The following is a 144179-nucleotide window of genomic DNA, read 5'->3' on the forward strand; positions in this document are numbered from 1 at the left end:
GAGAGATGGTGTGGATTGATTTAAATCAGTGAGTCAAGTAACTGCTTTTAATCATGATTTAAATCAAAAAGTGAGAAACCTTGGTTTAAGTAATTGATTTTTTAATTTGCTTTGCATTTTACTTTTTCAGTTTCCTAAATAAAGGGCTGTCCCCTTTGGTGATGCACTGGAACTAAAATCCTCTTTGTAACAAATTGGGTGATGGTTTTTTTGCCAGACTACATGTATCTGTTTATGTATTTTGTGAACATACTTTTATTCAAATTTCACTTTTACATAAAAAAATTGCTCTGCTTCTCTGTAGCCACAGGCCCCCGCAGCAACCAGCTCCCTCACCCTTTGCAGAATTAGTAGATATCATACTCTTGCACAGATATACTTTTTTTGAGCCACGGAAAGAAGCATTATTTTAAAACTCCAATTACTTTATCAATTTTGGGGGAACTAGTAAAGCTAAAGAAAACCTTTTTGTACTTCCAGGCAGTTCAAAATCCCAAGTAATTAGTGTTGAAGCGCAGTGGGGACAAGCATGTAGATTTGAACATGCGGAACTACTGGTGTTTACTCCGTTGGGAGCAGGAAGAGCACTGAGCTGCAGAGGCTGTTGTGACACACAGTGATGCTGATGTGGCTGCCAGAGCTGGGCATGGCCCCCTGGCTCTGCCCCCTTTAGTTTTGAGCACCCAAGTGTCCTTGGTACGTCGTAATACTTTAATTTCTTGGTCTGAGAGGTTTGTATGAGTTAACAGGTTTAGCAGGTTCCAGTGACTTTAAGCCTTAGCGCAGGTATTTGTACTTTCAAGTGATCCTGACCAGCCTGTGACATATATAATGCACATTTTCTAAATTTATTTCTTATCAGCTCTGGAGAAGGAATGCAACCTGAATATAAATATATTACGTAAATTGTGAGAGGACTTGGCTGTGAGTTAGTGTGAGAGGCTGGAAACCCCTTTGTTACTGGGTGGGAGAGCAGCAATGCTCAGCTCCACCTTTGCCACCAGACCCACCAGAAAGGGAACCTTGCAGATTTTATTCCCTCGCATGTTCTGCTGAATATTTATATGCAGCTCCTTGGAAAAAATGTTGAAACTCTACGGGCTTAATTCCTGGCAAGGATAGATGTGTGCTGTCGTTCCCCACTCATAATCAGCAGCCTGCCGCTGCCTGGCTGAGGAAGCCAGCATCAAATTGAGGAAACGCAGGTGGAAAGAAAATCCAGAGGTTATGTTGCTGGGGAAGCAGGAGATCTTCCCTACAAAATGCTCTCTCCATTCATAAATTATCAACTCGGACCGCTTTCTGGTTGTTTTTCTACTTCAGGTGTTTGTCTCCCACATAATTGCGTATCCAGGAGGGGTGCAAGCGCTGCTGGCCTGGGATTTATTCGTTCCTGCTAATGATGCACCGACATCAAATTTATGTGCATTTGCTGCCTTCTCACTGGTTTATTGTGTTCAGAAACATCGGCTCCTAAAAAAGAAAGGGTAACCAGGATGGCTGTGGAGGTGTGATCTCCCCGGGATATAGGACCGGGAGCACATCGCTCCTCGGAGCTGCTCTTCCTGCTGGCATGCTCCCTTCTGTTCAAAACTCTGAATCTGGGGGGTCTGGAGGAGTGGAGACACTGCCTCGGCCCTTGTGTCTGCTCCCCTGCCCGGGAGGAGAGGAGCCCCTCCACCAGTGCCCACCTTTGCTGGGAACCCCCATAATAAACCATCCTGCTCCTCTGTGCAGGGTTTAGGCTCCTAGAAGAGGGAAAAATAGGGAAATGTGAGCGACCGGGCCAGGGAGAAGCACAGGGGGACCCCTCTGTAGCACCCAGAGATTAATTTATCCACCCAAGTGGTTTCCTGTATGCTTTTCCACCGAGGCACCTGCACTTTCGAGAAGGTTGTTTTGCCAGAGAAGGGTTTGAGTGGGCATCATGGTTTTTGGACAATGATAAAGTTTGTGTCAGCTCACCTGGCACCCTGCTTTAGCTCTGTCCTGCTGTGGTGGGGGGTCCTGGGCTGGCTGGGGGAGGGGAGAAGCCCTTTGTACAGAGCCCCAGGGCTGCTGGGCAAGGGGGAGGCAGATATTTGTTCTCACTGGCAAGTAGGTGACTGAGTTATTGGTTATTTGGTAATTTGGACCAAACTGGGGCTGCTGTGCCCCCTCCAGCTGGTCCTCTGCCCCTCTCCCACAGCAGGCTGGTGCTGACAGCCCGGCCACCCAGCATCTCACCTCAGGAGCCCTCGTTCATTTTACAAAGGGTTGATCAATATTTGAGCCCATCTTTTGGTGCAGCTGACAGTGCCTGGCAAAGGTTATGCTTTGCACTTTCCCCCTCGATAAAACAGAACATAACATTGTCTTTTTCAGAATTGCAAATTGCCTGCTCCTGGAAGTGAGATATGGTGAGATGCTTGTAGGCAGCTTTGCCAGCATCAGGCAGGGCTGGTTTTCAGTAGATACAGGACTCAGACAAACCAAGGTTCCTCCCCAGCAGCCCTGAGCCACGGCCCCGGAGCTTCCCCTCTGGAGAGAGGAGAGGACGGAGCTCAGTGGGGACCCACCGCCTCCCTCGATGCCCCTCTGCTGTGGGCAGCGTTTGGGCTGCAGAGAGACAGAGAAGAATGAAAACAGAGTGGAGAAAATAGTGCTGTCTGTGCCCAGGAGAGCCCAGGAGTGTGGAGAGCGATGCTCCACGAGCGGTGCTGGAGCTCCTTCCTGTGGTGGCAACGATGAGTTACTTGTGCACCAGCGGCCTGGCAGCCGTTCGGGAGGAGATCTGCCTGCGTGTCCGTCCGTCTGCCCGGTGATCAACCCTTCCTCTTCTCCAGCCAGGCCGTGGCAAGGAGAATGTCGGCCCCACAGCACTGCCTGGCTCTGCAGCGGGCGGGGAGCGAGGCTACCTGCCGGTAGCCATCTGCTCTGTTGGGCTATGGTGGCTAGCAGTTGAGTTGCATGGTAGGGGCCAACCAGTTGCGTGGTCAAGAAGCTCTTGGCCGGCCACATGGCCCCTCACCCCCTCCTGGTATGCTGCTGGGTCATTCCTGCAGTTGCATGTGTTTTTCTAAGCAGGAATAGAAGTCAAATAGTTTGTGTTGGGGGTGTGGAAATGGCGCAGGGACCACGGGCAGGCCTGGCGCTCATGGCCACGGGCAGCACCGGCGAGCCCCTGCCCAGCCCCCCTAGCCCCTGGCCACTGGACGCGAGGGGCAGAGCCGCTGGCTGGTCCCGCCCACTCTTCTCACCCCAGGGAAAGCGGCAGTAATTTGCAAGTTGTGCAGGCAGATCTTCAAAAAAACAGAATTTGGCCCCTAATGTTCTTTTGATGTATTTTTTGTATGCAAATAAGGTTTAATTTCTGAACTTTGAACAGTTTGCAGATTAGTTTATTAGAGTGTTGTATTATTAAGTTGTATACTCCTGGGGTCAGAGCGAGGCATTTGGAAACCTCAGTGAACATTATTTATATTGTTAAACAAAGTCAAGAAATTCAGACATCTGGTATTCACCACAAAAGCAGACAATCAAAACAAAGACATATTTGTAATCATACTCAGTAGTCTTTTTATGTGGAGTAATTACTAAAATAATCTAAAGACATGGATCAGATTATTAATGAAAATTATAGCCTGCAAACTACTGTAATATACATCTCTACCTTTCATAAAACAGACGGGAAACTGTATAATGTAATGAATAGCCCTGGGGTTGTGCGGTGCCAGAATTCATACTTTGAAATCTGTTGTCTCAGCTGATGAGCTCTGAGGGGAGCATTAGCAGACCTACTGCTGATTGGGCTGTAGATGGTAATTTTGAACTCTACTCTTTCTATCCGATGTACTGATTTTGCTCTTTTTGTGCTAAAGAAACTAAGTATGAGTTATTAATGAATTCCTTTAATATAAGCGTTTACATGCAGATAGCTGGGCAAAATTCAAAATAAGGTAGGAAACACGTAGGGCTAATTTGACTGTATTAACATGGGAAGGGGAAGGTGAGGGGGCACGGGTGGCCCTGGCGGTCACCGTGGCATCTGTGGGCTGCGGCATGCTGCTCTGCAGAGCATGGTCTTACCTAGACCCAGTTCCAAAATTAATTGGGGTATGTACACGGATAAAGACACACCCTGGGCACGGATCTGCCCTCCGAACCCTGCCAGGGCTGCGGAGCAGGGAGCAAAGCCCTCGCGTGCTCCTGGGACAGGAGCACAACGGCCGAGCGGTGGGAATAAAATGCCACCTATTTTTTGGCACTAATGAATATCTCGCAGCGCAGAAGTAGCTCTGCGCTGATGCGAGCCTGGATTTCCAGCTACTATTTAAATTTCTCTTCTCCTAAAAGTGACGGTGAGGCTCAGTCCTGTCATCCACTTCCTCTTACAACCGCCACCGACTTCAAAGGAAATCCTGCTGGCAAAATAGCTACAGAATTGTGTCAGTAGTTTATTTGCTCCCAAGATTAGATAATTAATGAAGATAGAATATTAAAATTACATTTACATAAAGCTAAGGGTAATCTTAAAGTGTTCTATTATTTTGTAAATGACCCGAAGTTTGTAATGCATTTATAATTGTGAATCAGGAGACAAGTCCTTTCAAATAAGGAAGTACAATTTATAATCTCGGTTTCTTTCATTATTTATTCATACTGCTGTTGAATCATCTGCTCTTCAAAACCTGCAAAGCCACAGAGCTTGCTTTACCTGCCGATGCTATTTCAGGAGAAAGTTAGACTAAGCTCTGCGTTTGAGTCAGTCCAAATCACATCAGGAGGTGAATGCCAAACAGATCAGTTGGCTGGGACCTAGTTAATTCTCAAATTCTACAGGACTTCTGCTGTTCGGCTTTCCCCTCGTGTTTAGGTGTGTGCTACACCCGAATTACTGCCGACTCAGTGATGGCCAAACCAGACATGTGCTATTTTCAGCATAAAACCGTGGAAAATATTGATTCTGTTCCACTCTAGTACCGTACTTGTGGCGTACCCTGAACGACTGCTGTTGTGTGAGCTCGCTCTTTTGCTCAGTTCAGAATGAGCATCTCTCTCACATCAGAGCTTGATTTAAAGCCAAGTGCCTGTCCCTGGGTGCAGTAGTTTTCCCACCCTATGACACCAAGGAGGTAATTCCACCACGCTTGTGTCTCATGCACGCAGGGCCCTCGGTGGGCAGCAAGGGGCCAGAAGATCCACCCAGGTAAATTGGGTCTTTCACCCCCAAGCTAGTCCAGGCGTGTGCCCTCGGCAGCTCTGCCCAAAGCAGTAATGATTAGAATCCCAAATTCCTCATCGTAATGGCCAGCACTAAAACCAAATCACCCCACTCTCCTTTTCAACATAGACAGCAATGTCTTTGTCAAGAAAGGGGAGAGAAAAACTTGTAGTCCCTTTTCTAAAATGACTGTCACAGCCTCTGAGCTGGGAAAGCGATTTGCTGCACGTCGAGACTGAGGAAGTATCAGTTTATAAAGAGCAGGATTTTGTGACTCAACTTTGAACAGAATTGGAACGGCTGCAACATGATCATCAGCGAAATTGTCAAAGGGATGTAACCCTGGCAATTAAAAGCAGACAGAAAATTCTGAATGTTATTTATGAACTATTCTAAATTAGATAATCTTCGATGAAATAGCATCTCTACTAAATAACTCAAAATCTTCTTACAATTGCGTTTTAAAATTACACTTCTAAATTATTTTCCTTCTTGGCTTTTGCTCAGAAGTTAACGCTTTAAAAGCTTCACAGACTCTTTCCTTTGAGCTACTGAATCATGGACGCAAAATCTTTCACTTTCTGGGCATTTTCCAGATGGAGGTGTTGAGTTCAGGTAACTTTCTTTTATTTAAAGGCTTCTCATTGATAAAAAATCCCTTTGTTCAGGACTTGACCAAAGCAGCGGGGGTGCTGGAGGCAGCCCTGGGCGCAGCGAGAGCTCAGGAATTGGGGATGGAGTCCTGACTCCTCTCCTTGTGGGTGTGAAGATGAGGGTGGTGGGGGCGAAGGCCAATGCTGGGAAGGTGTCTGCAGGTGGAGGGAGCCTTCTGGGGTGAGCTGGGAAGCACACGGAGGGTTTTGGCTGTGCTCTGCCTTGCAGAGAGGCTGCTGCTGTAACTGTAACAGAATATCCACATGCCACTAAACCTGGGTTGTGTTTTTCCCAGGGCATGGACAAGCCTGGCTTAAGACACTAGTGAGAAAGGGCAGGGTGGCGCTGACATCTCTTTGTTACTTAAGGCCTAATTCATAACAGCGTGTGTTTAACCCAGCAACTCGCTGGATCCGTATCTCATGCTTGGGCAATAACTTGCAGAATCAAGGACTTAACGCTCTGGATGATCTTTTTTTAATAGTTTCAGTTGAGAGGGTCCTGCTTTCTCACCCAGCCAGAATTTTATTGTCTATATGAAAAATCCGAATGCCAGTCCTGCAGTTTTGATTTTCCTGCTTTGAGCTCTGTCTCAAACTCTCCGTTTCCTTACTTTCTTAGCTTTTATTTGCTGCTGTCCTGCAGAGGGGCTCTGAGCGCTGCTATTTTACTGTGGAAGACTACACAGATATTTTGTTCCTCCTTCCCTTCCCTTGTGCCTGGCCATGGGGGCAGCTCAGAGGCTGCAGCGGGGTGTTGCACCTCACAGCAGCTTTCTTCCTGTACACCCAAGACCCTGAACAACTGGAAAGGGGAAGGAAGTATAATGTGAACTGCATGCTGCTGTTTTACTGTTCAGAGATGGACAGTTTCATTGTAACTGTTCTTAATATTTAACTGTCCTGCCTGCTTGGAACCATTATTGGTCATCCCTCGGTGGCAACACAGCTGGCGGAGAGGTAGCCCATGCTGAACAGGCCCGCAGGGAGCCGCAGGCTGATTTCACACCCCTGGCTCCATAGATTAGCCAAAATCTTCTTGCTTCTGTAGGTCTGTACTCCATCTGCAGCCTTCCTGAAACTTCACAGGCCTCTCACTGTGCAATTACAGGAGGATTTTAGTCTGATTATACATTAAAAACTCCCCTCTATAAAGAAATTCAAAGATCAGAGACATTTCCTTTTAAGTATTACATTGAAATTTGAACACTCCTGCTGCTTATTACAAAATGTTTCTACAAGGCACTATGGAACTCTTAGACTCTGTATTTTCATTGTTAGAATTTTTTTATTTTCTCTATTTAAACATTAATTCTCAGCATTTGACTTCCACCTGGTGGGTTTTTTTTTTTCTGAGATGTATGTTATGGAAGTTTTAATTACACCCTGAACAGAATGTGTAGTCACAAGTCATTGTTATGGATAGCATCAGCAGGACGAAGAGAATCAAAACCAAACAAAAAATAAATGACATTTTTGTCCTTCAGATATGTGAAAATGTGAATGCAAATTCTATGGTCTTATTTCTTCCTGATCCCCACTATTCTCTAATCTTATCAAATATACATTCCCATATTCTGAGTCAGTCTGATAAAGCAGCTCGCTATAAACAAGTTGCATTAGATTTTGTAGAGCACATTTTCCTAGGAAATCCAATTTCACAATCTTTTTCTGGTGACACATTAGCCATTCCTTACTATATAAAATGGTCTTTGAATATTTTAACTACTGTGTTCTACACCACCACGTAGCAGAACACAGTGGCGCCGTGCCTACACTATCTTTCTTTAGCTACCCTTCTTTATTGGAAACGCAGGATTGTTTCACACTATGCTCCTGGTTTGCCCTTCCAAGGCAGAGGGAATTCCTCTCCCCAGTAAACACCTGGGGTACCAGTACCTGCCTTGACGCAGCGTATTGGCACAGTTAGCTTTTGATATCGCTGTTTGTCTGTGAATGGAGGGGCCTCAAGGTTCATAAATCTGTATGCAGTAGTATGGGTTCTCTAACAGCAATTCATTTTAATTATGTGAGACATAAAAAGACCACCTACAGATGAGACAATACAGCTGTAAGATTCTCAAGGTTACTATGGGGAATACTTCATAACTGAAGTATGTTTTCCCAAAGGAATTATACTACCATTTGATTTAATTTTTAATTTTTACATTTTAATCAAAAATAGATCAAATGGTGGTGTTACCTCCTGGGAAACATACTTCAGATATGAAGCAGTCCATGTTCCTTTTAAATATGTAAAGCTGCCATTTATGTATAACTCATGAATGACACCCTGTGTTGCAAGCAAATATCACGCAGTGATTTCTATATTGTTTCAGTAACAACACTATAATCACACACAAATATCGCTACACCCCAGCCTACGCAGTAAGCAGCGTTAAGTAGCGTGGACTTCAGAAGGTAAAACCATCCCTACCTGGTGCTGCAGAAAAGTCTGGAACCTGTGTGCTGATGCTGGCAGGGACCATGGGGCAGGCGAACACCGAGCTACTGGGTGAGAAGTGGGAGGGGGAGGCGCAGCTCGGTACGGCAGAGCAAAGAGCAGCCGTGCCGCCGTCAGATTGGGATGTCCCCGTGTGCAGGCTTGGGCACGGCATGGCAAGTGGGTTTTTTGAAGTTGGTGAGGATGTATTATTTGGCAGAGGATGAGGTTCAGATCAGTGAATGCCTATTTATTCTTCCTTTTTTTTTTTTTTGCATGTGTTTAAAAGAAAAAAAGATGGCAAATGTTTTCCTTTCTTATTTGGGAAAGAGTTGGGACCAATGGATGAGTCTTGATGCTCCTTGATGTGGGGCACTTCCCACTGTACTTGTGGATTTTAGTTTTCAGTAAAAGTCACTTTATACCTGTCCCCCAGCAATGGAATCTCTCGGTGCTTCTCAGAGAAACACGTACATCTTTGCATACAGAATCATCTGGGTTGGAAAAGCCCTTGAAGCTCCTCCAGTCCAACCATGAACCTCACACTGACCGTTCCCAACTCCACCAGATCCCTCAGCGCTGGGTCAACCCGACTCTTCAACCCCTCCAGGGATGGGGACTCCCCCCCTGCCCTGGGCAGCCCATTCCAACGCCCAACAACCCCTTCTGCAAAGAAATCCTTCCTAAGAGCCAGTCTGACCCTGCCCTGGCGCAGCTTGAGGCCATTCCCTCTTGTTCTGCCGCTGGGTCCTTGGCTCAAGAGACTCATCCCCCCTCTCTGCACCCTCCTTTCAGGGAGCTGTAGAGGGCGATGAGGTCTCCCCTCAGCCTCCTCTTCTCCAGACTAAACCCCCCCAGTTCCCTCAGCCGCTCCCCATCAGACCTGTGCTCCAGACCCTGCACCAGCTCCGTTGCCCTTCTCTGGACACGCTCGAGTCATTCAATGGCCTTTTTGGAGTGAGGGGCCCAAAACTGAACCCAGTCACTGAGGGGCGGCCTCACCAGTGGTGCTCATACACAGTTATCCTGAACGGAAGTTTCATGTGTGATAAAATATCACGTGTAACTCTTCATTTTATAATTACTGCCAGTAATCAAGGCAAAAATAGCATTAGTAATGTATGACTATTCATCTGCTCATCCAGGATATCACATTGTGTTCTCAGGAGAGCTGCTGAGGTTTTAGTATGTATACAGCTTTCCAAAGTAATTTAGACATAAACACCACTGATTTTAAATATTTTTAACACATATGTTGCATAGATTTCTTATCTTCGTGGCTAGTCATATACAGATTTCCTTTAAACTCCACATCCTAAATCAAAAATTTTGTTTTTCCACCTTTTTTTGGCAATCGACAAATCACTGTGTGATTTTCATCAAATCGTTAAGCAAATGCTAGTACCACAGTCTAAAGCAACCAAACCCAGTACAAGATTTTTTACATAACACAGATAATACATTTATTATTTTCATCAATATTAATTTATCCTACCCCTTTCACATTTGCTGTTGCACTCCTTGCTACTTCAGACATCAAACCAGGAGTAATTCTTGTCTTGTGCCTCATCTGCTTACCTTTATACAAAATGGATGTGCAGCACCAACTAGCTGAGCTCCCACTCACCTACAAATAAACAAAAAGTTACTTTTTCCTCAATACAGGCAAGAATAGGTAAAAGAAAAAAAATGCAAGCAAAAAATGACACCTTCATCCTCCTTCCCCTTGGTTTCTGTACTGCTGCTCTGAGGACAAGTGGTCAGGTTGGCCTGTCCTGCGCAGCCACGGTTAGACTTTTCCAAGGCAGGCCGTTAAACTCGATTTCTCCAGAGAGAAATAAATGCAAGCAAGTTAACATGGACTTTTTTTTGAAGATTTTTGCAGAAATGGCAAGTGAAGGGCTTTAAAGGGCAGCGTGTGGCCTGTACATGGTTTAACAGGCCATCCCTGGGCTGCTGACAAAGCTGTCAACGAACGGCCCGGGGACCGCTAGGCCACGGTGCTCTTTTGGGATGGGAACACCCATGCCATACGTTGCCTGGAGGGTTTAGGCTAGACTAAAGTTAGTCAGCTGCAGGTGTCGAAAGGAGCAGGCCTGGGCGCAGAGGGAGAACCCGAGGTGTGACTGGTCCCAGGGCAGGCTCATCTCCAAAGAAAGAGCTTCAGGCGCGCCGAGGCTGCGCTGCCAGCGGCGACCATCGGGGATCCACCACAAAACCATGCTGCTGGGAAGCAGAAGGATCACGGGATCCACCGCAGAACCACGCTGCTGGGAAGCAAAAGGATAACGGAAATAAAGCACCAGGCCGAGGAGAGGGCAGCGAGGGTTTGTGAAGGCATCGAGACACCCCCATTTCTACTGAAATCCAGTGGAACTCGGGTCTGAGCCTCAGGCACCGCAACCAGGTGAGGAAAAACAAAATCTGGAGATGCGGGTGGAGGGGGAGCAGTTGGAAAAACATTCAGGTTTAACTCTCTGTTAAGCCAAACCTGGAGAGGAATTACTCTGTTTCGAGAGATCGATTCTGGGTGTCATCATACACCCGGCCCCTGAGGGGAAACCACAGCATGGGCCACGCTGCTTGGGTGAAGTTTACAAACTACAACCTCCCCACCGCCTTTATTTCCCTTTATACCTCAGAGTCTGCAGGACACGATTCAATTATTAATAGAGTAACAAAACCAGCCAACTCCACGCTGTAGCCAAAGTGGTGTTTAATGCTTCTGCTTTTGGAAGTAACGATTTACAAAATACAAAGGTAAAAATATTAATTACATCGTTTTAACCTGAATTAAAAACAGACCATGTGCCTCTTTTACTATATACATGTGAATAAAGCATCGCTCAGGTTATTTTGATACAAACCACAGTATTAGGAAATATAAAGAGTATATAATTTTTATCGATAAAACAAAATTTCATAGTTATACAAGGTGAAGAAGAGTCTTACAAAAATAATTTTGTGGTTCTAGCACAGATTTGACACAAATCTGCTTTAAGGAAATATTCACCTGTCCCAACCTGCATGGCATTTATCACAGTAACTTTATGACAAATCCTGAAACAAATTACAAACGCAGGACATTTATTTTTAAAAATACCATTATTACAAGCCTTCAAGTGTATTAAACTCTTAAACTACAATCTGTTTTCACGCTGGCTGATTTATAAATTTGCCCCATTTGAAAGCACAGAGTAAGGAATCACTTCCTAGCCCAGAGCTTGACTTGAAAGTTTATCCAGAAGCATCTGCATTCTCATCTGTGAAAAAATGAGGGGCCCGGCTGCCGTTTCTGAGGAGCTGAACACACTTTACGAGGAGGAGAACGACGACCAGGACCAGCAGCTGGTTGCCAGGAGCCAGGGGAGCAGAGACAGCGCAGCTCTGCCCCGCCAGGCCATGGCTGCTCGGGCCTAACCTCCCGCTCACAAAGGGAGCGGCTTTGGGAAACTTTACACAAAATGTAACTGAAATGTACATCTATCCAGAATACTTTATTTAGCAGCAGCAGCGTTCCCAGAAACGTGGGAATCTGTTCAAGTTTGTGTTAGGGCTTACAGCCTCCCACAACAAGGAGAAATGTAGAACTCTTAATAAAAAGGTACAGCGCCGCTGCCCTTCTGCCTTGAACTGCAACTCCCAAAGGTTCCTTCTTTGGGTTTTTTTATATTGTAAACCAGCTCAAGAAAAACCAAAAGGAGGGAGCTGCTATTTCTGACAAATACTAAGAAGAGTATCCTTATGCTGTGCAAATTAAGTGTGAGTACACTTGGATTCTAGTCATACAGGAACTACTTCAATATTGAAGATACCAACACTTAATAAAAAGAACAAAGTCAAGCTTAACATTCTCCTGATAGCCAATACATTTTTTATATCAACAAAATTAGCAAAGAAAAAAAAATACTGTTGGAAACTACAGACATTTTCATAATTTCTGTGCTATCTGATATTCAGGGCTCAGCTGTGAGGCAAGAACAGGTGCCCAGAGCAAAACCTGATATAAAATACTGGGTTTGTATTTGTAAGTCATTTTTCCATCCAACACGTGTCCTGTTTGTTGGACCCTTCCCGTGTGTCTGCCTGCTCCTCATCACTAGAGCATCCCAGGTAGTGAACTTTGACCCAGCCTGGTGCTTTTGCACTTAAATAATTAGGGATGATCATCCTGGACACTGAAATGTTAGGGATGCAAAAATTAAAACACTTATCGGCTCTGAAGGAATACAAAGATACAGACAGGCTTTCATAGAAATCTTTGCTGAGAAAGGCGCCGCGTTTCTGTAGCAAAAACTTTTTTTTAATACTCGCTCTCATTACAAATTATGTTACGATGCAGCAAACTGCCAAGGGGTTTTCATTCCTTTTGTATTCTAATATATTTTATCGACAGCAGTATAACTACATGAAAGTGGCAACTGGGACAGTCTGCAAGTGAGGGGAGTTAACTTTCCACTAGCTAAGCTATTTCTACACCCCTTTTTGGAGCTCACTCTCAGAACAGATGAACAGGGGAACCGAGGGGGGTTTTATTTAAGTATTATTATAGAATTGATCTGACATATCGTCTACTGGGTTCCTCCAGAATGCAAAAGGCTGTATCTAAAAACCAACCAACCAGAACCCTCCCTGTGACCACTTCACTCTAGTTTCTAGAGCACAGCGTTTAGGTGGTCAAAATGCACGTGTGAGTAACGTAACTACTAAGCAGTTAGGCTCAGTGTAAGCTGCAGCAGTGCATTCTTAACAGTGTAAAGAAACTACACCAGGCCCACGTTCACACTGCAGGTAAGAGAGTGAAAAAAAGGAGAAAGTTCTGTTTTGTTCAGCTGTAGAGCTGCAGTAATCTCCAAGGACAGTCTCGAGAGTCAGGGTGGACAGTGTAATAAAAGCCCTGCACAGTGTACAGTAACAATGGGAAGACCGATACAAAAAAATTACATTAAAATCGAACAGTGGTATGACTTCATCAGTCTCTGTAATGCACCCACAAACTATGACCTGTCCTGTGATTTATGTACGGTAAGATTTTACAGAAAAGAAGTAATGGTTACTCTAAAAGGAGAAGAACTAAAAAGAACGTGGCACAAAAGCTACGAGGACTGTAAGGAAAACCAGTTGGTTCTTGTTTTTACCATATTCCACTCCAGATTAAAATACAGTCAAGTTTAAAGCAAAGAGAAAAAATACATACACAGGTATCTGTGAATTCTCACCATGGTAAGACTGGAGGTCTTTTGAAAAGCAGCCTTTTGGTTTGATAATCCAGATGTATCCCCTGTGTTAAACATGATGGCAAACTTCTTTGCTCTAATATATTCTAGCTAAAAACTGTTCCATCGTGGAGTCCAAGTCTCCTTTCGATATCCTCCTCTTTGGGTACCCTAAATTTTGACCATACACTGTTCTACTCATCATTACTTGATGAAGCATCCCAGGTTTTGAGTCATTTCACAGTAACTAAGCTTTCAGATATCTTTTGGCCTTTTACCTTCAAGCAGCTATTTCAGTTTTTACAGTACAGGAACAGGCTTAGCCATCTTTTTTTTGACCTCAATTATTACCAGGATTTTTAAAAAACAAGGGTTGGAAAATGTGGTGAAAATGAACTGTCTGCAAAATATGATCTGGTTATCCTGATAACAAAGACACCATTTCAATCTTTGGAAACATTTTGTATTGTTATTTTGCACTAGTTGATAAACTCTGCTCTCAGTACAGAGGACTTTGCTCATCCTACTGTCGTTTCAAGTGGGGATACGTTCCTTTCGAGCTTGGGTAGACACTATTGCTTGCACCAACCCGTGCTGGGAGTGGGAGGATTAAAGATGAATTTTAGATCTTCAAGGTTAACAGGGACAATTTTTAAAACCGCTGTGTTTCTCAAAGACCTGATCTTTTAACAGATTGTACTGTTCTTGTGATTGAAGAAAATTGAAGTGTCTGAAAAATTTTCCTGTGAAAATTTTTTTTTTTTCCCCGATGCAAGTAAAACTTATATTGGATTGGAGGAAACTTATTCTTTCCTAACCAACCAATCTGTATGCCAATTGAGTGCAGGTCTGCTTTACACACTTATTTCCTCACCTATTATTTAATTTAATTCAGTATTTATATGATATTCATATATTTAGGAAGATTATCTCCTTAGTAACAGTCAACTCAGTGCTGGCTACAAGTCCACACACAATGCAGGAAGCATTCTAGGACTCTGAAAAATCTTAGTCTAAGGATTTTGCAGTCTGATAGACCCCGCTGGGAAACTAACCTTTCAAAGCCTGTCACTAGATTTCCGCAGCTTTGGAGCTACAGTTTTAATTTTAAGTGGCTACTGGCTGCTCTCAGACCAGGAGAGGCCAAATGCTGTCACTCCTGCTGTACCTGTTTTGGGTTGAATTCTGCCCGAAAGCGGAGCGGCAGCAGGGCACAGCAATAGCTCAGCGGTTCTCCCGAGGGTGGGGATCACCTGCTTTGTGAACTTGGGCAGGTCACAGCAATTTCCCTCCAGGGCCGAGGGTAGCACACACGCTGCCAGGCAGCTCTGAGCGCTCAGGACCCTTCTGCCTAAACCAGAGCAGCCACCGAAGCGTCACAGCCAAACAGCACAACGCGGCTGCCTGACAGTCTGAAAATCTGAATGTATTTAAAAATTGTACAGTCCTATACACTGGCAAAACGTAGACGAAATTATTTGTGACACATGCCAATAAAATTATGTTGGATGACAAGTTCAAGACTTTTTAAACAGATTTGTTCTAATATCACAATAACTGGAAAGACAGGGGGTGTCAGAACAACTTTGTGAGGACTCCACAGAGCGGAATTACTATTCACCTTCACTTTATAGAGGGTTGTTCAAATAATATTCCTTTTTCTATTAGATATTTACCTGCCACATTCACAAACTCTGCTTTTTATAAATAAACTAGAAGTATAGTGTGTAAGATACCTGAACTGGATGCGTATCTTGGATTTAAACATAAGTTTCAAAAGGATTTTTACTGGCCTTCACAGCTGCAAAGCTGAATCACAGAATCACCTAGGTTGCAAAAGAGCCATCGGAAGAGCCATCTGAAAATGAAGAAAGCTCTGTCCCCTCATTCCTGCCTGCATGCATAGGGCTGAGCTCAAACTGCAGGCCCCGTACCCATGAAAATGCAAGGACAATTTTCCAAGAGTATCAGAGAAAGTGCCCAAGAGAGACAGGAAAATCTCTTGTATCAACACAACCTTTGGCCCAGCCCCATGTAAAGGCTGGGCCAAAAGCCAGATCAACTTAACTAGTCTAAAACATTAAATCAACCTTTTTTTTTGGTTTTTTTGAACACATACTGAGCTACCTTAAAAGCAGAAGCATTTTTTCAAGTGTAAAAACAATGATATCCATACTTGTCCACTGAGAGAGTAACACCTAGAGCACTGCTGAACACCACACACAAATCCACGCCGTGGGTGCAGACATCCAGCTGCACAGGGTGCATCTTTAGAATTCAAATTCAGTGCTGCTGCACTGCTGTCTCTCTACTTCTAGAAGCCCAGGATATGACTGAAGTGTCCCTGAAACAACAAAATTTCATGTCACTAAAAATTATCTCATCAAGAACTGTAGGTTTTTTTCCTCAGGATACGTTTTCAAACTTTATTTTAAAAGAAACTGACAGTTCCACTAACTGCATCACAAATGTTCCCTTTTTTTTCCTTGAAGGACTAGTGTACAACTAAAAAATCTGGACAGTAAAGGGACTGTTCCGTGTAAGGCGCATAACTGAGTCAAATTGAAATTAAAATATAGAGAATACAGGCAATTTTAGCATCATACTTGTATACCTTATTCTATTCCACCATTACATGTTTAAAGATTTTGAGGACAGAACAGAAACTTACTTCCAAACTAGTTTTAAACTTAAGTCTGCATGTGTTTCTATCACATTGTATTTGTTTAAAGAATGTATCCACAGTCACACTTTTAGAACACAAAAAGCATTACATCTGGTTACCATGTAACACAGAAACATCTCAAGGATGATGATGATGTTCTTCCCGCCCCACAATCCTACCAAGTTTCTTTCTACTTAACCACTTCTTCCTCTTCTAAGTCCCTGCCTAGTCAGTAACACATTGGTCTGAAGAAAGCTTACAAAAAATGCAACTAAAGTAATACTCTTTTCTCAAATTGTGGTTTAATACATGTCTATTTTATCTCAAGTTCATTACTAGACCATAGTTAAAAAACACAATCAGCCTAATCTGATTTGGAATGATGATATTTGTACTCAGTCATAATTTTCCAAAATTAAGTGGTTACTGATACAGAAGAATTTTACAGACTCTAATGTTGTCACTGTAATTCTAGAATACATCAAAACTTACTTCCTAATGTGCTAATTTGGGTTTTAATCCAAAAATGTTCTTCTCTTTTTTGGGTTGTGGTCCCTGAGATGTTGTCCATGCCCCCAAAGACAGTAACACACGGGGAAGGTTCAAATTTGGTAAAACACATACATGGTCATACTGGTTTCAATATTCCTAAAGTCAGCCCTGGATCTGGTTTCGATTTTATTTTTAAAGATGAGCAGAAATAAGTTAACACAGTAAATGTCTTTTCAGTCACAGCTCCTGACTTACGACAGCAACCTGTCTCATAGCATTCAATGGAAACTTTGCCATTAATTCCATCAAATCACAGATTTTGCTACAAACGTTCAGCGTTTCTGAAGAAATGCATGGCATTCCCCCACACCTCTCCTCATTTTGGGCTCTGTAAGGAATCCTGTGTGATGGCTCAGAAGGATACAGAGGATGCAAACAAAAGTCAAGAGTAGCTCCCAGGTATTTAAGAAACTTCCTAAACTGTGGTTAGACAATCTGCATGAAAAACATAACTGTAGGAATGCTGTAACCTCTTTCACTGTTATCAGCCACTATCTCTTGAGGGGGTTGGCTTTCTATTCAGGGCTAAAGAGTAGTTAAGGTCACAGTCATCTGTTAGAGGGAGATTCTAGCACTACTGCTGCAGCATTACAACATATGACACAGTGCCAAGTCAGAGCTGTGACTGCAGCCTACATAAGTAAAAAGAAAATACAGGTTTTAAACAGCTTGCTTTGGAGTGCCAAGAGGAGCCAATCTGAATTGGCTCAGAAGTCAGCGCCATTCAGCTGTCCAAATGCTTGCACGGTTTTTCAGAAAAGTCAGGTTGTCTGTACCAAGCTCTGATTGCTGCTGGTTCTTTAGCTAGCTCGATTAAAACCAGCTCTGGTGTGTCTACAGTCTAATATTTTTAGGCTATGTCTAGTTGTTGGAAAGGAAGTATCCAATTAAGAGGTAAAACTAGGAGATAGAATGGGATTCCTGAATATTTTATTACAATCCAGTAAATCAAGGAAGATATAAAAATGGGGTAGAGGAAGTTGTATGTTACTGTTTGCTTCAGTTACTTCCTAAACTCTGCTTTTTAGAGTGAATTTGAAAAATGTGTTTGCCATCTCCATATTTTCCAACTGCTGCTGGAAACATATTAGTTTGTGCTCTGCTGGTGTACCTCCGAAACGCTAAATCAATCTGCCTTCTTTTATTTACATGCTTTATTCCTGAGAAATGTAATTGCGGTTTTTATTAACTTTATGTTTTATGGATCTAATACTTAAGAACAGGTCTATCTTTTATGTCACAGAAAGAAGGTTAATATACTTACAGATTCTCCAGCAATACATCTTGGGCAAGGCTGGGCAGCACCTCTGCTTCCATGGTTTTCAAAAATCTAATGAACAAAAACATACACAAAACCATCAGGAAAAAAAACAAAGGGAGCAATTATTTGCAGTTTTATTATAAAATTTATTCTGAATGTGTTCTAAAAAATAGATGTTGACAATGTAAACGTACCATGGCATTTTGCTTTGTTTTTGGAGGCCAAGGACCGTAGTCAGGGGAGATTTTCTGTTTAGAATCCAGCTCCATGGCACAATCAACGAGGCAAGCATCAGTCTCATTTGGAATGGTTTCTGACGGCTTGCACGCTCGCTTCTGGAAGAATGAAAAGCAACATTTAGACATCTTCACAAGCATAGGCCATTGAATACAAGTTTTCAGGATTTTATTGTTTATGACTGATAGGGATGTCGCATCCGTTTGGAAGAACAGTAAGTCAGTAAAACGTGGACTACCAGGCACTAGGCCAGCACACCTAAAGGTTGTATTTAACACCGTACCTCACGCTGGATGAGCAGGGAAACCTGCTACATGTCTCTGTGCCTCAGTTTCATAAACTGGGGATAAAATGCCACTGGAAAAAGAGCATACCTCACCCTCCGTTCATGCTTAATTTAGGATGGTGTTTATCAAAGGAGCAGATCATGGGAAGTTGTGTGAAATGACCAATTAAATCAAGGAAACGGAAAGAAAACCCTGAAGCCAAGTCAGGCAGCTACGAAGACATATTTTGGAAAGACATTTGTATCCTCTTCTGAACACTGCTACCTTTTTACAGCTTTCCATTGCTATATAATCACTTTCATGCTCTTGAAGCTCTAACCCGAGCTGTGCTTGTTCTTCCACCTCCAGAGGCAGGGCTGGCCTAACCAGGCCTGGCTCTCACAGTGCTCAGCAGTCCCCAGAAATCCTGCTGTGCCGCTCTGCGAGAGCCACCTCAGGAACTGGTGAGGGTAAGATGTGAGTCTGGGGAAGACACCGACTGGAAACTTTAAGAAGAATATCCTTGGCCTGTGACTGCTATCCCAGGCAACGGAAGGACTACCTAAATCCCAGGGGCTCCTTGAAACTGTAACAGCAAATTAACAGAGAAATGGGAAATTTCAAAACTGACGCAGACGTTTCAGGGTCTGACTCTGAATTCCAAGGAGATACACATGCTTTTGAAATTTTTTTCTGATGCCTTTCTGAACAAACTTTGTTTAAGGAATAACGGTACTCGATCTCTTTCACAAGCATCTGATTTCACAGGCAGAAGATGTGTTGCCACAGAACTAAGACTACTGAAGCACAGAAACTAGATTTAAAATTTGAATACGCTATGCAAAAATAAAATGGATCAATACAACAGGAACCTCAGCGGAACACAGTTGAAACGAGAACACTATCAAGGAATACAGGATATTTTGGATGGGAAGTAAATCAAAAAGTGAAATATGTATTGTACTAAGAAAGTGAATAATAGAATAACAAAAAGTCTGAGAAGGTCCTCTCAAGACAGACCGCCTTCCACTGGGAAAACATTCTCTTCCCTTTGTTGCTGAAGAACTCGTCCTTTATTAAAAGGTGCCGTGTAGTGGTACGGCAGCGTAACGTGCGAGATGAAGGAGAAAAGGAAAAAATGACTTACTGCCACACATCAGAAGGAATCTGGCTTATTAAAAATAAATTCAAGGTATTGTTGTTTGGGGGGGTTAAGATACGTAGCATCGGGGACAGGAATTCAGCATACAGAGTAGATGGGGGACAAATGTATCCTACCAATGCCAAGGCAATTTGTGGAAGTTTCTAGCAGAGGCTGGCTTCAGGGAAGACTTCACTCCCTGGAATTCTCTCTCTTAGGAAAGAAACAATCAATCCATCCTGCCTGCGCGCAGAATAGACCTAGTGCAGGATTCAAAGAGCCTGTGATTAAACCGACGAGCTCGCTATTCAAAAGGCAAGCAAGGATTTCACCAAAATGACTACTTTTTTGGGGAATGAACATGCTACCTCCAGCTTGGAAATGCAGTTTAAGACAAGCAACAGCAAATCATATACTGTCCTACAACAGGTAGGAGACAGGTCTCTCTGCTGAGAAGATACTCTGTAGCTTTTTTTCCAGGACCTTCCAGCTGGAAAAGACCTGCACATATTCACTGATGCTGAAAGGATAAAGGCCTCACAGATGCTGCTTTTCATAAACAGAGGAACTAAACTGGTGCAAAAACTACCTACATCGAAATAACAAACCTAAATGCAACGGAAAATATTTTAAGAAAGACTACCACTTTTTTTTTTATAATTTAGGTTTAAGATCTGAAAGATGCCCTATAAATTTAATACATTCATCACATGCAATTCCTGTTTTGTTTACCACATTTTTAAAGCCAGGCTTGCTTCTGGTTTGTGTCTCATCACCAGCCATCCTACAGGTATAATGCAGGTCTCCATCCAGCCCAGCTTTACTTCGTTTAGTTCCCCTGGGTAGCTTTATGAGGATGGCAGTGTGTAGATGCTCCCCGTTTTATTAGGGCCCAGCTCCCTGTTGCCAGGAATGCAGGTGGCTCAGTTTGGGGGAGCAGAAGGAAGGTGAGGTCCCTGCAGGTCCCTGTTCTGGGAAACTCTGCTTGCAGTCCAGTCCAAACCAGAACACGCCATGTGAGTAGCCTTGAAAAATCTGTTATACTTTACCGGCCTCGAAATCCTTAAAACCAGTACGAAATCAGTAAGCTCCATCCTAAAGCAAGTTTCTGAAATACACACAGATAACCACACCAAGGTACAAAAGGCAGAAGGAAATCCTATGTTCATATATATAACATACAGTAGGAGCTGAGGGAGAGCCCAAAATCTTCCCCAGTTACAACACCCACTAGCACAGGATGCTGCATGACAGCAGCAACAAATAAGGGGATGATTAAGACTTCAAACTAGTTGTTCTCCCCAGACCCAGGGATCAGTCTGGCCCTGCTTGCTTCGGTTAGTAGGGCCGAGTTCTGGGTCCCCTCCCTGAGTGGCTGACACAGCGGTAACATCTCTGCAAAGGCCGGCCACAGTGTTCCTAACGACTCGGCAACGGCTTAAAACCAACCAGGACAGAATCCCAAGGAGAAGAGCGACAAACGTTCTGGTATTAGACCTAAAACATGCAAAGCTCTGTACAGTGACAAAGCAAAGCACCTCGTCTGCAGTGCCACTCGCGTTCACGCCGTTAGCTAAAATCAGAAATAGCTGTCAGTGATTTAGCTAAGAAATCCCTGCACCACAGTGAGCAGGTACCAGAAGGCGGAGGGGACAGTTCGATTAGCACGCATCCATCCCCTCGCATCCATCCCCTCAGCACTCGGAAAGGTTAAGCGTAGGTGTTTCACCTCGGGCCGTGAGAGCATGTCACTGCAGCACCTCCACTGGCCGCTTAAACACATCAAGCCATGGTGACTCAGTTGTCATCTGGACCGTAACCGCTGTTATAGAAAAAAAACAACCTCTGATGTCTTGTCTACACAGAAAATATCCTGAACTGGAATAAGAAAAGTTCTCTTTTAAAACCACCTTGCAGAGCTTGACTTATGTATTCTGCTGCCTACAGAGGTAGCGACAGCAACTCCGAGTTGCTCTATGTCACAGAAGTTTCAGAAGAATTTTATCTGGTCTTCAGACAACTGGCTCATTAATGCCTTCGTTAGTGGACAAGCTGCAATTCATGGACTAGAAGAAAGCTACTACTGGCCTCTCTAACCTCAAAAACAGGAGGAAGAAATTTTTTTTTTTAATATATAACCTTGTCAGTCACCATCACAAAGCTCACTGGACAGATGCTTCTCTTCTCCGCACATGGCGTTTCTCTGATAAATGAGGTTAGCCCCGACTACACCAGTTTTTAGTCATGTCACACACAAACAGGGATGATCAAGTAACAGTGGGGGAGAGCATGAAAACAAGGATAAGTTTTTCCTGGAACTCCCGTTAACTTTTGCAAAGTTAAATGGAGTTTAACTGTATTTACTTTTTGCGGTTTTGCAAAGTTAACAGCTGGGCACTTCTCAGGATGAACGAGCTGTACAAGGTGGTGGATGAGAGACACCTTGTCAGGATGAATCTGGTTAGAGACATACACACACTCGAGCTTAGCTGGAATGGAGAAGTATTACAGAAGCCCAGCGTATGAATGCTAAACACACTGTGAGGCACATCCTGGAGCTGGGAGAGCAGGAAATAGATAGCATTAATAATGCCACATGGTATCACAGAATCATCTCGGTTGGAAAAGCCCTTGAAGCTCCTCCAGTCCAACCATGAACCTCACACTGACCGTTCTCAACTCCACCAGATCCCTCAGTGCTGGGTCAACCCGACTCTTCAACCCCTCCAGGGATGGGGACTCCCCCCCTGCCCTGGGCAGCCCATTCCAACGCCCAACAACCCCAGCTGGAAAGAAATACTTCCTAAGAGCCAGTCTGACCCTGCCCTGGCGCAGCTTGAGGCCATTCCCTCTTGGCCTGGCGCTGGTTCCTTGGGTCAAGAGACTCATCCCCCCTCTCTGCACCCTCCTGTCAGGTAGCTGTAGAGGGCCATGAGGTCTCCCCTCAGCCTCCTCTTCTCCAGACTAAACCCCCCCAGTTCCCTCAGCCGCTCCCCATCAGACCTGTGCTCCAGAGAGGGTAAAGAGGTTATCAACCGGGAAAAAAGAAAAAAAAAAAGCTTGTTTGGTGAAATTCTACTTAAAATTATGTGAGCGTACGCGCAGACCCCCTGTCTCCAGGCAGACCAAAACCTCGATGGCACGTAGCACCAGCTCCGGCCAGCGGTACCGGTCCCCCCGCGACCCGCACGCAGCCCCGGTAACAAGGGGCTGGGGAGGCCAAGGGCCACCGCCACCTCCCGCCGGCCGCTCCCGCCCGCCCCGGCGGCACCACCGCCGCGGCGCCGCCAGAGGGCACCGGCCGCCGGGCCGCCCCCGGCCCCCTCACAGCCGCGAGGCCACCGTCCGCCTCAGAGCCCTCCTCAGCGCCAGCGCCACCCCCCCCCCCGAGGGAAGCGCCGAGCCGCCATTTCCCGCCGCTTTCCCGCCCCCCGCGCGCGGGCGGAACTCACGCGCTCCGGCTCCCCCGGCTCCGGCTCGTGCGCGCGCAGCGCCCCGCGCCGCCCCCGCGCGGGCAGCGGCACCGCGGCCATGATGGCGGGGCGACACCCCCCCACCCTTTTTTCTTCTTCTTCCTCCTCCTCCTTCTCCCTCCTTCCGCGCTGCTTCCGCACCCCGCGCTGCGCCCGCGGCCCGGCCGGGCTCCGCCGCCTGCCAGCCCCGCGCGGGGCGGGGCCGGGGCGGGAGGCCGCCGCCCCTCCGCCGCGCTGTGGGAGGCCGGCGGGGGGACATCGGGGCCTTGCGGACCGGCGCCGCGCAAGTTTTAAGGCGGCTGCTCCGCGTTTATTTGCGCGGGCGGTTAGGAGGGGGGCAGCGAGGTTCCGCGGAGCGGGGTCCGCGCCGAAGGTTTGCGCCGTCAGCCTGCGCGCGTCTGACGTGAGCAGAGCTGCGGAGGGGAGGGGCGACCTGACGTCACCCGCAGTGATAGTTTCACGAATTTGCGTTTTATGAACATTCCGAGTGTTCCTTAAATCGGTAGGAAAAGGTTTAAAAGCTGGGCAGCAATTTCAAGTGGTCTTCAAATAGCCGGTGACCTTACTCTAAATCCTGCGCTAAGCAGGAACTGGGTTGGATGCAGGACAGGCTTTAATTTTCACTTTTAATTTCTTCGGGTTTTGGTGGCATTAGAGACAACAAGAAAATATTATCCGCGACCTTTGCGTCTGCGACTTCATGTAATTTACGGTCTAATTTCCGTGCCTGCAGGCTGCAGGTAGGCCAGAACATCAAAGAACAAAACCCACATAAAGGGATGACGGAGGCTGCACGTGTGTGGGGGCTGGAAATAGCTTTAAAGTTGGCACAGTGGATGGGAAAAAAAAAAAAAGATATTTCCTAGGGAAGAGGAAAAAAGCTTGCTCTGTCTCTGTGCCGCCTACAGCAAGGTCAGAAAAAACACCACCTAAACTGGTTTTTGTCTGTGAAGTGTGTCAGTAACCTTTCTGTTAACAGCGGTCAGAGTTCATCCGTTGACCACGGCTGTTGCCATCAGCGATTTGAGCTTATTTTGTAATTAAATCTTTCCCAAAGAACTAAACCTCCTTTAGAGTCCCAGGAAAGATCAGAGGCCACGTGGAAATTACTACTAGGAAACTACACGTGCCCAGCATCGTGTGCATTACGAAAGCTGGGGAGTAAGGAGTTTGCTTCCCAGGTGTGACGCACTCGGGACTGAACACAGAATTGATGAGAACACCTTAGTGTAGCTCCTACTTTTTTTTGGCAGCAGTTGTCCTTCTCCAAAAGAAACGTTTAAATGCTGTGTGATGGTGCACTGAAGATCTCTGTTTTCGCGAGTGTTTCAGCAGTGCTGAGAATAACGATTATGGCTTTTAGATTTGGGGACCTAACCACAGGTGAGGGACTGACCGTTCCAGGGACCTGCACCAGCCTGGTGGCCTCGGGCCGCTATAAGGAGCTGAAGGGAGCAATGTCTCAAACATTCATCGACACAGAAAACCTCAAGGACAAGCTGTGGCTTTGGGATTAGTCTAAGGGATGTCCCCCAAGGAAGCGGGAGTGTATGGAAGGCTGCACCCCCCACCCCCTTGCAGTCGCACTGACAAACTCCTTAGATGAACCTCAGAGGGGCAGACATGGACTGAGCGAAACCCCATTGTGCAAGCCAGACACCAGGCTTGCCCTGCTAATGACTTGCTAATGACTAATGGGCCTTCGCCATTGAAGTGGTACTAAGACCTGATAAGAGGTGAGCTTCTGGGATGACTGATAAGATCTCTGGGAACAGAGGAAAAACCAAAGCTGGGCAACGACCGACTCAACTGGAACCCCCGCTCCACCTTCTTCCTCGTCTCATGGAAATCAGTTTCTGGAATCCCTGCCCCTCCTCGTCTAGTATGCAAATCAGCAGATACGATGAATTTAAAAGGGGACAGAAGCTTTGCGGGTGTGCACCCACCACCCAGGATTACTGGACCTGAGACAAGGCTGGATCCAGGGGTGCTGATCCCCATTTCCTTAACTCTTTCTCTCCTTCCTTTTTCTTTCCTTTCTTTTCTTTCTTACAGATTTCTAAGAGACCACATTGCTTATTATCCTTTTCCAAGTTTAAATTGTTCTCTACTGCAAGTAGAACATTTTAACGGGTCGTTTGGTGTCGTTTCACCTTGATTTAACCCGAGGGGATCACAGAACCCTGACTCTCTGGGCTTCCAGTCCGGGTTGTGACAGCCACATGTTGCCCTGTTCCTGCCTGGTACAAGTCACCCCTCCTGCTGGAGCTGCCCATCATTATTTCAGATTAAGTCCCAGGAAAGTACCTGAGTTTTAATACAGAAATATCCAATTGTCAAACAGAATCGTTTGGAAGCTTCCAAGGATCACCTGAAAATTCCCACCCACCACAGCAGAAGGTCAAAACCCGAGAGCAGTCCGCACAAACTGCACAGCGGTCCAGATACTCGTTTCTGATTAATTTGAAAACGATCAGCAGAAGACTCTTTTCTAGAGGATGGCTCCCTCCTTTAATGAAGCGAAGGTGTCTTCTGCACCCTCCATCTCCTGCCAAAAGGGGGGAAAACAAAATGGAAGGGCGGAGGTGGGACTGAGCAGAATTCACCGTGCTTGTTGCTCCTGGTGTTATGTGCTGCAGATAAAACCAGAGTCCTTCATTTCACTTTTGCTGGGTCGTGAGGCCAGCGCGGGACGATATCCTCAGTCAGGGGGGTGTGATTTACTGCTTGGCTTTTCTGCTCTGCTAAATTGAGCTGCTTTGCAGGAGAAAACCCGTATTGTCACGCTATCCCTGGCATTCATTCCTTCTGGAGCTTATTCTTCACTGGGGATCCAGCTGTACTTACAGTATATGCTCTGTCACATTCTTTGAGCCTGAGGGCGTATCACCAAAAAATAATCCACAGATTTAAAATTTTTTTTTTAATTTAGCATTTGACATGCCTGATAGAAAAATAACCCTAAATCTGGGTAATCCACTTTGCAGAACATCTGAAGCATAAGCCATTTCAGAGTTTGAACCAAACCCAAATCCATTCACATCAAATCAGATTTATTTAATTATTTCAAAGCCACCTTCCAGTTCCACCTCCAGAGCTTATTTATGTGTCTTGCCAGTACAGCTAGCATTGTGGACTGGCCTCCCGTTTATATTCACATGTTTAGAACAATAGGATGCCCTGTAAAAAACACATATTTTGTGACACATCCATCTAAATGTGTCAGCATACAGCAGGGGATCCTTTTCTGCAGGTGCAAGCCTTGCAAATGGCAAGTGCGTTAGAAAAGTCTCATCTGCCGTAAAAACTGCGGAGTTCAGTGTTACCTGTGTGAGCAGAACGAAGATCCATTCTCTCCCTCCATGGATATTTTTCTGAGGAAGAAAAAGCTGAGCTTGGTAAAGGCTATGATAAGGAGTATGAAAGCTCAGTTCAGTAAGTCACAAAGAATAGTCGTGCAGATCCAAAAGGGTGATCTTGTAGAGTGATTAATTGCTTATGCTCTGAAGACTGCATGGCCTGAAGTAAAAATGCAAATGCTGCAATCACCAGATTTTAAGAGTTCGGTAACAAAGGTAGAGGAGATATAATTTACCAACCTTTCCAAGGCATCTTGGGAACTAAGAGGCTAGAAACAAAAGGCATGCTGCTCTTTACATGAAGACACCTTCAAATGTCTTATGTTTTCAGTTAGGGATGCACCTTGTCTTCTGCAGGCGAGATCTGACTGAAAAAACCCAACCCTCCAGCAAAAAGATGGAGAGGTGCTTTGGTTGTCAGAAATAGCTTGTTGCCATCCACAGACTCAACTATATTTGCAACTTGCTAAATTCAGAGACCTTCACTTCTTGAGACTTTTCTGAGTTTTATCTGAAGTAGTTTGCCCTTTTTCTTGCAGAGAAATTACATCGCGCCACCCCAAAATCCCATTCTTAGATTTGGTGTTCTTGTATCCTGAGAAACTGAGGACTCACAAGTCTTTTCATTCTTCTCTCCATTTGCTCAGTTTTTTCCCTTTCCTCAGTTAAGCTCATTTGCTAAATGTCTCTCCATGCCTTCTCTGCTGTTAACTCCATCATTTTGTGGAACAGCAGGTAATTTAAAAGGAGAATAATTTCACAGAGTCATTTGTATTTGGAAGAGACCTCCTGAGGTGGCCCAGCCCAAGATCCTGCTCAAGCAGGGTGCCTAGAGCAGGTTGCCCAGGACTGTGTCCTGTGGGGTTTTATCTCCAAGGATGGAGACTCCACAGCCTCTCTGGCCAGCCTGCTCCAGAGTTTTGCCACCCTCACAGTGAAAAATTGTTTTCTTGTGTTGATATTTACCCTTAGTAAATAGATTTAGCACTCACAAACCTGTCAGACCTTCCAATCTGTTCCTTTGCACAGCTTGTTGAGTGCTGTTAGAGAAAGACTCAGGACTGTAGGAACTCTGCAATTACAGACATGCTCGTTCTTTGTCACACCTTGGTCCAAAGCTAACTGATATCTTCAGGTCTTCAACTGGGACCTTAATTTTACCATTTTCCTAGACGAAAATGTCAGTATTTCCATGTTTGCTGTACTTGAGTCCCTGTTAAAGTCCCCCTCATTTTGTTTTATTCTGTGTATACAACTCCTACTGACATTTAATCAAGAAAACTAGTGACCTCTCATAGCCTTTTCCCACTGCTATTATACTAAGACCTGACATGTCTTAAAGTGAGTTCATGTCTTTTTTCAGAATATTTGCTCTTTGTTTTGCAGTGTTCATACTAGACAATCACTTCACCTCTCACTCCTATACATTCTTCTAGACCAAAGTGGTTTTCACTTTATCTTGTGTCTTGCATCCAAAAGTCAAAATATTATGCCGGACCACGTTTGCTTACCACAAAGGGGTTTTTTCAGATCTATTATGCATTCTTACCATTGCCAGTGCCCTCTTCCTGGCTCCTCTTCTCTACTTATTGTGGGTTTTCTATGCTCATCTTCGGAATCTGTTATTTGCACCCTTTATACTCATATCACACATTCTTCTCACATTCAAGCTTTTTTCCTCTTCATGTCCAAGGCTCTCCGAACCCCCTAGAATAATAAAAGGGGACAATACAGAGTCTTTCTGTGAACCAGCAAGAGTGGTGTGAGCATGTGGTTGCACTGAATCTCCTCTTTGCTGCGGGGAGAGCAGGTTGTCACCCCTGGATAGCTCTTGCTACATGGCAAACAATTCTGCCTTGATTTACAATGATTTTTTGAAGAGTGTTCATCATATCATCAGCAGTCACAGTCAAGGCCCCTAGGGGAAAAAAAAACCCAATACTCAAAAATAAAATAATTTTATCAAGTAATCTGTTTTAATATAAATTTTAATTTTTCTTTGAACACAACCATTTCCTTTACTTTTTTTTTCCTAGGATCAATCTTAGTTTGTACAGTCTAGTAAATCTCACCAGTTCAGACACCCAAGAAGCTGTTTTTGCAAGAATCAACAAAAACATGCTGTTCTTAATCACTTCATATAAATAAGACGCCAAATTACTGCATAAGAAGAAGTCTTTTGTAGCAAAGACTGAATTCCCAAAAGTATAGCTGATGATATATCAGAATAAAGGAAGGATGTAACCAGATAAAATAAGAAAAGGTGTTGCTTAGGCATATTCTAAAGGTATTAGTTTTAATTTTACACTGTAATAAATACTATTTCTGTATCAAACCATAGCTTATACATATCCTGAATACTTAGCAACTTCCAGCTACTTTAATTTCTTCAGTCTCTCTACTGTTATGTCTTTGTCTGAGCACAGCTCAGGAAAACAATATTAAACACCAGTAATTTTTTGCCACACATATAGCTGTGAGTTCAGGGACTGGCTAGAACAAGAATTATGTTAACACACATCTATATTTTACGGGGCATTCCCAGCTTGAATATAACAGAATAAAACCTGTGTCTGTAAGGAATATACATTTCAGTACCTCAGCAGGGCACTACAATACGGTAATTAGCAAATGTAAAGCCAAGACACAATTCTTTTGCAAACTGAGGTATTCGGGCAGGGCGGAAAACAGGAGTGGCACTGGGGAGTGAGCGGCCACGCCGCTGCGGCGTGCTGTGTCTTCAGGTTTTCTTTCAGCCCGCGTTGGATATCGCCTCTGCAATCGAGTTCTTTGCAACTTGAGGTGAGCAGTAGATCAACTGGGCACTATGGGAGGCTTGCCAGATTAATTTGGCCCGCTGCCTGTTGTTCAATCTGGAGTCATTGAAGCCCCGGGTTTCCCTGGGACCGTGCTGCCAAATACTCCATATGGGATGCCCAGAAATATAGCCTAATGTTAGGGAGATTTAGTTCCCCTGCGTCTCAATGGGCCTATACATTTTTAACAGCAATCCTTGTTTTTACCTTCCAAATGAACCTTGAAAAGGTCTTGTGAACCTTATTAAACAATGAGGTTTTAAATTATGTGGCATAGCTGTGGTTGACACAGGCTACAGAGGAAGACATTTATTTCCAGAAGTTACGTCTGTAGGACGAGTCAGTCCTAAAGTGTAATCGTGTCACTGAGCTTTGGCCCACAGAGTCCAGAGTGCTTTAACCCTCCAGCCCCTATTGTGTTGACCATGACAGCATACAGGCCACGGTAGCTTGTGCTGAATTCCTTCGCAGCGAAAAAGCAGCTCCATTTGTTGAAAAAGGGCCAAGAAGTGGGACCAATAATATGGACAATAAATAATAAAACAAGAGTTATTCAGGCTATAACAGTGTGTTTTCTTCTTGCAAAAATTACAGTCTTTTCCAACAATATAAGCCTGTCTTTAATACAGCAGAAATGCTGAAATCAAACAGAATACACATTTTGTGCAGTACCAGGGAACTGAAAAGGCAAAAGAATTTACCGTCAGAAAATAGATTTGTTTGTGCACTTACGTATTTTAGCCTTACTAATGGCACAGCGCTGTGTCCGACGCCACTCTACACCGTCTGTTACTTTTCATTAGTCTTGAAAGAGCTGCAGGAGGAGGGTATATGCTATTTGCTCAATGTTCTAGATTATTTAATACGGGTTTATTTTTATGATCTGAAATCTAAAATAAAATTGGGCAATCTATGGGACTTACACAAGAATTTAGAATTTAAGCAAAATTACTTTCTTTGAAACAAATATTTTATGGGGAAAAATAACTGGTTTTCCTTGTTTTGTGACTGAAAGGAACAGTAATTTTTAAAAGCTCTGAAATGCAGCAAAATATAATATAAAATCCCAAATACGCTTTCCCTAAAGATTTTCTGCTCTTACAAATTTCTGATTAGGTCACTGGTTTTCTGTCAGGTTAAAATGTCAGTGAAAATATATAGAATTAGACTTTCTTCCCTCTGCTCATCCCAAATCATCTGAGAGATGTAGCAATCAGTAAACAGAGCTGAGGTTCTCATACTTCTTCTCGTGCCTGTGAAATCTTTTTGAACTGCTGCTTTTATCACAACACCAGTTAAGATGAACCTGTAACTGTTAAGATGAACAAGCTGTGGTGATCTTGCTTCATGATTCATACACTTTGTTTAGAATTTTGTTAAAATACTTCTAATTTCTTCCAAACGTTTGTTTCTAAACTATTTTTTTTTCTCTCTGGTAAGGTAGTCAATTAATAAGCATTGAACAGATAAACAGTGAAGAGAACTTTATCAAAATTTTCATCCTCCACTTGCTGCTTTTCTAAAGTAATTGAAAAACAACTGTATTGTCGAAGAATGAAAATTTAGGGTAGTCTGACCACAATCTTAAAGTTGAATCTATATTTAGTTGCCCTGTTACTCTACTGTGGTGTCACAGACCAACTTCAGGTCCGTCCCGTGGGTGGCTCTGTGCAACGTGGTAGCAATGTACTTCATGTCAACTAGAATTTGTTTATAGAAAGCATGTCGTTTTATAGCTTACTTTTTCTTTCTTTTCTTCAAAAGTATTTACATGCTTTTGTTTTCTTAGAAATATTATTTGAGAAAAGACAGTAACTCAGTGGAGACACTAGTATTTTATTTATTTCTGTTTTGCTTTTTGAGATTTCAGATATTGTTGATTAATGTGTCAAAATTTTACATTAGATTTATAAGAACAGTAAACATTCTTCAGGATGCTTTAGGGCCATCTTTTTAACAGAAGAGAGACAAGACAGTATTTTTGGATTTTTTTTTTATTTTCCATATCAAAAGGACATAAGCATTATTAGACAAACCAAAATAAAATATTCACTCTTCTTATCCTGTTCCAGTTCTTCACAATGTGATTCCCCGTCACCAGTAGTAATCCTGGTTCCAGTGGCATGAGTTGTAACAGCTGCATATTTATGGGCAGTGAGCTTGAGGAGCGAAAATCTAATTTCAGGTTGACATAATATCTGATTCTTTTCAATAGACTGTCTTGGCAAATTTGAAGGAAAATGGTAATATGTCGGTCCTGAACAGCAACCTGATAGGAATGGTAAGAACTACAACCAACCTGTCCTACCTTACCTGCTGTTTCATTTTAAGAGTATCGTTTAAGCGATCTGCTATTATTTACAGTGTGAGAATTCCTGTGTCAAGCTCGTTGGAAAAATTACTGTTGTGATGGTCCTGAAGATGCAAAAAATTCCATGGCAGGGCCAGAGCACACCGCCCACCTGCCTTCCCATTCCACACCCCCACCCCGCCTCCAGCCGAACGTGGGGGCAAGCCTTTCACTCTTACATCCACATTAGTCCTTTCCCATCTTTATGTGCTACAAGTCTTATATACTAAAAACTTGTGGGTTTATTATGTATATTACAGTGGATTATGATCTTTAAATCTTTTCTCCATTAGAAACCAAAGGTGCATTATTTTGGTAACAGAAGTGTTAACTAGTAATAATTTTTGAATGGCAAACACAGACCTGAGGTCTTGTTTGAAATGGTAGATACTAGAAAACTAAAATTACTCAACATACAGATTTTCTATGTGACATTAAAGCCTTTTATGGATATTTTAACCCAGATTTAAAGCGGCCTGAGTTTACTAAGCACATCATGAACAGGGACTTTTTATGACTATCAGAGTTATCTCCATATTTGGATAGAGCACTGACTAAGCTTTTTTTATTTTACTTAAATCCACCGCGGGAAGTGCCGCGCCCGCGGAGAGCCGCCCCTCATAGGGCCCCTCATGGCCACCGCCCCCCCCACCACGGCGGGGCCGGGGCCGCCACTGCGCCTGCGCGGGCGGGCGGCGCATGCGCGGGCGGCGCGGGGCCGTGGCGCGTGCGCGGGGCCGCCCCACGTGACCCGGCGCCTCTCTTCCCGCTTCCTGCGGCGGCGGCAGCCCGGCCATGGCGGCGGGGGGGCAGGTAGTGGCGGCGGGGTCCGCCGAGCAGTTCCACCAGCTGTTGCAGCAGAAGGACAGGTGAGGCGGGGATGGGGGCCGGGAGGGCCTCGGGTACGGCCTGCCGGGCGCGGAAGGAGCGGGGCCCGCTGTCGGAGAGGCCCCGCGCCGGGGGCGGCCCGGCCTTTCCTCTGCACTGCTCCGCGGCGGGGAACGGCGGCGGGTGCCGGGGCCTCAGGCCCTGGGGGAAAAGGGCGCTCGTGGATCTGTTCCAGTCTCCCCCAAAACGTGGGTCCGCGGTCGCTTCGCGCCTTTGGCCCGAGCTTTGAGAAAGGCCGGTGTCTGCTGAGGGAAACAGGCTCGATACGGCCTCGGAGCCGAATAAAACCGTCGCGGGGAAAATACAGCACCCCCCCCCCCCCCCCGAACTCGTAGATTTGAGGGCTTCGGGTTTGCTGCTTGTTTTTTAAGCACCGTTTCCTCAGGCAAAGCTTATGAGTCTAGGAGAGCTCAGACGAAGAGGACTGCTGCCACTTTAAAACCTTCTGGAGGGGATGGAAAGCCTAAATAGGCAGATTGACAGGAAAATTATGCAAAACAGAACTTCCGTGTAACCTAAGATTTTTTTTTTTTTTCTCCTGAGCTGTTAAGGTGTCAGCAAAACAGTTACTGTACAACATTTTCAATGAAAACAGCAGCATTAGGTTGTTTATTGAGCAGCAATGCAAAACGGAGTTGTTCATCTCGTGCAACAGGGCTGGCTTCTCATTAATATGGTTTTATGGTCTAATAACGAGTAACGAGGCTCTGTTTCCATTGGTAGCTCGTGGCATGGACCACTGATTCTCTGCAGCCCCTGGGCAGTGGCTCTTGGTCTGGGGTGGGAAGTCTTGGGGGATCATTTTAGGGAAAACTCTGTGCACATGTTTCACCCTCAGGATTTAATGACAGTGGTAGCAATAAGTACTACTGTAATTAAAGATGAAAAGGTATTTGGGTGCCTTACTTGAGATAAGACAGGTTTGATTATCAGCTTTGCTTGTTTGCTTTGTTGAATTAAAGGTGTAGTAACTGCTCTTATATTTTTTTAATCTACTAGCTGAGTATGTATTTAACTAGGTCTTGTAAGGCACATGAAAATAAGGTGCTGTGTCAAAAACGCTTCCCTGTCATTTAACTGCTGTGTTAGCAAGTGACCTTTAAATGAATAAGGAGAGAAGACTGATAGAGTGGTTTAAAAAGGATGATGAAACTACCAGCATCATGTTCTTAAAGACAGCATAAGGAAACATGGAAAAGTTGCTGCATGACTGTTCTATTTTCTGGAATTATTCTTCAACTGAATTGTTGTGTGGGGACACCCCAGAGGAAAGTCACACTCTCACACTCACTGAGATTGAAATAAAATGGCTTCAGGACAAATACAACATTTTGGAAGTTATTTTCAACAAAACTCTAAGTAATTGTCTCCTTCCCTTTGTCCACAGAACATGATTCAGTTTTTGTTTTAAAGAACTTGATTATTTTATGCCTTTTGTTTGTCCTAAGATGAATTGGTAGTACTGATAACTCTTTTCCTCTGCTTAATTTCAAAATATTTGGATTTGGTTTTTGTTACTGCTAAGACACCAAACAAACCTGCACTCACAGAGCACAACAAATCCCTCAAATCATAGATTTTTCTTTTTTAATGATGTCCCTGTTTCTGAATGGTGGGAGAACTTTAAAAATATACATTGGCTGACTTAAGGTACCTTCTATATTTAGATTGTCAAGTGAATTTGAAAATTAATGATGTAAAAAAAAAAAGTAGTTTTAAACACTCAAAGTGGGAAAGGAGAAAGTTTCTTCAAGGAAGTATTTTTCTTTTGAAAGATAAAGCTTAAGACAGAAGATGTGCTGAATTTTTAAGGCTAGGCCTAATGCAGTTTTACTGCTTTTTTTTTTCAAATGGACTTCCTGATTTTTCCAAACTAATAGAGTTAATTAATCGGAACCATTAATCAGCTGCAGCTGCCAGTGTTTTACGTTGATACTTAATTTCATGGGAGTTCTTGTTTCAGCAAATTACTCTTTCAGATATCAAGTTATTAGCTTGGTATTACAGAATAAGGGTAAATTTGAAGGTTTAATTTTTTCAACATGTATCTAGATTTTACAGTTTCAAAAGAGGAGGGTGGACCTATGGAGTAATTATTTTCTGGATATCCCTATCAGAGAATGTCTTGCTATTTTGGTTCTATAGTCAATAGACTCTTTGTTTTAAAGGTATATTTTGTGACTCTCTCAACCAATGTTGGTTTTTTTTTTAATACACTATAGAAACAAGACTTTGGGCTTTTTGTTTCTCCACAGAAAAGGTGTGATATGTCCTTTGGATTTTTCTTCTGCTGCTAAAGTTTTAAAAAAGTTATATTAAAGTTATTTTTGGGCCCACAGCTTTTCCTCCAAAATATAAAATGATATAGGAAGAGAAACTTTGGAACTTGTCATAAGCTTTCTGTTACAATTCTCTTTTATAGATAACAGTAGAGTTTTTAGAAATATCTTCGCTGAATGTAAGAAATACTTTGTTTAGAATCACGTGTGCTTCATTTTGCTAACTCTGTTTTCTTCCTTTCTTAATGTTTTGAACTACTCTTGCTATTTTTCAAGTTTAAAGTGTTCAGATACCAAGAGGGCAGGCTAATTGCAGATTTAGGCTTGTTCTGTGAATCAATTTGTCAAAAAAACCAACTCCCAAAACCCTTGGTGTGAATTATTTTAAAGTATGTTCTTCATGAAGATAAAAATGAAGTGCATTGCAGCTATACATTGGTAAGGAAGGAATGGGATGAGGATTAAATAACCATGTGGTTATTCCTCCTCTACTTGTCATGAGCTGACATTCACGTGATCAGATGTGTCCCGCTGTCCGTGCTAAATTAAATTGAGCATTTGTGAAATACTCCTTGGTAGCAGGGGAAGAGTATGGACTCCTGCCTTCGGTTCATGGAAGGGAAGGGCAAGTTAATTAGTAGTGCTTCCGCCTGATGCATAGCCACTATACTCCTACGTTCTCTCTTCTCCTTTCCTCCACTACTTGTTTTTAGCTACTGGAAGTATTCTCTTGCCCTACTTGTAGTCTAAAAGATGTAAAAAATTTTTTTTTTAAATGTACAGGCCTTGTGCAGTTGCAATGACAGCTTGACAACTTCATTCTCTGTAATTGCAAAAGCTGTAGTAGATCTAAGTAGATTGGACTGTTTTGTCATAAAACTCAATTAAAAAAAATATTTTGGTTCATCCTTGATCTATTTTTCACAACCACTCTGAGCTCTTAAAGGTGCCAGAAACAGTTAAGAATGATATTGGAGGAGGTCTCAAAATTGGTATTTCAAACAAAGGATGTGATGAACAAGTACGGGAAAAACCAATCCTGGAGCAAAACTCTTGAAAATTCGCTGCATTGGAGCTTCTCTTCTGAAATATCAAACTGCTGCTGCTTTTTTAATTTGAAAATTTTCTGTTGCGACTGGGTATTCTCATACATATAAATGACTTCCCCGTCTCCCAACCTACCTAATTATTTTCACCTCATTACTCTGTGGCAAAAAACGTTGGTTGCAGCATGATGTGAAGTGCATGTCCCAGTTGGCTCAAAAGTCTTAATTAAAATGTGTCTGTATGAGCTGACAGCTGTCGTAAGGTTGGAAGACCTGTGTGCTCTGAGGGCAGAGGAAGCTCCTGCGCGAGGTACCTGTGCTTGCTCTGCCTCTGCTGGGCTCCACAAAGAGCGTTGCTGGGAAAGTTTCCGTGCAGAAACAGAGTTTTGCAGTTAAGGTTTTACTCTGAGCAGTGAGATGTGCTCGTGGGTTTCTCAAGGAGTCCACGTCAAATCCTGTTTATAAGTAAAGAGTAAATCCCTTAGATGAGCCTCTACTGGGGTTTAAATGCTGGTGTCAGTTGTGAGCAGTAAAGCCTTACAGTATTTTGCTGTCATTAGAGACAGTTTGCCTTTGGGGTTGTTGCTGTGGGTGACTCGGGTACAGGACTGTTGGAAGAATCCGTGCAGATGGCAGCCCTGGAGAGCATGTCTTGAACTGTTCCTGAGCTCAGGTCTAAATTTGCAAGGCTGGCACTTGCAGAAGAATAGAACTGCCTTATCATTCCCTAATTTAAGTTTTTACTAGCCTGTAAGCTCTGACTGATGGCATGATGAAAAAAAAACCAGAGGCAGGCTATTATATTTCTATTAAAATATATCATCCTATTATATTTCTACCAGAACTTTCTAGAATTGCTTTGGAAAATCAAGTTTATGAGTTTTAAAGTTCTGTGAATTTAGCTCTGTCTTCAGACTATGTGGTCAGATAACACAGCTGTTAACTGTTCCAATATGAATGTTGGTTTGCCCACATACCTATTAAAATTTATAATGAACTACCATTATTTAGTAATAAAAGACACTAAATGACTTCTATGTTATGGTTGACTTTTCTGTATCTCTAAGTAGACTAAAAGTAGTACATTATATGTCTTTTATTCTTTATCCCCTATCATCTAGTGGTTTTGACTTCAGCAAACCTGCAAAGTGGAATTGAAAATCAGATGCAAATATCTTGTCACTGTGGTCATCCAAGTGTGTGTGTTTAAGCTCATGAGAACTACCTCGTGGTACCCAGTTTGGGATTTCTGTTCACACGTGTGAAGTCTCATCTTTAAATACTCTGTATAATCAATACCAAACATCCAAGGAAACCTTACTGAAGCTGGAAGAGGGATAAGAAATTGAAGTTATTAAAAGCAGAAAAATAACATTTCAACATAAGAGTACTGTATTTTTAGCGTAGACTTGAAAAGTCTACTTATTCCCTGGATAAGTAGTAAAGGGGCAACAGTGGCACTGAGAGGAGAAAAGCAGCGGTGCAGCCTCTGGTGTGAAGCTGCTGAGCTCTGGAGCTCCCAGAGCTGCTGAGCATAGAAAAAGCTTGTCTGGGAGGAGATGTCGGATGCCTGGGAGCCATTCCGAGTGCTTGGCCTTCAGGCACTTCAAAATCTGCGTATGACTCTGTCGACAGTGCTTCTGCTTGCTCTTCTCCCTGTCTGATGTTCATATGGAATCATCTTCTGCTGTCAAAACACAGGATGAGTTTTTTCTTAGTATCGTGTTCCCTTAATAGTGCTGGTTGGGTTTTGGAATGTTTCCTGAAGAAGCGTTAAAGTCCTCCTCTGTCCGAGTTGTACAAAACCTTCCTGGTTTCACTGGTTTGATTTTCTTTTTTTCTCAGGAAGGGGGTGTGGAGGGTGGTTTTGTCTGTAGGTTGTTTTTTTTTTTTCCCCATGACATATCAAACTTCTATATTGCATGATTCTTTTTTTAAAAATAAATGCTGTTACTCTTTTTTTTTAATAGGTCCCTTGTAGTTGTCCACTTCTGGGCGCCATGGGCTCCTCAGTGTGCTCAAATGAATGAGGTTATGGCAGCACTGGCAAAGGAACACGTGCAGGTTGCGTTTGTGAAGGTAAGTCAGGCAGCTGAGCTTTAAACAGAAGAGAGCCATTATTGCAAAGTACGAGTAAAGTATTGCAAAATATAGGTAAAGTCGTTTTTGAAGTTCCTTTATGTCTTCACGTTTAAATATGTGAGTTGAACGTATGCAAGAGATGCATTAAAAATCTGTGGGATGAAAGTTCTAGGTTCACCTTTCCTAACTTGATATTGCAAGCTTAAATAAGACCTTCATTTTATTGTGCTATTTAAAGAGGGTGAAGAAAAAAAAGAAAAAAAAATCAGTCTGTTAAGATACAGTAAAGGATTTTTTTTCACTAGCTACTCCACTTCACAAATAGGCTTTTACATTTCTCTGTGCCTGCAATGTTTCAGCCCTTCAGTTCTGTAAATCACCATATTTTTAAAGCAGCATTTTTATCCCTGGATTTGAGATTAATTTGGCAACACTGCTCTTTTCAAGTGTGCTGGAGATTTCATTTGTTCTCATGATGTTATTAAATAGATCTCAGAAATAGAGGTTTTCTGTCTGATGCTGAAGATGAGCAGCAATCTTCCAAGTTTAAAGGAAGGTAGATTTAAGCTTGTGCGACATTGTCACTCTGAGATGAGGGTTGTGTGGCGCTGGATGGTATAAACGCAAATGAGACTATATTTTTGTGATATTGTCTGCACATGCTAGTAAGAGAACCAGCGTGGAGGGAAAAATGAATGCACTTCATCAATGTGCTGTTCATTTTAAAACAACTTTCTCTTGTTAATGAGACACTTCTGTGATTATGAGGGCAGGGAGTAATGGAGCAGCCAGCTGTGTGTGAGTATTTTAATTTGATTTCTTACAGCCTTTAGCTTTTGTGGTGTTTTTTCTAATGATTCCTCTCTTGGTTGGTATTTCTCTCTGAAACAGGAGGACAGAACTATTTTAATGGTAGTATTTTATTACTTAGAGCTTCAAAAGACTAATTTTCAACATTTTGAAAATACAAGATACTTAAATTTATATAGAGTTGCTGTAGCTTTTAGTAGGCCCACAAAAGTTTGAAAACACTCAGTTGCTTCTTTATTATTCATATTCATACATTATTTATTTATAACCTTTATTATTCAGCTGTAATTTATTTTTTAATAACAAGGTTCCAAAGTGATCAAGTGTTGCAAAATTAAGCTAATGGCACCTCCTTTCCCCCGCCCCCCTCCTCCCAAGTACTGGTGTACTTGTTTAGAGAAAAGACGTTACTGAAAGACTTGGGTGAATTTGTTGATATTTTCTGAGAGGGGGGAGGCTCTTTGTGGGGAATGTGTTTGCTTTTGGAAGTTCTTTGTGGGATTTTGGTCCATATTCCGGAATACACAGTCTGCCTTTTAATTGGTAAGAATCTGTTAACTCATCAGATGGTTACTGCCTTGCAAATCATTAACAGTTATATTCTAGAATAGAGCTAAGTAATAATGAAATGAACTTCAAAACTGTCAATAAATCTTGAAGTCTTTCTGAATGTAACTTCTCATTGTAGTTGTTGCATAGCCTAACTCTGAGGTCCTTGGCTTAGTTAAAATGAAAGTGTGTCTATATCCAGAAACAGTTAGAAACAATGTTTTGGAAAGTTGTACCGATAAGAGCAAGTTACTGAAATATGAAATTAAATCTGTTCTGTATGTGTGAACCTCACCAGAGTGGAACGTAAGTATCCAAGTAGGTAGGACATTGTGCTAGAAAATAAAATTAATATTACAGGTAGAAGTCGTTTAATCATTTGCCACTTGAAAGAGAATAGATAATTATAATCTATGTACAGCTTTCAATTTACAGCTTTAGTTTCTCAGTTGATCCTGTTGGACTGATTTACAGAAATAGAGGAGAAGCTTGGACTTTCACTTTTGACTTACTTTGTTTTGTTTCTGTATTCTGTGAATTCATTAAGAGCCTGTGTAGCTGGAGCAAATCAAACATGCTGTAATACTGAAATATTCAGAGGTTCGCTACATTTCAGCTCATAATGAGAAGAATCACAGTATTTTCTAAAATGCATAAGGATGGACAGGGGTGAGCAGGAGCAAATTGTGAAGTAGTTCTCTTGATTCTTGTTCACGAAATGTCACTGTATGGTTTGTGGAATAAGAATTTGAAAGGCTTTTCAGTTCTGTGCACTGAATTGCAGGTTTCTGTTTGAAACATTTAGCTCTATTACCACTTTTTTAACCATTAACTCTGCAGTTACTACAGAACTAGTGTCCTAACCTTGTACTAGATCTTCTGTCACTCAAGTAAGCTATTAGCCCATGCACACAAAAATCACAAATTTGAGTTAATTAAAAGATGTATTTTGTTGGAAAATTACTACATTTATAATTTGAAGGTATGCATTCAAATGCTGAATAAAGTTGGAACCAATAATCTCACCAAGCTTGCCGCTCGGTACTCAGTAGCCTTGCAGGAGTTAAAAATAAAACTTAGTAGACATCAATAGCTTATTGAAGAAACACTCCTTTTTTCTTCATAATTTGCAGAAGGCTGCAAATGTCAGTCATGATGTACTGCCCCTTGAAATTAGTCAATAGAGCAAACAGCAAGAATTGCTGTGGGCAGAAAATAAGCACTGTAATCATGACATAACTGGGGTCAATGATTTATGGATTTCAATATAGTAGTAGCTGCATATGATTGAAAATTTACTAGGTCACTAGTGCACCAAAAATTTTATTCGCAGCCTCCGGGCATCTTTTGAAATGTGCAACAAAATAAAAACCTCTGAACCTGTTTTGACACTGTGTAGGCTCAGTGGATGACACGCCAACCCGGTGAGTCTCATTTAAATGCAAATGTGTCACAAACTTCTGCATCAAATCCTTTTTAAATGTATAAAATGCCTAGAAGAACATTCTAGACAGGATTGACATCCACAGTCAAACTTTAAAGAAGATTATGAAAATAATCTTTTTCTCTTTTTTTTTGTTGTTTTTTGGTTTTTTTAAGCTGGAAGCTGAAGCTGTGCCTGAAGTCTCTGAAAAATATGGAATTAGTTCTGTTCCAACGTTCTTATTCTTTAAGGTGAGAGAAAATGGATTTAAGAGAAAATGGATTCCATGTGGACTTTTAATATGTATACTTCTGTAATACTACCACCAGAAGAGCAGAACCTTAAGAAATTTCTTAGTGAAGAAACACTTATGTATCTGATTTAAGTCTATCCAGTGGAACCTAAAAGAGTAGATAGAAATAGGTCTTATACTTTGTATGTAATATTTCAGAGCTTCCTTAGTTGCTTTGGGATTCTTACGTGGTTTTTATTTTAATTGTCATACCCTCTATTGGGTCAGAATATTTTCAGTAATGTTTCCTTGTCTAGCTGTAGTTCTACAACATGGCAAAAACCCAAGTAAATAATCTTTTGGTAGAAATGGCAAGTTTGTTTGGGGCATGTTTGCCTGCAATCATATAATTCAAACTATTTTCTTTAATAAATTCTTCTAATAGTAAATATGCTAGCACTAACAGTAGCCAGCCAACGGAATGGTGTGAGTCTTGGAACTAAAGGCTGGCCAAAAGATCAATACACTAATCCACCCTGCATCTGAAAATCTATACTTTATATGGTGGTTTTACTATTCCTTTTTTATTACAGTACAAATTCTGAGTTTAATCCTTTAACGCAAGCCTGTGTTTTGGTTTCTGTAGAATGCTCAGAAAGTTGACAGATTAGATGGTGCACATGCCCCAGAGCTGACCAAAAAAGTGCAGCGCCACGCGTCCAGCAGTTCCCTTTCTGCTGGCACCAATGACAGTGCAAAAGAAGATCTTAATGTGCGCTTAAAGAAACTCATCAATGCTGCCCCTTGCATGCTGTTTATGAAAGGCTCTCCAAAAGAACCCCGCTGTGGTAAGGATTTTCTGAAGTTCATGTTCAATGTGACAGCACTTGCTTTGGGCTAGCTGTCAGATTTATTCAGTTTTGGGGAGATACATTCCAACAGTGTCTTGCACACCTAGAAACGTTGATGAAAGTATTTTCGTATTGCTCATATGCAGGTAGAGAATTGCACTTCCTTTAGTTAAATTTTGGAAATTAAATCACAGATTAGGGGCTTTCTGAAGAACAAGGGTATACTTGGACTAGGATGCTCTTCCTGAGGTAGCTCAGGGTTTATTCATGACACTTTCTGCATCAGGTTACGCACATTGAAAATGTAAAATAGTCTGAAGAGAATGTTTCAGTTCAAGGAAGAAGAAGAATTGACTAACATCAGGGATCACTGTTGCCATTTGGAAAAAGAAAATAAAACTGTCCTAGCTGGTAAAGTCAAAAGACCAGTAGCATGTGTATCTGCTACAGTGGAAATGCCTTTTCTTAAACCTGTTCTCTTAACTCTTGCTTAGAGTGCTTGGTTCCTAACGAACGTGAAGTGTTGATCTATATGGAAAGCACACAAACAATTGTTAAAAGACAAAATTTTTAAGTATTGTGAAGCCACCATCCTTCTGCTTATGGAGTCTCAAGAAGTTGCACTGATTCCTTTACTAAGCAAACATGTATCCTGTGGGGCAAATCATATCAACTACATTGGTGGGCCAAAGAGCTGAAGGAGTTGTGAAATGTAACAGAAGAAAAAGAAAAGAATTAGCAATAGCTAGCTCCTTACAGCCAATCTCCTGCAGGCCTGTGGCATATATCTATGGAAGCAATAAAGAGATAACTGCTCAAAAAGTTAAATTGTCATGCAAAACGTCAGTTATTTGTGTCTAGAACCAATGGAAATACTTGTTTTGTCCATCTGTGCATGAATTACAGTAGCATGCGCAGGCTTGAAAGATTTCTCATAAATGTTTCTATATCGTGGCAGAGATACATGTGAACTAAATGTGCTTAAAACACTTTGAGGAGGGAAACGAGCACTCGTGGAACTATTCTTTTTAACCCCCTTCTGGTAAGGGCTAAGCAAGTGCAGCCTCGAGACAGAGCGGCGCTGCTTGTGTCTGGTCAGGAGGCCATGAGTGATTGGTTTGAACTGTTGGCGTGGTGATTTCTTGATGCTATATTCACATAATCGCCAGATATCCTTGTGGTGTGCATGCACTGCTGATCTTCCAGCCATGGAAGATCCCACCCTGGGTTTTAGGTATTAAATTCAGTTAGGAATTTCATGTGCAGACATCCCCATGAACCTGCTGCTTGTGCTTTCTACTGGAGTTGTCCAGGAAGTTTCCTAAAGAAACTGAGTGGAGAACTGTGTGAAGGAAAATGGATGAAATAGTATAAAAGGACCTAAACCAAACTGATTTTACATATTCTGTCCCTTAATCTGGAAGGATTCAAATTGTCATATTGCCATGTACTGTTAAAAGGGGGGAAAGGGAAGGAAAACAATATGGAACACGTTGATTTGGTGAAGTGAAAATAATGTGGATTTGTGGCAGCCTTGGCTATTTTGCACTGTGTCTGTGAAGGTGCTCTGTGGCGGGAGAGCTATTCATGTCATCCTGTATAGTTACTGCAATTGAGGACTGGGTCCGTAAATAAGAATCTTTTCATTAATTTCAAGTAGTTTTGGGTTAGGGCCAGTGCTTGATGAAGGAGGGAGCTGAGCAGCGGGGTAACAATGGTGGAGCTGCTGGGTGGGGATTACAGAGAGAAGCTTTGGGCTGATAGTGTGTATATTGGGCAGGAAAGGGGAGGCTTTGTCTGTCAAGCGCTGGAGGGAGTTCAGTATAGCGTGTGCTGCCCTTTCACGAGGAGGAAGGCTTCTGTGTCAGAGTCATAAAACTATTTGAAAGAGAAGTAGTGACTGAGAGTTCTCAACTCCACCAGATCCCTCAGCACTGTGTCAGCCCTTTTTTTCTTCTACTTGCATGGCAGTAGGAGCAGAGCGTGGGTGCTGCTGTGTCTGGGCTGAGCTCGGAGGTGGTGTGCAGGCAGTGGTGCCTCCTCCGAACTGCTCCTGTGCCCAGGTTCTCCATTATCAGCTGACGTTTCTCCTGGCATCAGAGGCACACCACTTCTCCTTTGGATTTCTGTGGGTGCTCTGCAGACAGCTGGCTTTCTAAAGGGTATTGCGCAGAAGGCTAGGCAGATTGTGAAGTAACACAGAGAAAAGACCCTTTACTGGTTCTCATGTGTTTGAGAACGGTCAGTGTGAGGTTAGTGGTTGGACTGGATGATCTTCAAGGTCTTTTCCAACCGAGATGATTCTGTGATTCTGTGACTTTTTGATGGAAGAGAATTGTGAGGCTGTTAAAATAAAAAAAACCCCAAACCCATCACAAAAAGCACAAACCAAAAAAGCCGTTGAGGCATCAAGGTTAAGGATGGTTAGGTACCTCATCATAAAAATATGGAAAGTGACTTAAGAATGTAATGCACATTCCTTTACATGTCTTCACGTGATAAAGTGGATATTTCTTCAAGCTTTCAGTTCCTACATTTGATCCCTGATACCCCATGAAAAGTGCAGAGGAAATACTTACCTAAATAGATGTAGGTATTAAAATAGGAAATATTAAAATGTAGTGTAACACGTGAAATCACCTGAACTTACAGCTCTTAATTTTGCAGGTGAATACCGTGCCTGCTGTGGACTGCTCTGATAGTTCCTGGCAGTAGTTGGGAGATGTTAGTAAGTTGAGTCCTTTTTAACTTCCTAGAATAGACAGTGTCTTTCAAGGGGAAGGTAACTTAACATTTTGTTAAAGGTGATACAGATCTGTTATAACAGTAGCAGGAGTAGTAAAAATAGAATTAAATAAAAGGAGCCAAAAGGTGAAGATATTTTTGAATTGTGTCTATTTTGATACAAATAATAGACTTACACTCGAGTCTGAGTTGCAGCTGGTGAGTAGAGGGAACCCTATCCAGCAGTGTATTTTGGGATCTTCTTGTAGTTCATAATTTCTTCATTGGAAAAGCCAGCTAAGCACAGTGTAAAGTAAGGTTTGTCCCCTCGGCTGTGTGTTTCCTGGCAGTTGTCTGTGGTTGCTACGACGTTGTTGTATTTCAATGGATTCATTTGGACTGTGGCAGTATTTGTTTGCTTCATCAATACTGTCATTTATTTAGGGTTTTTTTAATTGGTGTAGAATCGGGAATGGCATTTGTGATCGTCTAGATAACCGCTTAAAACATTTTGTTAGCAGTTTAATTATTCTGTTAATGCATGTATGGCATTTCTTCAGAAATTCAACCTAAATCTTTTGTTATGAAAGTAAAGCTGTTCTGGCACTTTATCCCTAAGCATAACACTTCTAGACTGCTACCATAACCCTTCAAAATGAAATACAACCGATCAATCTTTCTAGTTTGCATGTAATTGCCTACAGCTAAAATAAAGCGCTTTTTTTCCCCAGTTCCTTACAGTAGAAATGAGTTAATATATTGGCGATGGAATAACCATCAGCAATCAGCCTTTAGCTGTTTACTAATGAACTCCCAGATGTATGAAAAATTTCAGAATCTGTGTTTTACTTCAGGCTGTACATGAACTTAACACTTCAGTTGTAGAAAGAAAAGCAACTTCGATGCCATACATATAAATACTGCTACTTCATATCTCAATAAATTCTAGATCATGAAAACTGTAGAAAGCTGTAGTAAAAATCCATATTTCAAAAACTAATAGGTGGTCTTGCAAGCTGAAATCAAAGGTTATTCTTCTATGGCACTTTATTTTTTTTTTCCCATTTAAAGCTTCTTTATTTTTTTTATTCCTTTATTAAAGCCTTTAAGCATTGTTTCTCCTTTTTTTTATATTTGTATAGAGGTTTTCATTTGTCTGCACAGCATTTGCTGGAATTCTTTGAGGGAATTGGTAGGATTGCAAGAGCATTTGAATCCAAACCAGTGAGTTGGCAAAGATATAAACCATGCATTATTATCACATTGATTTATGGGCAGATTCTCATGAATCCTTTTTGCAAACCATATGGTTGTGTTGTCTCGGAGGGTTCTCCTTCCTTAGAAGGGATGTGCATGCCAGCAATGGTGGCAGGTGTTGAAATACTTCAGGATAAAGACCACATACTAGAAAGGAAGCAAAGTTCCAAAATCTTTCCACGCGTTGCAGTGTACTTAGCCTTTTTTCATGATTAGCATCATTTTCATGGCAGAGCAGGTAGGTTGTGGAGGAACTGTGGAGCTGCGAATCAAGATTTGATCATCAGTCCTAGAGATGAAGTTGTTGGCTTCCTTGTGTTGTGAAGTACAGGAGACCCCTTCTCTGTTTTTGTACAGAGTGAATATCTGCAACACACTGAAACATCCAGTCGGCTGGTGCCTGCTCTGGAGCATCGGTTGTGTCTGGTCAGGGGAGGTGTTTGGTGGCTGAACATGACTTTGAACTTCAGTTCCTCTCAGGTTACCCCATGAAGAACGGACTTGTTGACATAAAGGGCACAGCCTCGGTGTGGGTGGTTGTGTGTGGTTCGGTTTTTAAAGTGATTTTGAAGAGTTTCTGTAGAGACTAATGATTGAAAAAGCAATTTATCTTCATTTGAAAAAAATAATTTTATTGTTTCACTTTAATGAGAATGGTGAATTTAAAATAGAGTAGAATTGTTTGAAAGTGAAATTTTGTAAGGGTTTCTCTCTCGCATAAGAAGATTGAGGTGATTATAGCCTGTAAACTTTATAATATTAAACTTTATGCATACAACTTTTTACAAATAACATGACAATTTTCTTAAGAAAAAGATGCTTAGTTACAGAAGGGAGAAACTTTTCTTAGATTGGCCACATAATAAACTTATAGAAGCTGGATGTTTACATCGTAATATTCAGTGCTTAATATCCTGCTGAGAGAGCATTGTCAGAGTAGGACATAATGAAGATGTGTCGTAAAGGAAAACAAAACATGGTATGAAAGTGTCACAAGGGTAGTAAAATAATATTAAGTACTTCTGTAAACAGTTTAAAAAAATAAAAAGGAATCTGCCTTTTACCATGAAGTAGGAAGGGATGTGCTCTTAAAGAAACAGTAGAAAACATGATAAAAGCCAAGTTTTTAAGTTAAACTAGTGACACAGTAGTGGGTTTAAATCCTGGTTCCCACTCTGGGTGTCAACTTCATCCCCATTTGGTGTAGGAGTTCAGTAGTAGCTGGAGGAAGAAATGAGGGGCAGAGGAGGTGATGTGCAATTAGAGGAATGAAAAGAAGGCTCCTGAAGATGCTGTTAAGGTCGTTGAGAAGCTTTTATTCTTTGTGAATGCTCAACCAAGAACTGGGAAAGTCAGAAGGGAATGCATTTAACTTTGCTTTAATTGTGTGCTGGAACAACAGTGAGCTTATATGAAGGGTACTTATTGTGTAGCTCTCTAAATGGAGAAACACCAGACTTAGTAAGCTGTCCATATACTTTGGTTTTGTAATCCCAGTAATAAATATGGGTTTTGCCCCTTTATAATATTTGAGGCTATTGCTAGAGCAAAGAATAACACACTAGAGCTTTTCTGAAGTCACTATCTAGAAGAATTGCCTTTTTTTTAAATGAATAAGGTTTAGTGGAGACATGGGAATGCTTTGTTTAAAACTACCTGTAATTCCTCTTGTGTTTGCAGGTTTCAGCAAACAAATGGTGGAGATACTGAACAAACATGGTATTTCATTTAGCAGTTTTGATATTTTTTCTGATGAAGAAGTTCGTCAGGGGCTGAAAACATACTCTAATTGGCCAACTTACCCGCAGTTGTACGTAGCTGGAGAGCTTATCGGTGGAGTTGATATTGTCAAGGTTAGCAGCTGAGAAACTCTTACCTTGTTAGTTGTCAGGTGCATGTTTTTCTTGCTTTTTAGATCTGATTTTTCTTCTCCCCAATCTCTGTAGGAACTTGAGGCATCTGGAGAACTGGACACGGTCTGTCCGAAGGCACAGAAGTTGGAGGACAGGTATATTATGTCATTAGTTTAAGGGTATGTTCATTTATATAGGGGGAACCTAAGTGTGTAAAAACACCTTTATCAGAAGTGTGTTAAGATTTTCTTTAATTTCAGAACTCCTGCAGTTGTTTAATATGTTCCATTTTCTATACAGTAAGCATCACTTAAGAAAAGATATACTGTTATATATGTATTAAGCTATACTGTTCCAATAGACTTATATTTGTACTTTGTCAAGTTTTAATTACAGCAGGAATATAGAGATTCCTTCTTTTCTCTCTTAAGAATTTGTCTAATGATGACTGGGAAGATCTTTCAAACATTAGTAGCTTTTGTTAACTTCATCTGGCATAGACTTCATGACTGTGATGTCACTGGAGAAACTCTCTAGGCTTGTCTCATTTTTCTCAATTACTCTTGTCCTTCAGTTCCTGTTTTCTTTCACCTTGGCAAGATGAATATATGCTGCAGCTATAGGAAGTGTGTTGCTTCCCAAATCAGATGTGATATCTAGAAACCAATTTGTCCTCCTTTAACCTTCCCATTTGAAGATTCACTCTTGTTTGAAATTCTGACGTGCCCCAGGCAGTCAGACTCCAGATATCTGACAAGTCATTCTGTTTGAGAAGTTGCTAGTAGACATGGCTTTTTTTTCCTAGTTTTTATGTGAATAGTGCCATTAAGACATGCAAAGGGGGGGCTGGTTTACCAAGAGGGTGGCCTGTACCTCGAAGGCAAATGTGTTAGTGCAGATTCCCTCTTGCTGTCTGTGGATGGTAAGAGCAAGTTTTACAGCGCTCTAGATGTGACTGATGTTGCTTTTTTTTGCCTTCTCAGCACAGTGGAGATATAATTTAATGCAAGCTGTTTCGATATGGTGATAAAGTATACTTGTTTTTATAGCTTAGTACTTATTAATTCCTTTTTAATTTATTCTTTTGTTTCTCTACTAGTGTAACTTGTAAATTGTTTCACCAAAGCCATGAAAAACAATGGCTGCCTTCTGCAGTTTGAGATTAAATTATAGGTAAAGATGAGGTTGGCTCAGTGTGGCCTTTTAAAAACTTATTTCAGAAAGTTTCCTTTAGTCTCTTCCTTCTTGCAAACTTGTGTAAGCTGCAACTTTATTGATTATACTTTTTTTTGCTTTGCTTAATCTTTTTGGGGAAAGAAGGTAATGGGAAATGTCTTCTGCTTACCTGATGTATTTTAATAGATTAAAATGGTTGGTATAGCTAAATGGCTCCCTAAAGGAGCAGCAGCAGCATCTTTTGAACAGACACATGAAGTTTTTATCAATCTTTATCAAATTTTGATGTAGAAGTGGCCTGAAGGAAAACTGGCTAAAAATTCAAGTCCCAGGTAGCTGCTTGTTGCCTAGTTTGTTCTTCATCTTTTAGTAAGTGCTTGTTTCATGGGTTAACAGGTGACATTTAGCAGAGGTCTTGTTTTCTGGTGACAACTGGTAAGATCTTTTTCCATCCTGCAGATTAGTTTTGAGTCGTAGCTAACCTCATACTTAACTTCTGAGCCACTGACATCTCTTTCAAACTATCTTCACTCTCAGTCCCTCCTGAGAAAAACCCTGTGAGGTAGTTATTCAGATATGTTAAGACTTAATAAAATGAAGGAATATCGGTAGTAGAATCTATTTAATGCTGAATTATGTTCCTTTACTCAATGTTTGATCTCTTCTCATCGATTAGCTGCGTCGTCTTCACTTGAAAATACCCTTGAAAGGGGCTCTGGCAATCAGCTTGGTTTCATGAGCCCGATCTGGCAGCTGGGGACCTAGCTCAGGTTACTGTAGCTCACCCTTGCTGTAGCTCTGAGTTTTGCTGTTGCTTTTTAACCTAGAGACAACTTGGTTGGAAAAATTGTTTTGAGCTTTACACGTGCAAAGGCTGTATGTAGGTCACCAACAAAACTTAGTTTAGTTTTATTTGACAAAGACCCTGGACTCTCCAGTCTGGAATCTTTTTGCATTGTGCGAGTCATGCGAAGCGACCTTTTACAGAAAATGAGCACTTGTTGATGCATTTTATTAGAGGGTGGTTTGCCCGTAGAAGGAAACGGTTGGACAGGAGTCTTTGCTAACTTTTTTCTGTTGATTGTCACAGAAAGGTTTTCCCAAAAGGAGAGGGAAAGGAGGGGAATGTCTGAGGGTTGTGGGGGTAGCATAGTGGGGCAAACCAGACCTACTCCTGAATTTCAGTAGTGGTTAGTCTGTAAGATCTTCCAATGGATGGACAGTAGGTATGGCTCTTACTTTGCAAAAGACACTCTCCCATGGAGAATGAGAAATGCTAAGCATTGTATTCAGTTTGTGAAAAAGCAGTATGTCACTAAATACAGACATTGTATTTAAAGTATCCTGAGATGATGTGTCTCCTTAAACTTAACTGCCGCTTGATACTCAGCGGTCAATCTAGAAAAGTAAGTTGGTGCTCCAAAAGTACCAGGATGGGGCAGATCATTCACTAGAGTTACTGTAAGCAATTTAAATGAATAGAGTTGCTTATAATAATGCTTTAAATGCATTTAGTAAAGCTGTAAGTTGCTCTTTTCCCACTTTTGCATTTTGTTTTCCTGTCAGAACAAAGCTTGGGATAATAACTAACCCGTTCTATGTCTTTTTGTGCCTTCTGTAGGCTTAAAACCTTGATAAACAAAGCTCCTGTGATGCTTTTTATGAAGGGAAGCAAACAGGTAAGATTGAGTGTTGCAGAATATATTTTAAACAGTTTTTTAAACAGTGACAATGACTTTTTTTTCCCTTAATGAAAATTAATGGTGTTGGGAAGTTAGTTATTTGTCTTTTTATTTGGTCCTTCTGTAAGCCATAGAAGAGCAGTCCCTGTTTTACCTGATGGATATATATTGCTAAAATGCTGATAGCTGTGTTACAGTAAAATCGGGGAATTTGATGCCCTGCGGTGATGTCTGCCAATTGCTCTACAATTCCGGAATGAATGGAAGAACTGCGTGTGTCCTTTTGGTCCGTTATTGATTGTCTTTGCAAATAACAGATTTTTTTCTGATGTTCTGAGTGCTTGTCCCTGATGGCTATCCTAGGCGAGGCGTACACTTTGAGTGTTGCCCCAAACTTTATCTTGGGATGCATGTTTCTTGAAATTTCCCTCTGTGCACCTAATTGGATTGGGTCTTCTATCCTTTTTAATGTCTCTGATTTTATTATGCTTTCACAGCTGCATCTAAAAAAAGCTGCTAGATGTTTTTAAGGCTGAAGTATAATGCTACATACTATAAATGATCCACTTCTTTATGTGCATGGAATGGTCTATGCCTGGTGTCTTTGAGCTGCACTTAATTATCTTGCTCACTGAAATAAAGGTGGTGACTGCAGACAGTCAGCTGCTAACAGTTAGGATTAAAATAATAACAAATGACTGTAAACCAAAAGGTCAGTGTATTGCTTTGTGTTACATACTCAGAGTAACCAGGGGATAAATGACTCCCCTTTGAACAGCAAGGCACTGCAGTTCTTCCTGTCAAAATTACGTGAAGGGCCCCTAGCTTGGACTTTTTGTTGGAGTGGTGTGCCCTAAACTATAATTGTAGTCAGTGATTGCATGTTATGAGCTGTTTATACGGTATTTTTTGAAGGGTTACAGAGGTAGGGGCGTGAGCTCGTTCATGTGACTTGTCTTTCCATTTCATTTCCTCATGTGTTCCCAGAGCTTTCTCTGTGTATTAACAACAGATACTTTTAGAGTGTTACAGGCTGTTGTACTAAGCTGTTTCATAGCCCCTGGAACCCCGTGGGTTGTGCTGGCTCACTGAAGCAGTGGTGATGAGCTAGCTGGGTTTAGGTCTTAAAACAAGATGCACTTTGTCTCCTTTAAAACCTGTGTCTTGACTACAGAAAGCAGGAGATTGGGCAGGTTGCTTAACACGTTTGTATTTTGCTTGAGCTACGGGTGGAGTGAAATCACCAGTGAGAAGGGATAGTCTGGATTAAATATTCAGCGTCTTAAAAAATGATGGGCGTTCTGTGTCCTCACACTGTCAACATGAAGAGTTTGCAGTAGATACTTTCAATTATTAATTGCAGTGGGGAGTCAGCGTACGTGCAACCTCTTTATCAGTTGACCATCAGTTGCTACTCTCTCCTGAATGGTAAGTGAAGGGGAGTGTATGTCTCAAGATAAAACACATCTATTTTACAAGGGTGTATAAGGCATTTATGCCCATCATACCTATAGCTTTAGCTTTTTGAATGTTCAGAAAGTAATTAAGCCTAACGAGTTTTCAAGACAGTATTGCCAAACCTGGAAAATAGATTCACCTTGTGTCACTTCATACCACAGCTGAGGAAAGTGTTTTAATATTATCAATGTTTTAATTGATTTCAGCAGAGTATAGAAAGAAAGAGACATTTAGTACTGTTTAAAGCTCAAAGAGTATAAAGAAGAATGAAAAAGGGATTTAGCAGTATTGCTTATCCAGTAAGGTCATCACTAGCAATGGATTGGTAATAGCTTTAGTGTAGCTTGAGGAATATTGTGGATTAAATATAGCAGATATATGTTTTAACATATGTGTGGTTTGCATTCTAGGTCGCAAAATGTGGATTCAGCAAGCAAATTATAGAAATCATAAATAATACTGGGTATGTAGGTGGGGGTTTTTTAATTGAATTTGGGAACCCAGTTCAGTTTTAAAAACTATGTTTTATAATTAGTAGCAAATATTAGTGGGAGACTTCTTTAAGAGTACTTTGAAGTATCTTTATGTGAAAGCCTGTAGTGTAAATCACTGCTGCACTCACTTGATACCAAGTCACATGTGGTGTGTCAGATGTTATGTGGCTCTAGCACTGCTACATAGTGATTGTCTTGCTGGGGTTGAGGAATTTATTGCAACAGTGAATTTTTTCTTTCTTTTGCTGTGATTGTTGACATGAAAGAAATGCTTCCACTCTGGTAAGCAACTCTTCTCAGAGAGGTCCCTCTTGATCTGTTTCCTTAATCTCGGAGCCTCTCATGTTATCTAGCCTCAGTTTTCCTCTTCAAAGCAGTTCTTTCTGCAGTGAGATTAGTATCATCTTCCTTTGAATAAACTCCTGTTTCATTTGGGCTGCTGGTTAGAGGTTAAGCAGTTGACTTCATTACTAGATGTTAGAATTTTGAGATAATAGATAACTAGATAGCAATACACATCTCGGAAATAAGTAGCAGTTACTCAAATCATTGTTCCTTGTCACTGGCCCTAGTCCACTCGCAGGAGTCCGCACACTTGCTGGTTATTGGGGAGTGCCAGTTCTTAAAATATTTGGAATTGCATACCAGAACTCAAACGTGAACCAACCAGAAATCAAATTTACACAGACATTTTATTTTTGTGTTTTTATGCAAGTAGTCTATGAAGATTATGAAGATGGTGAAATAGCTGTGGCTGATTGATTCGTTAATAAAAACCTCCAAAGATATGTGTGTCCTTTTTTTTTTTTTAAGCTAATAGTGAACCGAATTACTTTGAACACATTTTGGCCAATTAGAGCCTAAGCTACACGGCTTAACTTTTTAGTGCGTTATGCTGCCATCTGTGCATTATAGTGTCTCATGAAACTAGATATTTTTTACATTACGGTTCTTGATGCAAAAAGCTCTGACTTTTTCCCTCCTGTTAATTCTGAGTGATTTGGAAGCTAGCTTGTAAATATACCCATTTTGAATTTTTGAGGGTCTTACATTGCAAAACTCCACAGTAGATGATTTTGTTTCTTTTTTTTTTCTTTCCTAGCGTTGATTATGAGACATTTGACATACTGGAAGATGAAGAGGTAATTAAGCTTCTCCATCATTGAGGATTTTGTTGTTGCTTTTACTAAAACTGAGATTTACATTTAAATTTATTTTTCTTAGGTGCGGCAAGGATTAAAAACCTATTCAAACTGGCCAACGTATCCTCAATTATATGTGAAAGGTGAACTTGTTGGAGGGCTGGACATTGTCAAGGTAGGACTGGGAGAATCTCCTTTGAGATGTAAATTGACCGTTTGTTTAAAACTGTAGAAATGTTTTTCTGTCCGTAACACAGAGAAATTCCTGTGTAGTGGCCCTAGATCTTGAGCCCAGATGACTTGGTTGCTTTTACTGGGACTTCTATTAGCTTGGCGTACAGTTGGAAGGAGCTCTAAATCTCTAGCGTTCTCACATGCCAAGATTTAGCAGTGAAATGTATTTTCTTGACAGCAGTCAGCTACAGTTACTGTAAAGACCATTTTTACCCCATGGGTGCATTTTTACAGGTTTCTCTTCCTAGTTTTACTTCTGACATTGCTTTTCTCAAATAAGGTGGGCAAGACTTTTTTTTTTCCTAGCAAACAGTCTCATTCCTGGAAGAAAGTAAGGTTTATTGTAGTTGTTTGAACAGACCCTGAAGCAACAAAAATAGATCTGCATCTGTTACTGTGGTTTTTGATTTTTGTAACAGAGCAGGCACAGTGTTCTAAACCCCAAATACTCTTGAGCCCATTCTTGTCTGAATGTTTTATAGCCAATTCCTCAGACGTCGTAACTCCTGGGAAGAGCCAATCAATAAATCTCATTTGGTTCTAAAAATACTGGTATTACTTAAATTATATAGATTAATTTTATTTATTTAACAAGTGTGTGGGTTATTTCAGTGATCAGTAAGTATAGTCTTGGGCATTGTGGAGATGCTGCAAAATATTTCTCTCCCTGGTATTTAAATGTAATTTGTCTATTTGCATTATTGGGCTGTGTTCACATGGACTAACTTGCACGGGTAGATGAATGTTGTCAGTATTTTAAAATGCATTCTGTAATATTGCATAATATGTAATAAAATTGAGACAGTTGTTTCTCTTGAGATGTGGGAAAAGAGTATCTACTCCACAATGTGTTATTTTAAAACTATTTCCTGGTGTTGTCTAGCTCTGGTAAGTTTAACAGCCTTATAATTTGATTTTAAATCATTGAGATAATATGGGCAAGCAGCTCTTAGAACTCTTACAAATCTCATACTGTCTTGTTTGGTTTAGTGTGGTAGTAACAAAATCTATCAGTGGGTGGTCATTTTTTCATTTTGTGGGAGGCATTTTGGATGTTGTAAGATTTTGTGTGTGCCTGAAATATATCTTGAATTACATCTTAAAGGAGATCTACCAGGGGATTTACCTGGTGACGCTGATAACCAATTCTTGTGAAGGTGTATCTTTTCACTAAATATGCTTTCTCTCTTACTAAATAGACACAAAATAGAATTTAAATACAACTTTATGAGCTTTAGAGCATTGTTTGAGAGGGATGTCAGTGGGTCACCTGGTGCCTTCCGTGCCAAGTCGGCCTGTGGGCTTCCCCCCCCACCCCCACTGGGCCCTGGGGGAACGGTGGGAACACGTCAGAGAATAATTGCTCTCTATTATTTCTTTACAGGAACTAAAGGAAAGTGGTGAATTGTTGCCTATTCTGAAAGGCGAAAATTAACGGAGGAGGACATCAATGGGAACCGAAATACTTTTGAACAGTTACTCATTTATAGATTATATTGGAGCAATATACAGCTTAGCCTCATGGAACCGAGCGGGAGTAGATAAAGACAGCTTCTGTACTCTGTGTATTCACAAGACTGTGCTACGGGTGAAAATGTGTTCCCACCGAAGAGACAAAAATGTCAAGATCTTCAAATTCAATTAAAATACCATGCTAAAGAACTTTGGGTTTGTTATTACCCTCTGTCTGTGTGTATTCATTGCATCGAGATGTTTAAGAATTGAGTAATGACACCACTATCCATTGCAGTACTATTTAGGACTAAATTGCATCTCTTTTTTTTTTTGGGCTCAGCTCTCATTAGGAGAATATTAATGGGTATACCTCTGTGGTATGGAGCATAATAACTTTCTGTCCCTGTTAATAATTGTTTTCATGTCTAGTGAGCGAGAGAAATACTATTGAAACCTTAATCCAGTGCCCCATTAGGAAGTTGTTATTAATGAGTTTCAGCTGTATGCTATGCATCTTCATTATCGAAGTAGGTATGGTAATTGTTAATTTCAGATGTTCAACCTATTTTAACATAGTTTTTTGGACATATTTAAATTATGGTGGAAATGAGCCAATAAACACGGTATTAGGCCAGTCTTGTGGTGTATCATCAGTGCTCCTTCAGTTAAATGGAAGGTGTCCCTTTCTGGGCTAGGACTTTGGCAATTTAAATCATCAAATATATGAATCCTTCCCTTCTGTATTCAGAGGCTTTAATTTGGTTTTAATCCTTCTTTCAATACCTGTAATGCTCTGAAATATAATGGGCTGACCCTCCAACCAGCCACAGCCCAGGTGTACTTGCAAGCCTGCACAGGAGGGTATTTCTCTTCAACAGAAACATTTTTTGCTTTCAGCTCTTAAGTTCTTGGCATCTGTGCTGAGGCTAATGAAGTTTCTACTTTGGAATGTGTTTTTGTGTCTGTGAAATACTGAAATATTTCTGGTTAATTATGTATAGACTGCAGTGTGCGACAGCATTATCAGCTGCTGCTGACTTCTAGGTGGTTTAAACTATTCTGAGCACATCGGCTGTACCCAGCAAAGAGGACGAGGACACCCTGTTCCGGGAGATCTGGAACCTGAAGAGGTGCTGGCTGTCCTCGTGAAACCCAGCAAATGGAGCACTGCTGAGCAGAAAGGTGCCTGAACCTCACCAGTAATACCTTTTGAGCAGAAAGGTTTGCTGAAAGCCTTTTCCTTGCTGGTTTTTGTGTTGTGCTTGCAGAGAAACACATGTGTCTACTTGAGATTCATGGCCAGGAGCTCTTCTGAGGAGCTGCTCCCTTGTTGGGAGGGTCAGGACTGGCCACGTGCTCTTCAAAATGTGCCTGGAAGAAGAGAGGCCTGATGAGTTTAGGTAGGGCGAAGTTTTAGGCAGCAGCTGAGAAGTAAGATTTTGGAAGCAAGTTTGGGGTTTTGTTGCTTAAATTCTAAATAGAATTTAAATACACTGGAACCTGACATGACACTGTTACTGGACTTAGTCCCAAACTGGTAAAGGTTGACTGCAGAGAAGGTGGTAGTTACACGTGTTGCAGAATTCTTGGTGATAGGTATTTAACTCAATCCAAGTATCAATTTTCTAGGAATAATTTTAGTAATTACTATAAAATAGTATATAACTTTAAAACCAATTTTAATTGCTATAAAAAAAAAAAATCTTGTCCCTCTCATGAAAACAAGTCTTCATTAATGTCTCAAAGTGAATTGCAAATGCATCCAGGCAGCAGTTGTCAGGAGTAATAGTAACCTACTTAAAAAAAAAAAAAATACAAAAAATAACATCCCTGTGGTTAAATTAGAAGCTAGAAGCTTTAATTAAAGCAAGACTAAATACAAAATGCTATTTCTTCTCCAATAGTTTTCCTTCAGAATTCACTATAGTGCAATTTAACTACTTGAGGTTTATTGAGTCCTGCTAATATATTTATAGAAATGCAACAGACCATCAGTGAGTAACAGTTGTTTCTCTGACAATTTATATTTTTATGTTCCATATATATATTTCTTATACTCCATACTCCACTACACTACTTAGTCCAGTATGGAATTTATTCTGCAAGTGCAACTCCTGGGCTGCTGTTCACGTTTAGTGACTGTTCTCTTTAACTTTTCATGGTGCTCAGCTGAGGGTCTCTGGCTTTGGTAATTAACAGCTCATTTTTTTTTTTTGTCAGAATTTGTTGTAAATCCACTCTGGAGAAGTTAAAATGGCACTTCTGTGGACAAACCCAGACTTTGGTTTTGAACAAACCCAGACTTTCTGGAAACAAGCACTTTTAACAGCCCTTTTCTAACCTGTTTGGAGTGCTTGGGGGGGGCGGGGGGGAGGGTGTGCCCACGCATGGCGTGGGGTCACCCCTCCAGACTGGGGGGGGGGTCAAGGTGGCAACCAGCCCATCGACCTCCGGCAGGTTAATGCTATGAAGGGGGTGTCACATCTGAACGTCACGCTGCTGCTGGTAAAATCCTTTAGAAAGCAGCACGTTCCTGCGCTGCCGCGCGCTGTGCGATTTCCAAATTTGTGCTGCCTCCGCCCGTGGGCCTCAACTTGCCCGTGGGCCTCAACTTGCCCTGCCGGCCTAATTTTGTTTGGGTGTGTTGGTGCGGAGGAAGCTGCGTGGTGAAGGGGAGGATGCGTGGGTGGAGGCTGCCTCTCGGTGGTGGCAGAGCGAGCACTGCACCACGCTTGGAAATCCTTCCAGCTGTGCGGCCGCAACCTCCCTCCGAGGGATTTTGCGGGAGTATGTGGTACCGCTGCTGCTGCGGAGGGGAAATTCAGCTTTATGTGGAGCGGGAGGGGTGGTGGGTGTGTAGTTTATCAGCACTCGGGATGAAGATGAGGTAAATGAATTTACTGAGGGGTGAGAAGTGCTGCTGGAAGTTCCGTGGTTGATCCCTGTGACCAGTGCGGGTGCTGGTTCTTGTTCCAGCTTTCCACGCTTTCCTTCTGCAAAAGTGTTTATTTCTTGGTGCTCTCCCCAGAGTCACCCCTTTTACCTACTGAAAGTGCAGACAGGGCACCTCAACTGGTTTTCTGTAAATCCAAATGATTTGCGTGGTGTTTCCAGACCTCTAAAGCTGAATGTGGGGGGGCTGGGGTGCTGTGCCAGGAGGCTTTCAAGGAAAAATGGGTATTTTGCCCAGAAGGGGAAAAAAAGGAAATGAAGTGTCGGAGCTACAGTCCTCCTGGGGAGGAAGTCAGTGAGGACTTGAGCTTTTGTGGCTGCTAATGATGGCATGTCACTTTGTACCAGTAAAGAAGTATTTGACTTCGGGGTTTGAGTGCAATTAACATAACATATTCTGCTTATTTGGATTTTTCTTTTGCTTTCTTGTCCCAAGATTTCAGTCAGATTCTTTCTCATCTTTAATGGGCAAAAGGGGAACAAGCTGCTTCGAGGGGTTGGGGCTCTGTCCTCAGAGCTGTTTAGGACCCAACTAGATAAATCTCAGAGAAAACCTGACCTGATTTGATCCACTTTCAGCAGCGGGGCTGGACTAGATGACATGCAAGAGGTGTGTCCCAACCTGAATTAGTCTCTGCTTTTCAGTAACCCTCTAATGAAGGGTCAGTGGGTAGTGAGAGGTGTTGGTGGATGGAGCGCAGAACAGCACCTTTGAGTAGCCAAAAGAGTCCTGCTGTGTGATACTAACTCTATTTAATAACTTTGTGGAACAGATAACTGCCACCCCCCGTCACCTCCTCTGTGCTTGAGTAAGAAATACTTTCAAAACACTGAAGTATTCTGGTTTTTAAAGGCAAGTGACACAGAGCTGAGATAGCTAATGCAATATTGTTTTGGAATTAAAAATTAATCTGGCAATATGTGAACATTAGTTAAAGGCCTCGTGACAGACTGAGGAGAAATCTGATGCAGTTAATGATTTTAATTAGGGAAGTATTTCATGGAAAGTCATGGGAAAGATACAGTCTCTCATTTTGCAGTACTGAGGCAGAAGTAGTGGAAATCAGTGACTTTTTTTTCTTCAAGTTGTAGTTCCAGGCAGCCAAGTCAGAGGAGACTTGAGCTATTCAAAGCCCCATCACGGAGGCGGGATGAGCCTGGCCGCTGCCCTTTCCCCAGGTGTGTGTGGTCAGGGGGAGTGGAGCCCCTGCCCAAGCGAGGGAAGCACTTGGAAGGGGGTTAATGATATTAGGGGGGAGAGGAGAGAGAGATGATGGTGCAGTCCTTACCTCCTCCTCCTCCGTCAGAAAACTCATCCCTCTGTTAATCCCGGTCTGCAAGTCCTTGGGCCACGTGGTCAGTGTTTCCTGCTCTGTGCCACAGTGTGGTTGTGATCATGTGTGTGTATTTCCCACTGTATTTGTACCAGTATTTCTACTGACTTTATTGCTTGTGTACAGAAACATTAAAAAACCTGAATCAAGGGGCTCCAGCTGGGTACTGCAGAGACAAGGCCTCTCCTTTCTGCATGTGCTGAAGACTTGGGTGTAAGAGGACCGATGCTTTGGTTGGGACTCTGAGCTCCAGCTGAGCTTCTCGTATCCTCAAATCCTAAACAGGGGAGGGATGACATCCAGGATGTGAAATTCTGCCTTGGGGTTATTAAAAGCACTGGCAGTGCTGCCTCATGTTGGGTCCCACAAGACAATGTCCCTGTCAGGGCTCTTGGAGCACCCAGCACCACGGTGTGCTGAGGGGGGCTCGGGGAGGCAGAACAAGCTTTGGCTGGTTGCTCTGGTCCCAGCAGCGTCAGGCTGGGGTGAGGGGTGAGCGAGAGGAGAAGGTGTTGCTAGCTCTTGGTCTGAGATGAGCTGGGCCTGGGAGGACACAGCTCAGGGTTCATCAGAGCAGAATAAGCAGGTTGCGGTGCTTCATAGTCTTACTCTCAGAATGTTTCACCTGGTGGCCCATTTCCAGTCATTTTTTATCTTAAATTGAGATCTGGTTAAGCTCTGGTCTTCCTTAGGAGATGTGAAGAGAGGGGGAAGGATGGATCACAGACTATTGCAGCCTTTTCTCCTCAAATCTACAAAGGTGTCCTGTAAAAGTGGAAGAGGAAGGTGCAGGGCTGCAGGTTGACCTGTACACGGCACTGGTGAGGCCGCCCCTCGATGAGTGGGTTCAGTTTTGGGCCCCTCACTCCAAAAAGGACATTGAATGACTCGAGCGTGTCCAGAGAAGGGCAACGGAGCTGGTGCAGGGTCTGGAGCACAAGTGCTGTTAGGAGCAGCTGAGGGAACTGGGGGGGTTTAGTCTGGAGAAGAGGAGGCTGAGGGGAGACCTCATCGCCCTCTACAACTACCTGACAGGAGGGTGCAGAGAGGGGGGATGAGTCTCTTGAGCCAAGGAACCAGCGGCAGGCCAAGAGGGAATGGCCTCAAGCTGCGCCAGGGCAGGGTCAGACTGGCTCTTAGGAAGTATTTCTTTGCAGAAGGGGTTGTTGGGCGTTGGAATGGGCTGCCCAGGGCAGGGGGGGAGTCCCCATCCCTGGAGGGGTTGAAGAGTCGGGTTGACCCAGCGCTGAGAGATCTGGTGGAGTTGGGAACGGTCAGTGTGAGGTTCATGGTTGGACTGGAGGAGCTTCAAGGGCTTTTCCAACCCAGATGATTCTGTGATTCTGTAGTACAGGGCCTTTCCTCGCCAACGCCATGCCTGGTTTAGAATTACTTTGCAGTGTTATTTTTGTCTCAATAGTCAAGATTTACCTTGAAGACAAGATCTGTAGAAGCAAGTGCCATGTGTTGCTGGTTTTGTGACCTGATGGAGGGTGCACCTGCAGTCGGCACATCCTGCAGCATCATCATCTGGAGATGAATCAAACTGGTAAAACTGGGTGTAGTTAAATGTTAATTCAGACAATAATGTGCTTCCCCAGAGCTCCAGGGGGAAAACCGGCGTCTCTGTGCCGGACACCCTTTTGCCAAAAGTGAATTTTTATGCCTGAATGCAAACGCTGGGCAGCGTGGGCAGTGTATCCAAAAAGCACGGGGTTTTTTGGGAAAAAAAAACAAACCAAAACAAACCACAACAAAAACCCAGTCCTGAGCCGGCGCAGTGCCCGCGGCTGCCCACGGGGCGGCGGTGCGCACCGCGGAGCGGCGCGGAGCCCCGCGGAGCGGCGGAGGCTGTAACGGGGCGCAGGGTGATGGGTTGCTGGGGGCACTGGGTGGCCAGGAGCTGGTGGCTGCTGGACTTGGGGAGTTGGCGACTTCGGCGTGTGACCCGGGCTGGCTGCTGGGCTCACCGCCAGCGCTCTCAGGTACTGCTATATTGTTTGGTTGGTTTTTTAAGTTTAAAGCTAAAACAGTTTTTAAAAGTTTACAAAGGCAAACATGGACTCTTCAGCTTTTTTTTTTAAGCTTATGTGTTGGGTAGCAATAATAATAATAAAAGCTGCCTGCGGGTATTGGTAAATCCCCCAGGTGGCTGTTCTCAGGGTGCTGCACAGTGCCCAGTTTTGTTGGAAATAAGATATAAATGATTAATAAGATGGTGGTAGCTGGAGGGGTGGGGGCAGACGAAGTGGCGATGTGCAGTGAGGTACGGAGGGGGGAAGCTGGGGGCAAGGGGGCCAGGGAGGGTGTCTGTGGGGTGGGGGCAGACGGCTGCATGGCCGAGGGGGCCGGGGAGCGGATGGGATGGCAACTGGGGTAGGGAGTGGAAGTGGGGGTCTCTGCTGAGCCCCCCAGGAGGGTTTCCAGGGCCTGGGTGAGCGGTGCCACTGCCGGTGGAGCGGCTCTGAAAGCCTGGCGGGGTCACACGTGCTCCTGAAGGAGGGACACGCAGGCGAGGTCTTTGTCCTGATCCAATGTTAGGGAAGGTTTTGATATGATCCCAAGAGTGAGATTAAGACACAAACAAGGTCAAATGCCGTACACCTAAACCCTTTTTTATTATTAAAAGTGAAGAGGGGTAGCGATAGGACAGAATGGAATGAAAAATCAAGCAAGCATCCGGAATAGAGTCACAAGAATAGTCGGCACCATGGATCCAACAGCATCCCGTGGGTCCTCAATCTTCAGTTCTTCGGTGATGGGTGCACACCCAGCAAAGTTTCTGTCCTCTTTTAAGTTCATTTTATCATCTGATTTGCATACTAGACGAGGAGGGGCAGGGATTCCACAAACTCATTTCCATGAGATGAGGAAAAAGGTGCAGCAGGGGTTCTGCACATGCATTGAAGGGGAAATGGGGTGCACCACCCCTTGTCCAATTGAAGCAGGGGTCGTGCTCACCCTGCCCACCTTTGGTTTTTGCTGACTTCATGCTTCTTGAGCAATCATCCGGCTTCTGGGACAGAAACGCTCACCCCTTATCGGTTCTTGTCACCTCTTCAACGGCCAAGGCAGGAGTCATTAGCAAGGCAAGCTGGGCTCTGGCTGGTACAATAGAGCCACAAAGTACCGGGCTGACACAGCAGAGCCAGGGATTAGCGGTGCTTGTGCTCGAGGGGAAACATTTGGTTTCCCTCAGTCCAGTTTCCCCCTCTGAGGTTCATCTAAGGAGTTTGTCAATGCGTGGGGGGTGCAGCCTTTCATACACTCCCGCTTCCTTGGGGGACATTCCTTAGACTAATCTAAAGGCCACAGCTTGTCCTTGAGGCTTGTTGGAGGCATTACCTACACCACCCCATGACTCAGCACACACAGAAGCAAATTTTGAGACAGTCATTTGACATTTCACTCTCTCACAGTCTTCTTGCAACTTGAAAGATTCGATTGAAATTAAGAATCCTAATGTTAGGCTGACTGAAGCTGTCATGAACACTGAAACTCTTAAAGATGCCAAGGGCTGTTCAGGCTCCCAGTAGAGCCAGTCTGGCATTTCTGCCTGCTCAGCGTCTGGGATAATCCGTCAACCGAGCTGGCTTAACCCTGACCTGTGTTTTTTTTGGAATGCGGGTCTGCCTGCCCAGCACAGCGCTCCAACAGCTTGGGTTTGCACAGAGACCTCTTGGATTCAAACTCACCGCTGGCTACAATGCGACTTTCACTGTAATTAAGTGATGGCAACAGAATTAATGGTGTTATGTGCAAGTCAGGGTGGAAGATCTGGTCCTCAGCTGGTTTGAGCTGGAGACGCCGTGTTGTATTTTATCCAGGATGTGACTTCCAGGTTCAAGGCACAATATCCACTGTTGGCTGTCTCTGGGTGGAGACCTATGATCCTTAACCCCCCTGCAGCCACTGAGCAAAGGGGGAACTCCGAAGATGTGCTGAGAGCCAGCAGCCGCAGCATGGCTGTGCTGCCAAAAACGGGTGGGGATCCAGTTTTGGGCACTGTTCCCACTTGGTGTAATTTCTAGGGCCTTTCCCCTTACTGTGTTATTGTTTGTACACATGTGAGGGATTTAGTCAGGGACTACCCGTGCTTGGTTTTGTTGCTTTTTAGTCTGGACCCAGCCTCTGGGTGGGTAGCAAAGCAAGTGTGGGAAAGCACGGGCAGGAAAGTCCAGTTATCTTGCTAGGACAACTTAAAAATCTATAGCAATTATTATCAAGTGGCTTTTTTCCCTTCTCCTCCTTTTCCCTGGGATTTTGTGTGTGTAACACTAGATGGAGCCTTCTGTGCACTGGAGGAGCAGAGGAGCTAGAAGAGTTCAGAGCAGCAGCCTTCCCTTCAAGCAGTGCCTTGTGAAATGCGTTAAGGTGAGTATCGCTGGCAGTGCGATGCCATTTAACGGGAAAACACGGTGGGAAATTCTTCCTTACGCCTACAGAGGGCAAAAAAATCATGTGGCATTTCCCTTTGGCATGAAAAATACATCGGAACTAAGAATTAGAATGGTTATAGCATTAAAGGTTATATATGCATCACTTTTAAAGTAGGTTTTGAAGTATATGTAGAGGAAAGGTTACATCTGGCTTTGAGAACGTGTGCCTGCAGCTAGATACGTGTCAAATTGTTTCTGTTCTTCTGTCTGGCTTTCCACAACCATTTGCACCTCTCTTTCTTAGGAAAACTATTCAAAATACGATGAGTTTTGACACTTTATAAGAAGCCGATTATTATTTTACATTATGGCTTTGGGGGTAGCGCTCCGGTGCACTGGCTGCTGATCTTTCTGAATGACCCAATGGCGGTGGTGGTTGCGTTGGGGAGCTCTTCCCAGCGTTGTTTTACAGAAGCAGAGCGGTGTCAGCATTCTGTGCACATCGGCAGCCTCCAAAAGCAACCAAGAGAGCAGATTACAGAATACTAGTTTTCAAGAAGACAAAATTGCAACATCATTATGAAACGAACCATGTCATCTTAATTATTCTTTGCAAATTTTAGACTGCATAAACAACTAGTACATCTTGCTGACATCCAGAATGATTATAGGATACTGAGGAAATGCATATAAAACAAGTTTTGGGCAAATTACATATGTTTGTACCGAGAACGGTAACAGAAAGAGAAGTTCTTGTAGGAAACTGAGAGTCGTGTGCGGTGCCACCCAAAGGATGGAACCTCTGAACCAAAAGATTGCCAACAATTTTTAAACCTTGCAGGAAGGGATCCTTGATGGGTTAATGACCTAGTTCTGCAAATAGTTATGCATACTGCTTTAATTTTGTGCTCAGATGAATAGTTCCCAATGAATTTACTAGAATCACTTTGTTATAGCCTCTTTAGAGGGAAAACGGAAAGATAATTAAATCGTTCATACTCCTACATGTCAGGACATACTTTTGAAATACTTACGCTTAAGCAAATTCATGTGTGCTTCTTAATTGTTTAGAAAAAGCAAAAAATTGACATGTTTGGAATTAAAGTTCTTTCCTACCTTCCTATGCTTTGCTCACGCGCTGTGTAGGACACCCGTTTAATTGTGTTATTGCAGTAAGGGTCGAGTGGGAGAGGCTGCTGTTGGCGTTCCAATCGGTCTGTGAAATGTGCTGATAGTCTTTTTTCAGTGAGAAATAATCACTGCCTGTAATCCACCTGCTCGCCAACCAACCAAGAAAGACTTTATAAAGTTTTGGTTGATGGATTCAATCTAGTAAAGTTAACACGAATGAGTCGAAAACAACAACAAAATCATCCACAGTATATTTTGTCTTCTAAATTAAATGCGGTACCAACAGGATGTTAGTGTTTCAGTGAATTTCTGTAAGTATTTCAGAACAATGGTATTTTTCTGAAACCACCTGAATTAACCCGTGCCTTTCTAAGTTTGCGTTTCACGGTATAAGTCATCAGGTACGCAGGCCCCATGTGCTCAATAGCACAGCGAGTAGCTTTCCCTTAATTTTCAGATGTTTTCACGTGCTGCTCAGGGTTTGTCAGTGGCCTTTTAGAAGATTACTACAACCAGTTGGAAAAGTAATCTGTCAAAGCTGACATTCATCCTCTCTCCCCTAAATTGCTATCGCTTTCTGCTTCAGCCGCGTATCAGTGTGCAGCGTGGCAAGGTGAAGAGCTGTTAGTGGGGCCAGCTCGTAAAATGTACTTTATTATTTATTTTTTGTAGTAAAACCACTGTTACCTGTGATTGTGGTAGTGTTGTTAATAATGGAAATGTTCTTGTCCCTATCTTGATGCTGATAACGCTCCGATGCACCACGCAGGGAGAGCAAGGGAACGGCTGTGGAGCTGATGTTGGGCCATTCTCACCCGGGGCCATGGTGGAAGCAGTTTTAAGTTGCAGATGGGGAGTTCCTTGAGGCGTCTTAATTTGTCATTTTGGGGAATCTTTACTCAAAACCCTGGGCTGTCAGTCTGAGACAGCTCTCCACCAGCTGCAAGCGGTTCCAAGCAGCAGCGGTTTGTGTCCCTTTTTGGCACCGGGCTGTGGGTGATCCTGGCCGGAGCGCTGCGGGAATGGGGCAGCATCGCTGTGAGGATAAAGCACAGATCTGGCTGCTTGACCCTCGTACCCTGTAGCAGCTTATTCACAGCCAGCTTGGACGCCTCCATAAAGCACCGGATTGTGTGAGCCGCGTGGCTTTTAACTCCTGAATCTATATGGGCTCTGACTCCTTTCCCCAGGCACCTTCCTCCTAACAAAATCCACGTGTGTCTCTTTCTTACCTGCAGTGATCAAGTTTTGGTCCCCATGTGTGTGCTGAGGTACTCTGATAAGATTTTGAAGGTGCATATGCAAGTGTTTTGAAGAGATTAGTAACTCTATGGGTATTAATAATAACAGTTTGTTGGTCTGGCCACGTGCACAAGTGCTATTTTGCAACATATCTTTCTTAGGAATGAAGATTTACTGAGGATGAACTGAGCTCCTCTGCCCCCAACACCTAAGAGGCTCTTGCTGCAAATTACCTCTCTGTATATATACCCATTCTTAAACTAATTCCCACTAGTTTCTTGGGATTTTTTTTCCCGCTGTTTGTTCCCACCTGGGAGGCAGCTTCTTCCCTTGATCGAAGGCTTGGCGAGCAGCGCTGAATCTCAGATCAAACTACAGGGTTTTTGTCATCAAATGTTCTTTGCACTTTCTATGCCTCTGAATAATGTTCTGCTTTCATTTAATGAGAGCGATGCCACTAATACAGATAAAGGAGAAAATGCCATGAGCTCTAAATGCTGGACATGCAGGTGATTTCCAAGGTCAACTTTTGGATAAGCTGTAAGATGCTCGTGGGGACCAGAGAGCGCCAAGAGGGCCAAAAGGTCAAAGAGACGTTGAAGGGATAATGGCCCCTTCTAAGGATTTTGTCATATTTCAAAATAGTTTCGTTCCTGCTAGCTTTATTTTGTCATCTTATTAAAAAAAAAATCTTAATGGTAATAGGCTGGGGAGATGTTTTGCTTAACGTTTTTTGTGTCTCTAGTCTTTTTTCTTGACACTGTCCCTTTTGACCGTTCCTGGACCTTAGCAGATATGTGGCGTTGTATCAGCTCTAGCATTAGGTGAGTTCCTACAGGGCCGTTGGCTGCTTTTCTTGTGCGTTCACAACTCTGGCAACACCAGGCTCTCTGATGTCTCTGGGCCGTTTCCCCGCCGCTGCATTCGGGGAGCAGAGCCTGGGTTGCTCAGTGTGTTTGGGCAGCGGTGGTCACTCCTTCCCCAGCTCCCCTCCTCGTGACTGACCTAAACCAATTCTGTCAGGCGTTCCTGCTGCCTCGCTGTGCACCACCTCTCGGAGGCTGGTAATGAATATATTGAAAAACACCAGCTCGAAGACTGATCCCTAGGTCACTACACTATTAACCTTTCTCCATGCTGAGAATTGGCCATTTATTTCTATTCTCTTTCCTATCTCCTAACTTGTTTTAATCCATGACAAGGCTTTATCCTTCACCCGGTGGTAACTGTGTTTCCTCTGTAGCCTCTAGCTAGGCAGGAACTTTATCAAATGCCTTTGGAGTACATAAACAGGTCATACCTCCCAGTCCTCCTTTAGGTTACCCCTCTTTTGCCCTGTGAAAGGCTCCCAACAAGCAAGGGAGGTGCAGATCCCCATCATTGCTGATTTTGGGGTATCGTTTTGAGAATTTTGCTTTCTGGAAGTGCCAGCATCGGTACTGCTTTTAAAGCATTGCTGGGAAATTTGCAGATATGAAGAGACCGTGTGATCCTGAAAGTCAGCTTCTCGCTTGTTCTCATTCTGAACGTCCACATTTAAAAGTATCTCACTGCTTCTGACCATCTTGGTTTTAATTTAAGTGGAGGAAATGGAGTGATCCTATGGGAATGAGGAGCTTTCCATCACTGGGACTTGATGACTGCAGTCATGGCTGGGGAGTCGTGGCAGGTGCAGAACGAAGGGCCCCCGCTGCTCGTGTCTGAGCCTTTGCTGAGTCTATCTCGGCAAAGTAAGAAACCAAAGCTGAGATAATTAACACTTCATGTTCTGCCTGTAAATTGTGTTATCATAGTGACCAAGACCATGGTCTTTCCTACCTTTTATTCCATAAGAGATCCCCTGTGTGCTTCACACAGCCTGTCTCTAGGTTTATCTTCTTGCGCGAGCTTGGGCTGTGAGGAGATAAGGGGTTGCAAGCTGGTGGTGGTCTTCGAGTGTCCAAAACCTCATCTGTGGCATCAACGGCATTCAGGGGATGAAGGACTGTGTATGGTTTGCTTCCATCCAGGGGGTTGCATTACACTGTTTTCTTGGCTGGGTTAAGTTACACACATAGAATTCCAGAGAGTGTTCTCCCGCTTTTTTTCTTTAATTTCCAGCTTTTCACACGCTGTACCAGCTTGTGTTATTTGTCTAGAGTTTTTGCTTAGTTCTGGTATCATACAAAATCCTGCTAATTTATTAAGGATGTAGAGGAACTGAAGAAGTCATGGCCATTAATCAGTTCATATCTCATGGGGGGGTTTCCTGGAATTGTGACTCATCTGTTTTGTAGCGACAGTGGACGTGGAGACTCCTTACAGGAAAACTTGTGAATGGGGAAGTGACGTCACAGCCCTTGTTTCCCCATTTTATTCTGTTCCCTGTTAAAATGCGTTAGAAATGGAAGCATGGGAAGCCTTTTTGTGACATGATGGATGCAGGGAAATGAAAAGAGGAGCAAGCGTGGGAGTGTGTGTAGGCTACGTACAGGGAGGTGATGGAAGTCCCGAGTTACCTTAGTCATAAGGAGCATGAGAAAGCGCTGCTGAAATCACTGAGGATTACAAACTAGTAGCTTGTTGTTTGCTTTCAAATATCCAACATACTTGATAATAAAATTCCTTTTATTTTATAAAATGCTTTAATTTGATTCCATTTTCTCCAAGAATTTTAAGGGCAATCAAAGAGAGAGAAGTTGTCCTGTGGATGGGGAAGGATTGCTGTGATGACTCTTAGTTCAACAGGTGAATTACCTCTCCATATGAACCAAGTCATAAGTTTAGAGTGTGACAAAAGCTCCTTCACTGCTTAGCAAGGAATTCAGGTTCATGAGTGCCAGCGCTTTGGAAAGTCCCTTCTGAAACGTGGAAGGTGACTAAAAGAATTGAGTAGAAATTTTGGCCAATATTCCTGGTTTTGGACTGTGCCATAACCATCAAATTAATAGATAACTTCAGATGGTGTGCCAGTGCTGTGCTCTGTCGCCCTGAGGGTGGGAGCATGAACATGTAATGCTTTTTTTTGGGTCTTTGCTTGGAGTGTTTCAAAGGTGCTGATAGAAAACAAAGCAGGAGCACTGCGTGCAGAAGAGTCTGCTCCTCTCTCTTGAGAGAGAACAGCTTGCCAGGATATTTTAGGCTTGCAGTGCTTGATGTGCTGTTAGGGTAAATATCTACTATGACAAGCATCTACCAGCTTTTTGACATCTCTCTTGTCCTCATCTTGCTGCGATAATGTAGCTGTTCAGTGAAGACGGCGCGAAGACAGAACTGGGTAAATAAGCTGTTGGTTTGGTTCCGGAGGACAGCAAAATAACTGAGCAGACCTCATTAGTTTCAGATCAAATGCGACACAATTTCATCCCCTGAAATGGTAATTTTCAAAAAATGTTTTGTCTTAAAAGGTGTCTTCTTTTTCCTCACTTGACTGGAAATGAATTCTGGATAAAAGTTACTTTGAGAACAAACACTAAAATTTCTGTCTTTCAGGAAATGTTTTCGAATTCTTTAACTAAAATCTATTTGAAAATCTAATTTGAATTTTTTAAACAGGTTTGCCTGCCCCAGATGACTTTTGCCAAATGAAAGATCTTCACCTGAGAAGTTTTTCCCAGCTTCAGGGAAGAACTGGATCTGCATGTTGAAGCATCTGACGGGCGGTGTGCTGTATGCTGGGAGCTTGCACCTGAACTGCAGGACGTGGCTTTCTGAACTAGGACAGGGAGGTAGGAAACCAACACCACGGGAGGGAAAAACAAATTCACCTTAATTTTTAAAATATAAATAAAACACAATAGGCATTTGGCAGAAGCAAAATGGGGAATAGGAACATCAGGTTTAAACACGGAGAATTGCTGTTGTGCGTTACCAGGATCCTCATTTCATCTGTTCTTCTGGCATCTCAGATTTAATCATATTTTTCTGTCTATTTAATGAGACACTTAAGTGCTATAGACCTAATTTGTAGTGGTGATTTCTGTATTACCTTCAATTTTTCACTGCTTTTAGTTGGAAAGCTCCTATTTTAGTACCTTATCTCAAGTAAAAAAGCTGTTGCTCCGTATTGTTTGGTTTTGCACTAAGTAACAGAGATCTGGATTTCACTAACCCACCCCTTGGCTGAAATCTGATGGTGTCAACTGCACATGCAGTTCTAGACAGCACTGCAGCCAGGTCTAGGCCTTCACAGGAATGAATTCAGATTTTAGGTTATTTGGAATGCTTTAAAAAAAAAATAAATTTGGTGCACATGCAACAAAATAATTGCGATCTAATTACAGTGCTGGAGGCTGTGCCACTGTCTGGCAGTTTGTGTCCTGTGCAGGGAGAGAGGCTGATGCGTTGGCCTGGAGAGTATTTGCATTTGTGTAGTAGATGTCGGTGCTTTGGCCAACCACAGAAACAAAATAGCAGACAATAACAAAAATCCCCTTGTGCACTGTGTTCAGAAAGTTCAGGAATTACTGGCTTAAGGAAATATGATTTCAGTCTTCAGAGCTCTCTTCTGGCAATGTGTATTTCCTGTAAATAGAAAGTTATTTCTGCCAGGGGCAGAATTTCTCTCTTTTTGATGCTGAAAGCTCATTAAGATCTGATGTTAAACAATTAATGTTCCTAGGGACAAATCGTTTCATGTACTAGGACTTTCTCTAGCCAGAGGAAAATACAATATCCCAGAAAATTACAGGACACGTGATAAACTTCACGCTTGCAAAGTGCTCGGTGACATTCGTTTCAAGCCCCAATATTTGTGTGGAATCTGTCGGAATCTGTACACAGATCTACCATCTGCCTGCTGATGGCTGATCCTGGAAAACAGTGTGTCTTCTCATAATTTACTCTGAATTTTGGATGAAGAATTAGGATTAAGTGTGTTTAGCCACAGAACTAGTGTTAAAATTTGATATTCGGTAATCTTAGTGTTTGTTATGGAAATAATCCCCTTGAAAATGTGGGGGCATATTGCTCAGCTCTTCACCTGCGACACTGGGCACCACCTTCCCACTGTGGTTTACGGCATGACACAGAGCAGTGTGTCACCTGTGCCTCTGGGAACGGACCCTGTAAGGAGCTGAAGGGACCTGTAAGGAACCTCAAGGAGAAGCTGTGGCCTTTGTGGTTAGTCTAAGGAATGTCCCCCAAGGAAGCGGGAGTGTATGGAAGGCTGCACCCCCACCCCCTTGCAGTTGCATTGACAAACTCCTTAGATAAAGCTCAGAGGGGGAAACTGGACTGAGGGAAACCAAATGTTTCCCCTCGAGCACAAGCACCGCTAATCCCTGGCTCTGCTGTGTCAGCCCGGTACTTTGTGGCTCTATTGTACCAGCCAGAGCCCAGCTTGCCTTGCTAATGACTCCTGCCTTGGCCGTTGAAGAGGTGACAAGAACCGATAAGGGGTGAGCGTTTCTGTCCCAGAAGCCGGATGATTGCTCAAGAAGCATGAAGTCAGCAAAAACCTGTGGGAACTGAGAAAAAAAAAGTATGCTAATCAGCTGATAAGATGAATTTAAAAGGGGACAGAAGCTTTGCTGGGTGTGCACCCACCACCCAGGATTACCGGACCTGAGACAAGGCTGGATCCGGGGGTGCTGATCCCCATTTCCTTGACTCTTTCTCTCCTTTCTTTTTCTTTCCTTTCCTTTCTTTTCTTTCTTATAGATTTATAAGAGACCACATTGCTTATTATCCTTTTCCAAGTTTAAATTGTTTTCTACCACAAATAAAACATTTTAACAGGGCTCCCAGTCTGGGTTGTGACAGACCCAAAGGTCTCAACATCACCAGACCCCTTTAAGCTTATACACTTAATAGGGTAGAGAAACAATGAAAAAAATAGATTGTTTTCTTTAGTGTTTAGCAGGAAAAACAATGCAGGAAGTCGGCAATTAGACTGTGCGTGTTGCCTTCACTTCATGGGGCCCTACAAATTCTGTTTTGGTCCTCTATAGGATGGCTGTAGGTGATGGGGTTTTCACACGTAGTCCATTTAGAGAGAAGGGCATGGCCAGTTGACTCCTCGAGAGCTGGGACTTGGCTTCACCCTCTTGTGCTGTTTGTTGCATCAGAACAGACAGGTAAGGCAAAAGATGTTTTGTTTGCAGTTATGAAACCTGGCACTATGAAAGGCCCAATTTAAATTTATTAAAGGTGTAGAAAACCCACTTGTGAAGTCCAGCTCATGGGCAACACGTTGTCTCCCATCTCACGTAGGGATGGCATCCGCTGGCTGTCCTGCTCCACTGCAGCCTTCATGGTTTCACTGTTTTCCTGAATTTCACGCTCAGACAGAATGTAATTGGGTGGCTACAGCTTTTATCTTTTCATCTGAAAGCAAAATCTGGAGATTTCTATGGAATTGATGAAACTGTGTTTAACGGCTTTAAACTGGACAAAAACCTCTGCTTGCTGGCTATTTGCTGAATATAGCCCTACACATTAAAAAGAATTGAACCAGAGAATTTAATGAAAATCCCATTTTAGATTGAACTATATTTTTCCCAGTGCATCTTAATAAAACCAATAGAAATAATAAGAAAATTACTTAGGCTAAAAACCACTTCCTAGTTCTTTCATTGGGTGTCGTTATTACCCTCAATTTGTGGGTAAGGATATTTTGCATGTAAAACCCCAAGCCTTTTACTACCTAATCTTATGGTCCTGATGACTCCTCCTGAGCTGAAGCAAGCTTACTGCTTTTTTGGCACAAACTGTTGCGATGAAGCTTGCTGTGCCACAGGGAGACTCAAACTCCTGTTTCACTAAATATTCTGTACTCTAACAAATAGCCTTGGTGATAGGAGTGGACGTGGACATGTACCAGAGCAGTTGTCCCCTTTTAATCTCTAAATTTCATGAGATACAACTGATACATTTTTTTAAAAATTTTTTTCCCCCAAGTTTTTAAGATCTGCTTTGCTTTTACTTCCTTGTATCAAAATGAAAATTTGGTTTCCCTGCCTCAGAGGATTCTGTTCCTTTGTGAGGCACGATGAGCTTCTTAATAAAAGAACTGCTGGCTTTGGGGGTGCCACGTGTATCCCACCCCTCCAGTGGCACACGGCGCTTGGCTCCTGCGGGACTGGTGTTCTGCAGCAAGAGGAAGGGGGAAGCCCTGGGAAAATTCCTGCCTCAAGAGGTTTAAGTGACTGGGAGCAGGGAACAGCATCAAGTGCTCCTACTGGAAATGTGGTCAAATCCCTTGTTTTGGAAAACTGTCTTTTATAAGTATTATGGAAAGACCTGATTTTTTTTAAAGAAATAAATACTTCTTTTTTCCCCCAAAGCACTGTCTTAGCAAAGAGATGTACAAGTACCAAAACGGGAAGGTGAGGATGTATGTCCCACCCTGTTGGACCACTCATGGGCCCTTTATCCTTCCCACAGCAGCAGCCATTGCAGATGTTTCAGAGGAAAGTGTAAGTAACTTCTGGACTTGTCCTTGCTCACTTTTCTAAAAATGATTACATGTTCCAAGGACAAAAGTGGTTTATTACATCCAACTTTTTATTTACTTACTTTTCTCAAAAGGGTAAACTGTTATTAGGATGTATCCTTATGTCACAAAAGGGTGGGGTTTTTTTTCCTCCTCTTATGAACAGTATTTGAAGTTACAGCATCTACCAGCCTTGGTCTTCCCAAGAGCTTTGCAAAATCCTGGTCATTATCTCTGTAATAAGATTTCTGGCCCTTTAGTCATCCAGAATGGGATGTGAAAAAAATCAAGTTGTCAGTCTGGACTGATCTTAGTGGTGAGAAGAAAATACCATTTTTAGACCTGAGGGTTTCTTTGTCTTTCTAGTGGTCTGCAAAGATGAAGACTCTTGTTTTCACTACAAGATTTTACAGGGCCACATGAATAAATTGGTACAGTAACCCCCTCTGTCCTTCTGCACTGTGTTCTACCTCATTCTTCATTTTCTTCTGAAAACACTTGATGGGAGTGAGTTAAATGAGAGAGTATCTTTTAATCCTCAGAGGGCCAATGTCACCTCATCTTCCATATCGTTTGGGGTTCCTCAGTCCAAGAGGTCTCTTATGCTACTTAACATTAATGACGATGCTTTCAAACACTCCTCATCTTCTACATGTCTACAGGTTTTTAATCAGTTTATTCAGATTCTAAAATGTTAGTGGGCTGTTTACAGCCGAGTCATCTACTGGAAGTTTTTTTATGTGCATCTCCTTCAGTGAATCAGTTTGAAATGGCCTGAGAGCAAATCCTAATGGCTGTCTCACTGATGCTTATCTTCTGAGAATTTTATCTTTACTTCTGCTTGAGCTCCTAGTGTTGGCTCACTCAAGTTTTGTGCCCATGTTGTGCAGAGCGTCCTCATCAGGTGTTGGCACTTACTGGATCTGACTTGTTTCTGCTCTGTGCTCCTGAGAAATAGCATGTGATAGTTCTCCTGCTTCTCTGGATTTCATTTGATGCTTGTTAGTTCTTACAACATTCTTGACCTTGACGTTTTTGGAAGCCCTAGTCCTGCTCAGCTGAGGTCTGTGTTGCATTTCAACTACAACGGGGTGCGGTGTGCTCTTCCAGCATCACTGCCCGGTGGTCATCCATGCCCAGCTGACGCTGCCATGCTGGCGTGCTCTTCTTCCTTAGGATTAAATGAACATTTCTTCCTAAAGAAAGATGCCATTGTTCCTTCTGCTGTCTTTCTGATTGATGTTACTGTTTTCAGATTTATTTTTTTTTTCACCCCTCTGCTTGGATGTAATGATTTGGGCAGCCTGTGCAGGTGGCCTGGTCTTGGTGTACTTCAGGATGGGGAAAGGTGTGCTTGGAGCATTTAGTGGGAGTTAAGTCACATCTCTTTCTTTCTGTTTTGTTTGACTTGTGTTAAAGGAGCTCCTGACAAGTGATGAGACCTAAAGGAAACTCTAAAACTGAGTGAGGAACCTGTGTTAAAATTGCATTAACCCTGCAAGGGATGGGCACTGGTCACTTTTTTCATTGACACAGTCTGGCTTCTCCCCTGTCCTAATGAACAGTGACAGTTTTCTTTATTTCTAAACCAAAAAAAGGCTTTATACTGAGCCATGAACCTTGCTTTCCTCAGAAGAAAAGAAAAGTAGATGTGTTGTAGAGCGGATTGCTTAGAGGAAATAAACGCTGAAGCCGGAGAGGCTTGTGTCTCTGGCACCTCAGGCTGGGAGAGCTCTCTCCTCTGGTTTTTTGACTTGGAATTTTCAACTTGGAATTTTTGACTTGGAATTTTACATCAGTATCTTCACTGAGCATAAGGGGGTATGTGTCTGTGTGTATACACATATGCAGTGCGCTATACAGTAGTGGATATAACGTGAAGCAGACACTAACTTGGACAAAATCAACTGCTATTGGTTATAATCAACCTGAGCACAGTATATTAATTATATGCAATTCCAAATTTCGTACTAAAGCCCTGAGGCTTATTTTTCCTGCTTGGTTTGACAGTAAATGTTGTTAAACTAAAGCAGTTTGACTTAACACCCTCTTCCCCCTCTGCAAAAGGAACAGTAAATAGTGAGTAATCATGATTATTTGTGAATCAAATCTCTGTCTCCTCTACTTCTCTTTAAGATTGCGGAAGGTCACTTACACCTGGCTCGCCTACAGACTAGATTTATACTCATTACTATTTTTAAATCCATGCGAAAAAAAAGGATTGTGACCGCTCTTCTTTTCATAGGAGCCTTCAGGACAAAATAGCAGAGTTTAAAGTGTGGGAAACCCACCTCTACCTGTGCTGTATCTTGCTTATTTGTAGCAGCCCAGGGTTTCTTCACCCTGCAGCAGTTCAGATGTAGCAGAAGTTTCATAGTGAGCCGCTGCAGGGAAATATTTCACTTTCTGTGTTCAGCTCTTCAGTCCTGCTGGTGGCCCCTGGGGCTGGGTGTCACCGGGGGTCCCATCACCGAACCCCCACGCGAGGTGCAGAGCACACAGCAGACGAGCACATCTTCCCCCTGTGCCTGAAGTGGAGCTGAGCAGTTTCAGACAATTGAAAAACACATAATTGTAGTAATTAGCTCATTATTTGCAAAATTGTTGTAAACATGTTAATAATTAAGCAGTATCTGCATTGTAGAGTGTGCCTATGGTTAATGTGGCAGTGGTTATTAAAATACATTAATGATTCCAAGAAAGTTCATGTAGATGCTACAAATCCTTTTCCCAAGTATAGCGTCTTTTTGTGTATTCACAGCAACTGCATATTTTACAAAAAAGCATATAAATATGATTTTTATGTGAACAACATTTTTAATGTGTCACTTACTGTGCACTTCCTTAAAATCATTTTGTGGGACTGAAGATGTTTGGTAACCAAAATGTTTGTTACCAGACGTTACACGATGAAAAGTCTGATTAGACCGGCAGGTAACAAAATGAAAAATAAAATATTTAAAGCACATGCTAACAAAATAGTCTGCTTCTATAAATAATATTTGTGGGATGTCTACAGTAGGAAAAAAATAAAATATTGGGATGACAGTTTAAATATATTTTCACATTACCCTGTGGTATGAGGAATAAAATCCAAAAATATATCACTATATTATGACTGTCAGTATATGCCAAAATCCCACAAACAGCTGTGCATATTTTAAGTTATGCTCTTCTAAACAAATGAATGTACTACAAATCTAATTTGGGCTTTTCACCAGTATGTCTAAATACCGTGGAAAGATGCACAGGAAGAGGTTTATTTACTTCAAATAATTTATTATTTAGGACTGTGACCCATATTCAGATGCGTAACTTTGTGCTGAGGAATAACCGTCCAAATCAATAGAGGCGTTTATTCGACTGAAGTTGCACATGTGCTTCAAAATTTACATAACCAGATCAAAATTCAGCTGGAAGAAGGGAAGGAATAACACACGTACAGCCTGATCTTGGCTGCAGTTCGGCAACCACATGTCTTCAAGTATTAGAGCTAATCACTGAGCTAAACGGGAATATTTGTGTCTGTGGGTAGTTTATGGCCAGACTCCAGAGGTGGGAAGATGGTGCTGTGAGTGACGGTGATGCTTTGATCTGTGGCTGAACCTTTTTTTTGTTCCTTTAGGATTTAGTTGCAGTGTATGTTATTTTTTCTTGTTATTAATTTCCAGGGCATGCTGCTTTCTGGAGGGCATTGCTTGCTGGTGAGTGACGTGGCTTATCTTCCCAGTTCGCGGTGGATTTGTTTTAGCACTGGGTATTTATGTTTCAGTTTGAGTGCAAACACTGTTGTTTATAGATACGATCCAGCTCTTGACATCTCTCATTAAGTGATTTGCCCTGGAAGAAACCTGATTTTCTGCTACCTGAGCAAAATAAACCTGTATTTGTTTCTTTTGCCACCAAAAGGATAAGGGCAGTAGCAGCCACAGCAACATGATCCCCAGGCTGCGTTCGTAGGCAGGGAGGTGGCCAGAGTCACCAGATCCATGGGGTCTTGCCTTGTTGAGGCATGGACATCTCCAAGCATGGGGATTTCACAGGGTGTTGCAAGGGGAAATCTGGTCCCGTGCTCATCCATCCTGTTTGGAAAGTGCTGGTGAAATAGAAGTGAATGACACCCTTGATTTTCCCTCACCCGTGGATCCAGTCATCTCAGCAGCTGATGAGCCTCAGGCACAGTCTGCACGTGGTGAGGCCATCCCAGTTCCCTTCTTGCCTTTCACAGGTGCCATTTCCAAGCACGATGAAGCTTTGAAGAGCCACAGTTTTCCCAAAGGCTGAGCTGGGATTTGCCCTGTTTGGGGATGAAGCAACGTCCACCTTCCTTCAGCCACGGGGAGCCTGTCCTGGTCTCCGTGTGCTTGGAGAAGCTGCCGAGAGCAGCCTTGCCATGGTGCCTCCCGGCTCCTCAGCACCCTTGGAGGCCTCCTGTCCTCTGGTCCCACAGCGGCGATAGGTTCCCTTGGGACAACAGTAAGTGCATCTGTGGATAATGAATGTACGTTTATTCTACTTTCAAAGGATGATCTTTCATGGTGTTGTCTCCCTTCCTCGTGGGTTGGCACGGCTGGCCGGCACGGCTTTGCTCTGGGCTCTCGCTGGTGGCTTTGCCTCCTGGGGATTTGCCTCTGTGTCCAAAGCCCAACGGGTTTTCCTGTGAGCAGTGCCGATTTCGGGGGTAGATTGAGGAGGTGAACGTGTAGTTTTTGCCTTTGACCATGGGCAGTGTTGGCTGGACTGCTGTCCAGGTACGCAACCCCAAATGTCTGTTTTCAGCAGAATCAAAGCAGACATATCCCTGGGTATAGGGATTGTGGCCTGGGTATAGCAGTGACTGAGGGGGTGGTGTTTTTCTGTCCTCTGGGAATATGCTACATGAGGTTCCTTTGTTTTTTTCAAAACAGAGCAGCCTTTTCTGTGAGGTGCTTGATCCCGACCCATAAACCAGCCTTCCCATCCTTTGGTTTGCTGAAATTTCATAAGGCTTAAACCATAAAACCCCGATCACTTAATAAGAGGATTATTATGAAGTACACAAGTAGTATAATTAAATGTATGTCGTAATACCTGATTAGACTATGGATTTAGAGATGGAGCAGTATTATGCAAAGATACAATGTAACTGGGTTAATAACAATCAACTGATTAATGTAGTACATCTCATTCAAGCCTAAAGGAGAATAGACTGAGATGATTAGCGCAGTTGCAAATATGCAGAAGTGCACAAAGCAGAATGTATGCGACATGACTGAATAAACAAAGGGGAGTTTTATCAGTGTACCAAAATATAAAGATGTTTAAAGGAGAAACAGTGTTGTTAGGCAACTCACTGAAACTAGCCTGGAAGATGCAGTGGTTCTCGGCATATTCGTGTTACTGTGTATTTATAGTCGCAGTGAGCTAATATTCATAATGGAAGTAAACAGGAGATATTGTACTGAAATAATATTGGGCATTAGGGTTTTTTTAATCTGCAGAAGGAAACTGAACTGAGTGGATACCCTGTTCTTAATGCTAGGTAAAAATCCTACTGAAAAGCAAAATCTGAGAGAAGCCTTTAAAGGCTGTGAGTGCTTGGCTTCGTGTCCAAGGTGAGCAGAGAGGAGCTCTGAGCCTTTCTAAAGGCCAACATTAACACATTCTCCATCTGTAGGGCTGGATGCGTCACAGATGCTCTAGGACCCTAGAAGAGGTTATGGTTGTCTTGAGTTTCATGCTGTGTTCAAGACTTTTGTATGTTCTCAGTAAGTTCTAGGAGTTCTATTGAAATAAATGAAGTTACCCTTCACTGACAGCAGTAGGATCAACAGAAAGCTTTTTTTTTTTTGCAGTTGGCAAGAACCACCTTCAAGATTAAACTTCCTTATTTTGAGAAACTCTTCTGCTTCCAAGAAACAAAGCCAGTCGCCCACCATTTAAATAACCAAGCCACAAAATCTCCCTAAAAATGAAGTAGGAGAGATAATCCCACCCTCCCACAAGCTTGCTGTGGGTTTTGTGTTTTAGAATAATGCCTGAGTCCTTTCTCCTTTCAGCACTGAGCAGTGTGGGTCATGGCAAGCTCAGCTGCAGGGCTCTGGATCTGCTAATCGTTGAGTCAGGCCACAAGGAGCTGGACACCAGCACTTTTGGAAAAACAGAGCTAAATATAAGGGTTTTCCCCCCCACCCTCCCCGTGGAAATGTAGAGGCAGCTGGAGTCAGATGTAACATCTGGGACTATGGAGAGCATTTCTGAGCTTGTTTTATTTGCTTGGACAACTGCTGTCAAACCTTTAGATGGGGTAATTGCTATGTAGATCACCTCCTTGAGAAAAAAGCTGTTTTACTTGCTGTAGGGCTGCATTGATGCCGATCAGGGAGGTCCAACCCCCATGAAAGTGCTTGGCCCCGAGGGCAGGCAGCGGATGTGGCAGGAGGGGTTAGAAACCATGGTCTGACCATCTCGGTCTGACACTGCTGATTTTGGAGCTGGCGGCTGCTCCGGTTGGTGAGAATTAACTGTCGCTGTGTGGGGACTGAAGCCGGACTAGCAAAGCGGATTTGTGGTGTTCCCGGATGCAGAATTCTCTTCTGTGGTTCAGTGATTTGTTTTACTGGCATGAAAATTGACATATTGCAAGGCAGCGCTCTAGAGATAAGCAATGCATAAACAGCTCGAGTTCTCCCTGGTCTTTCTAGTGATAAAACACTGCATTAATGCAGGATAGGGATTATGGCATCCGCTGTAATCCACTTACCTCCGGGATTCCCCAGCTCACCTGCCTGGCATAAAGAAGGATCTGTCATCGCGGGTGATGCCATTCTGCAAACAGAGCTGGAGGTGCTGTGGGACTTATCCCAAATTCTGGATTTTGAAATCAGAAGGCTGCCCATCTACTGTCTGTTTGTGATTAAAGACATGTCAGAAAGCTTTCCAAAACACAGTTTTCTAAAACATGACAGAGGGAAAAGTTATTCAGTATGATGGCATAATCAAAACTTAATTAAATAGATGAATATAAGATGTATACGAGAAGGCTTAACCTGTAATAATAAACAACAAAGCATAGTCAATGAAAGGAAGGAGACAGCTGAAAGAAGTGTATAGGTTTTGAAACTATAAATAGAACTTAAGGTGTTAAATTGCCATAGCAAGCAGAGCTCCAATCACCTCTGGGGACCATGTAGAGAAGCATCAGCTTGTGCCTGGACCGGGGGTAGAGGGAGGGAAATAATCAGTTTGCAGTCACAGTCCAAAACTGGAAGTGTTATTATAAGGGAAAGAGAAAATACATGTTCACCTGAGCTGTAGAAGGAAATATTACTGTGATGCTGTGATTTGGAGTAGGTGATCTCCACGGGTCCCTTCCAACCTTGTCTGCTCTGGGGTTTGAGCATGGGCAGCCTGATTTCTCATTTCTGCTGTCACTTCCTATCTTTAAAGGCATTAGAAAGAAATTAGAGCAAACTATTTTTAGTCAGGTTTGAAAGCCACCTATTTTTTCCATTCCATAATTTTTATATATATATACGTAGCCTGTTCAGGCAGATTCATGAAGAGCAGCTTTGATTCTGTTTCCTTTTATTTTTGCTCTTGTTGCTCTCTTTAAATGCAGCCTGCCTTTGCCCAGTACCATCCTGCTTGTGCCTTCTCCTCTGCAGAGGGACCCTTGCCTCAGCACGGACCCCTGCTGCTATTTGTAGTTTCATGCACAGATGGGATTCAAATGTATTTTTTGCCTTGCAGGAATGAGCATAGGCAATAGTTTCTTTTCAACTGCAAGTGAAACGAAGTAGAACAAAGGATGAGCTATAGCAAATAATAATAATAAAAAAAATCTAGAAAGCATCCTAATCTCATCATCTCTGAACAGAGTACAAATGTAGGGTGATGAATAAAGTCTTAAGTTGAAATAATTACTAAAATAAGTAGTTTTACCACTGGGTTTTGAAGGGCCGTGGGCTTGCCTTTGATGGTATTCATGCTGTACAGACGAGTGAATAAAGGCATCTGGAGATGTGAGTGCCCACCTTGCTCTGTGCTTATAACTGGTACCACTGGTTGAACTGGGTGTTCCCTGTGGGGCAGGTGATCTCTTGTCACTGGGTACCTGAACCCAGTGTGGTTGGATTCCAGCTCTCTATTTCTGTTTTGCATTTCCTTCCCATCCTTTTTTTCTCAGATGGAGGCACATGTCATCCATATCAAAGACTCTTTACGTATTCCCAACCATTAGAAGACAGGAAAATTAAATTAAATTTAGCCTAACTAGATGCGTCTTCATTTTGTGGCTTAACTTTCTTCTTTTACCTTACACTCGTATCATTTTATAAATCATGAAGTCTCTCTATAATTCTTTTCAACTTAGTGAACCTACTCCACACGTTCTTTGGTTACATATAGCTCTGTTCATTTCACATCTCCCAGGGCTTTTGTAATAGGATACAAAACACCATTATGAGTAATCTGTCTTCTTTCTGCAATACAGTGAGAAGTAGATCTGATTTTAAAGGTAGACTGATGAACAGTTTCTTATTTAGAAGAAAGATGTATTATGGGAACAAAATAGATTATCTCTGGTAGCTCTGATTCATAAGGCTGACAAATGTATAATTTCTCATTTGGGTTGAAAACATGCGATTAGACCTCATGGTACAGTACAGAAGTCCCAGGAATATCACAAGCAAGACGTAACCAGCCTAACCACCCAGTTTCCCCTCTCCATTGCTTCAGGTTGGGTCTGAGCTGTGGGGATTTCACATCAGGCATGCAAGGTGTGCTGCTGGCCTTGATGAAAGGCCAGAGGAGCTGACAGCAGAGAAAGAAATTTCATTTGTCTAATAGTCTGAGAGATTTAATTCCAGTTGTATTTATTCTTCATTTCTGCTCAGAAGGACTAAGCCCTCTAACTTCAAGAAAACATAGAAATACCTCATGCTCTGCTGTCCCTTAATTGATTTTAGTTTCTGGCGAAGAATTACGTAGCTTCTGTGTTGAGGAGAAGTGGCACAGGGAGCTACTGCAAATCCTGAGATCCCTGCACATTTGCACTTCGTTCCTGATATAAGACTTGGAATAGGTAAGTGAAGGAACTGAACGTCAGCTACGAATGATGAAAAAATCATGGAGCACTGAATTCAGAGCTTTTTAGTTTTCAACCCCTGCTCATTTATTACTGCTCTGTGTGTCTCCCTTGGAGACTTCTGAAGATCTCCAGGGGCTTTAGGGATAAGGCATTTTACTTTCCTGGATGAAGAAGGGTAGAGTAGCAAGAAACACAGTTGACCCTCACCTGTAGATACAATCCTCAGCCTCACCAGGGGAGCTCAGGAGGGGTTGTAGGAGGAGATAGTAGCTTTAACTTCTCTGTAGGACCAGGCAGGAGGGGCTGGGGACTTGTCAGAAGGGGTTTGACTCTTCCGCATCTGTTCTGCTCAGAAACACTCAGCAGAGAGCAGAAGGGAACGTATGTGCAGGGGAATACCTGCAGGGCTGTGAATACTTGGGTGGGAGCCGACTAGCTTTTGGTGATTCAAAAGGGATGGCAACAGCAAGCCAGAGGCAATATTCCTCCTGTCTGCTTGAGATCTGGGGCTATTCAGTGGCCTGTGATGTGCTGCACAGCAGCAGGAAAGGCTCAGGGGGAGAGAAATGGAAACAGAAAGAGGGGAAGGGCCCAGAGAAACTGTAACGAAAAAGCTGTATCAGATCAAGATCATTGGCAAGATGTGTGTTAGGATGGAAACAAGATGGGACTTTAATGCATGCTTGCTAATTATCTTTCAAGAAGACAACGTTTTGGTGAAAACGTTGAAAATGTTGAAAAAGCTGCCCCCTTTTTCTCCCACAATTAGATTTTATGAACTTTATAGGAATAAAATTATTACTGTGGAAGCAAGAAAACAGGAAAGAGAGCTGAGCTGATTTGTGTGCATTTCAAAGGGCTGCAGGAAGGCACTGTGGGTGCAGTGCAAATCATGCCACGTGCACCAATGTCTAGAAAAAGTGCTGCATGCCAGGAGGAGAGTTGGTGCTCGTTGGTGATGATGGGTGGAGAGAGAACTTACTTGGGAGTAGCGTATGTAATTAGGTTTCCTACAGAGCACAGAGTGAATTGCTAATGGCATGATTTTTTCTGTAGTCTCTCTGAAGGGTAGGTTGATCAGAAGTGCAGATAGTCTGGTTGATCCTTTATACAACACTATTCTTTTTTTCTTCCCCAAACTACCACAAAGTAAAGCTGATCAGTCACTTCCTTCTGTTTTTCTCTCACGTGGCCTTCGTTCCTCTCTCACCTCTTTGTTTATCTTTCTAACTTTTTTTCTTAACTTTTTCTGTTGGTGGGGTGCTTTGGTGGTTTGTTATTTTGTGGTTTTTGTGGGTTTTTTGTTCTTTTTTTCCCCCAAATACTTACTAACCAGAACATGAAAAGAGAAAGCCAATGGGAAAGCAGGAGAAGAAAGTCTTAACATTTTCTGAGTTTTTTGCAATTATCTGCAAGTTTTTCAGTGTCTTCTAGAACCTCAATATTATCCCAAACCAAAGGAGCTGCTTTTGCTGTATGTTGTATCTTGGTACTCATGCTGCTTCCTAGTTGACAGTAGACTTACCCTCATCAAAGAGTTTTGCAAGTAATTTCCTGAGTTGTCTTATGTACCTAATAGTAAGTTTCCTGCTTTAAGGTACACAGTAATTCTGGAAAATACCATAATAATAATAAAGCTAGCTTTGACCATGTTGCTAAGCACCAATCAAAATATCCAGTGTGTGATATATTTTTTGCCATAGTGCTGATTAGCGAGTTGCCTGAACAAAACTTTAGCACTGTGCTGTCCTAGGAATACTCTGATGTACATTAAAAAAGGATTTTAAAAAAGCTGCAAAGATGAAAAATGAGTCATTTCCTATCAATTATTTACGTCTCTAAGGGCCTGGAATACGTTGCATCATGCAGATGCTGAAGTGCTTGTACGATAATATGGTCTCTAACGAGATCACTTTATATTGATAGTTAATATAGTGGCATAATTCCTGTGCACATAATAAATCTAAGTTTTCCTACGTCAGATTCTGTAGCGTGGGAGGCCGTGAAGTAATAAGCTGAAAAGCACCTGTTTCTTTTTAGAATAAAAGCTAATTATACTTGATTCATAGGTCTATGGATAGTGTCAAGATGTGTGGAACAAAAAGCTTTGGGAAGTAATATTCTTGTGAAAGGCAGATGAGATTTGGGATCTTTATGTACTTTATATTACTTTATAAATGGGGTTTGCATATTTTTTTAAAAAACATTTCAAAGGGTTATTTTTAAAAAGCGCCCACAGAAAAGCTGATAGAGAGAAGTGTGGTACTTGCCAGCTGGCACCTGGCTGAGATTAGTGCCCTCAAAATGAAAGGGGAGCACGTGAGGCTGCTGTGGGTGGGATCAGGCACTTTTCCGTGTGCTGTCATTCGAAGGCATTGCTAATATCAACATGAACCACTGAGCCTGTTTGCAGAAAGGAAGTGTCAGCACTGCTCAGCAGGATGTCTCCTTGGTGAGGACAGGCCAGATGCTACATCTCTCCCTGTTCAATCCCAATCCTTATTGATCCTGAATCATCCTATTCAGAATTACTGAATTCTGTATGACCACAGTATTCTGGTTCTTTTAATGATTGTACATACAAGTGTAAGGCATAGCTCTACTCAGAACATGCTGTGCTATTGCTTAAGTATGGAAAATCACTTTTAATTTGCTTTAGACTTTGTAGATTCTGGAGTACACCAGAGACTATTGAGTCATCTTTGAATGCCTTTGTTTCCTATTAAACTGGGTAAAATGGTAGAAATGCAGGTGAAGTACTACAGAGTACCTGTCTGCTGACATCCGATCATCTTTATTGTTCCTACCATAAAGACAGTTGGGAAAGATGCATCACTCAGCTGGGCAGATTTACTCAAGAAGGAAGGTTTGAGTCGAGAACAATTTGTTTTGAATTCACAGTGCTTCTGAGCAGCAGCTTCACTTGAATCTCTGGGGGGGAAAAAGTATCTGTAAAGAAAGCAGCAATTAAATGAATTTGCTAAAAAGTAGAGGACTGTGATTGAGGGACTCTTATCCCAGCAGATGTGAGCAAGGGACCTAAATTGTGTTGCTAGTGCTGTGCTGCTGGGGGACACCTTCAGCCAGAAAAATGCTGCCATGTTGGCAAATGCTTAATGTTGATTTTTGGAAGGGCTGGTCAGGCACTTTGAGGTGTCTGTGTTCATGGTCAGGTTATCTAGAGTCTCTTTATAATGACTTGATTTTACCTTAGAGAACTGAAAAGCTATTTACGTGCAGAATATATCTCATCGCTCAGTGCACATGAGGTCAACAGGACGTGTGTAATTGTCAGGAGTAATTGTCAGTAACATGAGTAAGTCACAGAGAGAATGAAGGATTTTAATGAGGAGTTTGTACAAAAAAGATACACACAATCCCTCTGCGAGATGTTTATGCTGTGAAGAGGAGGAATGTGTCAGGCTGTGGGCAGTAATGGCCCATATGGACATCCCAGATCTGTCACTTGTTGATGGAACAACAGAAGTTTGGAAATTGGTCCTCTCCTAAAAGAAGGTAAGATGACTTTGGGGAATTTCCATTAGAAGTTTCTTCTGGACAGTTTTCTCCTTCAAAATCCAAGCAAGGGTATTTTTAAAAATCTATCTTAGTAGCTGATTCTGCAGCTCTTGCTAAGATGGGTAGTACTTAGGCAAGTATTCAACTTTATCACTGTTTCATAATTGCCAGGAAGGTTTACTGAAGGGATATTTCAATACTGTACTACTTCATTCTTTAACTTTTTTAGAACCAAGATATGCATCACAGGGAGTTGTGATAACACAGGTGGTATGATAAAAAGAAAGAGAAAAGTGAAAAAGACAAGCAGAAAGATGAAAATGTCCCACTGAATGAATAGACCTAGAAGATGCTTTGGATCATTGTGCACTCTGTTATTGCAGCAGTAATTAAATGTGTTTCCTTCCTGTCCAATCCATTTCATGTGATGCTCTTTCTTCCTTTGTATCTGCTTAAATGTTTTATATAAACACTTTTCTGCATACCACTTCAAAAACATAGCATTATTTCAGAAAGGTATTTAAATGACACTGTTTCTTATATTTTGGCCTTTTATTTTCTGTGGCACCTCAGCTGCTTCTGGGATGTCTGTTCATCTTGTTCCCTGCAGTTTTGCAGCTTTGGGAATATGCTGTTGATTTTTCACAAAGCTCACTGATGACCTTCTGACATTTTGCTTTCTCTAACGTTGGCTTCCACCATGGAGTTTTATGGAAGTGCATCGCATCATGAGCCTTGTGAGGCTGGGAAAGCACTGGATGAAAAGCCCCACTTCAGCCAGATTGGTGTGTTGACCTAGTGGTGTCCTAATAGACTGTAGCAGTAGTAAAAGGGGAAGTAAGTTTTCATGTAGTACAAGAAGTTGGCATCTTTGAAGCTCTTTCATTAGTGCTTAGTAAGAGGCGTGCAAGAGCAGACCTCTGCTCTACCCCAGAACCAAGCACTTTAAGATGATAATAAATAATAAGTCTGAGGGGCAGGTCTTCAGGCGTCACAAGCTGCCGGTGATTTGGGTATCAATCCAAAAAAACACAGAATAAGTTGCTGACTCAGAGCCAGCCAAAGCGTTACCAGAAGACTTGCCCTGCCCACCTGTACCTCACAGCAGCTTTTTTCACCGTGGCTAACAGTGCCTAGCTAACTTCTGTTTCCTTCGTACTGCTCCAGCTTCGACTTCTGGGTTTCGAGATAGTTTTAAGTCATCAAAGATGCTACCAAGAGTAATGCTGCTCTTAGGCAAAGATGTTTGGGGAAAGCTTAGTGTTTTAACAAGTCTTTGGAAAGTGGATGACAGTAGTATTAAGAAACTTGCTTTCAGTCGTCTTCTATTAGTGCTTTTGGAGAATAGCATTTACTTCAGCTGAGGAAAGCTATAGCATAATAGAAAATGCTGGGAGTAAGGAACCAATGGCCTTGCCACTCACCTTGAAATCCAAGTATTAGAATTTGTCGCTTCTCTCTTGTGTGCTTCTGCTCAAGATATTCAGCAAATAATGTAGCCTTAGTTGTTCCACATTGTTGATCTGGCCTTTTTCGGCTTGCAAGTGCTGCTGTGCCTTTTTGTGGAATCAAACATCATGGCATAATTGTTCCCAGTGAGTAACTTCCCCTTTGAGGCCTGGTTTTATTAACATTTACAAGAAAATCAGCTCCACCTTTCATGCTATTTCTCCAAGTGTTTGGCTTTCTCTGAAGTCAGGGGTGATTACTTTGGTTAGCAGGAATTTATTTCAGAGTGCTGAGGGATAGTCTCTGTATCAGCCAGCGTTTGTGCTATTTAATTATGGCAATACCTTCTTTCTTTATAGTCTGCAAGGGTTGGAAACTTTCTATCACAAAGGAATTAGTTCTTCCCAGCCTAGCCCATGAAAAAGTAATGTCGTCTTTATGTTCCTGTTGGCCTCTTTGGGGAATTGACTTCATGCAATGCTCTTTGAGCTTGTTTAAAAAAATAATGATGCATTGGATATCAAGAAAAAGCTACAGCTGGTTTGTGATGGAACGTGCTAACTAGAGTCTGGGTTCAAAAGTTCGAAGGCAAATTTGAGTCCCGTTGCTCTGCTAGTGTTTATCTCGAGTAGCTCTATTAAACAGTAAAGTGGAAGGCAATGAAATATGGTGAGAAGGTGACAATAGCAGTACACCTCTAACAGCCAAGGGGAGCTGAGGGCTGGGGACAGTGGGAGACCAGACAGTGGTTCCCATGAAGAAGACATTTCTTTGCCTTAAGTGACAGGGCTCAAAAAGATGGAAGGCAATTGATAATTTCTCTGTGTTGCAGTGAAATACCTTAAGTGTATGCAAGAAAGAAGTGCAAGGCCTTGAGTACCATTCTGAATTTAAGACAAAATTATTTATAAACTCTTTAACTGTTTAAAGGGGAAAAAAAAGGAAGATGTGAAACAATATCTTAACATGTTTGGTTCTGAAAAGTGGTAAAATGAAGTGGCATCAAATTAAAAAAATGACCCACAAAAAGTGCTGCTGCTCTGGCATGCTGTTTCCCTTTAAAAAATGATGTTGAGTAGCTGTGGGCTGAGCAAAGTTGATCAAAGGGTCAGCACAGCGCTGAATTCTTACCGTCCATTTGAAATTCTGTATCTTGTATCTACTCAGATCCAGCATATAAAAACACCTAATGAAGCACTCTGAGCAGCAAGTGGAGCACTCTGAACATTCACCCAACCATGTCTTTTTCTCTTGGTTGCAAAGTTAAATTGCTGTTATTGATTTTTCTGTTTCTGGTTAACATATTAAAGTGCGATTCATTTTTAACCATATATATATTTTATCACAGTGTGCCCTTTGAGACACTTTTCTACATAATATTGAAATACACTACTTGACCAGAAGGAAAGCATTTTGTATTAATGCCTGTGTTATTTTCCCCGACTGAGATGCTAGGGTTGCTAGAGAATGAAAACATTAATTTCCAGAGTAGCAGGGGTTTTCTCCTTGTTGACACTGGAGCAATCTTGGAGTGCTAAAAATCTAATTTCAGTCGTTCTGTTTTGGAAGGTTTTGATGTAGATTAGGAAAATTAATTGCTACTGATATTTCTTACTCTGATGGCAGCAATAACTGAGAGATTAGCTCCAAAGGAGCTGCAGCACAGGGTGGCATAACCTCTGTCCTGCCCCGTGGTGAAAGGTGTTAGATGGCAGAGAATGAGGTTATGACATCGGGGAGCACCAAAGCAATACAGGCTAAAATCCTGCCAGTGACTCTACCTGGAATTATTGTATAGATTATTTGACCATTGATTAGAAAAGTACATAAGTACTAATTATTACTCGGCATAGAGCAACTTGGGAAAACTAAAACAAATTTGAGAAACACATCAATATTCTGAACCATAGTTTCTTTTAATTTAAAAACAAATTACCAGAGTGTAGGGAATCTCTAGCATCAGTAAGAACAAGTATTGGTTTCTTGCTTTGTGGCTTTAATTATCAGCTGCAAGGGCAAGTTTCCTTCTATCCAAAACAGCAAAATCACAGAAAATGGGGATATAAGGACAAGATAAGTTTTTTGAAGTCAACATGGCTTCTGTACAACTTTTAGTAACAAGTTGAAGCAGCCTCAGCCAGAATTTGCTTGCTGAAAGATTTGACTATATTTTAGGAATCTAGAAATCTTGGTGAAAATCTGTGAGATGGAAGATTCTCATGGACCTCCTCCTGCGATGGAAGAGTCAGGAAAATGTGGGACAGGGAAAACCAGATTTTTTTCGCTTTCTTCCCTCTCCCTTGGTCTTTTTACATTATTTCTTGGTGAAGACCCCTCACCTATGGGCCAAACTAGCTGAAGAAATTAGTTTGAACCAAAATCAGATTTAATGGCTTTGGCCGTTAACTATCTGTGTTTTAAACTCTGCACTAGTACCAATGTATGGAAAAATGGCCTCAACAAAATGCAATCCTTGAAGGCACGCTGCAGGACAGGTGGGTCCCCCGCGGCAGAACCCCCAAACCTGGGGGTCCTTAGCCCCTGGGATTACTCTGCAGATGATGTGGCCTCCAGATGAGGTCCAGTTCCCTTGTGTCTGCCAGGAGTCCTGGTATATCCCAAGTGCACATGATGAGACATGAAGCTAAGTGGTTATTTTATGTTACTTGATGTTTCCTCTGGCCTGTGCTGTTCTAATGGCTCGCTTGTGAACAAGTATTTTTTTTCATTAACAGAGCCCTTCCTAGCAGTTTCTCTTTCCATAACATACTAATTTTTATGTGCTAAATGTTGCCGTTCTGACGCTGTCTTAGTCCTTTTTATTCATTAAATTTACTTTGTCCAATTAACTACTGAGACTGATCTGCAATTTTAGCCCTGCTGGTTTGGTTCCATACAGCATGTAAAGACATTTCATGCCATGTAATTGTAGCCTGCAAAAATGTTGACAAATTATAATTTGCATACTAACCTTCTTGCTGATAGAAAATTCAGAAAATGCTTTGCCATCGGGGCCAAATGTTGATTTTCCCGTATTGAAGGCCAGTGGCTTACACTGCTGCTGCACTGCGTGCTGTGCCAGGCAAAGCAACAGAGGTGGGTATAGGTGGGACTGTACCCAGCGCCCTGTGATGCAGTTGGCTATAATAAAATAAATATTTTTATATTCTTTCACATTAAAGTGGATAAAAGCTGTTATTCTCCGCAGGAAGTATTTTGAGGACATTTCTTTTGTACAACCAAGGAATTGGGTTGGATCAGATGACCCGCAGAGATCCCATCCAACCTCAACCAGCCATGATTCTGTGAAAAGTGAGGATCCTTCATTGTTCACGCTGGCCACTGCATTCCCAGGGGGTAACTTGGCCACGTGGTTGATGCTTTCTCACACGCTCCGATATGACTAATAAAGGGAGGAGAGAAACAACTCCACTGTGGCTGGGGGTTTAAAAAGCTGAAAGCTAGTGGCAAGCAATTCCTTCTGCCCAGATTATGGGGAAATCCAAAATCTGGAAGTCAGAATGATTTTCAAGAAAAGGGTTTTCAAGAGGTTTGACTGTTCCACCTCTGGTTGCAACTGGACTGATGTTAGATGGGACTTCTTACCTAGCCTTTTGTTCCAAAGGGACAGGAGGTAAAAAAATGGAATTATTGCAAAATCTTGAAGAGAAAACAGAACTAAGATGTGAACTGGAGAGCAGCTTGCCTGGGGCTGCCCTTCCCAAAGCCATTTTCTCTTCAGGATACTGAAGGACATGCTTATCATGGGCGTTTTGGATTATTTAGTTGTGTTTTTTGTTTTGTTTTTTAATCCTTTGGACTAACTCTTCCATGTCTTCTAGAGGGTCTCCCACAGAGCTGTCATACCAGCCCTCAAGCTGAGTCTAACGTAACACTCACAGTACAACCGCTCAAGCATCTGAGATGTTCCTGAATTTTGATTTTTACAGAGGGAGTTGAGAGCTTGCCTCCTTCCTTAAGTCTGGGTGTTGGGAAGGAGGGAGAAATATGGACTGAACTTGCTGTCAACTCTCTTAAAAGCTTTTTATTGAAGCTAAAATGTGTGATAATGGTACCCAGAACTATCATTACAGTTAATTAAAGGTCTGTTTCTTTTTATAATGTGAAGGTTTTATTTTCTGGAGTTGATAACATGGCAATAAAACCTTGCTTTAGGCAAAATCTTGGTATTCAAGGTCACAATTTAGAAGTAATTTTAAAATTGAAGGGAAAACCTTAAACCAGCATATGGTTCCTGTTATTTTTGAGTTGTGGAAGTACAGAGGGAATGATTTAGATTAAAAAAAAAAAAAATTAAAAAAGGAATGCCAGAGCCTGTGCAGTGATGAAATATTCAGTATCAATCCCTGGAAAGAGGTTTACAGAGGACAGGCAAGTTGGAGTAAGCATCTACCGAACCGAGGGAGCTGTGCTCCGGGGAGCTGAGTACTTGTCGAATCTTCACTTAGTTTGGGTTGAAAATGCAGAGCTTGGTTCCAAGGACAGGACAAAGTCTGGCTGTAGGCACAGAAATGTCAGGATTTAACCACTCTTATCTGTTGGGAATGGAGTTGAACACGTTGCTGCTGGGGGAGCAGGATGTCGTGGGGCAGTGCCACCTCCCACTCTGCTGTTCGGGGTGAACCCGGTCAGTGCTTGGGACCACCTGTGACTTCTCTGAGGATCTTCAGCTCTTGAAACGGGGATGGGTGTCGAGAGGTTGTGGGGGCTCCATCCTTGGAGGTGCTCAGATCCCCCTGGACAGGTCCCTGAGCTGTGGGGATCTGCTGGGACAGAGACCCCCCAGGTTCTGCTCACCCCAACCCCCCCAGCGGTCTGTGCTTTGTTCCAACATTTTGCTAAAACTTGTAGCGATTTATGTCTTTATGCTTACAGAAGATAAACAAAAGAATAAAATATCGCTTAAATACTTTAGTCAGTATAGTATTGCTGATCGCATTCATTTTGTTAGTTTTTCAAAACTGTGATTGTTTGCTGGTTTTATTATTCTGATCTATATATTTTTTCAGAATTACTAAATTTGAAAAATACAATCTCTCAGTAAATAATATAGATTATAGTTTATTACTTTATAATTTAAACAGTATTTTTTCACTTTCATTATAGGGCCGTCTGATAAGACAGCAGGTGCTATATTGCTCAAAAAAGACATTTCCCTAGGTAAGAAATGTAAAATAAGTGCCATTGTTAAGACACTTAATTGCTGTAAATCTTTGTTGAGATGACATGGGGTGCTGTTGGCATGAAAGTACAAATTAATAATGGAAGAATATTTAAATTATAATCTTTGGGCACTGCCATGCCATCTGCTCTCAAGCATGTAAAGAGTACGTGATGGGCACCCTGTCCCCTCGCAAAAATGCTGTGTGAGTGGTCGGGTGGGGGAGTTAACCAGCCAAATATCCGTGTATCCCTCCCGCCTCTGTGTGTTGGGGTCCAGGGCTTGTAGGCATGGAGGGGGGCACGGCTGAGTGGAAGGGGCACCTCTACTCTGCAGCCTTTCATCAGCACAAGGGACTGGGGGTGGTGGGAGGTGGGCATGTCCAGGCCTCTGGTTTAGATACCTTCAGGTTTTTAGCAAATTTAAAAATGTTAATCATATGGTTAATCATGGTTGAGATGTTCTGTTACTCATGTTTTCTGCTGCTGGTGTGGAGCACTAATTCACCTCACCCCAGAACTACAAGCCCTTGAGGAAAACTAATATTACACTAATATTAAAGTTCATGTGCTTAAAAACCTGCATGAGATGAGAATTTCCATTTAGCCAGCAGGAGGTCTGAAAGGATGAAGGCAGATGTAGATTTGGGGGTGGAGAAGAGAAAAGCACAAGCTGGGAAGGGTTTGCTCTGTCGTGGTGGCCCGCAGCGGTGGAAGGGGCAATGCCATGGGCTGGTGCCACGCTGCTGTGAGGGGCACCATGGTACACCCAAAATGGGTGATATTACACCGCCACTGTAAATGCCATGAGAAAAGAATCCTGGAAAGCACCAACAAAAAGAACAAAGTGTAGAAATGTGTGTTATCTGGTGACAGAAAATTTTCTATCTGGTAATTAAAAAAAAGTGATAGTGAATCATATTAAAACTTCAAATGGCTTTTTGAGTTTATAAAGCAAGAGTAAACAAAAATATAGGCAAATCCCCCAAATATAATCCTTACAAGTGGAGCTCTGCATCTGTATGAGACGCTGCCAGTGAGCGTGGACCCTGGGCCGGGACTGGAAAACAAATTCCCCACCCGTCTTCTGCAGAGCGGGGTGCTGTAAAAGCTGCCTCTGTGCCGCTAATGAATCTCTCAGGACCACGTCTGCATGGCTTTGAATGGAAAGCAAAATTAAATTCTGAAGCTCTTTGAAGAGAATAAGTGTATATAAACAAGATGTGCTTCTGGGATCCTGGCTTAGCTGTGTGTCTTTGAGCAGGTGTTGATAAATGTAGATGAAAATCCGAGTTCCTGGGGAACCGGGGATGTGTTTGTTGAGTGGTAACGGCAGAGACTTTGCTGTCGGAGACCTGGGGTGTTGGGGGCTGTCAGCGTCTTTTCCCAGCCCTGGCTGGTCTGTTCAAGGCACGGCAGCATCTCTGTGATGCTGCAGGTGGTCTCATCCTGCCCACAGCATCGGGTCCGGGGGCTCTGGGTGGGACTGCTGGAGAAGGGACCCTAGCACAAACCTCCCCGTGCCTCTGCCAGGGACACCCCTCCGGCTCTGCCCCCCAGCCAGGGCTCCCTGCCTGCTTGGGGGGGGGGTCTAGAAATGGGTGTTTAACAAAAGGATCAATCACAGCGGTGATCTGGAGAAAGCCAGGGCTCCCTTCTGTGTCTGTGTGCTGTACACCCACCTCCGCCGCCCACCGTTGTGGGAAGCAGGGACGGGGTTTGTCTCTTATCTGCAGTGTCATGTTCGTGCTGATTATTAAAGCGGCGCTAATTAATGAGCCTAGCGTAGGGCAGAGTCTTGGAAGTACGAGGGAAAATACTCCTTGTACAAATGCAAGTTCATAGCTGTAGATTCCTAACTACTATCCGCTGCAAAATGAAGAAAATCCTTTCAAGGAAATATTTTTCAAATAAATTTAAGCTGAGTGAAATAAGGATCACAGCGGCTCAACGAACAATTCTTTTGTTACTTGTGTACTGTCTTTTTATATTTAAATCTGAGTTATAGGTCAAAAAACCAAGGGCCCCATGCCAGAGGGAGCACTTGCTCACTCCCTCCTCTGGCCAGCGTGGCACTGGGGATGCTCTGAACTTGGCTAATGTCAGGCTTGAAAGATGGAACGTACTTTCAGTGAAGAAGAGAAGAAGAAAAAAAAAAAAAAAAACCAAAACAAAAACCCCACACCACCAAAACCCCACCAGAAATTAGAAATCAAAGCTCCAGACTGTCCTGTAATCTTCAGCAAAACATGGAAATAATTGGCTATTAGAGGCAGCCTAACTGCAGCAGATCTACACAGGGCAATTTTTTCCTTCTTCTGCAAGCATAAATTAATTTGTGTAGCTCGCTGTTTTCATGCCTAGACTGCTGCTCAGACCTGGCTAGCTAATACATTTCTACACTGATTTTTTTTCTCTTTATTGTGATGATGTGGGCTAGAATTCAGACCTCTCTCAAAGGATCCATGCAGATACTATTGCTATGTTGGAAAATTAGATATTGGAGAAATAAATGAATAAGCTGTGCATATCTGGCGACAAAAAGCTGCTCCTGTACTTCTAAGGAAACCTCATTGCTCTTCCATTCTTTAGGGTGATCTAAATGTAATGCTTTTGCAGGAGATGGTGCCCTGGCATTTCATCAGGAACCTTTACAACAAGGAGTGTGTAATAATTATGAGATAACAACAGGAATGATCGCCTTTCCAATTACTCCTTACAAATCACAAAGCTGTTTATATGCATGAAAGGAAAATGCAAGTTATACACACTTGCATGGCAGACTACACAATCAGAAGTGGAATTTTTCTGCCTGTATTACAGGGGAAAATAAGAGGATTGTTGTATTCACGTTATGTCAACAAAGAGAGTGCTGTGCGTCAATGCAAGTTGAATCTTAAAGAAATAGAACTTCTGGCAGATATATTGTTAGTTCTATAGCTGTTCCAGGGAAGTGAAATCAGCAGAAAGGAGCTGCTGCTTGTAATTGGAAAAATTATTTTTGCATTAAAGATAAGCCAACTGGAAAAATGTTATTCTGTCATTTTAATTTTTTTTTTTAAAAAAGTTAACTTTAACATTGCTTAAAATAATATATAGTAAAAGATGGTAACTCCTGAATCTTTAAAATTCTGGTTATTCTGGGTGATCTTTGAAAAGATAAATCAACTACCTATTGCACTAAAGTCCTTGGAGAAGAAACCCCACTGTGCTTTAGTCTTCAGCAAGTTTTCTCTTCTCTAAAGTCTTATTGCGCATGCAAGGGTGGATGGATTCAGTCCGACATGGCTTATTGCAAATCAGGTTGAAACCAAGACACATTTCATCCTGTTCCACTAGCACAGATAGAAATAGTATTACTAATACATGCATTTTATGATGAATGTGAAACTATAGCAGGGTTCACATTAAAAAATCAAATGTAACCCCAATACTGCTATCGGCAACAAAACCCCACCCCTGTCTCTCAAAATTTCTATTGCAAGACTTTTCCTGCTAAAATTTCCTGCTAAAAATCTTGAAGCCATACCAACCCTGCATAGAATGACTGTTCCTTTTTGATAAGAGGGTTCATAAGAGGGTGTAAGATGTAGAGATAATTGTGTAAGTTTCTGACCTCCATGGTGATTTTAAAATGCAGGAGTTCTGGGACTGTATGGCCAGTTTAATGTGATATTTATCTCCCTTAGAGAAGTTTTTGATAGAAACCTCGAAGTTATAATAGCCTGCGATAATAAGATTGCTTCCCTGTCCATGAGAAGATAAAGGTTTTTTTTTTCCTTTTTCTATGAAGGGATCTGTTTACTAGGGCAGAGCGTTCTTAATTTCAGGAAAATTTATGGAAAAAGTTGCTATATTTCCAACAACAGAAGTCTGGTTCAAGCCCATTTTTGTATACAGTCTGGTGCAGTCCCTTCCAGGCCAGCCTGTGGCAATGTGCCCCCATGGCCCCCACCCCTGGGAGGTGCCCACGGTGGCCCTGCCATCCCATGAGTGATGGGAAATTTTGGTGGGAGACCAGAGATTCCTGCAGCCTTATGCAGGGTCTCTGTCTCCAAGCTCATGGTTGGGTGGAAGGCCCAAGAAAGCTGAAGGGTGTCCAGCGGGGGAGCCTTGTCCTTGGATGTGTTGAAGAGTGGTTGGGTGACACCACAGACTGTGAGTGCTCAAATTTCATGAAAAATGCAAGAGATTGTTTGTTTTATATTTATCTCCCTCCTGTAACTATTAACTTTTTTTTTTAACCCACTGTGCTAATTAATTTTCCTGGTTGTACCTTCTGCTCACGCTGGGTGTCCTCTGAAGGGCAGCGGTACAACCAGAGCAAGGATGGTTAGGAGGGGTGTATGTGCACTCTCGCATGCAGCTCGGCTCCTGCCTGGGGCCAGGCTCAAAATTGTGTCCCTCAGGCTGGCCCTGATGACTCCGCGCTCCCAGTATGGTGCTGGGACACCAGAGCAGCAGAGCCCAGCCCAGACCCTCTGCCCGGTGCAGGTGGAGCCAGGACACCCGCTCTGCTTCCCGCAGAGGAAGGTGGTCTCGTGGTTGCGTGTCACTGGTAAGGATCAGGCATGGATCTGCAGCTGTGGCACAGGATGTGGTTCTTCTATCACCCCATGTTTGCATATTTTTTTCTTTTTTTAATGAGAACAAACCCAGCATTTTACTCTTTGCTGTCCCTCAGCTTTTAAGGTGTCATTAGAATTGACACTGTGGACAGAAAATTTTGAAAATTGTTTGCACGATGAGATAATAGCATTTATATTCCTCCTCCAGGTGTGAGATTCATCTTTAATAAACTGTCACACGGCACATTCACAGCAGTGGTTCTTCCCGCTGTGCAGACAGAGGAAGGCTACTGGTTTCTCAGGGCGAACTTACCCAGCATGTTGTGCTCTGTAGCAAAATACGTTCTAAATCTGCGTAATTCTTAGTGTTTGCTGCTACTTAAACCATTAAACAGAGAATATCCAGAAAAATCTGTCAGTATCTTCCCACTGAAGTGCTGCAGTCGTTGGAGTATCAATGCTGATGGATTTCTTGAATGTGATTGTTTTAGAGGAGTAATTAATTGGGCTGGAGCTGCTCCTCCATCCCTGCCCTGCAGCCAGGCTGGGCCGTCAGCAGAAGGGTTCAGGTGTTTTTCCCATTCAGCAGGCAGAAAACACCTTGGTGCTAAACATGAGTTATTCAGGTAAGCCAGGCCTGACAAAGCTGAGCTGTAGCTCGTGCTGATTTCATTAAGGTAACTCAGGAGCTGCGGGGAAGGACTCGAGGCTCTGCAGGGTGGGCTGCAGTGGCAGCACCCCCCGGGCTGCCCGACCCACATTACACTGATGCAGTTGTACAAAATAATTTCTGTTTATTTTTCTACTAGAGGACTTAAGTTTGGTTGGGGGTTTTTTTGGTTTTTTGTTTTTGGGTTTTTTTTGTAGCACAATGGCTGAGGGACAAGTGGTTACAGGGTTTATTTTGGTTATGAGTGAAGACAAAGTGTTTTAATAATTAACATTTCAGGAAGCATTACGCATGCAATAACCCATTTACTGAGAAGCTGTCGATCCCACACATGTCCCTCTGTGCTGTGGCTGAAGAGGACTTGCTGGGCTCCTGGCTCTGCTGCGCTGGGCTTGGCTGCTGCACCACAGCTTGCTCTGCTGCTGCTGCCATGTGTGCCTGCTGATGGACTGAGAATTTCAGTTTCTGCCCTTGGAAACTCCTTCAGAAATGCAAAGCTCAGATTTAAAAAAAAAAAAGAAAAAAAGCAACATTTTCCTTGATAAAATCCTTACTACCTATGAGTTGTGTGCATATATATACATATACTTGCACACACTTTATATAATCATAGAACTTTGAGTAAATCTAAACTCACCAGCGATAAAACAAATAGATGACAAAGCTTGGTGAGCAGTAAATAGTGACGAGAGGGCGGCCAGGAGGAGCAGCTGTAATCCCTTGGCACACACAAACACATTTGGCCAATGTGACGCTGTACTACAGCGTGTGGCCTCAGCGAGGGAGGACTACACCCCCCGAGCAGGTCTGCACCCCGGAAAGGATCCGGATCCGTGCTGAAGCGACCTGGAGGTGCTGGCGAAGGAAAGTGCCTCAGGGCTCCCAGCGGTGGTAAACAGCCCAGGAAAGGCTGCTGGAGAGTAAGTAAAATTTTTGTTAGGGAATTTGAGATGGAAAATGAGATGGTTTATAAGGGCAACAATGTTTTTTTCAGGGCTAGGTTAATGCTCTGGAGGGAGAAAAGCGTGTGGGGGGTGTATATACGCACGTGTGTATACACACACGTATATGTATAAAAAATTGTATATGTGTGTATATATATTACAAAAAATATATGCTAATTTGTGCTAAAAATTCATAGGTGTTTCTGAGTGCCAACACATGTTTTGGTGGCTTTGTTAAAACACTTTAGGCACCCTTATTTTTGTGTATGAAATAACAAGAGAGGGTCATTATCATGGAGAGCTGCTGGAGGACACCCCAGTGAGAGGGTCTGACGCTTCTGAGCTGGGTATCTCCAGGAGGGCTGAGAAGCAGGCATGAGCTCTGGTGCTGTGAGCAGGTATGAAGCTCTTGGGTGACAGGGGTGACATCTGCCATCTGCTGTCGCAGCCATCTCTGGCAGGACCGGTGTCAGTGCCCGACCTGCCTTGTCGAGCAGCGATGGCTGCGGCTTTGCTGGGCCTGGCCTGTCCAGGGCACAGGGATGTGCAGCAAACCCTTCCCTTCGGCGCTGCGAGGCTCAAAGCCCACCCTGCAGCCCCAAATTTGATAGTTGAAGATTTTGTGTGGTGGGGGAAGGAATGGCAAAGCCCCAGTGGTGTGGTGGGGGCTGTGGGTGGCTCATCCAGACATCCCTGAAGAGGGACAGCGTCCATCCCAGCCTCTGTTGCTTGGCAGGTTATCGATAACCAGCTGTGACGGGGATGCAGAGAGGGCAGGAGTAGGGGAACTGGTGTAAAACAGCATTTCCATAGCATTGGAGTATCTGTGTGCCTTATGGAGGCGCTCCAAAGTGATCACTGCTGCACGGAACTAGGCCCATCGGAGGGTTAGTGGTGTCACACCAGCACCTTCATCCCACATTCCCCTGGTCTGAGCAACCACAAGCTCCTTCCCCTGCTGACAGCTTGAGTGGATGCACAGGCATAAATAAAGAGTGATTATCACAGAATCACAGAACAGTTTGGGTTGGAAAGGACCTGAAAGCCCATCCAGTCCCACCCCCTGCCCCGGGCAGGGACACCTTCCACTAGCCCAGGTTGCCCAAAGCCCCGTCCAACCTGGCCTTGAACCCTTCCAGGGAGGGGGCAGCCACAGCTTCTCTGGGCAACCTGTGCCAGGGCCTCACCACTCTCACAGGGAAGAATTATAGTGCTTTGTAACCCAATTGACCATTTTGCCCCAGTCATTAAAGTTTCTTCTCTGGTCTTTAGACTTTTGCATTATTAATAACAACTTTAATTTGATGCATTAGGGGCCTGAAATGTGCAGGAGGCACATTTGTCTGTAATGCATCCTGTGTACTCTGCAGGCATTCCCCTGGGGGGTCCCAGGCTCCAGAGGGTAAGGAAAGGTGTTTTTTTCCAGAAGAATTAATTTCTTAAGGAACAGGTTGATTTTTAGCAGGTAGAATTAATTTATAAAATGCATATGTCTACCTAAAATTATATGTGTGTATACATGAACACCACTATAGATATTAAATTATGTTGGTTGCTGCTCAAGATAATGTATTCTAACCAAAATGATACCATGTAAATCACAGTTATCACTGAAACCAGGACTCGATAATAACAAAATTATTAGAAAGACAAAAAAATAAAGTTGTTTTGTCAGGATCATTTACTCCCAGATCACTAAGATGATAGGAAGTGGCTCTGTGTTTAAATGACAGATGAGAGCCATTAATATAATCAGACACCTTCCAGGATTGTTTGTAGTCAAAATTAAAAAGGAAACTTAACAGTCTCAGATGTTTTTGAAGCCTAGAAGGGTGTTGGTAGGCTCGGTATAAAATACAGCTTCTCACATTTATGAATTTCAATATTATGTGCAGTGTGTTGCTGACGAGAAAAATCCCCTCTTACCTCCTCCATTCAGCTGTGAACACCTCTTTGTTCCTTCAAGGGCTACTTGAAAAAACCTGAAATAACTTCCTGACAATGTAAAAATCACTTTTATCTCTATGGCACTTCCAGATGTGAGAGCTTACTGGAGTAAAAAACCCCATTACAAAACGCACAAAGTCCTTCGTTTCCAGAAAACTTTCCCCTGTGAAATCCTGGTCGTTGGTGGGCAGGGCACGGCTGCGCCCTGGAAGTGCTGGTGCTGAGGCCTCACCTCGAAAATCCACAACAGAGGAACCGTGGTCTTGAATTCCACCTTGGCGCTGGAACTGACCTGGAGGCGCGTGCAGAGACGCAGCTGAAATGGGCTTTTTGGAACAGTGGGTACGGGGGTGCGGCTCGGCCAGCGGCGTGTCGCCTCTGCTGCGGCGAGGAGAGGCTGCGCACGGTGTCCTGTGGGGCAGGGATGGTGGGGAAGGGGCTGTGAAGGGGCGTGATCTACCACGCAGTTTTTAGGGTGAAAGAGTTGCCGTTAATTTTGGGGGCAGATGGTATTTTTTCTGATTTTGTGCCAGCTGCCAATTCTTTCTTCTTGCTTATGCAATAACACATATCTTGTGGGTATTATTTTATATAAAACACCATATAATATAATGAATATAATATAATATAATATAATATAATAAATGACTATAATATAATCTAATGAATATAATACAATATAATATATACAATATAATATATACAAAATAATATATACAATACAATATAATATAATAGAACATAATGTTTTATTAAATAATATATTAATATTATAAAATAATATAATATTACAATACATTAATTATCATAGTAATATATTGATACAAATACATATTATATATTCTACTTTTATGTGTTCTTCTCCAGTTTTACATGATTAGTGTTTTTTCCCCCCTCTCTTTTTTTTCCCGACAGAATCTCTCCACCAGCGCTGTTTTGTCAGGCAGGAGGTGAGTGCAGAGCATTTCTCAGTTACCTCAGGGCAGGCTCTCTGTGGTGCCTGGCACCAGGAGCATCCCTCCCCCAGGACTGACACGCTGCAGAGGCAAAGCCTCCGTGAGACGTGAATGCAGAAAGTGTTTGTGCCTGGGTGTGCGTGAGCAAATGTGAGTGAGCCTGGGAATGGCTGGTGGCTGCTTGCAACCTTCCTGACATTGCTTTGTGTTTTGTTCGAAATGTTTTTTTCTTTCTTGCAGATGCAGTTTGACTTTTCTCTCTGTATTTATCACTTTAACATGAAAACGAACCTCTCTGGCTCCAAGTGCTTTTTGGGTGATCTACAGAGTGTTTATATCTGCTCTACAAAGCTCCGCTCCGCTACTACTGAACGTGCATATCTTTTTCTATGGGTATAATACAAATAATTAAATAATAAATTGGTATCATTCAACAGGTTTTCATTAAGAGGCTAATGCACCTTAAAATCTGAAGTTGTAACTTCTGATCAGGTTGACCATTAATGTGTTATGTGTGAACATCAGCTGCTGCATCCATAACTTTCTAGACCATCCATAACTGCTAATTTTCTTGAAGAAAAATCAATGATTGCAACATTGAAATATTAGTCCAAATGCTCTCAACATAATGTGGAAGAGCTTTAATGTTTATGTGCTCTAAGAACAATCAGTTTGCTTTGCTTTAAAAGCTTTGCAATATCCTGCCACCAAGCTGAACAATATTTACTGTTAAATGTAAAAAAAGTGGCAAAGCCGAGAAACTGGGAGACTTAGAGAACTGGTTTTGCCAGTTAGAAGTGGAAGTACCTATAGGCATTATATCGTCACTGCCATGACATACATATATCGTTACTGCAATATGTGTTGTCAGTCTGTGATTGAGCCCAGTACCAGTCCCTATGGAAACGACCTGTGGTTTTTATCCTGTATTAGTGTTAACGAAGTCTTGCGATCAGTGAAGTCTTTAGGAAAATGAAAGGTACATTCAGCCAAGAGAAAATCCTTCCCTTGGTTTCACTGTGGTCTAAATAGAGGGCAGAGCTTTGGGGAGAAGGAAGAATTATTTTCTCCCTGCTGCTGACTCTCTCCTGAGGCTTGTGCCCTCCCCATTGACATGGGTTTTCATTTCACATAAAATCTAAGAAGAAATTTTGGAAAGAGGCATAATTAATCAGATATGTAACAGGAAGGGAAAATACACGACAAGACATATGTTAATGCCCTGGCTTCCCACTGAGAATGAGAGTGATATTTAATCCAAAGTTAAATACCATGTGGCTTTGACCTATTGCTAATGAGCCGACGTTTGGTTGAAGGTTGAAAGGCTTCTCAGGAGAAGTTTTAAACCAAAGTGATTATGTGCTTTTGCTGCTTTGCTGTGGACCTGTGCAGTTTTCCCGGGCAGTGGCTGTGGGCTGAGGACACATCCCCTCTCCCACCAGCCTGTCTTAGTGACTAAGCCAAAGGACAAGCTCTGCCTGGGCTTTCATCTGGGTTTGCTTTCTTCCGTGCAGCCGCAATCTTAGATCGCGTTTTCAGAGAGTCGCACTGAAGTCCGCGTTCAAACGTACAAGATCTGAGCAAGTTTCTTTTCTGCTCTCTCTCTGTTATGTAAATGGCACAAGCCTACGTTTTGTTTGGTTTAAGTTTCACAGTAGCTGCGCTTCGACTGTCAGATCTGTGACATTACGGGCCGGCACTTTTGAAGCCACTGCTCTGTGTTCTCACGGGGGACAGGCATGGGAAGACCCGGCTGCGTGGGAATTGCAAGGGATGACCGTAGTCTTCCCCATGAAGGGTCACTGGAAGTCCTGGCTGCACCATTCCGTGCACAAGTTTTGATGAATTGGGGACATCCAGATCTAAAATGCAGATGACAAATTCCAGTATTTGAAATGACTGTCAGGTAAATACCAAGGCACTTCCTAAGCGAGTCAGAACTAAAACGGATCTACCCAGGTCATTGCTGCCTTTGGCCATGTGTCAAATGTGCAGGATAAGTCGTGCGTATCACTTAAAAGTGATTTTTGTAGTTTACTGGAGGAAACCAGCCAGCCTCTACAATAGATATTATCCCTTCCTCAGCTAGCAAGCTGGGGTTTTTTTAAGGACAGAAATAAAAACTCTTCTTTGTGCCTTTCCTGCAAGTGCCAAAGCAAGATCTGAGAGCTTTCTCTGTGTCTGAGATGCGACGGCTCTTACAACTGTCTGTCCTTCCCCTTCCCCAGCAGCCTGAAGCTGCCAGGGCTCAGTGTGCAGCACAACAAGGGCTGGTGTTGGTTTACACTGCCGGAGTGGCTTTTGTCTCTACCATCAGGTAACACATGTCTTGATGGTTACTAGTCTGTGGGGGGAAAAAATAGGCAACAAATAAATAATCAGAAAAAGAATCTGGTGTAAGGTCAGGCATAAGTTTTCTGAAATAAGAAACGAAAAAGGAAAGAAAAAATTAAAAAAGGCATTTTATTGTTAAATTTTACATGTCGTTGCAAGCAATTTAAAAGCCATTTAAGAAAGCTCATGAAAACCACTGCTAAACTCCTTAGTCATGTAATTACACAGCTTTTCTTATTGGGGTAAAGGCATTTGGTGTGTATATTGCAGTACAGAAGCCTTCCTAGAGACACCAACACAGACAGCATCGCACTCGCGTCCCTGCAGCACCCGCTCAGCAGAACAGCTTTCCCCGTCCCTCGAGAGCACGGCTGACACCAACTCGGGGCTGGGGGTTACCTCTGCCTCCTGAAACCAGGCAGAAGAGCCGTGCTCAGGAGGCAGAGGGAGGAGGTGTTGCCGCTGGGCTGTTTCCAAACATGATGAAAGTATCTGCTGAGCAGGCTGGGAATCTTTCCTGTGCCCTCCAGCTGCTGGTGGAGTTAATTCAGATTCCTCCTTCATAATTTCTGGAGATTTCACTTTGTTACCTCCATCCAACTGCTTACGCAGAGGTCCTTTTCTCTGTAGTGGCCCAGTTCTCACTGGGTTTAGCCTCTGCTCCGTGACATTCAGATATCTCTTCGCAGCTCCCAAATACTACCTGTCATTAAAAATCCTGGTGCAAACATTCCACATCAGTGTTACTTTTTCCCCGTGCCTGTGATTTTCTGAACATCCTCTAGGTGCTTCCCTAATTTTTTATTTTCCTTTCCTTTCCATTTCACTGTAGATGCCTGGGGATATAGTGATGATTCAGCCTCCAATTTACCTGATTCATCATGCTAAATCCACTGACAAAATCTCTTGTTTTAAATCCTGTAATACCATGGAGACAATTTGTTTTCTAGCTGGAATGTATTATGGCTTTTAGGACTTCTCACCATTTTGAAACTGCATCCTCAATAGCATTACAATTTTTTGTTTGTTTTGTTGTTGTTGTTGCTGTTGTGTAGGAACAAAAGTTCTAAGAAGTATTTTCAACTTTTTTTTTCTTTGTTTTTTTTTTCCCCCAGGATTAAGACCTTTAAGTCTCAAAGTCTTTATTTCAGTGAATAGCATTCCTATCCTTTCTGAAGTTCCATGTTTTTCCCCCCACAGGCTTTAGCATCAATCATATACTTTTAAATGTCAGTTGTGTTGCTTCCTGTATTATTATTACTTTTACTATTTTAGATGCCGCAAACTGAACTTTCATTGTTGATGGAAGTGACAAACTACATCATGAGATCCTGCCTTGGCTGATTTTTTCTATGAAACAGGCTGCATATGTTCTGGGGAGATTGGTGGGACAGGGTCAGCATTTTGGGACTAAACTGTGTTGACTCTAGATAGTCTGGGATGAAAATATCAGGGAAACCCTTTCAAATCTTGGCGTTCGAGTTGGCTCTAGACCTGGCTGTAAACTACTCTGGGTATTTACTTAGTAGGAACAGAGCAAGAACTAGAACTACCTCCTTGACATCACCACTTGGAGAAATGGTGGGTTTTTTGCTTTTTGCGTGTCTGTGGTGATGTCACCTCCTTCTGATGAGCACACAACTGCCGGGCTGGGCTGGAGAGACGGTGGCTCCTGAGGGACTTGCCAGGCTCTAGCACAAACACTGCAGACGTGATGTGAATATCCACAGATCAAGCTCTCCCGGCAGTCAAAAATGCTTTTCCTTTTTTCTCTACTCCAGATCCACCCTTGGATTACAGCCACTGTAGCTTTAACGATTTGCTTTTAAGTGAAGTTATGAATGTGCACTGCAAAACTGCCTATCTTGAACCCTTACTGGCACAATGCATTTCTCTCTGAGAAATCATTGCTTGAGAGTTAAGATGTGTGTAACATGCTGAAACTAGTTATCAAAATTGTTTAAGAGCTAGAAGTACAAGGAAAGTTAAAAAGTGAAACTATAAACCTTTCTTTTTGCTTCTATTCTCTTTACTAACAAGTGAGTTCAGAATGTGTTTGCAGGTGATTGGACTAAGTTCAAAAGCTTGTATGCCTTTAGTCTTTTAAAAATCTCTAAACCAAAAACCCTTAATGAAATGAGATACGCCATTTGGCAGTTGTAAATTTATGGCCAATTTTAATACGATTCTCTCCACTGCCTTACGGCAATTTTCATTTTACAGTAGCGATGGCTTGCTCATTAGCCATGATTCTTCCTAGTGCTTTGCTGACCTCAACAGCTTGGAAAATTACTTCAGTAATAATTGTTAGCTTAAGTAGCACAAAGTTGCGAAGTAACTATGTGTCTTGGTGTTGACAGGGCAAAAGGCAGATCACTGAAAGGTGTGGGTGATGTCTCCTTCTGTCCACTTTCCCACTGCAGAGCCCGGCACTGTCTCAGGTCAGTAGATGGGAATTAATGAATCTCTTCAGAAGAGACCCTGCCATTGCTTTACACAGCAGTTTTCACTGTGGTACTGGTTCCTTTCGTCTTCGGGAAAATGTCTGGGGGTGATGCTGTGAGATTCTGCTTTCCTAATGCTTTCAGCATGCTGCTTGCTCAGTGGAAGTTGGTCGTTAGATTTGCCAGTTTTCTTCGGGGTCAGCAATATGTTTCCACCTGTGAGCATGGATGGATGTCTTCCCGCCCAGTCTATGGGGTCCTACACCTGGGCTTACCAACAAGCAAGATGGCAGCGGAAAGAGAAACAAACAGCTGATTTGTTAAAGGCCTGCAGAAGGGATAGATGGCACAGCAAAAAAACTCAGTACCAGTCTCCTCATTCTCAGAGCAGCATAATTTCTATTTTCTTTTCAGTCTTTTGGAATCAGAAGTCACCCATGGGAATGCTGAGAAGTTAGGGTCAGACGGTGCCTTGGTTTGTACAAACCCTGCAAGGCATGGCTGTTCTTGAGGTATCTGCAAGGTGAACATGGATCGGCCAGTAGCTCGGATGGAGAGGAGAGGGGCATGTCCCATGGAAGTGTCAGCCTGCTGGAAGAGGTTTTCCATGTTGGCTGTTGCCAAACCTTGAGCATAACCAGAATCTCTGGTGAGATACACGGGAAGAAGAGCTCAGGAAGGACTCAAAAGAGTTTTCAGAACTATGCCTGATAAGTCCTAGGACATTAGGACTTTTCATAAATGTATATAAAGAAAAACCTGTTCTAGATGAAACCTGGGCCTCTAAGGTGTACTCATAGACACATACACATACATGCATGCACACACCCCAATAATTCCTGGTCAGGGTTTCTTTGTACGGTGCCTGCTGTAAAGGGTGGGTCTCAGAATGACCCAAGCAAAGCAGAAAATGCAGCGGCTGCAAAACTAGGCAGAAGTGAAATGTTGCAATATGAGATCTGAGGTGTCTGTATGACATGTATTTTGTTTTATTTCATTTTCCCAGAATTGAAAAAGCGATGATGTATGTGGGAGCACAGTACTCCTGAAAGCCAGTGCTATGACACTTTTCAGATTTTACTATGGCTGAGTAAATACATGCCTGGTGGAGTGAAGCTGGGTTGTGGTAGTGAGTCTGTAATGGGAGAAAATTCCAATGTTCACACAGAAAAAACCCATTCAGGAGCTTGATATTATTTGAAATATTGCCCCACAGTAGAGCGAGATAGTACACTAATTTCTTGTTTCGGATAATAGTTCTGCACTGGTAATCTTTGCCCTATTGAAGAGAGAGGTTTCACATGTGCCTTCCAGGTCTAAATTTCATTTTGATCCTAAAGGAGTATTTTGTCTGATGAGTTATGACTTACAGGACAAGCTCCTTTCTCAGGATTGAACATGTCATTGATTCACTAGACAGCACTGGTAATACGGTGCTGCTTCTCTGTGGAACTTGAGAAAACTAACTGATGTCAGATGTCTCCCAGGCTGCTTCTATCAAATGATATCTAAAAACTTTTGAAGAGCTAAATTTTGCCTGCTGACCTGCTCAAAGCTTTGAGGAGAAAGGTACAAGGAGGTACAAGTGATGTAGATAGTGCCGTGAATCTGCCCAGGCTGGTGGTGCTCAGGTATTAATTATTAGACTTGCTCTCTTCTTTAAAAAGCCTTTTTTCTCACTAGCATGTTGTGGGGTTTACCTTGATAAAACACCGTGTGATTTTGAGAGTAACAGAGAAAAGAATGGTTCCTCCAACTCAAACGGCACACAATTTTTAGTTGGAGCTGGCTCAAATGTCAGTCAAGAGCTCTCCTTGCTAAAAGCTGTTATTAATATAACAGCTTAATAAACACTGAGGGCCACAAAGTTCTCACCAACGAGAAAAATACATGGGAAAACAGAAGCGTGCGATGGCCTTTTGTCCAGCGCTAACTCAAAGAGCAGATTGCCTCCTCCTGTGTCACTGATGTTATTTCCCTCAGCCAACTTCGGTGTTTTTCTGGAGGTTGAACATTTACTTTAAATCTGGTTTATTTATCACAACCTAAAGGCATTATTACAGCAAATTAATCTCGTGTGCTGATCCTGTGAAGACAGCTCTTAGCAGGACTGACATCTTGGTGGTTACTGAGAAACCTCTGTGCAAATTTTTACTGAACAACAAGAATACTTGGATTATTTTTATTATTTTTTAAAATGCTCTCCTGTTCCGTAACATGTGATGTAGCAAAGGGACAAAACTGTAATAAACAGTGTATTTTGTCACAATAGGAACATCTCTTATGCAGTCACCCTTCCAGCTCTTGCAAGGAGCAGTCTCTTTTTGCTCTTGATTTTTTTGCTTGTAACTGTGAGAGGAGAATGTTTTTGAGAAAACAGGGAGAATAGGGCGAGGATAAAAGTACAGTGCAAAAAAAGCAGAGATAGGGAAAAAGTGAAAGCAGAGACTGTGGAAAAGAGAGAAAAAAATCAACAAAGAGAACAAGAAACACAGCCATGCATAGCCATAGGGAAATTACATAAATAACACATACATGTGTAATATATCTATATAAAATATAGATGTGTGTGTGTTTATATGTATGTGTATGTATCTATCTATAAACAAACTTGCAGTTTATTGACAAACTCCTTAGATAAGCCTCAAAGGGGGAAACTGGACTGAGGGAAACCAAATGTTTCCCCTCGAGCACAAGCACCGCTAATCACTGGCTCTGCTGTGTCAGCCCGGTACTTTGTGGCTCTATTGTGTGCCCAAGAACCGATAAGAGGTGAGCGTTTCTGGGATGACTGATAAGAAGCATGAAGTCAGCAAAAACCTCTGGGAAAAGAGGAAAAACCGAAGGTGGGCAGGGTGAGTACGGCCACCGACTCAACTGGAACCCCCGCTCCACCTTCTTCCTCCTCTCTCATGGAAATGAATTTCTGGAATCCCTGCCCCTCCTCGTCTAGTATGCAAATCAGCTGATAAGATGAACTTAAAAGGGGACAGAAGCTTTGCTGGGTGTGCACCCACCACCCAGGATTACCGGACCTGAGACAAGGCTGGATCCAGGGGTGCTGATCCCCATTTCCTTAACTCTTTCTCTCCTTCCTTTTTCTTTCCTTTCTTTTCTTTCTTACAGATTTCTAAGAGACCACATTGCTTATTATCCTTTTCCAAATTTAAATTGTTCTCTACCGCAAGTAGAACATTTTAACAGGTCGTTTGGTGTCGTTTCACCTTGATTTAACCCGAGGGGATCACAGAACCCTTGCGACTCTCTGGGCTTCCAGTCCGGGTTGTGACATGCTGACACGAGGCAACAGCCTCTGGAGAGTCCTGGAGCAGAAGAGGTTTGATTTATGCAAATAGTTTTATAATATTATGATTGTTGCTGGCAGACAAGGTGATGATAACTTCTGCGTGCTTATACACAAAATATTTTGTTCTCTAAAAATGTTAAGAAATGTAATTCCAAAGAAACTTTAAAGCTGAAAGGCTGGGACATGAAGACTCCAGCATGTCCTGCCCAGCTCAGAGCATGTAGGCAAGGAGGCACTTGCAACAGGGCAGGACAAGGATGAAATAAAAGCTTTTTAAACTGAAGAAGTACTTTGAGGGTGGTATGATATTGCTGAATGAAAAGGACATGCTCTGGTTTTGACTTGGTATAACTGTGTTTTGATCTTGCCACTGAAGGGTCCTTCTGCAGTAGGTTTCTTCACCCTGAGGTTGATCATTGCAGACTCTGCAAGAAATGTTGGCCACACAGTTGGAATGAGCTGTCCCACTGTTTGTGGCTTTTCTGCTGAAGTATTAGGCTATAGTTAGTCAGGAACCTGGCCAAAAAGCAGAGAAATGGGCTGAGATAAGTCAGCCAGAAGCAGAAAGTAGTCACTTGAAGTCGCCTGGTGCAGCATGAGAAGGAGGTTTTGAGATTTCCTCTATCGAGTATGTTTTGGTGAATTGTCTCATGCTTCCTTTTCTGAAGGTCTGTTTTCATCTGTTGCTCTTTCAGGTTTACTTTCTAACTGTTGGAGCCAGGCTGTTAAGTGTCCCTGTTTGAACCTCTTGCCTTTGTACATTTAGTTAGCTATGCTGGAGTCTTTCTTCTTTTGAGTACTACCCTGACATCTGTGTGCCCTCAGTGTGAAGAAGGTGTCTGCCTTCAGCTCTTGGCTCTGCCTGTGTAGGGCAGAAGATCTTGTAGTTTCAGCTATTTCATGAATCAGTTGACAGTAATTTCTTATAAACTGTTGGTTTTCTTTTGGCCCTATGCTTGAAGATGCTTGTCCAAAGAAGGGCACAAGTCCTGTGGGGAGCAGCTGAGGGAACTGGGGGGGTTTAGTCTGGAGAAGAGGAGTCTGAGGGGAGACCTCATCGCCCTCTACAACTCCCTGAAAGGAGGGTGTAGTGAGGTGGGGGTCAGTCTCCCAATTAACAAGCAATAGGACAAGAGGAAATAGTTTTAAGTTGCACCAGGGGAGGCTTAGATTGTATACGAGGAAGAATTTATTTACTGGAAGGGTTATTAAGCATTGGAACAGGCTGCCCAGGGAAGTGGTTGAGTCACCATCCCTGGAAGTATTTAAAAGATGTAGATGTGGCACTGAGGGACGTGGTTTAGTGGTGGCCTTGGCAGTGCTGGGTTAATGGTTGGACTTGATGATCTTAAAGATCTTCCAACCTAAACAGTTCTGTGGTTCTGTGCAAGAGGTGGTGATCCTTTAAGTTTATCCTACCTTTGAAACAAGCAGAAAGCCATCCAGTGCGTGTAACTTGTTCTCCTCTCACTGGTTACCTTGGAAATAATTCTCAAGGGAGAGATCAGAATAATCATAACAATAAAGAATTAAAGAATAAAAGTAATGACATTTATTGGGTGCTTTTTTAATGACTTGGTCATTGTAGCCTCAAGTAATACTGCATATTTTTCATCCAAGAAATGGCCTAGTCATAGTGTTTTCCCACAACACATCTGTGCTGTTTTTCTCTGAACAGTCGGACTGTTCCAGTGTGGCCTTTCTGCTTAGGCTTGGGATTAACAAATGAAAATGTGCCATGGTGTGTTAGCTGCCTGCAGTCGCTTAGGCGACTGCTCTAGTTTGGTGTGTGGGGGTGTTGTCTTACGTACTAATATAAAAAAAGAAAACTTTGTAAAAGTATGCTTTCTTCTCTCTTTCAGTGGTCAAAAAAGTGAAGAACTTTTCTTCATCACATATGAGCAGAGAAAGTTCATGTATGAAGTGACAATCTGACAAAGAAAATAGGTATATTCTGCTCAGACATGCATTTATCTCTAAAGTGTTTTTCCAAACCAATTGTATATTAAATGCAAGTACTTGTTCTGGAAAACATCTCTGCTTGCCTTGTTGAATATCAGCTGTTCACTCCTACTCATTTCTTTTGTCTTAGCTAGATTCTAACCACAGTATAGCTTCATTTTGCCCTCTGAAAATTTGGTTTTATGGTGCTTTCTCATAATGCTCTGTAAAAGAAGCTTGAAAGTCTAAATGAATTACATTTTCTAATTCTCCCTTCTTATTTCAAAGACTTCTAGCAAATCTCTTCTTTTCAGAACCTGCATAATTTTTGCTATTTAAACCAAGGTTTCAACTGTTTTCCTAAAGAAAAATTTAAGCTCTAATTCCTAAAGTGGCATTAGACATTTTTTTTTCTTCCCAAGAAAGGTCCGTGATGACTGTGAACCTGCTACTTGATTTCTGATCCTGCATAAGAAGGGGAAACTGCAAATCTGTCATAGTAACCTCAGATGCTTTCCTTCACTGATCCTTTGCTCGCTCAAGATGACTTGCACCAAAGGATTGCATTTTTTTTAAATGCAAAAACGCAGAGGTATGTGACTGTTAAAGAACCACTTCTTATCCCTACGCTGCAAAGCTTAGGAGGCTGAAGAGTTTCCTAGGGAAGTCTCTGTGCACACTTGCCCTGCTCTTTCTTAGTTTCCTAACTGGCTAGTGCTGAAAATGCTATATACAGGGCTAAACCTGGCTCTGAGCTGTGTGGTATTGACATTCCATGCATAGGGTATGTACATACCTATATATATATAGTAAATGATTTAATGAGTCAAAGACATTCGAACAATTTTAAATATTGTGACAATTAAGACAGCTCCTATCGTGTCCTGTTATGGTCTGTGTTATCATGTCATTGAGTTCAAAATGCCTCCTCTCCCTAAATACATTTTTTATATCCCCACAGAGTATTATTTACACACGTATTCGTAAACAATGCCCTTTGTCTAGGTACTTCACAGTGCGATTTAACCTGCCTGGTATTTTGTTTAACATTGTCTTTTATCATGGCCCTGGTGACAGTGCAGGATTTCTTTGGATTATATCGGAAAAAGAAAGTTTAAACAAAGCTTTGCTACTTTCTCATTCTCTTCCTTTGTACAATATGAATAGTGTTAGAATGTTCTTTACGGCTTGATAGTTTCATTTATAATAATTACATGACTTACAGCTCTTTGGGTATTTCTCCAAGGAAGCACTCAATATGAAGGGATGAAGCTTTCAGGATCTTTTATAAACAATGTGTCAGGCATGGAGTTAATAGAGTTCAGATCTGTTGCTTCACAGATAACCCTGGAAAACAAGAAAATGTCTTAAAATACAAAGAAATGCTGCTGTAGGTAGGGCTAGCTGAGTGACAGACAGTCTGTTTTCAACACTTTGGGCTGCCACTCCCAGCAGCACCAATAGCCATACCATTGTGCATTTAGCAGCGTTACTAATGTGATTATCTGTTAACATTGCCTTGGTTCTTGCTGTAATTAATTTCCCTCTAATGATTAGTGTATTAGAAGTGAGAGGATGATAATCTGCTGGTAGAAAATATCAATTTGTCAGTACTATTTTGCAAACATCATGGGTGTCAACAGGACAAAACTGTTGTTTCCCCATCCTGGCTCCTGGCCCCATGTCTGGCTGCTCCCGGCCACCTCTCCCCTTCCTCCGGAGCCTCGGTGGTGCTCCCACGAAGATGAATTGGACAATCTGTCTTCAAGACAGGAGCTTTGATGATTTGTAGAAAAACTATCATCACTGATAGGACAGTCAATCTATCACATCAGGCCATCTCCTTTATCCTCCATTTCATCCCTCTTTATTGCAGTGCTTCCACGCTCACCCTCTTGACTCTTTTCTCTCTCACTCAAACTCTGTTGCTCTGTAGATCACCTCAGAAATTGGGAAAACTGAAACACAACATCATTTAAAGCACAGAGGTGCAACTCTGGCTGCCCGGGCAGGCATGCAGACGATGTGCTTTATTTGGCTTGATGTTGGCGGGCAGTGTGTCCCTCTGCCAGCCCCACAGCTCATCAGAGCACGTGAGCCCTTGGCTCCCCTGCTACCAAGAGCAGACCTTTTCTTCTGATCCGCAGGTATGGCCCTCGTGGGACAGCCCGGCCCATGAATGGCACGAGGCTGCTGGAAGTCACTGTCGTGCTCCTTGACACATCCAGGAGAGCCTCAGCACCCAGAGGACCGTGTACACTGGTCTACCCGAGGCGATACAACCACCTCCGCTTGCTAGCGCAGCTGGTTCTGTCATCCGCAAGGCCAAAGATAATTGGAAATGTGTATTCTGGTGCTTCCTGAGGAACCAAAGGAGGTCATCTTTTGCACTGAAGGTAACTTGTTATGACTAATCGAAGGATGGTGTAAAATGAGCTGTATAAAACAATGAACACCTGCAGCAAATTACGGATTCCTGATGGGCTTTTAGGAGCATCCCCTGCCCTGAATCCCGTTTTGAGAAAACATGAATAGTACCATGGCAAGAAATAAATAATGCATTGACTTAATTCTGTAAAGAATTAGTCTTTCCTCTTTAGAGGGAATAGTCACTCACACAATTCTTTTAATTTGCTAATCTTCAGAATAGAGGGAATCGCTGTCAGTTAAGGCATTTCTGTGGGTATCTAGCTGAACCTCTTGTGGGGGTTTTAAATGAGAAGACTGACACGCAATTGGAGACCTGGATGATGGTACATCAGCTGCCAGAAACACATAGCTGACAGAATGGGAATTATTCACAGCTGCTCTGATTTAAACTGCTATGGCACCACTTCATTGCTTTGTTATGTAGTCTGCAGATCTTAACTGTCTGCTGGGCTAACAGAGGATACCAAATTCAGGGTATAGTATAAAAAAAAAAATATATAAATCACGTGCTCATTTTGCACCTACCTGATAAGATGTGGTGTATGAAGCATTTCTTTGGGCAAAGGGTGCTTTTTGAATTTAGATCAAGTTCATATGTAAGCATTTTTCCCTCTTAAATAACAATTTTGTTATGGCTGGTGTGATTTTTCTTGTGTATAATGTGAAAATTTGGCTTTTCTATACCGGTTTTGCCTTCTACCATCAATAATAGCTTTTGGCAGAGTTTTTGAAAACTGACAAGTTGTTGGATATAAAACAGATTTGCCCATGGATGAAATATATTTTTGATCAAAACCTTCCTTGTATAAATCAGGAGCACCACTGCTTGTTTAATTTACAAATTTTAGAATTCATCAGGGAAAAATGAAATAGCCGACTGATGGCAAGTTGCTTGTTCATTTGCTTTTTATTACATAAGTGGCATGCAGATAATGAGCGACTGAAATAGCCAACCAACTTTTGATTAATATATTTTATACAATTTCTCAGAAGGGAAAACATATTTTGAATAATTTGTTGTTGTTTGTAATGAGCCCACGATATGACAGTAGTGATTACCTTAATGAATCAATTAAGTGCAATGCAATTTGAGTCGGATGGAGCTGGTGATGGCCAACTGTGCAGCCACCACTGGGAGAGTTACTCAGCAAACCATGTCAGACCTCCGCCAGCCTGTGGAGTGGAGGTGTTTTTGGGAGGTGGAGAAGGCAAGCAAGCAGATGGTGGAAGAGAGGTGTTTTCGGGTGGTGGAGGTGGTTTTGGGAGGTGGTTTGGGGAGGTGGAGAAGACAAGGAAGCAGATGGTGGAAGAGGAGCATACTTTGGCAACCTGCGTGTTTCTGAACGTGATAATTATCTTTGTTACTTACATTGGATAAGACCTGGTCCCTGACCTTCTGGAAAGAGCAGAGATGGATTTTGAGGCACAGAAATGTGTCACCAGATGCTTCTCTCTGAATCTGTTCAGAAAGGAGTAATATGGCTCCTGTAACAGCAGCAAGAAAGTTTGCCTACTTGCTGTCTCTTTGCACTGTTGGCCATAAAAAGTTTATTTTAATGGAAATACTCTATATCTGGAGTCTTTCTGTGTGCTTTCTAATAGTATATGAAAAAAACATTGGTGAAAATTTAGTGTTTTGTGTTGGAGTCCATCAAAGTTGGGATCCCTGTAGTTTGAGATGTGCACAGCTCAGGCTGTGGGATTTATCTGAGCTAATTCAGGTCAAATAACTCAGGTTGAACTGGAACACTTCTTGTAGAGAAACACTCAGTCTTGTATTAAAGGCCCATGAGCACCTTTGGTAATTTTCTTCAGCCGTTAATTATTCACACCATTACTTCAAGAGTTTCTTTTTTCCTGTGTGATTCTGGCACTTTTCCACTTGTAACCCCTGGAAGTTGATATACGCTTGTCTGTAGATTGAAGTGCTTGCTACAGCAGATTTTCATTATCCTTTTACGTTCTTAAACTGTGATCAAAGATCCCCTTTCACCTCCTCTTTGATAAACTAAGTAGTTTGACCTCTGCAGATCTTCCTCTGTGGTCCAACTTTCTAATCCTTTAATATGTTTTTGTAGCTTTTCCTTTAACAGTCTCCAGTTTTGAATTATGGAGTACTGCTCAGATAAATCTTTTAAACGGTTGTTTTTTAAGACTTGAGAACTGTCCAGACCCTTTACTGTTTTCAGCAAGGCGGGTGAAGAATCGGTCATTCTGGTTTTCTGTTCTGGACCTGTCATTCATTTGCCAAAGGACTTTCTCTTCACCAAAACTCACATCTTGTTTGTACTTTTACTGAGAAAAACCACGTCCTTGTACCTCAGGCATATGTCATTCAATTTACAGTTAATTTAAGTTTGGATATTTAAAAAGTATTTATGTCAAAACTCTAATGTTTAGATGAAATACTTGTGTCTCTTTTTCAGATGCAATTAGTTACACATTTTAACCTGAATTTGTGGATAGCTTTCACATATATAAACTGCTTTAAATGCAGACTGACCCGACTCTGAACAGGCTAATTCCATTCTGAGCAGAATATCTCCAAAGCACGTCCCAGCTGGTGGGAGACTGGTGTGGCACTCGCATCTCCTCTAAGGTTGCTGTGGACCTTCGCCTAATCATTTTTAGTAGTTTGAGGTGTATTTTTAACTAGTCTATACAAACAGTGCACCCAAGCCATGGTGTGTGCAGCTTTTTTATAGTTACTGACGTGTCTGTGTGCAATCTGTGGCCGTTAGTGGATATCTATCTATGACATCTGAGCCTGAAGTAGATGTCCAGCAGCTCGCTTAGGAGTGAGCTAATTCTACGTTATCTTCTCCTTAGGCATTTTGCTATCATGATCCAAGTGGTTCCTGTGACGAGCTTTCTATCTTGTGCAGGGCAGGAAGGTGACTAGGGTATGCCAAGTGCAATGCTTCTAGCAGGTTTTTTGTTCAGTTGGGAGATGAAGGATGATCCCATTAGAAAAAGGATTTCATTTTGGATGTCTGTAGCTTGGCTTTACATTTCCTTCTTCCTTGCTGGTGGTTGTGTGACTATTTTTGACTCCTTTTTTCCTTCAGCATATTACCTTTGTCTCAGATCTAGTGTCCAGTCCCTTTTTTTTTTTGGTTGGTTTTTTTTTGAAAGAACTCTGCATGCACAAAGATCAGATGCTGGAGTACTTTAATTAAAGCCATGTTTCAGACAAGTTGTTTGGCCTGCTGTGCAAAAATTGAACATCTTATTGTAAAACTTAATTTGAGAGACTTGACAAACTACAGGAAAAATTTCAAGCAATGGATTGCTTGCTACCTCAGTAAAGTATAACACTCCTCTTGCTCCTGCTGTTGTATACAGAGGCGTAATATGCTGTGCTAGTGCTTGATTTGACATGGCACACACTGGATAGTTTGTACGTAACATGGAGTAATTTAACAATGTAGTAGGATAGAAGAGGGTGTGGTTTAACAGTAAGAGGCAGTACTTTTTCATGGAGTTCATACTTAAATTGGTGGAATTGTCATCATTGCATAGTGCAAAAACTACAAATGGGTTCTGAAAATGGTGTAACCCATTAAAATGCAAAAATAAGAAGGTACACCCAGGCAAAATAACATTGCACGTGTTTTTTGGTCTTCAGTTATGAGGTATCAGCTAATGGCCACTTTCAAAGAGAGGATACTGCTCTAGAAAAACCTTAGGTTTACCAGAAACTGTTTCTAGACAGCTTTTCCATGAAATTAAGCTTCTGTTTACATCTATGCTTGTGTTTGTTTGGCTTCGATCCCTGAGTTTCTTCCCTGAAAATGTCAGTTGTGCCTGGATAACTGAGGGTAGACTTCTGAAGTTATGTATGTGTTTAAGAAGAGAATTTTGCTAGGGCATGAATATTTTAAGATTTATTTATCATAAGAAGCAAAAATACTATGGTTTTAGTGGCTGCAGTGGGATTGATGAAGATCATTCCTGCTTCAAGGCAGAAACTGTCTTTTTGTCATGTTTGAATAAAAGTTATTGCAGGGGCACACAGGTCTCTAGGTGCTGTAGGAACACATGATGGCAATACATGTTTTTTGCTTCTTTCCCATGAAGTAACTACTGGGAAGCACAGAAGGAGATTTACAATAGTCAAACTAGATCTACTGTACTGTAGCATCAAATTAGCTTTACTGTAATGGTGCTTCACTATGTTATTTACTCCAACATTCCTACAAGACTGCTGCTCTTAACAAAAAAGAGAAATCTGAATGCCTTACAGCTAGTTCCTTCAAATCCTCTAATTTTCTCATTAATGCTTTTGATTTATTTTGCCTCTGACGTGAATTTATTTTTCAGAGTAATTCTGATTGCTGTTACATTCACGTGGAAAGTTTAGATTTTCATTTTGTGAATCTGATTATCAGCATCCTAGTGTTTCCATTCTCACTGTTGAGAGCTGAAGACGGTATTATCCTTCCTTAGTGTCACAATCTTTCTAATTTAACTCTTCGCCTTTCTATTGATCTTTGAGTTACATCTGATTTTCCTACTTTCAAAGTCATCTTTCTCCCCTTTATTTCTTTGTAAGCACAGGAGAAGGCAGTTATTTTTCAATGCCTTCTAATGACTATACTTACTGTCTATATCAATACTCCGATACTCCCATGGACAACATATTTCTAAGTTGGTTATCAGTCATAACCCTCATGATGTAATATGTCCATTTGGTATAATTTGATAGATAAATATAGCTCGTATTTCTAAACAAACCATGGTGTGTAGGGCTCCACGCCAGAACTGTAGGAATCCTGTTAAAGTGACACTCTCTGCACTATGTGATATCAAAATATCATGCCATAGCTGGATTTTACTTCGTGGGTCTTGATCAATACAGGTTTTAGAAAGCATGAACACTCTTATGAGAATACTGCATTTCAGGGAGTGCAATATGGGATTTGTCTGGCATGGAAAGTTGCTCCACAGTTTCTATTCAAGTGAAAGTATCTTCACGTTACGTACCAAGCTTCTGACTTCACAAATCTGGCTGATCTTCTGAGAGAAGGAAGACACTGCAATCAGAAGGAGATATTTGCCTAATAAATCTGTGTGATTTCTAGAAAGTGACAGACATCAGTCGTAGGCTGGTAAATGCTTCACAGGTTTGAGGATGCTAAAGCTGGACAGACAATGTCTATCTATGGGTCACAAACAGCTGGTGAGTGCTATAACTTCAGCCGCCTCCAGTTCTGAAAGCATCACCTCCAGTAGTTATTCTAGTTTTAACAGTAAATTAGGAACTATGGGTACAGTAATGAAGCCAATATCTGCCACCTGAGAAAACCTGTAGCACTTCAATGTTTGCTTTTTGTGATCATTGCAATGTGATTGAACTAAAAAATGGTAATTTCACAATCTCTTTTAATGAGGTTCTTCACTACAGATCTTAATTTTTGTATATTAAAATACATACAAGGGAGACTAAAAAAAAAGCAATGTGAGTGTCAGCCAATGCCTGAAGAGTTTTCATCAGTCTTCACAAATTCAAAACCTGAATGAAATGGGAGCTTTCAGGGCTTTTTCTCATACAGAAGTAATTTCTCATTTGTATTGAAATGTAAGTGTGCCTATGGTGCTTTTTCCTTTTAAGGCACTCTGTTTGCTTTAATTAATCACATAGTATTGTACATGAGAGGCATATGGAAAAATTTCAAAACTACTCTTCAGAAATAATGAACATTTCAAGCAGATCTCATTTCCATTTCCATGCTTCTCCCTTTTTTTGGATATATACTGTTCCATTTCAAGACACTGAATGGGTGCCTTGGTGTGCAGGAGAGGTTGAATTTCCAGCTGCTGCTAACCTTCTGAGTTGAAGAAAGGTAAAATCTGGGACAATGATATTAACAAATCCCTTTCTCCCTCCCTCCTCCCTTCTCATAACTTTTGCATTCTTGATTTGCCCAGTACCGCCTAGTGAATCACAGGATGTTTGCACCAGATCATCTACTCAGCAGATGATCGAAATGCCATGCCTTCTGAAAGAAACAATTTCAAAGAGAACATGAGAAAATAAGCTTGAACATGGATGGTGAACCTGCTGATGAAAGTGCAGTATTATAGATGAAGTAATAAAATAGACCTTCTGAAGTTGTTCAAGCTGACTTAAGACCTGAGGAATCATTTTACTACAATGTAAAGCAAGAGGAAAAGGAGGAAGTGAGGAGGGAGACCTGGTTTACCTGAAAATCTTGGTACTTCCCTGGACTTGCTAACTTTCTTGAGCATTCAACAGAAGGTGGTAGGAAACACCATCAGCAATGGAAGATATCAGAGTACAACCTATATGTCTGAAAAAAAGAAGGCTTACAACCCCAGGAGCCAACAACACTTGCACTTTGGTTCCTCCTTACACATTTATGGTGTCTGCTTAGGGAGTATGTGCCTGCGATCACTGCAGTCACTTAGACGCAGGTTTAATTCTGGCAGGTTGGCTCCCGTGGCCATGTCCTGGCCATCAGCGCTGCCGTACCACCCACCAGGGAAGATGGGATAATGTTTGGGGCTGTAGTGCTGCAATGTGGTCAAGAGTGTTCATGTTATCTGTTTTTTAAATAACCCTACCCTCTTCGGGTGTGTAGGAGAGCCGAGCTAGAAGCAAAGTTTTGAGTTACATCTTTAGTTAATGTTGAGGCAAGGACTAGCTATAAATGACTGCCTGGCAGAGCTCATCTATTAATGTGTTGGGAACAAAAACTAGACTTCAGAGCCATTAGAAGTCCCTGGAGTAAGCTTGGCAAGAATGCTCAACTTCTGAATGCTAATACCCAAAGCATAAACAAGGCTGTGAGGAGGAAATTGGAGACAAAAATGCTCTGAACTCGGTGCGATTGCAATGTATTGCAGTTATGTTCATGTAGTATTAAGACTGATCTGGTAAGAGTGCTGCTAGGCAGAATAGCAGAGTAAGATAATTCTCTAAATAGTAAAGGATGAGAACTGGTCAAAGTTAGTTATTTCGGGTATGTTTAAAATAAAGAACGTGGTATATTTTTGTTTTCAGGCACCTTGGTTGCATAAATTAGTGGAATACTTGTCCCAGTCTTTGCCCACTGTAGACATTTTCTGTAAAGAAAAACGTTTTGTGTCATCAGAAGTGTCACTCAAATGCATTTTTAAAGTACTGTAATTAATCATGGATAGATATAATTATGAGAGTGCTGAAGCAAGCCTGAATTATTTTCAGACACCAGAAGTGCGTCAAGGCAGTCAGGGAGGGCCACAGAGTCAATGACTTTTTTCTGTAACCTTCCCCATCCTCTTAACCCAGCCCCCCTGGAAGTTAAGAAGTTAATAAATAGAATTCAAGTGCTTTTATGACAAAAATTCTTGTAGTACGTTGACTGTTTGGCAGGGAAAGAATCGCTCTCTTGTCCATGCTGACGCTGAAGAGTGCTGCTGTGTAGGGTAAATGGGAGTTGCAGGAGAGTGGTTACCCCATCGCTGCCGCCTGGCTGATCCCTGTGCCCGAGCTGTGGCCGCAGCAGATGAAGCGTGGCCTGCCCTGCCTGGCCGGCTTCGGGCAAGCTGGCTGCTGGGATGAGCTCTTGATGGCACAGGCTCTGGTGTGCAACACGCACTGAAGTCTGCGGCTGCACCTTCCTGCTCTTTCTGCTCTTTCACATGAATGGCAGGATGCCGCTGAGCTGCTGTTGCGGCCTGTTGCAGCGGAGACATGCGTGGAGTTGAATTCCACAGCTCAAATTATCCTTAAAGTTAATATTTGCTGTAGCAGAATAGCGGTCAACATCTAACAGCTCCTTAAGAAAAGTGTGATGTGTAACATACACTATAAAAAGTTCTGTGTACGTCTTCTGAAGTGACCAGTTGATACGTCTACAGAATCTATCCTTAATACAAGAGATGAGCCTTGTGCCATTGAAAGCCAACATTAAAGGAAAACAAAATTAGGTCAGCCCTAATAATTAAGGTAGAAATTCTTTTATATAAAATTATTTTTAGGATAAAACAGATGTTGAGGATAGTAATTGTCACACACAGTACAGTTTTCCTGTTTATCTATCCATGATGTGAATGCAGAAGTTATAAATCACCTCTAAATATCTGAAAGTCATGCAAATATCTTTCAGTCACAGGGAAACAAACTCATTTTATTCCCAGTCAACCATACGTGCAATAAAGAAATGCTTTGCATTTCAGATGAAATACACCTTGGGATGTATAGATAATCCTGGTTAACAGCTGTGGATGTCTATATATAAAACAAAGGTCACAATTTTACAGGCAATACTCTCATTTGAATGCAAGAGTTGGCATTTGTTTTTCGGTATTATAGTGTTTGCAAACAAGTCTGGAAAGCATTTTCACAATGAGACTATATTAAACATATGGGGGTTATATTACAGTATGTACATAAAATTTCAATTTGTAGAGGGCTGTAGTGGTGAAGTACTCGGGAGACTGGGCCTCTGGAAGGACAGCAGAGCACTCGGCGTTAACTGAAATGCCAGTTTTTACTTATAGGAAAGGCTGTTTCTTCTGGGTTTGTTCAGCTTTTAGCAGATGTATGATTCACAAGTGATTGTTCAGGGGACCTACCTACTGTTCAGCTTACACCTGTAATAATAATATTATATTGTTATAAGTTTAACACTGAAAAACAGAATTGAAAATATGTGAAAGTTTTCACTGAACAACAGTGAGGAGCTTTACATCCACGGTGGTTGGGGCCTCCCCTGTGCAGTTTGTCACAGGTTTGCAACAGCTTTTTCTTAGATTCCCTCTCCGACGGCGTGGAAACCACATACATCTTGTCCCATTTGATTGCACTCTGCCTTCAGACAGGAAAAATATTTTTGCTGTAGCCTGAAGAGTAAACCCTGCAGTGTGTGCTGGTGCCCGCCCCAGGGAGGTTGTGGCACTGGCAGGCAGGATGTGAAACGAGACTGTCCTGTCCTAGACCAACCTATGGTAAACCTGTCAGTAGGGTAAAATTATATTTCGTGCACTTGTCAGCTGTATTGGCAACATTTTCCACTGGTGTCGTTGTTTTTAGAGCCAGTTAGCTTCAATATTCTTATCAGTTAGTGGCCAGGACCCCTCAGAAATACAAGACCATTCCTTTTTCTCACGGCATGGTTGTCTAGTAAGGGGAGTCTTCAAATTAATGGGGATGAATAACACACAAAAAAAGATGGTTATTTGTTTCTCTGTATTTGGACTGAGATCGTTTCTACCTGGAGTAAGTGTGGGAGGTTTTAATAAGTGTTAGCTACCCTCATACAACCATCCTGAGGAGCGTGGAGCGTGCTGGGCACGGCGAGATCTCCTCCTCAGGCCCCGTTTGCTTAAAAAGCTGCTGAAGTTTCACCATAGATGATTCGAGGACAAACCTGGAAAAGGTTTTAGAGACTTGGGAGTGTTGCTTCCCCTGGTGAGCGGCACAGAGCTGGGGATGCACAGAGGCAGGAGTACATTGATTTGCATTGGGGAAAAAAACCCCAACCTCAGGAGAACAGAAACTTGTTATTGTTGCTTCATATTTTCATTGCTTTAAGGAGAGGCAAAAGGTGGTCAAGCAAAATAATTGAGAATACCCATGGGTGAATTCTCCTCCCCCTATTTAGGGAAGCTATTAGGCACCTGTCAGAGCAATTAGTGTGTAATGTAATTTCCATATAATTGCAAATGTGTCAATGTGTTGGTTTTTTTTTTGTTAAAGCTAATATAACTTAATATGCCACTGATGTTTCTTTTGTATCTGCAAAACACGCTTTAATATATAATTAAAATGTCTAAACGTGCATTAATCTGAGTAAAGTTTTCCATGTCGTTTAAAAGGAAGGTGAGTATAAAACCTGAGGTTCATTTCAGATACTCCAAGCTACAGGTCTGTACCCAGGCAGCATTTTAAGCAGAGTAACACACTCGTGAGCTGCCAGAGCACAGTGGCTGTCAGCCTGTTGCATACCCCACTCATTATAAAATTCAGCGGGAGTTAGTTTTAGGCTTTTGAAGTCATGCTTCAGAACTTAAATGAAGGGGGAATTTTCCCCAGCTGCATTCGTTATCAAGCTAACAGTGTTCCTGATAATTTCAGGCTGCGTAAAAGGTTGTTTTGTGGTGGTATTTAAAAAACGTATGTGTAAACTGGTGGGAAGTCCTTGTTTATTCGCTGGAGGCTGCACTTCTGCCCCTTAGGAGCAGTATCAAAAAAAAAACCTGCTTAGTGAAAGCTGGTGCTTTCACTGGTTGATCTTATCAGCATCTCTGTTGCAGTTACGGCTAGGTTGCAAAAAAATTCTTGGTAGTTGCTGAGGAAGAGCTCTATGGGGTTTTTTTTGTGGCAGGAAGGAGAGGCCAGAGGCAGCAGGATTTTTTGAATAAAGATCAGGCTGATGAGGCGAGGCTGTCTGACAAGTTAAAGGCGGTCTGGTTATACCATCCTGCAGAAAGCAAGTCCTCAGCTGCACACGTTTTAGATAAATTCATCACAGGGGGAAAAGATGTAAGGAAATCTCAGAGCTCACAGGGAAGCATGGATGTGATGGGAAGAGTCTTTAATAGTTGCACATAAAAACGTTTGAAATTTCCCTTAGCAGATATATTATGAAATGGTTGTGGGTTTTGTTTTTTTTTTCTGATGGAAAAACATTTTTATTAAGGAAAAAGTAACTGACCTTCTGTCACTGTGCACAGCAATGCTGTGTTGCTTTGCAGTCTAGAAAATACCCTATAGTAAAGGGAGAAAGAGGATGAGCTAGAGAGAAAAATATGTAGAGAATTTCTCTTTCCTTCACCAGCTTATTATGGATATAATTATACCTCTGGAAGTTCTGCTTTTAGTATTCATTTTACCTGAATATTGGTAGGGTATCCACAGAAAAGTTAATACTGTATCTGTTCCTCAAATCAATATTTTCTACAACTAATTTCCCAATTAAATGGGAAACCGGTAAAACTTTGTAAAAGGCAATGTTTGTTCATCTGTGGCAAAGTTAAGCACAAAACTCTTAAGTATGTTTCTGATTTTTCCGCCCTTGCTAGTTCTTCATTCTTTCGTAACTTTTATAACATTTTAGCTCACCATTGGGTTAAACTTCCACAATTAAAAATGTGTTACTCCTAAAACCATGACTAAAAGCCTATTAGAGAGATTATGAAGAACACAACTATTAAATGTGATTGTCGGTTTTCATGATGTAAAACAAAATACTTTGGGAACAGGGAAATGATAGGAGCTTTCAGTAGTTCTGGGTATGGAAATCTGCCCACCTATTGCTTAACTGCTAGGGTTCATTACTAACTCCTCGGGAAGGGCTGCAAAAAACCCCAGAAATACCCTTGTACTTGTATCATGCTTTGGCCTACGCACCTTTGCAATAAAGTTAGATCATACGTAATGTTTCTCACTGAATTTTTGTCCTTTCAGATTTGGAGGGTCACGTGAAAAAAGTTGGTTTGCCATTAAGGTATGTATTTGATTTGATTTAAGCAAGAGATAACCACATTTGAAATAGTGCTATCAATTGCAGGACTATAATTTACAAAATTGAAGCATTTTTTGAAGCTCTGAAAAATGAAGTAGCACCGCGGCTGGTTATTTAAGGTAGGTAGGCAGATAGTGACCAATTCAAATAACATAAAATCAACAATACTCTCCCATCCTCCTGTGTAACCCCCCATATCCATGCCTTTTGAAGAGCTGAAGTTTCACTGTCATTGTTTTTGGATTGAGCTAAACTCAGAACAGTTCAAAATCACCAGAACTCTGCGTCTAGAAGAAGAAAGCTCTTCCTGTGGCCCGATAGTTGTGGTGGTCTGAACATGGGAGGTGTTAAATGAGCACATTTGTAGGGTTTCCTGCTTTATTTTGCAGAGTACTGCCTAAACTTGCATCTTCTTGCTTCAGTACTCTATTTTTGTCCATATTATTTTTAACGTGCTCCCTGAAGCAGCTCGCTGTAGTTTACCTTCATCTTCCACCATCATCCTGGCATCCATTAGGAAAGAACAAAGCTGTGAGCATGGTGACTTAGCGTAAGAAATCTTTACTTCTCAAGGCATCAGCAAGTCTAAGCTGTCATTCCTACTCATTTTGGGGAAGGTACTGGTCATCTTTTGCTTTCCTGCATCCTCCTCCTCCTCCTCTTTGCAGAACAAGTCAGTACAAACTTTGGCATTCTGGATGGCTGCTACCTGGGCAGTGCAGAAATTATGGGTTTGTCTCAAAATTCTGTGGCTGTTTCAAAGCCACATGGGCTGCTGTAAGGTGTTGGAAATTAATTTTCAGGAAAAACCTCTATAGGGGGTGGCAGTCTTTGTTGGTTAGCATGAAAACAGCCAAGAACTGTCTTTGAGAAAGGAATGTCTGTGAAAAACCCATTGCTGGGGTCGGTACTTTTATACTCTGCTCCTCTGTTGAAGTGATTCATTATTAATCCCTGAAGCTGTCTTGTGGTCAGCGCTCCAAATGTCAACGGCTGGCCTGCCCATTTCTGTGAGAAGTGCATACGTTGCTTCATTTGGGCTCAAGATAAAGCCATCAAACTCATTGGATTCACTAGTAAAGTAGAAATTTCATATTTCGGCAACATACTGTTCTGCAGGCAGGAAATTGTTTTTTCAGTGAATTTTTACATAACCTGAAGTAATTGAATGCTTAATATTTACAATATTTTCTACAAGTATTTAAATATTTGAACATAAAATATGTTCTTTCACAATGCTAATGAAATCTAAGGACTTAATAGTCATGTTCATTATAAGAAGCAGTAAATCATCATTGGTGAGTTTACTTTTACTTCCAGTATAAATACAGATTTATGAACATTCCTGTTACGTGATTTATGTGCTTTTTTTTTTTTTCCCAAGACTACTATCTCCCTCTTCCTAAACATCTAATATACATAAAAAAGGATTAAAGTAGTGAGGAATTATTAAAAAAAACAAACCCAAACAAATTAGCTCACTTCCACTGGCCAGCTCAGGTGAAATGTTTAAACTGATCTTTTGATGGGATTTTTGTGTAGAAGTAAATGGTGGATTGTGGAAGAAGAAGACACACTTGCCAGAGCCAAGTAGGGTTTAAATACAGATATGACTTTTTGCACTGTAGATGGATAAACAAAAATGATGCAACTCTTCAAGAAGACATACAAAAATAGCAAAACATGCCTGTAATTTACCCTGCCTCCATATTATGTGTGTGCTGCTGCTTTTACCACTTGTTTATTGACTTCATATTGTCTTTCAAACAGTCTTGTATTTGTAGCAGTAAAACACTTTCCTTTAATGAACATTTGTATTTAGCAAATTGTTTTTTATGGAAGTAGAAGCCTGTATTTACTGATTGTTTTCTTGAACTTGTGGGATTTTTCATCATTCCACAGAGAACTCTCTCAAAGCTTTTAGTTTTCAAGTAAGATCAGCCATTCTCATTTTTCTGAGGCTCTGGAAAGATGTACATGGGAAAATCTCTGACATAGGAGGCTCTCAGGAAATATTGTAAAGGAGAGAAATACGTTTATAGGAATGGAAGGAGGAAAAGAAGAGTGTTAAAATCCTGCTACTAATGCACCATATGGCTTCTAACACTTCCGTGAGTTTTTAATAGCCTTTGTGACTTAGCAAAGAAACATACACCCAGCTTTAAAAAATGTTAGGTTGCTAAGTGAGGACAAGTCCTCAAAACAAGTACGTATTTACCAACCCATTAATGCTTCATACACTTTACTGTATACATTGCAGTATTCTGTTTTACAGATTGTAGCTCTTAATCAGAAATAATTAAGCTTGATTTTTTTTTCCCAGTATTTTGGTTCACAGTGTCTTTGATTTATGCCCAAAGATATATACACTCCCATTTTAATGGCATTTTGTTTGCTTGAATGCTTCTGATGTCATGAGATGAGTCCGCCTATTTCATTATATAAATTTTTCACTAAGCTATATGCCTTCTTTTTTAGGGAGGGGGAGGTAAAATGGGTGCATGAATATGAAATGCCTTCTCTATTTTAGCTTCAAAGGCTATTTGGACTGCTTCAAAGGATTTCTTTGCCAAAGAGAAATCATGTTTTTTGAAAATACTTAAAAAAAAAAAAAAAGACTTTGTACATGTCTATACTGAAAAAAATCATCCTCAAATGACTTGAGCAATTCTGGGCAATGGTGATTTCGGTATAGTTAGAAGACTTATTCATTATGTAAGCTTTGATTGGCAATGGTTGATACCCCCAGGCTCTTCATCTATATAACTACATTTAAATTAAAAATAAGGCAAAACATTTTGCTACAACACGTCCCTTATGCTCTCTATTTAGTATTCTCCTGTTGTCACAGAGATTGCTGAGGGAAAACTTAATTTATCTATTTGCCCTTGTGGAATGTCTGTTTAAACATCCTTCAGCAGAATTCTTTTAAGAGTCTTGATTTCTCCAGTAATTCCATCCCTAGTACTTCTACTTAATATTATTTAATTATTACAGTATAGCCACAGGTGAAATACAGTCTCATCTGCTGGTGTTCATTACCTAAGAGAGTCAGATGACATGGTTATTAATAAACAATGCCTGCGTTTCTGGAAAAAGGGCCTCCTGCAACACATGCTTAAATGTATGGTTAACATTCCTCTTGATTTAATGAGGTTTGAATCAAGCGAGAAGGGAATTATAAAGAAGAATAATACTTTTCATCTTGATGCTATCTCTAGTAGGTCACCACGCTGACATGAATAGATATTCCTTGGAGTAATGTGTTTCTCTGTGTCTGTGGGTGGCAGAGGCAGATGCTCTGTGGTTCCTAAATAGAAAAACAAGGAATAACTGAATGTTATTTACAGAAAATAGATGGGGGTTTTATTTTGGAAAAGTTTATTTTTTTTCCCCCCAGGAAACTTGCTACCATGCTTTCTTTTTCAGTATTAAAATGAATTATTTTCTACACTAGCAATCCACATATCAAAAATGACTTTTAATTTATATTTATTTTTTGCTTCCAAATATAGGTAATTCTGGATTATTTCAGTAGAGATGATGCCATGTAAAAATGAAAACTTGATCTCCTGGTTTCTAAAGTAGGATGCTTTTCTTCAAAGTAGTTGAATATGCTAAGTCTATGAAATTTTGGAGATGTACACCGAGTCAGTGTGTGTATATATATACACATGTATCTATATGTGAACGTGTGCATGTAGACATCTGTATATATGCACAGACACCCCACACTCATCCCTTTGCATCTCCAAGGGGACCACAGTGATGCTGCTGCTGAATGCTGAAATGTACTTCAGCAGATAAATTTCCAGATCAGACCGGAAAAATGCAAAGGTTTTTATTTTTAAATGTCAGGCTTTTTGTCCAGTTGATTTCCAGCTGATCATATTCTTTTCAGTCTGTTGGGTCTGTGAACAGCACTATACCTGAAGCTGTAAAACCAAGCCAACATTTCTTCGTAATAGGAAGCATTCCATAAGTGGGAACAGAAGTAAAATTCCTTCAAGCTACATTTATGTCATACATTCCATCCTGAAACATGAAAAGAGTGTTGATCAGAAATGCAGACCTTTGGAATGGCAAGTGATTTATGTCTGCTGAGGTTTGTCTTTCCAGTGAATCTGTGCATGGTTCAGACTAAGAAATTAAAACAGTGAAGGTTAATTTAGGAAGAAGGCAGGTGGCTCTCGGATAACTTGCCTAAGTTGTTGCTATTGTGTTTTTCTTCCATGTTACAATTTGGAAAAAAAAAAAAATAATCACAAAAGGCCTCTTCCTTTCTTCCTTTTGCTCACAGTTACCTTTCCAGGGAAGCACCTGAGCATTTCATTTTGGGTTGGATAACGGTCCACTTTTGACTTTGTGTGGGAAAATGAAAACATGAGCTTGGTTGGGGGTTTCTAAATAGTCCTGAAATCTGGTACATCCCAAATGAATATTCCTGAAATACTGGGTGTCCAGGAGAAAAAGAGCAGGATTGTCTGAGACAGAGTGCTCACTTCTGTGAGGAAAAACATTTTCATCTACCTCCCTTGTTGTCTGCACGCCCACTGTTTCAGGTGCTGAAGAGCTATTTAACTGAGAGGAGATTTGTTTCTTCCATTTCCCTTTGCTGATCTCTCCTCTTATATCAAAATGACTTGATGACACATGAGAAAATGAAGTGCACTTGCTGAGCCTTTATGGAAGGAAAAACCTGTATACCGTTAAATGCTGTCTATAGTGATAAATAGTCAGTTGGCAAGTGGCTGCTCTGGTTTTCCAGTGTGTTTTTCTCAGAGAACCTGCAGCAGATTGGTTATAATTGCTCATTGCTCTCCATTAGTAGATCTCCCTCCTGGCAACTCTTTAATAGTTTACATCTCTTGGGGCTGAAAATTACTATTTTAATTAAAACAATTTGTTTCAAATGGGGCTCCCAAATCCCCATATGATGTTTTAGGAGCCTTGGGCAAAGAACTGAAAATGCAGAGTAGCAATTGTTTTTAGGGTTTAAAGTGAGGCTGAAAGTAGGAATTGGGATTTTCACACGATTTCTGAGGCCTGGACTTGCAGCAGGGGAAACTACCCCTCAAAGCACTGAGATTGAGTAGGACTGGGATATTGTTTTCCAGATATTGCATTAACTCACCAGGGTGGAGCAAACTTCCCCAAGTTTCAGTTTAGCCTTATTGTTTTCTTTGTTCTTGTGCAGATTGAGAGAAACAATGATTTTCTGGTGCAGGAAAGGTGAGGGCCAAGAAAGGCACCTTGGGCACCAAAATGCTACAAAAATGCACTTTGGGAGTGGGATTGAGTAGCCAGCAGCCACATGAGTGGTGTGTACACGGCGAGGGCTAATCCCAGTTCTACAAGGCAGGACTATTGCTTTGCAGACCGACCGTGGACCTACGCTGGGTTGCTCTCGCTCTGCACCTGGACAGGCTGGAGATTCCGAGGGGCTGTGCAATTTCTCAGCCCTTGAGGGTTTAATGGCCGGCTGCTGGATGTGCCCAGAGCTCCTGCTGTGTAGTCCAGCAAATATTTTGCCTGCATCAAGGTGCAGGACTCGTGGATGTTTTTGTTTCTGAGGTTGAGCCCTGAGGTCCTGGTGTGGCAAATTTGCTGCACCCCAGCAACTTTGAGAACTGCGCAGAGCTTCATTCCAAGCAGTGTTTAATTTCTTTGTAAATATATAGATAATATGTGTATTTATTTCCTATTAATTTATGTAGAATTCTTATATAATTTAGGTATGTATATAATATATAAAAATACATGTTCACATGCTGTTACTCTGCAACAGCCTAGTGGTGAGAGCACCTACCATGGAAACAGAAGATGTGGGTTCAGTGCTGTCCTCGGTGGGTATCAGCCTCCCACCCCACTTTGAAGGGAGAGCTCCATCCCTGAGGCCCATGAAACAAAGCTATGGACCCAGGCTCCCTTCTTCCCTCTCTTCAGTCTCATAAATATTACATTTCTCCTTCAACATTGTCTCAGCTTTATTTTATGGTCCCTCTTCCCTGGCAACCGCTCTCACCATTAACCTGTTACACTACACAGCAGCAAAGGCAGCTCGCCCCAGTAAAGCAGAGCCTGGCTGCTGGCACACAGGGCTGTGATTTAAGCACCTCTTTGAAGAGAGTGGTTTCAGGCTCTCCAGCTGCATCAAACAGGCATTTAATTCATGTCTGCCAATAACGTCTGATTCCTGGATCTCTCTTACTTGCTCCCACACCCATGGCACAAATCCTGTGTTTCCTACGGTTCAGCTAAAGGCGTAGCTCCTCTCCTCCTGGCTGAGGTGTTAGGGTCTGCAACCCTGCCCCACGTCGTGCGTTACAGGTGCGGAACGGTTGCGTGGGTATTAATGACTATGAATCTATACAAGATGAAAAGTTCATGGTAAGGTTCTTCAGCAATGCTCCTCTGTAGGGGGAGAGAGCAGATGAAGCCTTGGAGCATCAGCGTGCTGGGGGTGCGGGGGGATGCAAAGTGCCTCAGCATCAAGGCCAGGTTGGACGGGGCTTTGGGCAACCTGGGCTAGTGGAAGGTGTCCCTGCCCATGGCAGGGGGTTGAGACTGGATGGGCTTTACGGCCTTCCAACCCAAACTGTTCCATGATTCGATGATCTCCCTGAGCAGGGCTTGCAAGCATCCCATCCCTTCCAGCTCAGCGATGCCCAGTTGGGATCTGGGGGTGCTAAAGCCGGGGGTCTGATGCAGCACACGGCTGCTGGGAACCTGTGGTGGGGTTTGGCAGGGGCAGCAGCCTGGGAAGCCAGATCATGCAAAAGCTATCGATTCATAACAGGTTGGTCTTGAAATGTCTTGTTAACTGCTCCTGAGCTAAAAACTCTGCATGTGCCTGGGCATGGAGCCTGGGTGAGGCTGGAGCTGCTTCCTGAAGATGTAATACCTGAAGCTCCTACTTCCCTGGCTGTAGCTGTCTCAAATGGTAATGCAAGCAGTCTCTCTGTACCGTACCGCGCAGCAAAAGAACAAAAAACTCAAAGGCTAGGATTACCAAGGACTGGAGATAAGAAGCATGACATCATGCAGAATGCGTGACAGAGTGTCCGGTTGGGGGGAAAAAAATAATAATCTGTTGTGTAAGCGCCGCAGCAGTCACGGTGCGCGGTCAGAAACTAATCGGAGGAGACGCAGGCGCAGCCGCTCGGTCGTGCTGCCTGGGCACAGGGTGCCAGCAGCCTTGTGAGGAAAATTAAGCTGCTAAGGCAAGAAAATAGATTTTTTTTCCTTCTGCAAAACTGATAACACTTATTACTGTTCCGATGTTGACATTATTTTATCCCCAGGTTGGTCACTTTGTCTAATTTCCTCCTACTCCATGTGCTTTCTGGTGTGCTCAGTTTGCCTTTCCCTCTTTCCACCATTACTTTATGCAGTTCTGTCCAGGGTGGTTGTTTCTGAACGCTTTGCTTAAACGACCATGAACCTATATGTGTTATTTTAAAAACATGCTGGATTATTAGGAACACTTGGCTTTATTCTGGCTTCATAATGAGCTTTATATGCATATTATTTGTGCTGCTTTTGTTCTTGTTTCCCCACTGCTGTCAAAACTGTGAGGTCTGAATAGTTTCTGGTACATGCTTAAATCATATTATTTGCTTGTGAAGCTTAGCTTGTATGCCTAGGGTCCAAGAAGACTTTACTTCCAAGGATTTTGATAATTTAATATCTAATTAGCTGCTCTGCAAATATATTTGAATGTTCAGACCTCTCCTATCCATTATGCAGTGCCATTTTTATCTTTTTGCCACAGATCCTCTCCCAGTAGGTAGCGTGTCAGGCCTGCCAGGTTATTATGAAATTGCTGACCATCTGTTATCCATGGGTTGTTGGGCTCTGCCAAGTAGTGCACCAAAGGGAAAGAGACTGGTTTCTTCATGAAAATGTGCTTCTGCTTTCTTGAGCTGTCTCAGAATTAGTCTCTGTCTTTGCTGCTACAATATAGGCACCTTAATGGCAGGATATCCCCATTATCAAATAATTTCAACTTTAAGAAAAAGAAGAAACAAAGTAAATTGTGTATTGGAAATACAAACTCCCTCGCAGGCTATAGGAGTGATGGTTTTTACCTCGCTATTTGCAGAAGGGGCCTTCTTTCTCCCAGAAGGTCACACTGCCCCGCCTTGTGCAGCAGCGCAGGGTGGAGGGAGGGGGAACTTCCCGGCTGGGGTGGGGTGTTTCAGGCTCAGGGGTTTTAGGGGCCTGTGCTGGCTCCTCCACACCCCTCCGCAAGGGCACCCCACGTTGTTCCTAGAGCTGGTGTCTGTTCATCAACCTGGATGGGAACACACAGTGTCTGATAGATGTTTTTGCACCACTGCATGGTCAATAGTCAGTGCTGGAGCCGAGTCTGCTGCTCTCTGCCCACTCGACATGGTTGTGCGCGAGGTACGGGCTGGCTGGGCGTAGGCTCAGCTCTTGCTGAGTTTTCCCATCCTTCCTACTCACGTCCTTGTGAGGTTACAGAAGTAGAAAGCTACCAAGGGATTACTAAATAATCCTACAGTATCTGAACAGCCCAGAGAGATTGCTAGAGTTTGAAGTTTACAAATCAATCTAATTGTGCTGAAAGCGTTGCTGGCACGGGTCCAGCTCCGAACCTTCCCGGGAGGTGGTTTCCAGCTCGGGGGCCGGGATGTGCCGTGGCCGCTGCACCGCGGGCTCGGCCTTGGGGGATTCCTTCCCCCCATCCCACCCAAAGCATGGGCCCCACATCCAGCACCAAGGTCCTCTCTCCATCCAACTTCACAAGTCATGAGCTTTAACCATTCCCTAGATTGATTTATTTTTTTTTTGTTCAACAAAAAAAATCAGTATATAGACTTTGGTTCAAAGAAAACCACATACTATGATTCATAGCACCTAATTACCGATGACAGGCCGTGGTGGTGGTGTTGTTACCTGTGCGATTAGATGTGTTTCCTGATACATGATGCTGCCACTTTCCTGCAGCCTTGAACAAGTTTCCCTTTCATTGCACCTGGAGATGTTAGTTTATTATCGGTATTTGTCATACGCTTCCAGCATATTTAGCAGGAAAAAGCAAATGCAAAACATTTGCATTTTTTTCTTGTTAGCTTTGCAAGCAAATATCTACAATCAACTTACAGTTTGTTTTAAATGAATCTTCATTTCGTAGCATATTGTGTGTTATGGTTTTCTTCAGATTGTCACAGGCAGGTTCTGGAGGCAGCCTGGAAGAAAGGCCTAGAAAAAGACAGCCTGGAGAATGGGTTTGTTCTGTTGGATATATAACGATTTTTGCCATGATTTATGCTGTCTTTACCAAGACACAAGGAATTCTTTTGACAATTTAAATCCCTACACTGAAGTAACGTTTTTCTGTGCTGTCAGTAATATAGCACACACATTGCAGTATGCGCAGAATACCAAGATTTTAAAGTCTGGCTAATTAAACTGTACTGTGTGATGTTTTCTGCATGGATTTTTTGCAAAAATAGTAAAAATTATATCCAAGAAAAAGCTATGCCTTCAGCTTTAGTCCTCAGTATTTTTATGGTGTTTGATAAACAGAAAGAATATTTTTCAAACACATAAATACCTTGCAACACACACACTTATTGCCTAGTATTATATAAGGCTCTTGCACCTTTCTACTTGTGAAAATGTTCTTTTAACAGTTATACCATACCTCTCAGTATAACTTCTGTATGTGTGAAAACATATTTATAAATTATTTAATTGACCAAAAATTCTGGATTATTTGCTTATCAAGTTGAAACGAGTATTAATGTGTGCACTGAGCCTAATAAATCTGACAAGAAATGAAAAATGAGGAGAAATCATGAAACTAAATACCTTCTTTTCCTTTAGGATGCTTTAATTGGTCTTGAATTCTTGAATGCTAATAAAGATTGAGATAAAATATGATGTCCAAGTTAGAGTAGTTGCTGCAAGAAATCAAACCAGGTCAGGATATGATAAAAGATTTAGAAAACCTGACCTGCAATGTGCAGTAACACATGGACATACCTCCTATAACCTCTTATATTATTTCCCAAAAGTTGATCCTTTGGAATGACGTTGAGCTTGAGGAAGCACACAGATTTTCAGATGATGGCTCTGATTTAGTGATTGGCCATGCTGGGGACAGTATTTTTGTTTTGGAGCTGAAGGTGTCTGTGTAAGATAACACAGCAACCTAGAGGATGGTGGATGTTTTCAGACAGAAAAAGTGATTAATGCTAGAGGACTAATAAATCTCATGCTTAAGCTCAGCCTATAAAGTAAATAAAGCTGTTCATAAGAAAAATTAAGGAATCCATATTGCCTTTTTTTTTTCCTCCTGAGTATAAGGCAGTGCCAGAGGTGAATACTTTTTGAACGTTTGGAGCCTATGATCTTAGACTAGATATACAAATGCCAGGTGGAAAGAACTATTATTCCAAAGTTGTAAGAAGCTGAAAATACTGTTCACCTGATTGTCGTATTAACCTCAAACTCAAATGTAGCTCCCTCAGTAGACCTATAATAAAATGAATAATTATTTCTTGTCTTTCATAGCACTATATATAGTAGACAAGTCTTATGCTGTCAGTTCCTGTCACTGCTGTGAAAATATATATGAGACAAACAAATCAAGCTTTCCATGCAGTAAGAAATGGTTTGTGTTTTTCAGTGTTAGTTATTGTAAAAAAACCCATACTTTGAAGCTCAAAATTTAATTTCCATTCAAGAAAGCTGCTTTCTTTAGAGGTTAAACAAGCAAGCAATCCTGTAAAATTAATGGGATTAATTAAAATGTACATGTATTTGGGAAGTATCCACAAGCATAACAGAGATTTACTTTTTCATACCATACTGAATAAATTTTCATGAATTTCCTGTGAGACTTTTAAGGCATTTTATGACCTTGTTTATGAAAAGAAACTAGGGATTTCTAACTTGATAAGTTTTAAAAAAATACTTGAATGAACACATTGAAGTAATTTGTAAAGCATTTCTATTTATTAGATAATTATCGTTCTAAATAAATATATTATTAAGAAAAATTTGCATATCTTGCATTTCTAATTCAAAAGAGAGATAATTTTTATTCTGTATCTTTTAGTAATCTTTTACTATTTACAGTAAAACAATATGACTAACTTCCAACCACCAGCAGTCACCTCAACTGCCTGTCTATCTGACTTCTGCAAGAAAATGCCATTCCCTTTTAATGGCACCTTTGTGCTGTTTTTCACCAGTCTGCCTGCCTACAGAATGTACTTGCTCTGCGCTGATGCCAGCCCGTGCAATTGTTCCGGGGAAGGGACGAGCCAGGGCCTGGCTGGTGACTCTGTAAACAGAGTTCCCTTCTGGAACAAACCACCAAAGACTTGGGTTTGTTGCAGCTCCAGCTGTAGAGGTACAATTTAAGCTCTAGTGTGTTGGCTGGTCTTCCAAAACCTGAAAAATGGGGCTGTTGATTTTCTGGAACTGATCAGAAATCTTGGTCAAATTTTAAAATGTTTTGTGTGTGGTTTTTTTTTTTTTTCCTCAGTGGCAAGACTCAAAGTTCAGAAGGGGAAGGATGCCTTCTTAGCTGATGGCTAATAAAAAATATGCAAATGGCTAAGGCAGTCTGAAATGGAAAAAATATCCAACAAAGGCTACTAAATAACCAACAAACTGTGTTTGTCAGTTGCTGGACTCTGGGAGAGTATTCCAGAGAAATGTAAGTACGTACATTCCCTGTTCTTACACTTTTCTGTAGGCATCCATTTCTGGCCTTGGCCCCAGACAAGAGAAGGCCATCTTTTCATTTGGGAAACAGAGTTTCTGTGTACAGGGATATGAAACTCTTCCTCTACCCTTGGGGAACATCCCAACCATTGTGTAGGTGGACACCTGCAGTGGACAGCTCTTCTCTCCATTATGCTTCACTTGATATAAACCACTTGGGTGTCAAGAGTAGTTCAATCATCTGGTATTTGGGAGAGATCTCTTGCATTGGTGGGAGAATACCTGGCTTTCTCTTCTAATGGGTGGTGAGATAACCCATGGAAACAAGAGTGGTAAGAGAATGAGAAGACCCCCCTTCCAAATATGTTGTAAGATGATGATAAGAGCTCTTCTTTCAGAGGGGCAGAGGAATCAAGGGGTTCAATCCAGATCACCTGCATGTTGGCTGAAAAATCCTTATGGCCAGGCTGTGGGATGAAAGAGAAGCAGCATATTCTCACCCTGTGTTTCACTTTAATGAGAAAAATAACAAAAAACATTTTTGGTAATTTCAAACCATTTACTTTTCCAATTTGGCTGCTGAACTGAAAAAATCAATTATTCCTACAGCTCTGCTGGAGGTCTTGGGTTGAGTTCTTGGTTTGTCTGCCAAGGTTGCAGTGCAAAGCACATTTATAAGGCTGTATTAGTAAATCAGATGCCATTATCTTTTACATGCTGCACTCTTAGGCTTTGGACCTATGCACTGTTTTGCTGGTCCTCGCTGTGATAAAATATCCACAGAAAATGAGATGTGAATTCTGGGAACTGGATACTGGACGAAGAAACCGGTGGAAGAGAACATGAATTTTGCAGATTCCGGTCTGTGTTGAATTTATTTATATGAGACATCAGCTGATGACACGTAAGGTCAGTCAAGCTAAAACAGTTTTTTTACATGAGATGATTCATAACAACTATCGTAAATAGGTACAAACTCTTCTGATTGACGTGTCTGAGCCCATATTCTCTAGAGGCAGTTTAGTGAGGGCTTTTTTGCACCTTCCTGCCAAGTTACAGACAGAAAATTGATGAGATGAAATACCAGTCTGAGATATTATGATAAATACCAGGAATGTTCTGAATGCTCATAGAACTACACGGGCTTTTGGAAACCCTCTGAAAACTGCAGAAGCTATGGGAGAGAGCATTTGTCACTCCTGTTTTCTATTTTTCTGGTATTCTTTTGTATTTGAGTTGTGGAACTGGCAGATTCTGAACACTTAAGCAATTGTATATATAGTCTTATAGTATCCAGAACCAGCCCTGAATTAACCTGTTCCCTTAGATAACTGCAAGTGGAGTTTTCTCTATTTAGAAGAAACAATAGGTCAATGGTGAAATGTTATATAAAGAAGAAAATGAAGTTCAGGTGTTCATGTCTAGAGCTGGACATTAAAAGAGGAAAAAAAAAAATCCCCAAACAAATCAGGAATATGTTGATACAGTTCCATGGTACGTGTTTGCTGTTGGAATAAAAACAAAACAGGGAACCCAGAGGTAAGGTTGGAGAACCATCAGTGTATTGAACTCAAAGAGGTTCAGCTTTTCAGTTTTACCCTTGAGGACTTCCCGTGGGGAGTCGTGGGTTTTGGGGGGGGCTGTGCCATTTGCTTTTTCTATAATTGACATTTCTGAAATATTACGGTGGCATTCTGCTTCTACTGACTTTTGAAGCTATCAAATTAGGAGATATGTGTATGGGATGGAGGTAAACATCTGATTTAACCGAACCTTTTCTGCTAGAATTACAGATGAAAGTTTCACAAGAACTGTCCCCAAAGGGGTCTTGGTTCACTCTAGTGTGCAGCTATGGAAAGCAGATCTGTTTCAGGAGGGGGGTTCTGGGAGCTTCTAATTTTGTTTGCGGGAAAGAAAGGGTGTTTCTGCTGCCAATGTGTTGTGATCTACTCCAGGGATTTCTATCCACTCTATTAGATTTTTATTTTTTAGCCTAGGAGGGATTGCTGGCAAGTGCACAGTTCATTGGGAAGGTAAAAAATTCATGCGCTCAGCTGATCTTGAGTGTTTCTTATTTTTTTATTTATTTTGGACCGTAAACTAAGTGCTATACATATCCTTCTGAACTGACAGTATTTTTGTCTTTAAATATATATTTCAAGTATCCATCTTTGGGATGCATATTGGCTAACCTATTTTTAACTTTAAAAAAAAAGTCCTTTTTTTAAAAAAATCTTTCATTTCAGAAACTGCTATAATTTAGTATTAGTATTTAGGGGTCTTAATACATTTGTTTCTGACAAATGAAAATTGAATTCCAGAATGTTTGTTTTTTGTTTGGTGGTTTTTTGTGTGGTTTTTTTTTTTTTTTAAACTGCAATTTGTCTCTGCAATATCCAGATAATGTTCAATTTTGGAGGAGAAATTCTCTTAACTGTACTTCATCTGTACTCACAGGTATGGGTTCAGGGAATTCTGCCTGTTAAGGTCTTCCTTAACGCTTGTACACAGGGATGCCAGTTATCTCTAACCAATTTATTCAATCCCATACTCAGCTAAATTCTTAAAGAAATTAAATTATTTGTTATCTGCTTAAACTCTTGAGCTATAAACAAGGATGAGCTGCAAATTCTTGTTAAAATTAAGCTTTCTGATTTAGAACGATTCAGCTTGGAGTTAGCAATATTACTCAAATTTCTGCAAGGTTACAGGTGTCACTTTACCTGTGCTGCTTACTGAAATGGAAATTATCTGCATGTGCAAGTAATTTATGCAGCCTGACTCCTCCTGTAATGCCTGTTAGATCCCATAAAATTGCTAAAGCTTTCAAAGCCAGGGAAAATAGCATAATAATAGGGGATAACCCAGCCTAGCGCTCCCATGAAGTTGTAATGAGGGAGATCTTAAACCATTCATCTGTAGCCTTGCTTGTGGGTTTGAATAAATCATTGTGATCCGATATCAAGACTCTGAATCCAGACCTGGCCTGCACATTACTGCCCTGCTTGGAGCTGGTTCTCAGCCTTGCGAGGGTCCTCAGCGTACAGTCGTGGTTTTGCATTAGCGTTGTGCGGCGGCTTTTGGAACCGACTCATTTTTCTTAGAAAAGTTGTTAGGAGAAAGCAATAAATGTCAGGTCTCTTTTGATATATTGTTTACATACTTACAGTGATATAGCCAAATAATTGTATAATGACGCTTAAGACCATTTAGCACACACCTCTTCATTGTTCTATTAAACTGTTCCATTTATTTTTCTATTAACCTGCATTTCACGTTCAGTATTTCATACCTCAGCTCTCTGCAGGTTGTGACAACAGAGAGCAGGACTCTCTAGTCTTCTACTACCACAATCCATCAAAAATGTTATTACTGATCCCTATGAATTGAGATTAGGGGCTGTTTACTACATTTCCACTCATCTCTTTAAAATAAATTTCACAAAGGAAAGAGGTTATTGGTAGAGCTTCAGAAGTTTGGAAAAGGACCTCAGTGACTAGGTGATAAATATGACATGAAAAGGTGAAACTCTGGGATAATGCAAATGGGAATATACCTTTCCAGCCCTGCCTATGCAGGGTAAACTCCAAACTACTGCTCAGCAGAAAGATCTTGGGGTTGCTCTGTGAATCGCCAACTCCAAGGAGAGAACAGGCTCAGACTCAGGTTGGTAAAGAGTTGATTCAAGGAGGGTGGTAATGCAGGCAAAGAACATCACCGAGAGCTGTAAGGAGGTGGATTGGGAATGACAGTTCTCATGGCAGGAATCTTACGGGGATGTTATGTTTTGTACAATGAAATTCCTGAGGAAAAAAATTGAAGGAAAACACCAACCCACCACCCCCCAAAAAGAAAAGCAGTGAGAGTGCTTAACTCATTGTAGAACTGCTACAGGATACCTGAGGTGGAAGGGTAAAGAGGTAATTAGTAAAAGTTATGGAAAATAAACTCATCAATGACTATTAAAGCACACAGAGATGCTGATGTCATAGTCTCCATCAAACTCTGAATTTGCAAGTTGTTGAAAGTCAGCAGGGTGTTTCTGAGGGAATTTTCCTGTGCTGCAATGTCTTTTTTCTGACTTGCCATTTTTTGGCCATTCTGAGATAAAATGTTGGGTTAGATCAACCTTAGACATAGCCTTCCTTTTGGACTGAGAGAATTTTTCTTTAGAGAAGGTAAATTGGAGAAGAGACAGATAATAATAACAGCTGATGGAACCTAGACAGAGTCAGTGATACATCATAAGACACACATGAATTATGATAGACTATCCAAATCCTAAACATTTAAAAACAAAATACTTCCAGGCATGCTGTCTGCTAAGGGGGATTTAGTGTGTAATGTCATTTAATGTCAGTCACTTCACAGAGATGTTTCTGCTAAAAATGTTCTTGTAGGCTGATGAAATCACGGGCTTGTACTTTTCCTGATTCACTTCTGAGCAGAATAATCGAATGTTTTCCCTGGAAACAGGTCAACTTGTTGTAGCAGAGCTGAAGCCAAATCAAATTAGGCAGATGTTCACATTTTCTGAGATAATACCTACTAGGTTTGGAGTGTTATGAGTAAGAAACATATATATAGAGTAAGAAAATTCAGAGAGTAATATTTCTACAGTGTTATCAACAGACCCAGACTTGATTGTATTTAAAAAAAAAAAAAAAGTCACTTCTTTTGCAGTTATTTCTGCATGGTTTTCAAACTATATGCTTAATCTGTACACTGAGTGAACCACCTAATTTCTTATACACTTTGCAGAGTGGCTGAGAAATTGTGTTGTGTAACTTCGTTGTAGTTCAGACAGAGAGATTTCCTGGTTGCCAGTAGCACTATCTTTAGAGAATAAAATACAGAAAAGAAAAAAAGGTAAAAAAAAAAAAAAAAAAGGAGAGAGTCCATCAACTTTCTTGTGAAAAACAGTCCTTTCAGCAAAATAACCTCCTGTCATGCCAGCACAAGGTAAAACAGTAAGGTGTAGGGTAAATTAGAAACTTGTTAAGGAAGGCTTTTGCATGAAGATTACAAGATTGGTCTTGCAAGCAACACAAAGTTAACAGTTGATGTATACATGCTATAATAAGTCACTATTTTTTTTTCTCTTTATACGAAGGATGAATGAAGGTGAGATGAAAGGGGATGTCCATGTTATAAAAAAATTTCTATAAATTGCTTATTTTGGTTAATGCTTATTAATTTGTGATCACAGCTGGCACTGAGCCTCCGTCAATAATAAAAGCTGGTGATAAAAAAAAAGAACAAAATTCTCTGTACACACAACGTCTGCTTCCCTAGAGACCCAGCAGAAGAAGTGGTAGGATCCATGATTTCGCCAGCAATTTTGTCTTAGTTTTACATGCTTCGTTAGTAACAGCAGGCACACAGCACCATCCAGAGCACAGCCCTCTGACTGCACCCGGTTGCCCGTGGTGGAGCCGTGTTTCTCTGCTCCCCCAAACAGCCTGGAGAAAGGACTGGAGCTGGGAGCTGCCTCTTAATAAGTGCAAGAGTACCACAAATACCTCCCTTGGGTTCAGTGCTTCCATGGAGATGAGACTTTGTAGACTTCTGTCACATTCCTCATCAATCACCTTGTTTCCTGGCTGAAGAAACTTTGCTTGCATAGTCCATCCTGACAGAGAGGCCACTGAACATGTTGTCCTACATCTGGAATGGCGTTATCACAGCAAGAAATTATTTTACCAACCCCTCTTTCAGGCGCCAGCAGATGCACATCTCCCGTCAGCAGTGAGCTTTGGTTGTGACAATGGGCAGTTTGTTCCTACCGTCGTCATATTTGACCATTCCTGGTTTCTTTAAAAACTTCCCTCTGATGAAGGACTTCAGGAAGAATTCTCCTGGTCTTGCAGGTAGAGTCCATTACCTGGGTCAGCCTTTTCCAGGGCAGGGGGGGAGTCCCCATCCCTGGAGGGGTTGAAGAGTCGGGTTGACCCAGCGCTGAAGGATCTGGTGGAGTTGAGAACGGTCAGTGTGAGGTTCATGGTTGGACTGGAGGAGCTTCAAGGGCTTTTCCAACCGAGATGATTCTGTGATTCCACGTGCCTGTTGGCAGCTCCAGGTTTGTTAAGGGGATTTTTCCCTTTCCAAAACTCAACCAGATCATTCTGATGCAGGTGTTCGCTCCTGTTTTTCACTGTTCTTTCTACTGATCCTAGTCAATAGGACGCTGAGGGTTATCTATATACCCTTTAAATTAATTGGAGAGTGATCACAAATGAATAATTATTTGAACTTTCTTTCCTGCCCAGAGAGAGCAAGTTAGTACTTCCTATACATATTCATATATAGTGTAAGACCTTGCGAAGTAAATAGGAAAGATGTCAGGGTAGTATTTAAGTAATTTTGGCAGTCTGGGAAATGGCTTTCTTTGGACATCCTGAGCTTTGAACAGGGCCTTTTGAACCAGAAAAGCGTTGCAGTTTGTTCCTCTCCTCCGGGTTACAGGAGTTTTAGCCAAAGAGTTTATGGAGTTTACACCAGTTTTGTGGCTATCTCT

At 42.1% G+C, this 144179-nt stretch overlaps 2 protein-coding genes across 3 annotated transcripts; one reads left to right on the forward strand and one right to left on the reverse strand.

Moving 5' to 3' along the window:
• Positions 1-10998: 10998 nt before the first annotated feature.
• Positions 10999-23279, reverse strand: C7H10orf143 (chromosome 7 C10orf143 homolog). Its single transcript, XM_074831551.1, has 4 exons — positions 23090-23279; positions 18188-18328; positions 17997-18062; positions 10999-15859 (listed from the first exon to the last, which is right to left on the reverse strand). The coding sequence occupies exons 1-4, from the start codon at positions 23168-23170 to the stop codon at positions 15830-15832; spliced, it is 318 nt and encodes a 105-aa protein (XP_074687652.1). The 5' UTR covers positions 23171-23279; the 3' UTR covers positions 10999-15829.
• A 9082-nt stretch (positions 23280-32361) lies between these two features.
• On the forward strand, positions 32362-55477 carry GLRX3 (glutaredoxin 3). 2 transcript variants are annotated; one of them, XM_074831552.1, is made up of 11 exons: positions 32362-32504; positions 37819-37927; positions 40889-40963; positions 41591-41792; positions 47457-47629; positions 47723-47784; positions 50427-50484; positions 52356-52408; positions 53542-53581; positions 53664-53756; positions 55200-55477. In XM_074831552.1, exons 1-11 carry the CDS (start codon positions 32431-32433, stop codon positions 55248-55250), a joined length of 990 nt encoding a protein of 329 aa, XP_074687653.1. In that variant the 5' UTR covers positions 32362-32430; the 3' UTR covers positions 55251-55477. The 2 variants fall into 2 exon arrangements, with proteins under 2 accessions (XP_074687653.1, XP_074687654.1); XM_074831553.1 differs by lacking the exons at positions 52356-52408; positions 53542-53581; positions 53664-53756; positions 55200-55477 and adding an exon at positions 51851-52339.
• The last annotated feature ends 88702 nt before the right edge of the window (positions 55478-144179 follow it).

This window comes from Strix aluco, chromosome 7, assembly GCF_031877795.1.
Source record: "Strix aluco isolate bStrAlu1 chromosome 7, bStrAlu1.hap1, whole genome shotgun sequence".
NCBI classification, from domain to species: domain Eukaryota; kingdom Metazoa; phylum Chordata; class Aves; order Strigiformes; family Strigidae; genus Strix; species Strix aluco.

Bases quoted from the DNA above. Each gene is read 5' to 3' on its own strand.
- C7H10orf143 (XM_074831551.1), bottom strand. From the start codon at position 23,170: ATGGCCGCGGTGCCGCTGCCCGCGCGGGGGCGGCGCGGGGCGCTGCGC. The intron at 18,329-23,089 runs GTGAGTTCCGCC...TCATTCTTCCAG, and splicing joins AGCCGGGGGAGCCGGAGCGC to AAGCGAGCGTGCAAGCCGTC. The intron at 18,063-18,187 runs GTACGTTTACAT...TTTGTTCATTAG, and splicing joins AAACAAAGCAAAATGCCATG to ATTTTTGAAAACCATGGAAG.
- GLRX3 (XM_074831552.1), top strand. From the start codon at position 32,431: ATGGCGGCGGGGGGGCAGGTAGTGGCGGCGGGGTCCGCCGAGCAGTTC. The intron at 32,505-37,818 runs GTGAGGCGGGGA...TTTTTTTAATAG, and splicing joins CTGTTGCAGCAGAAGGACAG to GTCCCTTGTAGTTGTCCACT. The intron at 50,485-52,355 runs GTAAGATTGAGT...TTTGCATTCTAG, and splicing joins TTATGAAGGGAAGCAAACAG to GTCGCAAAATGTGGATTCAG.